This window comes from Equus caballus, chromosome 16 (assembly GCF_041296265.1).
Source record: "Equus caballus isolate H_3958 breed thoroughbred chromosome 16, TB-T2T, whole genome shotgun sequence".
Taxonomy (NCBI): domain Eukaryota; kingdom Metazoa; phylum Chordata; class Mammalia; order Perissodactyla; family Equidae; genus Equus; species Equus caballus.
Window position 1 is genome coordinate 9,471,275 of NC_091699.1, and position 144,179 is coordinate 9,615,453.

A 144,179-nucleotide genomic window follows, 5' to 3' on the forward strand; every position below is an offset into this window, starting at 1 on the left:
GCCTCACGCTTTCTCTTCCATGCTTTCAAGTGTGGGGCACATACCTCTGCTCACAACGCTCCCCGGACAGCCCCCACTGCACCCCTAACAGGTAGGCTTCTGCACAGTCAAGGGCTTTGGAAAGCACTGGCTCTGCACACAAATCTTACGTGGCCCTCGACAGGCCACTGCCCCTGAACCGGCCTGAGCTTCAGGCCCACAACAGGCTTCGTGAAAACCCCAACGGAACGTAGCCTCGAAAAGAGGGAGACCCGCACTCCTCAGAACGCCTCGAGACCAGTGTCCTTATCGACTTCGCGTCTGTCCTTCCAAGAAGCCAAGACCACGGCTGGCGCTTCAGCGCCCGACTCCCGGGCACCGCATGCCCAGGCTGGCCCCTGGGCAGGTGCCCGGCACACACCGCCCGTTCCACGAACGCCTCAAGCGCACGAAGAGACCCCCTCGCTCCCCGCGCCGCACAGCTGTCCCGCCACCTGACGGGCACCTCTCGGCGCACAAGCCTATTCCTCAGGGACGCGCTCGCCTCCCACCAGCCCCCAGGCCCACGCCCCCAGGTACCTCTCCCAGATGGAATCATCTTCGCAGGCGCCCCGGTCGTCCGTGTCCGGCGAGCAGGAAGAGCGGGAGCTGAAGGACGGCCTCCTCAGGCTAGCGGCCGTGGCTGTGCACGGCCGGGGCTGCTGTGCCCAGCGGGGACGCGGAGCGCCGTCCACGGACGCCGGGGGAACGGACGAGCCCGGCCCGGGAGAGAGCAGCACAGCGCGGCCGGACTCCGCCGGGCTCGGCTCTGGGCAGGCAGGCGCGGCTCGCCGACGCCTCCCACGCCTCCCAGGACGGCGGCCCAGCAGCCGCGCGCTCCTCTCCTCTCCTCGCGCGCGCGCGCGCCGCCGCCCAGACCCTGCCCGGCCGTTGCCCCGCCCCCCCCCCCTGGCGGTGGACTGCGGACAGCGACAGGGACACCCTCCTGGCAGAACTCCTGCGGCCCCGCCCACACGCTTCGGACCTTTGCGGAGCGGGAAGGCGCCCTGTGTTATATACCCCCAAAGAGGATGCTTTACATATGATTGAAATGTCCCTCCCACAGTAGTCACAAGATTGCCCTTTGGGCACAGCGCTTGATGGACACAGCAGGTAGTGGGTCTGCTATCTCGGTGGGCTGGGCGTAGCAGGAGGCAAGTCTATTGTCTCAAGCTGGGTGGTCACAGGTGAGCACAGCAATCAGTTCCTAGCCTAAGGAAAGATGCTTAATCCTTAAGGAAATGCCAACGTTGGGAGGGGGAGGGAAGTTGCACCTTTATCTCAAGGGCCTTCGCTCTTGCCATAGGGAATCTCTAAAGCAGATATACAATGCATGCTCAACTGCCTAGGTCAGGCCCTTTTGGAAAGACAAGGTCAGGCCGAATTAGGTTTACACCAAATGGCTTCCTCATATTCTCCAATATATCCTATTGCTTGCCATTTTTATTTGTCACTTCATTACATATAGTTACAGAAAAAGTCACGAGCCTGATTTAGAAATTTTGGATAAATTATTTTTACATATCACCCATGAAGAGACTATATAGCTTATTGAATTGAAATGGCTTTATAACCATGTGAATTAAACTGAATGTGGCTACAACTAAAGAACTTGGGGGATAGGAGAATATTGGAGATTATTGATCTTTAACTTCTGCATTCTTTGGATAAAAATTTCAGAGAATTTTGTGGTAAAGGAATTTCTTGCCACTAATGGGGGTAAATATAAAAAGTATAATGCATGATCAAAGTTGATAATATCAAGGTTTCTCTGAAAATAGGGAGTTATGAGAAAACAAGTAAAATGGCATTAAGTATAGAAATAAAAGTTCTGCTTTCCAGACAAGCTCAGTTATGTTTGCTAAAAACAAGAAATCCAGCTTGTCTCTGACTCTTCTTCAGCTTTTCTTTTGGATCATCTCCTCCTAGTTTTTGTGATACTTTGCTTCTGTGTTGTTATCTGTGGAAGTATGTTCTGTCGCAAATATCATGTTATGCTATCACTTTCTGAATTTTTCGGACTGGGTTTTTAATGCCTTTTGTACTAGTATACTTTTTTTCTTTTCTTTTGAGTTCTAAAACACTGTTTGATTTGCTTAAGGGCACATTTTCTAGCCCTTGATTTTATATCCATGTATAAGAGTGTAAACAGACTTCTGATCTGTATATTACCCCCTTAGACTTGTTCACATAATCTTGGGAGGAGGAAAAAATAATGTTGCTGAATTATTTTTGGATTAGCATTTACATTATTCTAAGGATTCATGAATTTACTCAAAAGCCGCTATTTGGCTTCAGCCTTTGCAATGCTGAATAGTTGAATGCCTACTTCAACAACATTTCTGCATCCCTGAACCCACATGTGATCAATGACCATACCACTGTGTGGGTTATCATCATATAACATCATAAGGGTAACAATGTCAATAATATGAGCAAGGCATGGCATTTGGATTCATTGCTAATATCTGAATATTCACTTGCAAATATTGGCAAGCACTCTACGTGTAACTTGTAGTGAAATTTTCTTTTGTCAAAGACAAACTGGGGCTGGCCTGGTGGCGCAGCGGTTAAGTGCACATGTTCCACTTTGGCAGCCTGGGGTTTGCCGGTTTGGATCCTGGGTGTGGACATGGCACCACTTGACAAGCCATGCTGTGGAAGGTGTCCCACATATAAAGTAGAGGAAGATGAGCATGGATGTTAGCTCAGGGCCAGTCTTCCTCCCCCAAAAGAGGAGGATTGGCAGCAGATGTTAGCTCAGGGCTAATCTTCCTCAAAAATAAATAAATAAATAAATAAATAAATAAACAAAGACAAACTATTTGACATACAAGATATTTTAGAACTTCCTTGTCATATACTTAAACAATATGTTATAGGAGCTATTGCATATTTAAAAGGTTACTTGGATGAAAGAATGCTGTAACACTGTGCTTTTGCAGACATTAATATCAACAGTGCAGGGGCTGGTCTGGGGCATAGTGGTTAAGTTCGCACACTACGCTTTGGAGGCCCACAGTTCACAGGTTTGGATCTCCAGTGTGAACCGAGCACCGCTTGTCAAGCCATGCTGTGGCAGCATCCCACATAAAATAGAGGAAGATTAGCACAGATGTTAGCTCAGTGACAATCCTCCTCAAGCAAAGAGGAAGATTGGCAACAGATGTTAGCTCAGGGCCAATCTTCCTCACCAAGAAAAACACCCCACAAAAAAAACGAGTGCAGGATTTCTGACAATCGTTGCCTGCAGAGAAAGTGGTTTGTTTGCTGTTATTTACTTGTTGGAAAAGTAAGCAAACTAGTTTGCCTTAAGGTTACAAGTATTTATTTATAGTATATGGCATCTTCTGTAAAAATCTCCATATTCAACTATGGGGAAGGCCTCGAAATTGGTGTGCAAACAGCGAAAGCTGAGATGCAGATGGAAAATCAGAGAGAATTTTGTCATTCTGAAAGCCAGTTACATTGTACCATTGCCACAATTCCAGCTCTGTGGTTTAAGTACATAAAGATGTATTATCAATAAAAATGTAAAAAGGGCAACAACTTTAAGTCTGTTTTTGAAAAGACTCAGAAAGCCTTTCTAGAAGCAGCACACTTTCAGTTTGTGGGATTTTGTCGATAAAATTGCATCTTCACCATTGACCAAGTCTTTAATTCCAGGAGTTGAAAAGGAGATAAGTTTTGCCTCAGTTACTATTAGAGAGATGACAGTATTGCTATCAGCAGTACCCATTACTGGCAGAATTAGCTGAAAAGTACTTTATTCTTCAATTGACCTAAGTTGAGATTAAGTATGTAATTTAGTATCCTAAATGTGCATTATCATGAGCAACGGAGCAATCTAGGAGCTGATAATGTTGAGAAGTTATTGTTCGTGCAGCATGTTACATTTTAAAATGGTTACTAAGTTTTAAAATAAGCTAATTATAATTAGATCTTGACAAAATTTCACATTTATTCTTTTGGCGTAAGCGTTCAATCCAGGATGATGCTATTCAGCTTCAGCTGAATATGGATTTTACACTAAGTCATTGATAAAAAAGTATTTGCTGCATGTCTAACTTTTATGTCTAAAAAGATCTCAGAACTTTAGTATTTTGGGTTGCAAATATAAAACTGCACTATCTTACTACAGCATTTCACAAAACTAGCTGATAAGAGGTAATTTTAAGATTTAATTTTATTGGTCTTTTAAAAGGCCTTGTAATGTTGAGTTTTCATTATTTATGACCATACAGAACATGGTGCGTAGATTGCTATGAAATATGCAGCACAGGGCTATTGGGAAGAACACATCAAAGAGGAATACGGAAATGCTCCGAGAACTGCAGGGGCCTCTTAAAGTGGTTGTTTTCCTGATTTTTCTTTAATACAGTTGACACCTTACATGATATACTATTAGATGCCAAGCAAGTTCCCATTAAAATGTGAAGTTTTGTTTTATTGTTACTTAATAACAGGTAGATAATGATAGGCAGTCTTTTTGTAGGAAGATAGCAAAGAAAATAAAACCAGATGAAGACTCAAGTAAAACTCCTATAAAAACTCTGTGATGTTTACAGTTTGCTCTTGCATGATTAATTACTTGGGAAGTCACTTATTTGCCATCTCTTTCTCCCCTGCTGGACTGTAAGCCATTTGAGGGTAAGGACTCTACGTGGTGTGTCCTCCGCTGCCTCTCCAGAGTGGCAGGCACTTAGAACACGCAAGGGTTTATTAATATAAATTACTGTATTGTGTTTCATTTTGACTACAAAGTAATATCTACTTTAAAAAGGAAAATATTATTACTACCTCTAGCTATTGCTGTTTCTGATAGTTTAGCACATTTCTTTCTGGCCTTTTTACTATGCTTATTTAAATTGTTGAGATCACATTATGTATACAGATTTGTGCCCTGCTTGTTTTTTGCTTAATGTTATATCAATATTTTTTGTTATGTTATTGAAATCTTTGTATAAACATCATTTGAAATGACTATGGTATTCTGTCATATTTGATAGAATGATATGTTTCTTAGTCATTTCCAAAATTTTAGCATTTACTTTCTGCCTGATTTTTTGCTATTATAAGTTATCCTGAATTAAATATCTTTTTATTTTTTAGTCCATTTCAGATTTTTTTCACCTTGGTATAGATTTCTAAAATGGTAATTACTGAGACGTGAAAGAATATGAGTATTTTTAGAATTCTTAATTATATTGTCAAATTATTTTGTGGAATTGTATCATTTTGCATTTCCACCAGGAACATATGAGAGAGTCCACTTTATAACTTCTTGCCAATATTTAATGTTACTTTAAAATCTTTTGCTAATTTGATAGAAGAAAATGATATGTTGTAATTAGTGTGTCTGTGATTCCTAGAGAAGTCAGACTTTCCCCAAATGTTTATTAGCTGTTCTCTTTTTCTTTTTCATTAATTTTCTGTTGACGTCCTATTCTAGAGTCTTAGTAGTTTTTGATGAGCTTTTTATTAACTAAGACTAATAATCTGTCACATTTATAACAAATACCAATTCCAAGCCCTTTTAATTTTCATTTATGCTGTCTGGTATTATATAAAGCTGTAAATTTGGACTTTTTCCAAATAGTAAACTGATTATTGCAACACCCATTTGTTGAGTAATCCTTCCACTTCTTCTTCTTCTTTTTTTTTTTTTGGTGAGGAGGATTGGCCCTGGGATAACATCTGTTGCTAGTCCTCCTCTTTTTGCTTGAGGAAATTTGTCGCTGAGCTAACATCTGTGCCAGTCTTCCTATATTTTATGTGGGATGCTGCCACAGCTTGGCTTGACGAGCAGTGCCAGGTCTGCACCTGGAATCCGAACCCCTGAACCCTGGGCCACTAATGCAAAGTGTGTGAACTTAACCACTACACCACCCGGCTGGCCCCTCTACTTCATTCTTAATGTAGCCATTTCTTACTTTTTATGAAGTTTGCGTCAGTCCAGTTATGTTATTTCCTAACTAAAATGATACAGTGCAACATTATGTATAATCGTGTGTAATCATAATGTAACATTGGTTTCTGTACTGCTTTACAGACTGAATGTAGAAAGTGACACTGCATGAAAGAGACCAAAAATCAGTTCTTCATCCCAAGGACCCGTTAAACTCCAAGAAGCATCATATTCAAATAATAATCAAATGATTTCCCAGAGTTTTTCTTCAAATGGAACTAAAAAGGATATCAATAAATGTGTAGATTTTAAAGTGAAAGATAGTAAATTGACAAATGTTGGGAGTAAGCTTGACCATGGAAATAAAAACTTTAGCAGTCCTGAGATTGCCAAAGATGTGAAACCCAAAGCTGAAGGCAAATGGAAAAGATGGGCTCATTTACTTGCTCAGAGGGAGAAGATGAAGGAACACAAGAAAGAAAAGTACAATAAATTTGGAGACAGTTCTGAAAAATGTGTTTTGGAGAAATGGAAGAGAATCCAGTTTTCTCAGGATTACAGTTCCAACAAGATAATTAAGGAACCCTCAAATCTAGAAGAAGGAAGATCAGTTTCAAAATCCCAGCAAAAATCCTGTGATACTCTCCAGAAGCTTGTAGGAGGAAGTGTCTTCAGTGTAGATTCTACCAAGTCGAAGACTAAGCTGGAGAACAAAGAATGCCTGGAAGGCTGCCGGGTGTCATTAAATTTGACTAGGCACCCAAGAGAACGTTTATTTTCAGATTCCACGTGTAAGCAGACTGTTCATGAGTCAAAAGGAAAATATCATCGTGAGCATCATGAAAGTAATGATTCAAGTTCTAGTGCAAACCTAACCCAGGTAAAGTAGTACAAAATGAAGAATACAGGTTTTAGTGAAGAGTTTCAATATGGTCAGATTTGAGTTGTTCCTTTCACTGATTATGATCGTAGAGGGCTGATTCAAATTTAGTTAGGAAGATTTGTATTGGTTCCTTTATTTTGCCCTTTTAATTCCAAGTTCCTTAGGAAGATATCCTGGTAAGCATGAAGGATAAGTAATAGAAGGGAATGTGTAAAAATGTAGAAAGATGCAGTTAGAGATAGTCCTTTCAGAAAGCACTGCTCCAGTGTCTTAGGCTCTTCTGTAACCCCAGGTACTATAGAACACCCAGGGCTTAATATCCTGAATAGCTTTAACAAATTATTTTTGGAGTGCCCCTGTGTGCCAGGCACTGCAGTCACAGTCTGTTTTCAGAGACTTATTCCTGTGAGGAGACATGCAAGCTGTCACCCTAAGTCTGATAAGTACTTATCACTTAATATGGGATTACAGTGGAGGATTAACATGGCCTTGGTACACTGTGGAGGGATTAGTTAAGAAAGGTTTACTGGAGGGGGTAATGTTTAAACTGAGAACTAAAGAATGCATAGGAATTATTCAGGCGAAGGCGAGGTGGGTGGGATGGGAGAAGGAGGGATGTTCTAGGCAAAGGGAACTACAGTCCTGCGTTAATGAACCCTTAACGAAGGGATGTGTTCTGAGAAATGTGTGGTTAGGTGATTTTGTCATTGTGCGAACATCATAGAGTGTACTGAAGGGAAACAAAATTTACCACCCCAAAATGTGTCTCTTCAACATGGAGATTACTTTAGGTTGGTTATTTTTAAGAAACAAAAGATTCAGGAAGTCTTTCACGTTACCTTCCCCTTAACTGCCTAAACGAATGTAAAAAACGTGTCTCAGGAAGTGAGCTATCACCTTAGCACAACATGAACTAGGTGGTAGACAGGGAGGAACCTAGACAAGCCTGTTTGTTGGGCTCCCCTTTGTGTCCATCTGTTTCTGTATGGCCCAACACTTGTTTTCCAAATATTTGCTCCTTTTCACCTACTTGTAAATTATCTTCCTTCCCTTTGAAGTCCCTGACTCTGCCCGTCCCCGACATCTTTTGTCTTTAGCTGAGGATGTTATTTAAGGTGAGAGTTTCAGCCATTTTGGCAAGTTACTCAGTTTTCCTAGATTTCTCCCATATATATGTGTTATTAAGCATTTGTTTGTTTTTCTCATGTTAATCTGTCTCATGTCAATTTAATCTTACCAGCCAGAAGAATCTAGAAGGGTAGAGGAAAATTTCTTCCTCTCCCACCATACTTGCACAAACCTAGATAGTATAGCCTATACTACACAGCAATGCTATACAGTACTAATCTGTGGGACCACAGTAGCATATGCGGTCCATTGTTGACTGTACATGTACAGAGATCCAGGCTACAAAGCTTGGCACATCTAGTTTGCTTTGAAATTATGTAATAAATTGGCTTTTGTGGACTAATTTGAGAAACTAATCTCTATAGCTTTGTTTCTATGGCAAATTATTTACCTTTAAGAAAACTTTTAGAACTTCGGTAACTTTAGAACTTGAAAACTTCAGAAATTCTGAAATTTAGAGACTGCTTGAAATAGTGGTGGTTGAACCTACCTGCTTTTAGGAATCAAGACTATAGATCGCAGTATAAGATACTTCCTGTGAAAAACGGAGGGATTATAAAGAGCAAGGCCAGAAGAGCTTGAGAGAGAGCACTTTTTGTTCAGTGAACTTAAAGGGTCCAAAGAGAGAAAGAATTGAGTTTGTTCTTTTTATTGCTTTCTTAAAGGAAAGCTCCAGTTTTCTCCTGTGTTATAATTAGTTCCCTAGAGTAAATGCAAGAAAGGAACTTGAAGTTGCCAGCATGTTCAGTAAACATCGTCGTATCATTGCTTCATCTTCTTCTTGTGGTGTACACCTCAGGAATAGTATGAGAAATCCCTGCAATGCATCTTCTGGGTTCCTTTGGTCTCTATACTGAATTGCTACACAAACCGAAGGAGGTACATAGCATGAATATTAAGTCGTAGGGGAAGCAGTTTTTGCATGTGTAGGGGAGGAACACATTTCCTCTACCCTCTCTTGGTTCGTCTGGCTGGAGAACTAATTAAATTCACAGGAGACAGAATAGCAGGAGAAAATTAAACAAAGCTTTATATTCTGAGGACCATGGCCCAGGGCCTTTCTTCCCGAAGGAAGAAAGGGTACCGAAGAAGTGGGGTGCACAGAGTGGTTATATACCCCCAAACAGGATGTTTCATGTAGGATTGAAATGTCCATTTTACAATAGTCGCGAGACTGCTCTGTCAGCACAGTGATTGATGGAAACAGCAGATAGGTCTGCTGTCTCGGTGAACACAGCAGGGTGGCAGGTCTGTTGTCTCAAGCTGGGTGGTCACAGGTGAGTTGGGTGGTCGAAGGTGAGTGCAGCAATCAGTTCCTAGCCTAAGGAAAGATGCTTATCCTTAAGGAAATGCCAATGTGGGGGGGAAGTTGCACCTTTGTCTTAAGGCCATTTGTTCTTGCCATAGTAAATGTTTTAAAGCAGATATGCAGTGCGTGCTCAATGGCCACAGTCAGGTCCTTTTGGAAAAATGCAAAGTCAGGCCGAATTAGGTTTACACCAAATGGCTTCCTCGTGTACTCCAATATATCCTATTGCTTGCCATTTCTATTTGTCAATGTATACATGGGAGAGGCTCAGGCAAGCCAAGCAACTCACCAAAATGGCTGAAACCACCACCCCAAACATCATATCCAGCTGAAGACAAAGGATGATGTTAGGGGTGGGGGGAGTCAGTTACAGGAGGTTACCAGACAGGCACAATAAACAAATGCAGATTTAAGTGCTTGCCTTCCCCATTGATTAAGTCTCTAGAGATAAGGTCATCCCCCCTTCTTCCTGGTAGAGAGGGAGATATCGTTACAGATGGAGATTTCCTTTACAATGTAAATGTCTCTTATAAAGGGTAAGTAAATTCTACTTACCAGTTGCCTTCCAGCCCCAAATAATCATCATGCCAAAGAGACATATCTTGGGATGGCCAATTCCAGGCCCCCACACATGATTACTTTCCAGTTATTGGAATTAATACTCTTTATAAACTATGCCTTTAATAGCAGTCTTATCTGACTTAAAGTCATTGAGACACAGGAGCAGTAAGGAAATATTGTTCTTTCTTGAATATATTATCTTTAGCATATTTATTGACTGTAGCTAATCATCTTAATATTATGTTTATTGTCGTTTTCCTCACAAATTCCGCAATAGATAATTATCTGCCTGAAATAATGAGTGTACTTTACAAGGAAATAATTGTATTTTCTGGATTTAGTAATCCTGTGGTTTAGAAATCTTGTTATACTTTCCTGAGAGAAAATAACTTCTTCTGTTTCTGAGGTCTTGGAGTCCTTTGATATAGACCACTCTGAGTTTGCGCCCTTCCCTCACCATGGCAAATTAATGTTCTAGAGATTTGTCACTTATAGGCCACTTTTACAAACAGTATCCCACTTAATCCTTACAAGTCTGTGAAGTAGAAATTTATCAGTTTATCAAACATTAATTAAATGTACTTATTATGTATCAGGTATGTTTCTAGGTTCTAGGGACTTAAAGATACATAAGGTGCTCTTTATCCTCAAGAAGTTCCCAGGGAGGGAGATTTGTAAACAAATACTCTGTGATACAGTGAAGGAAATAGTAGAGCCCTAAGAATTGGGTTGGTGTTAGTATAAATTTTGGGATGAGTTTAGGGAGGGCTCACAAATGTGGAGATTCTTAAGCTTGGTGTTAAGGGTATATAGAGCAAGGAATAGCAGTTTTGTCCCACCACGGTTGAGGGCTAGTGTGTGTAATGGCACAGAGTTGTGAAATTGAATGGCAAGAGTGTGCGTGGGCACTAAGCTGGTCAGTATGACTGGAGTTGAGATATGTGGAGAATCCATAGGAGAAGAAGTTAGAGAGGAAGCCAATGTATTACTTCATATCCCATGGGAAAGATTGGTTTTCTATCTTGTATTCTGTAGATAGTACAGAGCCCCTGAAATGTAATCAGGGAAGCAGTCTAATCAGATTTTCACTTTAGAACCACTCCAGTAGGTAAAACCATTATTACCCTCATTGTTGGTATTCTTTTTGTCATCCCTAGGGAAAGCTTCATCCCATTCCATGTATTTATTAAGCATGGTGGGGGAGGGCAAATAGTTAAATGCCCATTAAGACTTTCTTTTTGGATAAGGAGGAAGTTTTCAGGGACAATTGACATGAACTTTTCTGGATTTGGGGGTGATAGAAAATTTATTGAAGTCACTGGAAGTGGCCTGTGGTCAAAGAGAGTGAAGGGTAGTAGTGACGTAAGTGACAGAATTAAAGATTTCAAATGTCAGGAGCTTCAGGAAGTTCTGCTATTAGCTTGCTTGGCACTTCTTAGCTGAAGAGAACCTTAAAGATCTAGTGAGCTTGAAAATCAGGTGGAGAAGGGATCATGAAATCCAGGGTCATGGAATAGAAAAGCTGTCATGGGCCTAAGTGTGTGACGTATAAAGTGTTATATCACGTGAAGATGGATGTTAGGCAGTTAGGTTGGAAGCTGAATTCCCAATGAAGCAGCATTCGATACACTTGTTTAAAGAGGGTCTGTAATTTGTACCATGTGTAGCCTCCTGTAAAATACATGTGAGTTTGGTGTTAACTTGGAGAATTCTTAGAAGATAATTTGGTTTAGTAGTGTCTTTTGCCAAGTTCCCTACTGGTTTGTAGGGTCAGGTAGGTCTCGTCCACTCAGCAAAAGTGCCAGTGAGACACTGGAGTTAGTGGAGAGATTTTCAATCTCTGCTGGAAGACCAGAAATAAAGCACAAACCTCTGGTGCTCCACCCCTGTGTAATACAATTGTGCGTTTTTTGGGTTTTCCTCCTCAACCATGTTATAATCTTCAAGTTCCCTTTGTTGTTTTGTCATGTCCCTTTTAGAAATGGCTCAGTTACTTCTGGATGAAAACTTCCCACCACCGAAGGCCAGCCTGTTTACCTTTGCCATGGTTCTTTCTATTTCTTAGAGTGGCATATAGTTTTTTTCTCAGAATATGAATATTTGTAGGAATGCATATATGAATGAGAAAACCCTAAAGAATTTCTACCGTCTTTCATGACTTAACAGAATGAGGCTTTTCTATTCTAGGGGCAGTTTCTCATCTGGGGGTAGTTTTGCCCCTTAGGGGGCATTCAGCAACTGCCTTCGTGGAGACATTGTTGATTGTCAGGAGAGGGAGCGGGTCGTGCTAGTGATATCTAGTGGGCTGAGGCCAGAGATACTGCTAAACATCCTACAATGTGCAGAACAGCCCCCAAAGCAAAGAATTATCCGACCCCAAGTGTCAATAGTGCCCAGGCTGGAAAACCCTACCCTGGGTATCTGCTTCATTCTTAACTAATAAAATTACTTTGCGTTTCAGAGTTTTGAAGCACCGTGTTCTTCAGTGTCCCTTGAAAGTATTCAAGATACAGATCAAGAGGTTACTCAAATACTTATTTTTTTGAAGATTTTTAATGAAATTATGTCAAACAGTTCTAGTTTTAATTAGAAATAATGACCATAAAAACCTTGGTGATATAAAAATAACAGTGATCGCTACTTAAATCAATATATAAGTTTTTATGAAGTGATGGAAAATTATTTGGAAAAGTATTTACACCTTTTTGCCTTTGTTTCTGATAAGCTCTAATCTGTTTTGAATGAAGAGCATGCAGCCTATGGCTCACAAGTTATGTCGATTTTTATTTAGTGTTATCACACTTTTGGCATGCTTATGCCTAGGCTTGCCAAAATGCAGTATATTAACGTGTTTTCGCCTCCTTTTTCTAATTAGCAATAACGTGAAAATGTTGTTCAGTGAAAATGAGAGTGCTGCATATTTATTTTTACCTGCTGCTTCATTTCCCTGCTAGAATCTCCTGATTGACCCTCAGAGTTGTTGCATAGGATTTTATGGTCTCTGGTCCTAAATTAAACTTAGATTCATAGAATACTTTGTGTTTTCTATTTAAAGAAGACTTTAAAACCATGTTGTTTGCTTTTTATTTGTGACAGCATTCAAATTTTTGTATTTTTCTGTCTTCTGGGTCAGTGCTGCTTGGTAGAAGAAAGATCTCTGCCCTTTGCTCTAAAGCCAGATTATATTTTCATTTCTTTGGATCAAAATACATCAGGGAACTACTCCCCCTAAGTGAGAAGGGTCTTGAGAGCTAGACTTCAGTTTGTGATGGTTCATAAACTATCTTAGAAATCTCAAGAAGAGCACTCACCATCCACATAAAAACATATTTGGCTCCTAAAATACTTTGAAGTGCTAATAGGAATGAGGATTAAGTTATTTTGAAGGTGTACCGTGTACTAGGCTCGGTGAGAGGAGCATCACATTATCTCACTTAATCCTCACACAAATGCTCAAAGGGAATAGGTATTTAACATTCCTATTTTGTAGATGCATAAACTGAGACTCAAGGCAGTTGTATAACTTGCTTGCCTAAATTAAAGTAATGAGAAAAGACCTATTTTTAGAAACCCTGTGTGTGTTTACAATCTCTATTCTTTTACCATGCTGTCTCCATATTTCTGTAAATTTCTTTATTTCCACAAATCATCTCGTCTTAAGTCAGTTAATTGCCGTCTTCTCTTGCTAATCTGCAGACTAAATAATTCAAACTATTTTACTGTGAGTCCTTTACAATGTAGATGCAGATAGTAGAAGAGCCTCGTGCTGCGCATGTGGGAAAAAGTGTGGATTTACCTGTGCTTCCACCTTCTGGAGAGTTAACGAGGTTGGAAATTGACTTGGTGGAAGATGATGTACATTCTTCTGCTGGTATACTCTATATGCGTATGATAATGTTCATGATCTCCTGTGCTTTCTTAAAAATTAAGAAAGTATATTTCTTTTGGCTACAACGATAAGGTCTAATATTTGTCTTATCATCATTTGTTTTATATATCTCACATTATTAGATGGTTAGAAAGATTTTCGCTTTCTCTTTTTGCCAAGGGGCGGTAATCAGAGTTGTGAGTTGTGTTTTATTCTTGCTCTTAATCATAACTTTTAACAATTTCATTTATGTAAAGCACTGATCAGAAATAATGCAAATTGCTCAAAGGTATTTCTATTCATGGATTTCTTATATATAAAATTTTGATCATTCTCACTATGGGAGAAGATAATGACAGATATTATCCAAAATCTGTTGGTATACTCTCTCAATTTGTGTTTATAAAAATAGTAATGCTGTCTTACATTCACATTGCATTTTTCAGTTTACTAAGTGTTTCCTGTGCATTAACTTATCTGATCCTCACGTTTACGTTTTCTTTCTTTTACACATATTTATCTTTTCAATTATATTTTACTCAGAGTATATTTAAAATTAACTTATAATTCCTAAGCACACAATTACCAGTGATGCAGGACAGTGTTTGGCAACATAGTTACTACTAGGGCAGGTTAGTTTATGATTGAAAATTCACCCATTTATCATATTCAGCTGAAGTCAAAATTCAGCAATTCATAATATTCTGCGAGTGGATAATTAAACACTGATTACTGTTCTTAAATAAGAATTGGAGTAAATTTACCTTTGTTATTGTTGTCTAAAGGAATACCTTCTCTTAAGAATGCTCTCAAAGTTCTGTGATATCGAAATTTTAGTTATTATACAACTCTATTATGAGGTGTCATCAAATCCTAACTTTGCTGTTTTTCTCTAGCAAATACTGCTTCAGACAAAAAGCTTCTAATCGTAATTGATACAGATATTCTGATGAATCATCTCAAATTTGCTAAAATTTTGAAGACAACAGAAATCACAGGTATTTATAAAACATTTACTGATTCTGATTTTCTTATTTGAGTTGATATTTTATATTAACAGTGATGTGGGGTTTTTTCCCCACGTATGTTTCCATTTCGGTATGCTATTAAGCACATATGTATTAAGCATAATCAGCTTAAGTAAAAAAAAAAACAACAACAGAGCCTTCACAGGTTAACCCAGCAATCTAAACTTCTCTTGTTTGATATCGAATAGTATTTGTTTTTGTAACATTCTTTTGACACTTACATCTATTTTTAATTTTCATTTTTTATGTATTATCTCTTTGTTTAGGTTGTGAATTCCTTACTTTAAAAAACTTCAAATTCTCCTACAGCAGTTCAATTTAGTAATAAGTACTTGTTGACTTCTAAGAAATCTTTTCATTTTTCAGGCTTTGACAGACTTGTATTAATAATTCCCTGGGTTGTTGTGCAAGAGCTAGATTGTATGACGGCAGGAAAACTGCTAAAACATGCCCAGCACAAAGCCATACCTGCAGTTCATTTCATCAATGACAGTCTCAAAGATCAAGATCGAAAGCTATGGGGTCAGTCAATACAACTCGAATCTCAAAAACTTTGTAAGTATTGTTCTCTCACGGTCCTTCCTGATTAAGATTTGTTTGGGTGCTGACTCGTTGGAGGGAAATGGTGCAGAACTTCTAAGAAACTTATAACAATTGGAATGTGAAATGCAGAACACAGTGATCGTTTGGGGTATTCTATTAGGCTTTGGTTTTGGGGGTCTTTGATTTTTCTTTTTCTTTTTCTCCTAGACCACCTTAGGTTATGTGTGTATTTCACAGATAGTGACAACATAGTTCTAACGTATAGTTGTCTATATTACAGTACTTTGAATTCCTTTTGTAAAGATCATTGTTGAGTGATGAGGCCAGTAAGTGATCTGGGTTTCTAGTCTGTCACTGTATGCAGTTAGTATGATGCAGAAGCAGGCACTGTTTTCCTCTCGTCTGTCAGAATCTATAGTAAGCAGGTGTTCTTATAATAAAGGTCTATAGATTTCCTCCTAATTTTTTTTTTCTGTATTAGTTTCTTTTATGTCATTTTTAAATCACTCTAGTCTTAGAACCAAGTATGTTTTTTATGTTTTATATAACTTTTTAGAAAAAAATCTGTGTGTAGAGCAACACTGTTATATACACGTGTAGAGGATTTATTTCATGCTTCAAAAATTTGTTTCTTCCCAACTCAGAATTATTTGTATATGTAGATTCACATTATTTTAAATATCATGGATTTATGTTATTTACTGTACCCATATTTCACTATAAGACATGAAAGACTTTGTCCAAAACTGAATCTAATCATGATATTAATCCTGAGAAGCCTTTTGGCACAGCTATTTAGTCTTAACTCTTTGAGGAAAAAAGGCTTCCACCATCCATTCATTCATTCCCTTTGCAAATATTTATTAGCTCTTGGTATATCCCAGATACAGTGCTTATGCATTTTGAGAAGTAAGTTCGTATGATGTTTCAGAGCTTTTAAAGGAAAACCATGAGTAAATATGACTTATTAGAATCAATAAAATGTTAAAATATTTAAACACATTGTATTAAATTGGACATCTTAGTCTTTTTTTTACTTTTCTTTATGAAAAATTTCAAATGCAGAAGAGAATAATATAATGAATCCCTATGTACCTATCACTTGTTTTCCACATTTTGCTATTGTTTATTTTCTCATTTTCTTTTCTACTTCTCCCCCAACTCCTGGAACTCCTGCAGTAGTTTGAATCAAACCCCAGATAACATATCATATCATTTTTACCCATAAATACTTTGGTATGTGTTACTAACATATAAGACTTTTTATTTTATTATTATTTTCTTGTTGCTTTTTCTCCCCAAATCCCCCCAGTACATAGTTGTGTATTTTAGTTGTGGGTCCTTCTAGTTGTGGCATGTGGGACGCTCCCTCAACATGGCCTGACCAGTGGCCATGTCCACGCCTAGGATCTGAACCGGTGAAACCCTAGGCCACTGAAGTGGAGCACGCAAACTTAACCACTCAACCATGGGGCCGGCCCCAAGACTTTTTATTTTAAACAGCCACACAGTTAACAAAACTAATCCCTGATCTAAGCTATCATTTTGGTAAAGCCCCAGTCCTTATAAGCGGTGGGAATTTTTCTTACTCTTAATATTTTATTGTTTTTAGTTTGTTGATGCAAAATGCATTTTATTATATAATGATATAGATATTAATGATAATTATAGATAACACTTATATGACCATTATTCTCCAGACCCTTTTCCAAGTGCTTTACAGCTAATATCTCATTCAAACCTTATAGTACTTGTGGAAGATAATTTTATTAGCCCCATTTTTTTTTTTTGAGGAAGACTGGCCCTGAGCTAATAACCTCCAGATCAAAAAGTGGTTGTGAAGATTGGTTAATATGTTACATTATAGTACTTGATTGCTCATGGCCTGCAGTAGGTGATAATTCTCTCATGTCTTCATTATATGAAAAGCTTATGCAGGTTGATTGGAATATGTAAAATTCTCTTCCCCTAAATGGACAAAGATTATTAATAGGTAATTCACAAAAGAAGAAATACAACTAGTCAGCCCATTGTTTGCTGCAAATATGTTCCTGTTTGTTGTTTTTAATATTATTAATTTCCCATGTATAAAAATTTTTATTTTGTAGCTTTCACTTTTTCCTTTTTTTTTTTTTTATTGCTTCTAAGTTTAGAAAGTTCCTCCTTCTCAGCAGCTGCTGGGAATACTTACAGTGCTTCAGGGCTTTAGGAATATGAGTTAGTAACTTTCAGGAGAGCAATTTATCAGTGTGGATCAAGAAGCCTAAAGATATAATTCTCTTTCTAGAAATGTATCCTAAAGAAATAGAGATGCTCACAGTGATTTATATAAATAGTGTTCACCACAGCGTTATTTATATAGCAAAAAATTTGAAACAATGTAACAATTGGAGAAGTTATATACGATGCTATAGCCATATGAGGGAATACTATATTTTGAAAAATGTTAATCAAATGTAATATTAAACAAAATGCGATTTAAAAGAATATAAAGTACAACTCCAAATTTGTTAGATTATGCATATATACTTAGTGAATGTTGGTTATATTTAGCTGATGAATTATGAGTTATTTTAATTTTCTTTATATTTTCTGAATTTTCCTGATTTTCTATAGTTATTTTATTTTTATAATAAGGTAAAAATAATTAAAGGCAAAAATAAAGTTATATGCCACCTCCCCTACCAGACGTTTGTTCCATCATTTTTATGTTTTCTTTTATTATATTTTTTGTTGATTCATTTATTTGCCAAATATTTGTGCCAATGCTGTTGTAAGTGTTGGGGCTGCAGCAGTGAATGAAACACACACAGCCTGCTGCTGAGAGGCTTAAATTCTATTTAGTATTAAAAATCATATTAACTGTAGTTTATACAGAATTTGTTTTGGTGTTGTATGTCAGTATAGGTCATTGCTGTTGAGGTGCCATTTAAGCTGACTCTTAGTAAGTATATATAACTTAAAAAGCACATGCTGTTGCCATATGTTGGGCCAAGTGCTTCATATCAATTTCCTCCTTTAAACCTCCTGGTTAAGCAGTTTGCCCAAGGTTATACGTCTGGTAAGTGAGAAAGCAGGGATTCAAACCCAGATTCGTCTGTTTCCAGAGACTTTGTTTTGTTCACTTTTGAATAGTACCTGAGCAGATGCTCAAAAATATTTGTTCAATAAATACTTCATGACTATTCTTGCAGTTTTAAGTGTCTTTTCCAACCCCATGTATCCTAAAAACGTCTTTTAAGTTGAGATAGCTTTAAGCATGATGTAATCGCCTAATTTACTTATAATCTCTAAGTGACTGAACTGAGACTAGAATTCATAGCATTTGGTTTCTAGTATGGCACTTAACTTGCTGATTATGTTTCTTTCCTTTGTGTTCCTGAATAGGCATATCTTATTCCATTTTAGCAGTAAACTAACCACTTTGTTAAACCCATGACTATATGCTACTGAATTCTAGATCTAGAATTTTCATGGCATTATTTTACTGTGTCTTACCTTCCTCTTTTTATTTAAAAAGTTTTCTTTCTTTTAGATGTTTTTGATTTGTAAATACAGCCTAGATTGTTCATATAGTATCTGGATTTTTTTTTCCTTTTTCTCCCCAAAGCCCCCTGGCACATAGTTGCACATTCTTCGTTGTGGGTCGTTCTGGTTGTGGCATGTGGGACGCTGCCTCAGCGTGGCTTGATGAGCAGTGCCATGTCCGCGCCCAGGATTCGAACCAACGAAACACTGGGCCACCTGCAGCGGAGCACGCGAACTTAACCACTCGGCCACGGGGCCAGCCCCAGTATCTGGAATTTTAGTGTGCTGATTGATTGTTGCTTTTGTTAAATTTGCAGATGGATTGAGTGACGAGAACAATGATGATTGAGTATTAAAATGCTGTCTTCAGTACCAGGAATTATTCCCTTGTTCTCTTGTTATTCTGTGCATGTGAGTTTCATAGTCATTTTACTCTTTTGTTTTAATAGCAACTTATCCCAAAGAATTTTTAAAAATCATACTGTATCCACCATACCAAGGATCTGAAACATGCATAATTTTCTAAATCTGCCGGTAAGCATATTCAGTTATATCTCACATTCTTATAATGTGTAAGCTATAGAAGAATGAGATTTGAATCTCATGAAATTTCATTTCAATTTAATTTGTATGATATTTAGAAGACTTTTGAAAAAGCAGGGGAAAGTCAATTTAATATCCCAGTAAAGTAGTTCAGAAATAAAAATCTGACATTTTTTGGTCATGAGGCAAGAAGCTTATTTAATCGACTAATTAGTTTGTTGGGGAGGGTAGGTTATGTAACACTTATGTCCTGGGTGCCTGTTATGGGGTTGGAGTTGGAGTCCTGGGTCTGCCACTTATCAGCTTTGTGACCTTGGAAAGTTGCTTCACTTAGTTTTCTTACGTGTAAAATATAGGGAGAATAATAATACTTGCCTCGTGAGGTTATTGTGAGTATTTAGAGAAAAAAATATATATATATATAAAGGACTTAAAGTTGTGCCTAGTACATCAGATGCTCTCTATAAGAGTTTTTCCTCCTCCTTCCTTCCTCCTCCTTCCTTTCTTCCGTTCCCAAGTGATATTTTCATAACTTAATTCTAAGGTAAAACTAACAATGTTAAGCAAAATTGTATTCATCATATGTGAGAAAAAGCTCTGAAGGAACCAAGCAGAGCAATTTTAATTTGCAGCTTTAGTCTGAATTTTATTCACTGCAAAATGGGAGTTTTACAATTTCATGATTGTGCCTGAATTCTCTGTGAAATGGAGTGATTATAGAAATGAAGAGCCCTAAGATTTTTCTTGTAAGGGGGCTTGGTCAGTTATCATTTTAGCTGTCTTCAAAGATGTTATTCATTTTGGCATTAAATGAAATATTAGAGATTTCTATCTCTAGGTTTTAAATTTTTTTTGATGAAGGACATAATATATCGTTTTGGAGTTTGTTCAAGGCTGAAATAGAACTAGTAATATGTTGATCAGTTTGAATTTGAGATAAGCTAGATTTGAGAGATAATTGTTATGTAATTTTTTTAAAGTTCAACTTAGAATGAAAATTAAATTGAAGAGACTTTATCAACTCTCCATTATTTCTGCAATCAGTGTTTTGGGATTAACAGATGTAACATTTTGTAGTGAAATGAACATTTGTAATCAAACCTTACTTTTTAAAAAAAATTATTTTATTGAGGTCATATTGGCTTATAATATTGTGCAAATTTCAGATGTAGTTTATTATGTGGGGCCAGCCCAGAGGTGTAGTGGTTAAGTTTGTGTGCTCTGTGGCCTGGGTTTCATAGGTTTGGATCCCAGGTGTGGACCTACACACCACTGTAGCAGCCTCCCATGTACAAAATAGAGGAAGATTGACACAGATATTAGATCAGGTGCAATCTTTCTCTCACACACACACACACAAATACATTATTATATATCAGTTTCTATATAGACTGCATCATGTATACCACCAATAGTCTAGTTTTTATCTGTCACCACACATATGTGTCCATTTACCCCTTTCACCCTCCCCGAATCCCCTTCTCTGGTAACCTCCAATCTGTTATCCTTATCCATGCGTCACACCTTACTTTTCATTCTGGCGTTAGCATGCTCCACATGAGCCTGTTTTTATTTTTATTTTTTCCTATAAAGGGTGATAGTCATGCCTACTGTGTAAGTCACACCTCCTTATTATAAGGATACATTTATATTGCTTAAATGGATGATGAAGATGATAATTAATATTAATTGATAATGATAGTAAAGGAGAACCCTTCTATCATACTATATACTATACCTCATTCTAAGTGCTCTACTTACATTTACAATCCTAAATATGGGCCAGCAACCCCTTGTTAGTAACTTCAGTCCATATCTCTCTTCTAAACTCTAGACTAGTACATTCATCTACTTATTTGATATCTCTACTTGGATGTCTCACAGACATCTGGGACGTACTGTCTCCAGAAACGAACTCCTGATCTTTCCTTCTAAACTGTTTCCATCTGAACAAAAAGTCCCACCTTCCACCCATTTGCTAAAGCCAGAAAACTCGGAGTCATTTTTGATACCTGGCTTCCCCTCATAATCTATATCCAGTCAATTCGCGAGTCTTGTATGGTCTTTTCTTTATCTCCCCTGCCACCATCCTATGTCAAGCCATGTTATTTTTCCTCTTTTCTTCCTTTTCTACTCTAAGATTAATTATGCTCTCTACTTCTACACTAGCTCTCCTTCATTTACTCTTCAAAAAGTAATAATGGTATTTTTAAATTTTTAATTTAAAAAATTTCATTATGGAGAATTTCAACATATTCAAAATGAAAGAGAGCTGATAAACTCCAAAGTACCCAGCTGCAACAATTACCGTAATTCTGCCGTCTTCTATCTATATTTCCATCCACTCTCTGTTCCCCATATGGTTATCTTCATACAGTTCTTTTTTTTTTTTGAGGAAGAACATACAATATTAAAATGCACAAATCTTAACTCTACAATGTTGACAGTGGGTACACTGGTGTAGCCTGCATCCTCCTTGATATATAGAACACTTCCATTGCCCCTTTGTGCTCTTTTTCTGGTTTCTAAAGGTGGAAGCTTAAGTCATTTATTTGAGACTGCTGTAGATTTCTTTTTAAGCACTGCTTTAGCTGCATCCCACAAATTTTGATATGTTGTTTGTTTATTTTTATTCAATTCAATATCCTTTATAACTTCCCTTATGATTTCCTTTTTGACCCATAGGTCATTTAGATGTTTGCTGCTTAATTCCAAATATTTGCAATTTTTCCAGTTATCTTTTTGTTATTTATCTGTACTTTAATTCTGCTATGGCTTGAAAACATAATTTATAGGATTTCTATTCTTTTAAATTTGTTAAAGTTTGTTTTATGGCCAAGAATATGGTCTACGTTGGTGAATGTTTTATGTGCACTTAAAAAGAATGTATATTCTGCTCTTGTGGGTGGAGTATTCTATAAACTTCCATTAGGTCAAGTTGGTTGATAGTGTTGTTTGGGTCTTCTATAACTTTTCTGATTATCTGTCTACTTATTCTACGATTACTGAGAGAAGAGTATGGAAATCTCCAACTATAATTGTGGATTTGTTTACTTCTCTTTTCAGTTCTATTTGTTTTACTTCATATATTATGAAACTCTGTAGTAAGATGGATACAAATTTAGGATTATTTAGGATTCTCTTCTTGGAGAATTTACCCCTTTCTCATTATATAATATCTCTCTTTGTTTCTGACAATATTCCTGGTTCTGAAGTCTCCTTTGTTTAGTGTTAAGATCACTATTCCAGTTTTGTTTTGGTTAGTATTTATGTGGTATATCTTTTTCCATCTATTTACATCTATTTACTATCTGAGTCTTTAGTTTTTTTGAGGATGGCATAGAGTTGGTACTTTTGTCCAAGCTGACAATTTTTGTCTTTTAATTGATGAGTTTATATCATTGATTTATTTGGTTGGATCAAAATCTACCATTTTGCTAATTATTTTCTATTTGTTTCATCTGCTCTTTTCTTCTCTTTTTCTTTCTTAGGTTATTTTTTATGGTGCCATTTTATCTCCATTATTGATTTATTTATACCTTTTTGAAAAAACTTTTTAATGGTTTCCCTAGTGTTTACAATATACGTCTTTATTTGATCCAAGCCTACTTTCAAATAATATTATATTGCTTCACATGAGGTGTAAGGATCTTATAACAGTATATTCCCAATTTCTTTCTCTCATGCTTTGTGATGTCATTGTCATATATTTTACCTTTATGAAATAATAAACACATAGTACTTTGCTACTATTTTTGCTTCAGTCATTTACTGTTTAAAGCATTTAAAAATAAAAAAATGAATATTTTAATCTTTCATTCCATTTTTAGCACTTTTCATTGCTTTTTATAGATTCAGGTTTTTGTCTGGTATCATATTCTTTCTGCCTAAACAACTTTCTTTGACATGTGTAAGTTTGTTGGCAATGAATTTTCTAGTTTTGTTTGCCTGATAATGTCATTATTTATTATTTATTTTTGAAAGGTATTTTTGCTGGATATGCAATTCTGGGTTGACTTTTTTTTCTTCTGGTATTTCAAAGATGTCACTCCATTTTCTTCTAGCTTGTGTGGTTTCTGATGAGAAGTCTGCTATAATTGTTTTGATTCCTCTTTATATAATGTGTCTTTTTTCCCTCTCATTGTTTTCAGGATTTTTTTCTTTGTCTTTTGCTTTTTTAGCAGTTTGTTTTAGCAGTTTTTAGCAGATGTGCCCAGGTGTGTGTTTGTGTATGTGGGGGCAGGGTAGAGAAGAGGGAAGTTATGCTGTTTGATGTTCTCTGAGCTTCTTGGATCTGTAGTTTGGTGCCTGTCTTTAGTTTTGAAAAATTCTTAGTCGTTATTTCTTCAGATATTTCTTCTGCTCCATTCCCTCTTTTGTCCTCTGTTATTACAGAATTACATTGTAGTAGCCAGCCTCCAAGATCACCCCAATGATCTCTGCCTCTTAGTATTAAAGCCTATGTGTAGTCCCCTCCTCCACCATACCAGGCTCAGTTGACTGCATAATAAAGAGCAGGCATCAGAACTGATAATGTTACTTCTGCGATTAGGTTATAAAAGACTGGGACTTCCTTCTTGGTCACTCTCTTTCTTCCTCTCTCTCTTGGATCACTTCTTCTGGGGAAGCAGGCTGCCATGATGTGAGCAGCCCTCTGGAGAGGCCCACATAGTGAGAAACTGAAGCCTCCAGCCAAGAACCAGTGAGGGCCTGAGGCCTGCCAACAGCCACATGAATGAGTGCCAACTAACCTTGAAATGGCTGCAACCCTAGGCAATACCATGCTCCTGCCTTGTGAGAGAACTTGAGCCAGAACCATCCAGTCAGGTTGCTCCTAGATTCCTGACTCTTAGGAGCTGTGAGAGAATAAATGCTTGTTTTAAGTTGCTAAGTTTTGGGATAACTTGTTACACAGCAGTAGATAACTAATACATGTGTGTATGTTAGACTGTTTGATGTTGTCCCACAGCTCTGGGTTTTTTTTTAACCTTTTAGTCTCTTTTTGTTTCAGTTTGGGTAATTTCTGTTGACTTGTCTTCAAATTTGTTTTTCTTTCCTCACGTATTTCAAGTCTGCTGAGGAGCCTGTCAAAGGCATTCTTCATTTCTGATAACTGCTTTTTTTTTAATTGCTAGCCACTTCCATTTGATTCTTATAATTTTCATCTGTGCGGAAACTGCCCATTTGATTTTGCATGCTATTTACCTTTTCCATTAACTTTTCCATATCCTTTAGCATATTAATCAAAATTATTTTAAATTCCCAATCAGATACCTTCAACATCTGTGTCATATCAGAATCTGGTTCTGTTGATTGCTTCATCTCTTGGCAGTGTGTTGTTTTTTCTAGGCAGAATTTATGTGCAGCTTTTAGGGCTCACCTACTCTGTGGTTTCCTCCCTTCTTCAGTTTCGCCTTTAACTTTCTATCTGCCCTGGCCAGTCCTGAACATTGTCTTCTGACATTTCAAGCCACTAAGACTGTGGCTTTCTGTCATAAGCCGTTGATGAATTGGGGAATGCCCTCAGGCGAAAAGATAGAAACTTCTTGTTTTCACCAGTGTAGTGTCTGTCTTGAGGGTAGACCCTCTTCTAGCTTCTGCCTACATTTTAGTGCTCTCGAGAGCCTTCAGATAGTTTTCTGTTGTTGTTCAGATTTTCTAATTCTCATCTGTGGGAAAGTTAGTCTGATCAAGCTGTTCTGCCATTAACAAAAGCCGGAAGCCTGCTGGACTCCAGAATAACAATTTAACAGACACAGATGTGATCATGTCACTTCCCCATTGAAGCCCTTAAAAATGTCTTTGCATTTGTTAAGGTCCTTGCCTTTCTCTCTAGCCACGTAAATTGGTCTCCTGCACTATGCTCTAATTATACCGACTTCTTTCTGCAAATAGCAAATTTACACCATTTGTCTTATGCTCCCTCAGACTAAATTTGTAATTGCCTGCCCTGTGTAAATTATTTCTCTTACTGTGGCTCTCTATTTATTTCTTTTTGGATGATCATATTCTTGTGTTCAAATCTGGCTTCCACGTACCAGGTATAACTTTGGACAAGTTACTTAAACTTTTTACACCTCAGGTTCTCATCTGTGAAATGGCGATAAGATTAGTACCACTCCCACCTAGGAGGTTTGTTGTGAGAATTAAATGGATTGATATGTGTAAAGTGCTTAGAACAGTGCCTGGTACCAGGAAAACTTTTGATATATAATAATTATTATTATCCTCAAAAACTCATATGATGTGCCTCTGCTATGTGTTAATTCCTTTATCTTTTCTGTTAAAAAAATTGCTATCCTTTGTTAATATGTATGCTGAGAATCACCAACCTCTGATTAGATCCCATGTATTTTGAGTTGCTGTGTGATTTATCTTACAAAAAATAAAATATTTTTTACTCCTAACCTCAACCTTAGGTATGATAGAAATTTAAGAAACAAAGGCCTAATAAGTGGTGTGAAGTCACTCAGTAAAGAATAATTGAGTGCAGAGTTGTTAAACTTATCTCTGAACACAGATGTATGTCATCAGCCCTGTATATCTAAGCAACAATTGAAAGCAGGTAGTATTCTTACTACAAATAATTAGAAATATATCTTATTTTATATACTAAGATTATTGATAACAATTGGAATTAATAGTAAATTTTCATCTTGTACATTTAAAATAACATTGTTTGGAATATTTGCTGGCACATAAATGGTAGAAATAAATGAATGCTATAATGGTAATCCAAAAGAAAACATAATTAACATTATTGCCTTCTACATACACTTTTACAAATTAATTTGAATTTTTGTCTGCACACTCACATTTTTACATATTTATAATCACTGTATGCATGCTATTTTGTACCTTGAAGAGTATGGCTTTTAAATTAATAGTAGCTACAGGAAATATTCATTTGAGGTGGAGAGAATTTTTTTGTTTCTTTCTACAATTAGCCTTATATTCATAACCTTCTATTAATACAGTAAAAACTCAGTAATAGAGAAACTTGAGGGACTCTAGTAATAATTATTTTTTAATTTTAAACTAATACTTAAAAAAGCTAAAGGCCATACTGTTGTTTAATCTCTTTTTCTTGACCAGAATAATCTGTTCTATAGCTTGTTATTTGATGGTATATTATATTAAATCTGACATAATTTAAAAATACATCCCACCTTTTTCCTCTGTGGGGAGTGTAATTATTGAAATCTCTAATATTGTATGTACCTTTTACATATAATTATAGAAAAATTCATATGTACACATGCTACTTTTTTGACCTTTTTGGTAATAAAATTTCTTTTGTCATAAAATTCAAAATGGCATTTATTAGAGGTAACAGGATATTCCAGTGTATGGTTTTTCAGGGGTCACATACTTTCAGTTTGCCCATTATATGACTGTCATTTTTAATCCTTAGTTTGTATGTCTAGAGATAAACCACTTAATATTTTGAATTTTCCAATAAAGAAATTGCAGTTCTTTTCAGGTATCAAAATAGTAATGTTAATGAAATGATATTAATTAAAATAATAAAAGCTCATTTTAAAAGGAGAGGGTGTAAAGGCAGTTAAGCTGGAGATTTTGGTGCTTTCATAACATATTTCATCCTTCTTGATGTGAGCAGCAATTGGAAAAATATACTATTTTTGGAAGCAAAACATTTTGATCCATAGTTCTTGGTTTTCTATTATAAATATATGTAAAGCATTTTTTGAATTTTTCCTTTTTTGGAAAATAAAAATAAAATTGTAGTTAAAATATCACACTCATTTCTTAAATTTCTATTTTAGTAAAAATATTTAGTTGCCTTTTGTCAAAAAGATAAAGCATTGGCTAACATAGTATATTTATCTTGCATCTAAAACAAGTATACTAGAGATACATGTTTCTAAAGAAAGTATTGGTTTGTTTTCCAAGTAATTCAAATACTAATTATATACATAAAGTATTTATTAATTATGGCTTAATACTAACTGTATATGTGAAATGTTTACTATTCGTGTCCTAAATAAAGCCTGTAACTGGTTTTTTTAAAGAAGCAGCACCTTTGGAAGAGAGCTATGAGGAAGAATCTACAAATTCTGGACTACTCATTCTACTTGAAAGCATCATATCTGACCTTGAAAAATCTCTTGGAACAACTTTATCTTCAATATTAGAAACAGAAATGAAAATTGCTTTTGGAAACCTTTGGATGGAGGTGATTATTTCAACCCTAATAGTTGAAAATTTCTCTTTTATTGCTAAAGATTTGTTACCTTACTTTAAGAAATATTTCTTGTATAAAATGTGTAAGCTTCATTGTACTAATCTATATAATATTATGGTTTTTTTTTGAAGTTTTTGAAAATACTTTTTGAAAATTAATTGATGGACATTTCCTAAAGACCAGGACTATATTTTATTCATTTTTTCAGTGAACAAATATTTATTGTGAATCTCCTAGTGTCAAACACCTTGCCTCATGGAGCTGAAGTTGAATTCAGAAAAATTTCTCTCATATGTGAGTCAAACTGTCTTGTATAGGGAATTCCCCTAGCAATATGTATTCAAAGAAGTATATATTTTGGCTTATGTCATGTAAATATGAGAATCAGAGTATAAATTTGATCTTATTAGCAAGATATCTTGAATTTTCTTTAGACTCACATCTTTTCTGCAATCAGTAAAACACAGCATTTGGCAATAGTGGCCTTTTTAGTTTAGTTTAAGGTTTGTTTGCTGTTGACATTTATAGCTGGGAGAAACATTATTCCCCATCAACTATAGACTGTATCTATTCCAGATGTTCACGGAGATGCTAATGTTTGCCAATATGATGTGTTTGCTGCTTGGTTATTATCAAGTGTTGAACCAAGATGAAGAATGATCAGATGCTTCTAGGAGGGTTGACATAAATTAGATATTTCCTAATAGAGTCTAGGAAAATCATTGCATGTGAATGCTTCCAAAAAGGCCATGCTGACGTCTTGAGGTACTAAGTGATCAATCTTTTTTTTTTTTGAAAGATTTTATTTTTTTCCTTTTTCTCCCCAAAGTCCCCCAGTACATAGTTGTATATTCTTAGTTTTGGGTCCTTCTAGTTGTGGCACGTGGGATTCCGCCTCAGCGTGGCTTGATGAGCAGTGCCATGTCCGCGCCCAGGATTCGAACTCACGAAACACTGGGCTGCCTGCAGCGGAGCGGGAGAACTTAACCACTTGGCCACGGGGCCAGCCCCTCAGTCTCTTTTTATACATGTCTTTGCAAGAGTGTAGCAAGTGTCGAGCATAGTTGACAACTTTTTCTATATAGATTTTTTCCAATTATATGAAATAACTAGACTGATTTCCTCAAAGAAATGACTGTGTTGAAAAGTAGATTGATGCCCTTTGCTGGTTAAAACTATGCTTTTTCCAATTAGAACTGTGCTTGCTTTTCACACATATAGTTTCTGAAACTATAAGGACTAATACAAATATGAATTTTACAAAAGCAATTTGCAATGGAATTAGCCTTTAAGATTATGATTGGCTTTAATAAAACATCTTTTTAGTTTAAAAAGAATTTAACTATATTTTGCCCAAAAATGTATGTAGGAATTCCTGAATAGGTACTTTTTAATAATAGGAATAATAAATCAATCAATAGATGCTATTTTTTTCTAAATACTTTTTAGATGCTGTACTTGAAACCACCATGGACTCTAATACATTTGTTACAGTGCTTTAGAAAACATTGGTTGGCTATATTTGGATTAGTTATGGAAAAGAACTTGCTTTTAACCATTGAGAGCCTATATGAAAATCTCTACAAAGGTATGAATCTTTTATTTTGTATTTAGCAGTGTTGTGTTAAAGTGAGACTAGGAGATATATTCCATGGGATGTGAAGATGAAGTAATAAAAAATTTGTCATTTACTTCTTAATTATTCATTTTTAATTCTAATTTCAAATAGGAATTTGTGACAGCTGGTTGAACAGAGCTTATGACTCTTAATGGTATCATTGTTGATGTTACTGGATGTTGTGAATATATAATTTTTAATAATGTTTAAAACTTTTTAAACCATATTTTACAGTTTATTCAGATATACAAATAGAATTATTTAGATTTTTTTTAATTTCTCATTAGGTTTAACATGCAAACTCTGACCACATTTCATGTACTAATTTTAAAAATAATGTATCAAGGTTTCTATCTAAGCTGTAGGGATAAGGAATAGGAAAGCTTTGGCTGTGGTGCGTAGTGAATTTTAGAACCACCAAAGACTATATTCCAGCACTTAGTTGGTGGCTTTTAAAGTACGTGGTACAGAACCTCTTGCAGCACCTCTGGAGTTGCCACAGACTGGAGGAGGAAAGGTTGGTGAATGGGGAGCCTGGTAAGTGGCCTCTGGCCCTCAACTCCGACTTTAGTCATGCAGCTTCCTTTTATCTGTTTATCTTTGGAAATTCCATGTAAGATTTGAAAAAGAAAGTTTCTCTGCTAAGAAGAAAAAGATGTGAAAAGCACTGATCTAATGTTATTAAAGCCCATTGTTGTATGATGAAGAAAACTAGCCCTGAGAGGGTAAGTGATTTATCCAGAGTCAAACAGGTATGTATTGCTGTACCTTTAAAAAGCAAAGTGTAGGGGCCAGCCCCGTGGCGTGGCGCAGTGGTTAAGTTCACAAGTTCCACTTTGGCCACCCGGGCTTTGCCAGTTCAGATTCCAGGTGCCGGTTCGGATCCCGGGTACAGACATGGCACCGCTTGGCAAGCCATGCTGTGGCAGGCATCCCACATGTAAAGTGGAGGAAGATGGACACGGATCTTAGCTCAGGGCCAGTCTTCCTCAGCAAAAAGAGGAGGATTGGCAGCAGATGTTAGCTCAGGGCTAATCTTCCTCAAAAAACAAACAAATAAAAAGCAAAGTGTAACCATTACTAGGATGTTCAGTTCTTGATTTTTTTGAACTCCTAACATGAAGTGATCTATTTATTCTATGTATTACTTTATTTATTACTTATATCCTGTCAACTTTTAAAAAGTAACTGTGAGTATGAGGGCTATTAAATAACAATCTGATTACAAGAGGGTTTAAGTTAGGTTTAAAGGCACAAGAGCCAGGTAATAAAGAATCAGAAAGATAGCTTTACCGTAAAACATATGCAAACAATTATTGCATCACTTGAATACAGATTTGAACACTCAGCTTCCTGGAAGCTAAGACAGAACAAAAGCAAAAACGTATTCTATAGTAGGTATACCAGTTCTCTCTCTCTTTCCCCTGAAGTGTAAACTCTTTGAAAATTTTTATATTTTTAAAAATTCCTCCAGGGGATTTAAAGCTCCTAATTAGCGACTTATGACTTATACGTGGTAGATGTTGCATGAATGTCTCTTTTTAAAAGTTACCAATTTTTAAAATAAAGATACTTTCCAGGCATTGTCTTTAACTTATGGAACTTATTTATTAGGGGTATTATTATTTAAGGGACATGGAACAACCTACTGGACATGTCTTCAAAGCAGTTTTACAAGATATATAGAAACACTTTTCATATCTTTTACTAGGGGCATAATTTAGTGGAGTCTCTCAAAAGAGAAAATCCATAAACCGTGTATGATCTTGAACGAGATTTGGTTTCAAACAGAGGGTATCTGGTTGCCATCTTCCATCTGTCTGTTTTCCAGCGGTGGGCCGTGTTTCACTCTTACACGCAGCTCAGAGGTAGTGGGCAGCAGCTCTAACTGGCAGTAGGGAGAGAAGTGAAAAGATGGTGACTTTTGCTTCTGCTAAAAAGTCATTTTTGGAATCATTGTGTGTGTAATTTATTGACCCTTGGTCTAGAAGAATCTGATGCCTAATGTTTACTGACTTGTGAAGAATACATAATAGAAGTACAAAAGTGCCTTCTGCTCCAAAATAATTTTGAATTGGAAAAATCACAGTTTATGATTTTGTTTAATATCTTTTTTTTTCTTTAAAGATTTTATTTTTTCCTTTTTCTCCCCAAAGCCCCCCGGTACATAGTTGTGTATTCTTCGTTGTGGGTTCTTCTAGTTGTGGCATGTGGGACGCTGCCTCAGTGTGGTCTGATGAGCAGTGCCATGTCCGCGCCCAGGATTCGAACCAACGAAACACCGGGCCGCCTGCTGCGGAGTGCGCAAACTTAACCACTCCGCCACGGGGCCAGCCCCTTGTTTAATATCTTTTAATAGTATCCTCAGCTGTTGAGTTATGCATATGTGTTTAACTTCAGTATAGCAAACTCGTATCCTTAGATCCATTCATAGAAAATTGTATGGAAAATGACTAATAGTTTTTTCTGGCTTTGTTATCTATATTTACTTTAATCTAAATAATTATTGACCTATATAAGCATTAAACTGTTTAAACCGTGTAGATTTCTTTACGTTGTGTCTAAGTACTGAATTTATGTTTATTTCCCTTTTGCCCAAATCTTAGTAAAGGATTTTTGTATGACAGAAGTCAAATGATTGATTCAAGAATGTAAGCCCTCCTGAACACTGACTGCCTTGGAGAAGCACCCTTAAAAGAAGTTGTGTCCAGTTTCTCCTCCTCAGGAGACTTACTGGATTCATCTAGTCTACATGCTGTCCTATGTGTAGCATCTCTCATCTCTCTTTTCCCACAGGAATTTAAACTCATTGATTTAAAAAATAACTAAAAATGTGTTTTTGGTTTTTTTTTTGAGGAAGATTAGCCCTGAGCTAACTACTGCCAGTCCTCCTCTTTTTACTGAGGAAGCCTGGCCCTGAGCTAACATCTGTACCCATCTTCCTCTACTTTATATGTGGGACGCCTGCCACAGCATGGCTTGCCAAGCAGTGCCCTGTCCGCACCCGGGATCCGAACCGGCGAACCCCGGGCCGCCAAGGAGCAGAACATGCGAACTTAACTGCTGTGCCACTGGGCCAGCCCCCAACTAAAAGTGTTTTGTAAGGAAATAATAGTGTTTGTTTGATAAAGGAGAAGCCAGAAGCTTGGCTATAACCATCAGATTAGATTAGAATTTCTGAATGTTGTATAATTAAGTATTAAAATCTTTTTATTTTCATTTCATCTTTCAGTATTTCATAAACAAATGCTTCTTGTGTAAGTGATACAGAGGAACTCTGGGGGCCGGCCCGGTGGTGCAGCAGTTAAGTGCACATTCCGCTTTGGCGGCCTGGGGTTCGCTGGTTTGGATCCCAGGTGCGGACATGCCACCGCTTGGCAAGCCATGCTGTGGTAGGCGTCCCACATAGAACGTAGAGAAGGATGGGCACGGATGTTAGCTCAGGGCCAGTCTTCCTCAGCAAAAAGAGGATTGGCAGATGTTAGCTCAGGGCTGATCTTCCTCAAAAAGAAAAAAAAGAAAAACAGAGGAACTCTGTTACTTTACCTCACAGTTCCAGTAAAAAAACTATGCTGATGTTTCAGAATATAACAGAGTCTCTGAAACGATGAACATTAAAAGAAAACAAAACAAACACATTGTAGCATGGTTATTCTAAATGCCTTTGAAAACTATGTAGCATTCTATCTTAGTAATGGAAAGAATTTTTTCTGATCTGAGTTTTGGTGACATTAGAAAGTTACTTATCTTCACTGTTCTTAACTTTTTAAATCTTTGAAATTATTGCCACTAACCTCTAATTGGTTTGAGAATTTAATGTAAGTAATTTAGTTTCTTGAGAGAAAATTGTTATACCATTAAATCATTATTTGTAGATTAACTCACTTTACTAATTTACAGGGGACAAAAATTCTGCCAGCTTCTTTTGCCCACAGCTCACTTTTACCCAAATTGTTTATTTTTTGCTGAAGTTGTGTTGTGCAGAGAGAGAGCACACATTATTTTCAATAAACCTAGTATTACATTTCATGTAATGGAATTTGAAGGTAAATCTCAACGTGATAACTGAGTTGATTGAGAGGTACCACATAGAACTTACACGCCTACCACCAAAATGTGACTCTTCCAATGCCTCCACAGTAATTTGTGTATGAAACAACCTCAGTTTTCAAAATCTGTTGTTTAACTCATTTGGTGATGCTCTCTCTTTTCTGAAGAGGATAATGTTCTTTCACTTAACTTTTACTTTGAAGTTGACCGTGTTTAGGGAACTCCTGGAATCTGAATACACAATACCAGAAGCAACTCCAAGAACTTTATCTCCAACAAAGCCTGTTTAATTGTTGCTTTTTACACCAGAGCGATAAATTAGGAGTGGCATGTAGGTGTGAATGCGTACTCTTCTTAACTTCCATAATTAATATTAGATTGGCTTTACAAAGATGTTTTTGTGTTGTATACTCATTCTTATGTGTTTTTTCCTTCTTAATTTTCAGTTTCCAGCTAACAGTGCAGTGGATTTTACAACAGTGGAATTCCTGCTTCAGGATTCTAAGAGTTTTTACATGCTTTCAGCACAAGGTCGCATTATGATGGTATTCTTCCACAGGCCTTTGCTCAAGTAAACTGCTCCAAACATTTACAGAGGTAAGATACCTTTGGAATGCTGTTTAGAGTAGCTAATCACATACCTTCTAAAAATGTATTTAGCAGACAACAGCAGGTAAAGGATATTTTCATTCTAACTTATTCTAATGTACTAAAGGCATTAAGCAAATACTAAGTGAATTGAATGGAGAGTAAACAGTTATTATTATAAGTTATAAAACACACATCCTCCTATGGAAGCCGTGTCACAGCAGTGCTGGGATTTTATATTATTTCATTTATGGATGGAAGAAAGCTGTGCAGTGTTGTTTGATTGTTCATTTTCCAGTGCTCCAGACCAGGGGATCAAAACATGCATCAAAATACTCTGGAAATTTTTTAAAACATGCAGATGCCAAGCCTTTATCAGACGTTACTGAGTCAAATTTCTGGCAGTGGTGCCCAGTAATGTTGTTGTTCTTGTTTTACTTTTTATTTTGAAATAATTTAAAACTTAGAAAAAATTTGCAAGAGTAGTACAAAGAATTCCCGTATATATCCTTTACCCGGTTTCCTGATGTTACATCTTAGCACATTTGCTTCATTGTTTTCCCTTTCTACCTGCCTACCTGTCTATCAACTTACCTATCCACATTTTTTTCTGAACTCTTTAAGAGTGTGTTGTGGGTCTGATGCTCCTTTACCCCTAAATACTTCCATATAAATTTCCTAAAGAATAAGGATATCTTATGTAACTAGCATAATTAGTTAGGAAATCAGTGCTGATACAGTACAATTTTTGAACCTATAGACCTCGTTCAGACTTTGCCAATCGCCCTACCAATTTAACAAGTGTCTTCATGTGATTCTTGTGCAGTCAGCCTAGGAGTCATGACTTTTTACCCCTTTTAAACTATGTAAGTTTTGTCCCTGGTAATACTCTATTTCTACAGTCTTCTAATTTCAAATCTGGGAAATTCTGGGAGTTTTGTGTGCCAGAAACTGCTCAAAAAACCTCATTATCACAATTACTAGATAAGATATTAATGCTGCTTTCATCTAACATATATATATATAGTCTGGAAGGGGTGAGATTACGGAGGAAGCTCACTTTTCCTCACATAACCCTCCGGAGTCCTGTGGATTCCAGCTCATACCACATTCTGGATTTCCCTGAATTGGCCTATGGTTTGCATCAGTATTACTCAAGCTTTTAAACTAGAAAGCAATATACAAATATTAATACTTTTAAAAATATTGCTCTTACAAACAATGACTTTATTTTAATATATAATCTATAAATTATGTTATATTAATTACATGTAATGAATTAAAATAATATAATTATATAATAAAATATAAAAATTATAAAATATAATTTTAATAATTATATTATTGAGTTTATGTGATTTTATTATATAATTAATATTATGTAGTATGTAATTATTACATTATTTTTACATAATTAATTATAAATCTGTATAGTAAACAAATGGGTGCACTTTATTACAAAAATATCAACTCGTATAAGCACAGACATAGCTAAAGTATTGGTAAATTTCCCCCAAACGATGCTTAGGTCATTTAACATTTAAATCAAGCACATGGTATGAATCCCTTTAAAACACGCTTTTGCTGAAGTAATTGTGCACATACATGATTAGAGTCCTTTCTTTCTGTTGACTGATCACACCAGTGAAATGTGAAATGAGTTGTTTGACTGACTGGACTTTTAGAAATCAAATGGGATAGGCACAGGGTTTGGAGAAAAGCCAGGTCTTACGTACAGCAGTATTCTACAGTGCAGGGACGGCCACTTTCAGATGGCTTTGGATCTGGGCTGCCCGTGGCCTGTGTGATGCTGTCGGTGACGGGCCCTGAGATCCCCCACAAGCCCCGGAGTGGGCGGTGCTTCAGTGGACCAGTTGACCCATCTCTACCACAGACACACGGCACAAAGCACACTGAGAGGTCGTGAAGCTCAGTTAATATTTAAAACATTTTGATGCTCAGGTAAAAGGGGATTCAAGTTGTCACCAATTAGTAGGAAAAGACTAATTATTATACAGACCTATGATCTTTTATAAGTAGAAACATTAAAGGAATCTAAAAGCTGTCACTTTTTATGAAAGAGCAGATGGCCTGAATTAGACCCCTAACATATAATGAGTGTGAGTGTGTCTGTCCAGGTCTGGATGCAGATGATCCAGATCTAGATCTAGACAACTGAACAGGAACACTTTGAAGGGCTGTTGGGGGAGGGGAGAGAAGAGAATGGAAAACACACTGTCGATGTCCTTTGAGTCATTCTATTCAGTACTATCTATAGGGATTGATCCAGAAAAAGCAGTGCCTTCTGTTCCAGAATTTAACTACTTGGAAATATGTTTAAATTATCATATTTCAATAAAATTCACAGTTTAGGCAGTAGAGACTTCCTGAGTCCCTACTCTGGGCCAGACACTCAGCTACTATGATGAACAAGCCACAGCACTGGCTCTTCAGGAGCTGACAGTCCAGTGGAAGGAGCCAGGTATATAAATAGGGCTGTTACCCTACACCCCAATTTTCTACCTTATCACCCCATCACCACTAAATTAGCATCTGGTTCTTGGAAGGAGTAGTCTGTCTCATGTCAGCTCCTGAGTTTTCTCCTTATTGGTCGTGTTCCTCCCCAAACCCCTAAGTCAAAGGCCACCACTGCCTTTGCTGCAGCTCATCTCCTGAAACCCCCCAAAGGGCTCCACATACAATTATGGAGATTGTGTAAGGCACCCTTTGGGGACATAGACTACTGTAGGTTCACAAGGTGACTAAGGGAACTTCATGTAGGAGAAAACATGGCAGGCTAAGTCTGGCTTTTCCCAAAGGCAAAAGAAAACTTTTTGCAAAGAAGTTCAAATCTTTGTAACCCTCCCAAGCATCTCCCCAAGAAACTTGAAGAACACCCATGTCCTTTGCTAAAGCAATTATCTTCTAGTTGGGACTGGGGACTGGGGTGATGGCTGAGGGAGCCTCCTTCCCTGAGAGATCTGGCTGGTGCTTTGCCATTTAAGGCTGATCTTTGAGGTCTCTATGGCAGTCTGAAGTGAGAGTGGTCCTCATCACTCTTCCAGGTCTTCTGGAGGAAACCTTTGATTCAAACACACACACACACACAAACAGGCACACACATACACCACCTGTTTCCTTTGCCCTTAGACACAGGAATTCTTAAGCACGGGGTCATCAATGCTGGTTTCCCAGAGCAAACCCCTAGGGACTGGAGGAGGGTGATGAGTGAAGGGAGTAGCTAGTCTTCCAAATAAAGCAGGAACAAGCGATAATAGCCACGGGACTGTGGCCTTTGGGGAGAGGGACTGGATTAAACTGTCTGCTTTGAAGGTAAATTGTCTGACTGAATTAGATAAGGTTTTTTTCCAATTTGGTTTGCAAATATAGTGACAGGAACATTTTTGTTTGAGTTTACTCCACAATCTCAATAGTCATAGATTATCTACAAACAGGTTCAGATACTTAGGAATAAGGATTTTGGGTAATAAAGATTCTTTTCATTGAGTGTGGGGTAGTAACTAGGAACAAGAAGAAGAAGCATGCTAAAGTGGTGGGATGATTCAGCATGGGAGAAATAGTGAACCTTCTGTAAACCTGAGGATCTTTTCTTGACTCAGCAGCAAGAACTGGTGTCTTAGCACTTTTTTGCCAGAGTTACTAATGACCCATTATAAAAGAACAACTGAGGTTGATTATTTATCACGAAGGGATTTCTGTGTGTAGATAGAGCAGCATTTGCTCGATTGAGCCTCTCTCAGTCCTAATCCAGCGCAAAGGCACTGCTTGGCCTGGAGAGGGGTGTGGCGTGCCCTGAGGAAGCGGGACAGAATCTTCTTCCCTCGAACCACGTGTTCATTCATCTAGTTTCTGCTCTGCTCACTCTTCCACTAGTCTGTTTTCTCCACTAATGGCCTGCCCCACCTCTCTCTCTCTCCCAACACTTTCTATTCTCCATTCATATGGCAGACAGAAGATGCTGTGCATAATGGAGCCCAGTTCGTGAACACAGGTCTCTCCTGGTCAGAGGGGAACTTCTCCTGTTTTCTTTTATTCTCCTTTTGTCCCTCTTTTCAGAATTTTAGCCAATTACCTCTTTTTGCTCCTCACCTTCTGTGACAAGTCCACTGAGCTTCTTAGTTTTAAGACAATAAGGGGGATTTGTTCCTGTAAACTCTTTGGTTAAAAAAAAATGAAAAGAAAATGAAAAACAGTTCTGTCAGAGATGGAAGTACAGGTAAGATCTGAAGCTCGTCACCGCTGGGCAGTTCCAGTTCACTGGGGGCTCTGTAAGTGACCTGAGAGGAGACATATTTAGCAGTTAAAAGTATTTTTAGGAGACCTTAAAATAGAGCCAAAGAATAAATCTAATAGAAACAAGAAAAGGAGAACTTGGATTCTGGGATACCCTGTGGTTCTTGAAATGTGAATAAAATTACTTCCTGAAAAAGCTCAAAAAGGTTGTTAATCATTCTCTTCTCAGTCACCATGTTCAGCAGGGTCTCAGGTGCCTGTCTGACAAATAGCTCCATGGGCGTGAGTGATCCAAATGAGGCACAAATCTTTACACACTTCCTACGTGTCAAAACAGCCTGCAAGATTTTAAAGAAACGTCCTCGCTTGACAGCTCCCGTCAGTAGGCCCTGGGACCATGCGGGGACCCGACACGTTAGGTGGACCTGTTCCAGCTACTCCATTCTTTCCTTTTTCATTCCCTTTCTTTTCCTCTCTCTTTTTAATTGTGTATTTTATATGTTACCACCTTCATAACTCTAATGTTCTTGGTGGTCAAATGTTACTAAAATCAGGATCCTGAGAGTAGTTCAAGAAATAGTGTAAGTGGGAGTGCAAGAAAGGTTCTTCAACGGATGTGTTGAGTCCAGCACACTTTTATCTTATCAGTTGGTTTCTTCTTCCTTGAGAGAAGGAGGGGAATAGCTTGAATGAAAAGTACATAGACCAACTTGCTATAATGTGTCATCTTAGAAGTTGACTTTAGACAGATAAAGTTGAAGTCGTATGTGAACACATAGTACACCAATTCCTTCCCTAACCCTTCTATTAGGGCTCACTGTGCCCTCACCATGTGATGGTCATTGTGTGTTTGTGCTATGCTCCATGAGAGCTATCAGCTGCATATAACCACCTCCTTTTCAGATATTTAAAATCTACCAGTGGGAACAAGTATGTACACAAATAACTTTATTACTAAGTGGAAGGTAATGTCCCTGTAAAGATATAAATAAAGCTCTTGAGTGTTCTTAGGAGAAAAAGATCAGATCTAACTAGAGGAATGTGAGGAATTCATGCAGGAATGGATTTTCCACTCCAAATGATTTCTCAAGAACTACTAAGCCTCCAGCAGCTAGAGATTCGTAAGAGGTCATTCCAAAGCTATGGGAATTGTGCCTGGAAAGCCAATAATGTGGTACGGTTTAGGTGTATTTGGGAAATGTTCATGTAGGCTCACTGAGATGTTCCAGGAGACATTTATGGATAAAAGACAATGAAGAAGACACAGATCCTGTCCGTGGAGAGCGTCCAGTCTGGTGTGGGACATGATGAATAAAAAACAATGTTTGCTACAGTGTTAGAAGTGCTGTATTAGAGGCACATACAAGGGAGGAGGAGGAGGAGTCAGAGAAGGCAGTAAAGACTGGTCCTGAAAGAGACAGACAATTTTATTAACCTGCATGAATTACAGGGGAAACTAGAGTTTATACAGAGATACAGAGATGTGAAATGCACATCCTGTTGAGCAAATTGTAAGATTCAGTGGCTAGAGCGTGTGGGACAGGACGAGCCAGGAGGGGCAAGAAATGAAAGTCCAGATAATTAGGTTAGGGAAGGACCTTGAAGGCCAAGGAAAAGAATTTGGATTTATTTGCCAGGCAACAAAGGCTTCTGAGTGAGGAAATAAAATAATCATACAAAATTATATAAGTAAATACTTTTTTCTTTAACCAAAATAAAACACAGAACCTCCTCTCCTAAAGACTATGGAATACCAAAGAATAGACAGACATACAAATCCAAATAATCTGGTGAATAGGGCAGTTAAAAATTTTTCATAATGGTCAAGGGCAAGGACAGCCCTGAGCTCCTAGGATTTTAAGATACATGAGAGCGCCAATGTCTGTGTTCATCACCAAGCCCCAAGTGTTCAATTAAAATTTGTTGAAAAAGTGAAGGAAATATCGGATAAGTGAGTGAAACAATGAAAATGACCCCCAAATAATTTCAATCTTTATGAAAGGAGGAAGAACAAGGAAGACCAGTGCCCTCCAGCTTTGCGTAGGCAGCTTCTACATGAGAAGGAGGGAATCAATCCTACATCTTGTGTTCTCCTTGGATGAGTCAATAACTAAATGGTAGTAAAAAGAATATGTCCCAAAGTCAGGGGAAAACAAGAGGTACCATTCCTAGTGAGCACACTTCCTGTGGACTTTCAACACATGTGCACAACACATAGGTAGGAATGAAAAGATGACAGGATGCTGTAATTGGTGAAACTGAGAGCAACAAACGTACTCATCTTGGTTACATGATAAAAATGACTATAGGAGGGATGAAAACTAACACTCCATAGCAGAATAAATATCGAGTAGTTAATTAACAGTTTCAGCAGAAGTGATATGTAAATACACATACTTACTAAGGAAAACAATGTAGGAATCCTATTATCTGTTTAATATCTGTGCCCTCTTTAAAGCTAGAAACCACATATTTGATGTCTTTGGTTCCTAGCACTGAGCACACTGCCTTAGTAGGCTAGCAGGCTCTCAAAAAATAAATACTAAATGCAAATGAATATACTCAGATGCCCCTTCAAGTGTCTGCATCCATCACCTTCCTCCAGGGTGTGAAGGTGGTGTGGTCTACCCGCCATCACCCAGGGGGACCTCAGGAGACCATCCTTCCTCTGGAGCCCACCTGTCATTTCAAGGTTATGACAGTAAGGTGGCAATTTTTTACGAGATTTTCTCCTTCTTTCCTTTTACTGTTTCGAGGATCGCTAGGGTGGCCATAAAAACAAGAGCCTGATAGCTCTGGAGAGAGCCAGGATGAGGGCAGGGCAGGTTGTACAAGCCCTTCCACAAATGCTCTGCCAGGCCCCTGCCTTGTGTGCGCAACACCTCAAAGCTGACTTAAACGCATCCCACTGTTCCAGGATGGCTGCCTTTCCAGACTGTAGACTGCTGCTGGGGCAACTTGCCAAATGCTGCTCCTGGTCTGAGAAGGTTAACCAGTGTCCATGCTGCATGGGAATGAGCCTGCAGAATCAATGCCTATCGACACTGAGATTTCACTTGGATCTAACTCTGCCAGATAAAGCAGTAAGAGGCGTGAAATCCAGCAGTTCACCTGAGAACAAATTTCATGCCGGTAAATTCTAATCTTTGCTATTGGCAGTGTTGTTCAGCTCTGCAAAGGCTGCCCCGCCTTCTGCCCTTTCCCAGCCTGGAAAGCAAAGCCAGCTTGGGTCACACCTGTCCTGGTGGCAGAATCCATTGTGTGTCACGGCCTCCCCTCCATGTCAGCACAAATATCCTTTAAGCCAAAACTTTCCTCTTACCATTTCCATGACGGAATCATTTCATCTGTAATAATTTTCCATCAGAGGCTGGAGAGGAGGCTGCTGGAGTTTACCTGCTGTTCAAACCAGGCACGGTGGAGAGAGACCATTTTTCTTTGTATTTGAAACCACCAGGAGGATGAAAATGTCCCATCAATACAGCCAATCAGGAGTATTTTATATCTATTGCTGCAGTGAGAAAGCCCACCTGTAACAAAATAGAAGAGGGATGCAAAGAAATAAAAAGCAAAAAATAAAGAAGAGAAGGAAGAAAGATTTAGAGAAAAAAGGGAGCAGGAATAGTCAATCCTTCCTGTCGAAATGCTCTGTGGTTTATAGCAAAATAGTGCTTTGCACAGCGGGGGTTATTTGTCAAGGGTTAAATGTCACTCAAATCACGCCCGTTATGAACTGGAAAGTGTGTACGTGTGTATGCGTGTGTGTGTGTGTCTGGAAGGATCGAGATGTGACGCTACTTTCTTATGCATTTCAAATGGAGCCACGCTGGCCTGGAAATGACCTGCCACACGATTTTTAAATTATCTCTGAGCGCGCTCCGCTTGTTTTGGAAATGCTCTAAATAAAAATAATGGACTGTCTTTTAATAAGTCTCATTGTGAGGATTCCACATAGCAAACCACGCAGCGCAGCTTGGAGGCAAACATTGGGCATGTGTGATCTCGCTGGAAGAGAGACAAATGGTGATGCGAGGAACTCCATCGAGGGACTGCTGACAAGAAAATGGCATTTGCAAACTGACCCATCTGTCAGGGTGGAGAATATTGGCACCTGTCATGCAATTTCAGTCATGACTTTTAATAAAGCTGCTTTCCCTTAGGTAAAATTGGAACTTGACTGTAATGTTAGCTGCGAGCACGTCTTGTTTTCCCCTTCAGAGCGCTTTTGTACGTGAGGCGGTTCAAATGAGTCTTAAAGCCAAAGTAATGATGTTTACCAGCTTTTCCCCTGTTCTCCCCAGAACTCTGGATTTGAAAAAGATGTTGCACTGAGTTTTCTTTTTTTTTCTTTCTTTCTTTTGCAAAATGTCTCCTTGTGCCAATGAATGCTGGTTTCGGCATAGACTTTCATACGGTTCGGCTCACCCTTCTCCCCACCATCCCTGACCTCCCTCTCCCCCTCGCCTCCGCCTCTGACTGGGTTGTTTCAGTGAATTTAGCCCAAGGAAGTATGTATATAATAAAAACTCGATTGGGATTTGTTGGCTGTCAGTCAATAAATCAGTCAGAGTTTAATTACCAGGCCAGTGATGGGCTGTGGTGACAGGCACCAGCTCCGGTGGAGAGGATTTCTTTTGGGGCAACCACTACAGGAAAAAAAAAAAAAAACTAAAAATGAGGTTACTTTGCATGTGTGTGTGTGTGAGAGAGAGAGAGACAGACAGACAGACAGACACAAGGAGAAGCTAAGAGACAAAATCGAAAAGCAAAAAGTTGAGTGCAAAAGCCAAAGAGAAATGAAAAGTTAAGGAACTCCACTGCTGCCGTCAACCCTATCGAAACTGGAAATCTCACTTCCTACCAAAACTATCGGAAAGAATTACTGTATAAAAAATGACATAATGTGTTAAATGCTGTTTCACACAGTAGGAATCAAGTGTGTTTTCTCCCTTATTAACTTCCCACAAACAATGAACCATTTCTTTCCCACCCCTCCCAGCGCCCAAACACCACTTTGGAGCAAGATTCCAGGTTGAGAGACCCTACTACAGATTCAGGATTATTGGGGCGGGGAGGGGAGGGCGGGGGGAATATTCTTGTCTTTTTTTCTAAAGGCAATTCACACTCAACATAGATTTTATTTTTGACTAGTTATAGGAAATGTCCTCTTCTACCTGTCATGTGTCATGAAGCTGTATGTGAAGATGCAGGGTATTTTGACTGAAGGGATGTTCTATTTTCTTTTCACTGTTCTCCAGTGGTATGTCTCAGTTTGTTTATTTGAAATTCTTAGATCATTTTAAGGAATTGTGGGGATCTTTGACTCAAGGTAGTATATCCACTACTCAGAGAACCCCTCTCGGCTGGAGTAGGAGAGGAAGGGAGGCATCGGGCTGTGCTGAGAATCTGGGATGGTGGAGGAGGCCCAGAGTATAGATCCTTTCCTAGAATTTAAATTCCATTGAATTTTACCAGAGTATCCTGGATCTTTTCCTCCTTTCTGGAATTCTTTTAGAATTATACAAAAGCATGAGATTTTTATAAATATATCATAAAGGTTTAAGACAAAAAAGATCAGGCAGGATGAGCTGTGAAGATATATGAAAAAAAATTATACACAGCACCAAAGCAAAATCAGCAGGCTTTTGGCTTTTGCCAATTCTTTGTGAAGAAAATATTTGGCATTTTGCCTAAAATCTTAGCAGCAAACATCAGCCATTCAAGCTTAAATTGATATTGGAAAACAAAACCAAAAAGGAAAACAAGACAAAACAAAACCCTGCACCCCTGGGCCAGAAAATTGCCTGTGACCTGAGTCCTGGAAACCTATAAACTAGAGCCAATTCCCCCACTTCCATTTGCCCTGGGTTGAATCCTTTCTAGGCCTCAGTTTACCCAGCTTGCCGCTCAAATGCCAATGCTCTTGGGGACCAATAAATTCCTCTATGGTTTCAGTCCAGGTAGCAAGTGATCAATTTCAATAAACTTAAGAATGAGCAGGCTTTGTTTAAATGTCTGTTAAAACAAACTTTATGACTGCTTCAGTGCTGTATCAGATAGCCCACCATGTCCACATACCCCATAAAACACGTCACCAGGCTTCCCGAATATGTCAGGTTAACAGAACCAGAATCTTTCCTGGAGCATTTCTGTTTTGAATGTCTCACCCCATATGAACAACCTTTAAGTCCAAACCTAATGGGACATTGTAACCAGAAGAACTAGAATTAGAAGAAATAATAGTGGTATTGTCTCAGAGAAAAAAGGAAGATCATGAAGTGGAAAAAATAAGCGAAATACTATTTTAAATTAGCCAAAAGGAGCTTCATTCTCTATGGTTTGACATTTTGCAGTGTCAAAAAACTGCCTGCGTTTTCAACCCATCAGGATTCTTACCTGCCGCAAAACTGCGATCAAAGGAAAGGCGCAGACAATCATCCAGCCACAACTGGATTATAATCCAATGCTTACCAAGAAGGTAAGACAAACCTAAACACGCCTCAACAACAAAAAGACAGGCGGGTCCCTCTTTTAAGCCCACTATTTCTGTTGAGTATCATTTATGTACATCTTCAAATAAAAGAGAAAAGCAAACACTGAAACAGTTATTAAGTGTGGAGCTTTCCACTGCTTCCAAGCGATCACTATCATGGAGAGATGTCTACGGAAACTCTCTGTGCAACATCCCTCATTGCTGTTGTTGTTGAAATAACCATGGGGTTTCAGAAATGAGTAAAAATTAAACTACATCTTTATATTATCCTATTTTTAAAGATCTCCAGGAATGGGATTTTCACAAAAGGAATAACACTCTATTATGGTGCCCTAAAACCCTTCACCACTTTATATTCGAAGTGCTGCACTAGGAGCTTGTTTCCTCTTGTTCTCTTAAGAGAGAGAGGAGAGATTTCACTTATGTGCTGTTTTTTTAATTTTTATAGACCAGCTCACTAGCACAGGATGAAAGATTTGCACAAAAATGGGTGTGGAAGTCACTGTTGGCAACAAGTCCCTGATGGCGGATTGTTCCCCGGCAGCAAGCTCCTTTGTGCCCAGCACTCCTGTTGTAGTTGTTAGCACACGCTCCTTCATTCACTCACACACGGATCCCTCGTTCATTGGGGCAGGCCACGCATTTTGACTAAAGACCTCCTTAAGCTCTAGGGAGATATTCAAAAAAAGGAAGGCAAGGCCCCTGCTTTAAAAGAGCTGGCCTTCTCATGGGGATAGACTGAAAACAACCAAACATGTAAGCAAGAGAAGCATCAGATGGTGATGAGTGTTATGTGGAAAATGAAAATAACACGCACTAGAAAGCTCCTTTGGTTTTCTGGTCAGGAAAGATCTCTCTGAAGAGGTGACATTGAAGCAAAGGAGCCAGGTGAGTGAAGGTCAAAGCAAGAACATTCCGGGCAGAGGGGACATCTTGGAACCTTGGGAAAGGAAATGAAGGCTGGCGTTTTTGAAGTGTAATGAACAAAGGCAATGTGACCGGAGACGAGTTAGGACAGGCAGGCGGGAGGAAGACCATGTAGGGTCTTGTACCCATGGCAGCAGTTTACATTTTCTGCTAGGTTTAACAGCAAGCTATTGTAGGGTTTCAGAATGAAGACTGACATGATTTGATTTGAGTTGAGTTTTAAAAGCATCACTCTAATGTCTATTTAAGTGGCCAAAAGTAGAAACAAGGAGACCAAAGAGGGGATATTGCAATGGTCCAGGCAAAAGATGGCTTATGGCTTGGGCTGGGATGACTGTAAAGAGATGATGAGAAGTGGATAGATCCAGGACTTATCTTGAATTAGTCAACAGGAACTGCTGATGTATTGCATGATGCTGAGAGATAGTGAAGTATACCCTTCAGTATGAGCGGGCTATACTGTGTGACACACAGCACCAAAATCTTAATGGCTTAGAACAACTTAGATTAACTCCCCCTCCATGCTCCACGTCCATGGAAATTCAGCAGGGACTTTGTTCCACATTGTCCCCACTCAAAGACCCAGGTTGATGGAGACGCTGCACTTGGAATGTGGCTGCTTGCTGAATTAGGATTAAAAGAATACAGACAATCATGCACTGACTTGTAAATGCTTCCACACAATGGTGACACCTGTCACCTCTACTCACAGCTCATTGGCAAGGATCATTTGGTCAAGGGGAGGGAAAAGTAGAGTTATTCTCTGTGGAAAACAGTGGAGGGAAACCGGGTATTGGGGCACATAGCTAATATTGATCACAGGAGGTGTCAAGGGCAATGCCTCCATTTTTGATTTGAGTAATGGCATAGATGGGGCCACCATTTCTTGACTGGGAGATGAGGGGAGGAGCTCTTGTAATCCTTCACCATGATTATAGCTGTTGGTTCAACACTCATCTTGCCAGAGACGGTGCAAGCTCCATACTCCCCAGGTCACTACTGTCCTAGACTCTATGAACCCAGCACCATGACTGGAGTATAATATTTGGTGATTTTATGAATGAATTAATGAAGCAAAGAATAAGTCATTAAGCCTTTTTTTTTTTCACTTTCCAAGGGTGGCAAACGATTGTATTTTCAACCTTCCTGTCTGAAGTCAACCCAGAAGTCCACATTTAAGCCTGTATTATAAGCCAGGGCTCAGCTGCATGGGCTGATTCACACAGGAGGGGTTAACAGCTACATACTTTCCCTGGCCGACATTTGGCTGTGATGAAGTTTCGTGCTCTAGTTCCTGATACCTCCATGAGTTTTGGCAACTTATCTGAATGCTTCAGATTACCTTCCTGGTCACCAGCTGACTTCTCAGTTTTTGAGTTAGCTGCACTTTCAACTCCAGCTAAGGGACACTTTGGTCAGCCAAGGCATTCTGACACTATCCTATGAGCCATTGGAGGTATGGACCATTTTCAAGTCAAGAATTGGCATGAACTGTGTGCTGACTGGAAACTCCTGAGGGCTGGTGCTATATTCCTTGAATCTAAACATTCCCAACACCAATCAGAGTAATGGTCACACATAGGCACACAATAAAAACTTGACATGTGAATTACTGAGCAAATGAATGAACACATAGATGATTGAATGAGGTTTAAAAAGATTAATGTTGTGGCAGTAGCAGGTTTAATTGGAGGAGGTACAAGCTTGTGGCAGAAAAACAAGCCCTGTTGGAAGAGTCTAGAGGTGAATTTATAATACCCAGATACTGTCTGTCTCAGTTCAGTGAGTCCCTGGCTGAAGATGAGTGATATTTAAAATTGCAACTCAATATTCCTTCTGATTCAATGTCAGTGCAACTTGTTAGAAAGACACAGGGCAAGATTTAAAGAAATAACTTGTAAAAAATTTATACAGAGAGATAAAGTTATGTCATCAGAATTACTAATACCTGACTCCCCATGCAACAGTAACTCTGAATTCCAACACTATATAATTTGATCTAATGAAAACATGCATTGAGTACAACTTTAAGATGATAACGCTTATGGTTTTCAAACCCTTTTTAAATCTGTGATATCAATTTAGGCACCTGCTCAAGACACCCAAACCACACTTTTGGCATATAGGAATACTAAAATCCACTTAATTTTCCAGTGGTATATTAACGTGGAGTTGTTTACTTGCAAGAACAGAAACACAACTAAACTAGCTTAGAGGAATGCAAGTGCTCATATGAACAAACCACAAGCAGGACAGGACACAGCTGGAAAGGTTGTGTGCAGCTGAGCTTTGAGGATGGCTGAGACCAGGTTCTCACACACCATCAGCTTCTCTCCTTGTCTCCCACTCAAGTCCTCTTCCTTCTGTATGTTGACTCTGTTCCTTCACACGACAGATCAGCTTCCTTCACAGTAAGGAAGACACGGCAGCCAACAGCTCTAGACTCTGATGTCTCCTCTAGGGAGGAACTCAATCCCTTTTCCAAGCTCTAATTGGATGGCAAAGCAAGATGCAGATCATCTGTCACCTGGAGATGAGAGGGAAAGTGATTGGCAGCTTTTACTGAAACCACAGGGCTGTGGCTCTTGATCAGTGGTAGGAGCAGCTCTCTGAAGAAGAATGGGGTTGTTTCCAGCTGAAGAGAGCCTCGGCACTCATTCTTCCACCGTCTCTCTATGCTGTAAACCTTCAGGAGGCTGCTGCTGCTGCTGTTTACTCTGCTGGGGTTGTTTTTTATTTTTAACCCCCACTGTATGAGTGAGAGAATGAGCGTGTATTTGCTTGTTCAGGCTGCCATAACAAAGCACCGCAAACTGGGTGGCTGCAACAACACAGATTTATTCTCTTACAGCACTAGAGGCTGGAAGTCCAAGATCATGGTTTAAGCAGATTTGGTTCCTTCTGACGCTGTGAGTGAGAACCTGTTCCAGGTCTTTCTCCTAGTTTCTGGTGGTTTGCTGGCAATCTTTGGTGTTCCTGGGCTTGTAGATACACCCCCTTGATCTTTGCCTACATCTTCACCTGGCACTCTCCTTATGTGCATACACATCCAAATTTCCCCTTCTTATAAGGACACCAGTCATATTGGATTGGGGCCCACTCTTGTGACCTCATTTAAACTGAACCTCTGCAAAGACCATGTCTCCAAATAAGGTCCCACTCTGAGGAGCTAGGAGTTAGCAGGGCAACATATCCTTTATGGGGGGAGGGGGGACACAATTCAACCCATTACAGAGGGCGAGGACATTTTTGCTCAATAAAATGGGTGGACTTCTTGAGAGTGAACATCATTCAGTCTCTAACTCAGTTCTTCTTAAATCCCTTTCACTTGCTAATTTCTTGTGTTCTTAGCATTGCTATCTGTGTTTTAGGAGGTTTTTTTTTTTTAACCAAAGTTAATATTGTCTATTTGCATTTAACTCTGGCAATACAAATGTAAACAACTTTACTTTTCTTGACTGTTACCAAATCATAAGTAATTACACATTTCTTATTGTAGACCTATGGACAATCAACATTACAAATTCTTTATTTAGAATTTTTTCAACCAAATTAGTTTTTCTTTAGAATATTTCTCAAAAGGAACATTGGCTACTTCCCCATCTAGTTACTAAAATAATTCTCAATAAACGCAATCACTACAGTATAATATGTTAAAACCGTTTCACACATTGCAGTAATCGAGTACTGGATCCCCTTTTGAACTTTATGTCTTCCATGTTACATCACAATAGGTATTAAAAAAGAGGTTAAGGGAAAAAATGAATGACTAATAAGTGGTATTATTCATTGTGATAATTTGTGAAGGGGAGAAAATTCGGTTTTCAAATGAAAAGGTATCAAAATCAAGGATTGATCTGAAATTTTGTTTTAAAATAGTGTCATTTTTTGCCCCGGTCTGTGAAACCATTTGTGCCCTCAGATGAGCCACTGGGAAGACTTGCTGGAGTCTCTGAGCAGAGGAATTCCTGGACACCCAGCTTACCCATTCTGGACTCTCATAAAATGTTCTCAACATGATAAAAATGTGTGTAAGTATATTTTTTTCTTATTTTTTAAATTAGTAAAAAGATAACTGAGTGGGACCCTCAGAATGGTGTAATGAGTAACTTGGCAATTTTCCCCAAAAAGCAATGATGAAACTGCATAAAATTATTAAAACAATTACTTTCACACTATGAAAATTGAGCAAACACATAAATGAATCAAGAAGCATTTATTCAAGCAAAACTACTGAACTCCAGGAAGGGACGATGAGAGTGTCCAGAGTTTTAGCCTAGGGATGCTCCCATCTCCCTCTGGCTTTGTTTTACCAGAGCTGAACAAGGTATGAAAACCAGCACCTTTGAGCTCTAGGAGACTGCCATGAGTTAGAATGGAGTATGGAAAAACCCCATGCCTGGAGGTGCTGTGCAAAAGGAATATGAACCTCAGTGCAAACAATTGGGGATGGATAGCTAACACAGACGGTCTGAGGGTGCAGTATCATGAGACTAACCAGAGGTTAATCAAGACAATTCTGGAAATGAGAAAGCCAGAGAAGCTCTTAATAAGATTTGACATATTCGTGGCGGTCTGGAAGGTTGGGTGTATGCATAAAGTTGTGAGAACCCTAGCCATCTGTTCATCTCTGGCTGAATATGAGGTCTTGAGTATGCAAAGAGGTGACAGGAGAAGGCCCTGCAGAAAGTAAAAAGTCAAGGATCTATTTTTTTTATTTTCTTGAGGTCATAATAATTTATATCATTGTGAAATGTCAGTTGTACATTATTATATGTCTGTCACTATATTAATGTGCCCCTTCACCCCTTGTGCCTTCCCCCCAACACCCTTTGCCTCTGGTAACACCAAATTGTTCTCTTTGTCTGTTAGTTTATCTTCCATTTATGAGTGAAATCATATGGTGTTTCTCTTTGTCTGCTAAAAGCTGGGAATTTTAATGTGTTTCCCAACCAACACTCAGATCCATTGTCAAGGGGTAGAATGGCAACATCTGGCCATTCATCAGCTGACCACTAAGCTATGGTGACCCAGAAGTGACTCTATGAAGCCAGGCTTAGAAGAGAAAAAAAGAATTAAAAAAATAATAATAAACTGGTCAGAGACATCAGCCTCTCCATGTTGCAAAGGAGACAGATTACATAATTACTCAAGTCGGTACACAAAAGCAACAATATCAATTCCGGGAGAAGTAGGAGATCTAAATCCAGAGTTGGTGCAATATTATCTAAAATGTCCAGTTGTCAACAATAAAAAATGAGACCTGCAAAGAAATGGGAAAGTGTGAACCATACATGGGGAAAAGTCAACAGAAACTGTTTCTGGGGGAGGTGAAGATATTGGACTCAGGAAAAAAATACTTAAAAAGAGCTATTATAAATATATTCAAAGATCTAAATGAAACCATATTTGACAAACGAAAATAATGTCTACAATGGCTCATCAAATAGAGAATCAATAAAGAGAGATTACTTTTTAAAAAGAACATAACAGAAATTCAAGACATAAAGTGTTGAATATCTGAAATGAAAAGTTCCAAAGACAAGCTCAACAGCAAAATTGAGTCGTCAGAAGGAAGATTTTGTGACCCTGCTGATAGGTCAATGGAGATTTCCAGTCTGAAGAAACAAAAATAAAAGGAATAAAAATTAACAGAATGTCACAACCTGCTGGGAAAACAGTCAAGCATAGCAAGAATACACATGACTCAAGTTCCAGGAGTATAATAGTTACTTTGAAGGAGAGCAGAGAAAAGGGCAGAAAAGTTCTTTGAAGAAATAATGGCCCAACATTTCCCCAAATGAGGAAAAACCAATCTAGAAATGCAAGAAGGTCAACAAACTTCAAGCAGTATAAACAAAAGGAAATTCACATATTAACACATCATAGTCAAGCTACTGAAGGCCAAAGACAAGTAGAAAATCTTGCAAGAAGCAAGAGAAAGAGGACTCATTATGTACAAGGGAACCACAAGCAACTGAAGCTGACTTCTCTTCAGAAACAATGGAGGCCAGATAACATTGAAAATGCATTTTTCTCTTTCTTTTAACTGATTGCAAAGATGATTGCACAAAACAATGATAAAACTGTATTGTTGGACCTATATAAAGATGTAATATATATATGAAAATGGGACAAAGGCAGGGAGGAATGGAGCTATATTGAAACAGTTTCTAAACCTTACTGGAAGTTAATTAATATTAATCTTAAGAGTATTATGTTAAGATGTATATTGTCTTCCCCTGAATAACTACTAAGAAAATAATTCAGGATATTAAGAGAACCAGTAAAATGTTCCTCTGGAAAAAATATATTTAATATAAAAAAGCAGTAAAAAAGGCACAAAAGCACATAAAACATAGGAAACAGCAAAATGGGAGTTATAAAGTAAACAATATCGATAATTGAATTAAATTTGAAATGTATGAAGGACTCCAATTGAAAGCTGAGATGGTTGGGGCCAGCTCTTTGGCATAGTGGCTAAGTTCATGTGCTCTGCTTCCGTCACCCAGGGTTTGCAGGTTCTGATCTCAGGTGGGACCTATCAGCCCTCATCAGGCCACACTGCAGCCGCATCCCACTAAAGCAGAGCAAGATTGGCACAGACGTTAGCTCAGCAACAATCTTCCTCAGGCAAAAAGAGGAAGATTGGCAAAGATGTTAGCTCAGGGCCAATCGTCCTTGGGGGAGAAAAAAACAAAGATTGTCAATCTCAAAACACAACAATATACAACTGTATGCTGTTTACAAGAGACACACTTTAGATTCAAATAGATAAACAGGTTCAAAGTAAAATCATAGTAAATTACACCATGCAAATAGTAACAAAATAGCTGAAGTGGCTATATCAATATCAGGCAAAATACTCTTTGATGTCAAAAACGTCACTAGAGACAAAAAGGAATATTTTATAAGGAGGAAAAGAGCAACTTACATAAATATTTAACAATTATAAACATAAACATATTTGACAACTGAGCAACAAAATACATGAAGAAAGTCTGACAGAATTAAAGAAGATATAAACAAATTGTCAACAATGGCTGGGGTCTTTACTATGCCATTCTCAGGCTGGGTCCAATGAAGAAAGAGAAACCTCACAGTAATTTGAACAGGAAACTGTTAACATAAATGACTATTAATTAATACTTAATAAGCAAATTAGAATAATGAGAGATTAGCAAGTAAGTAAACAGAACGCTACAGAATATAAGACTAGACATATAAGGAACACTAAACAGGGCTGAGATTGAGGGCCCATGGGAGATCCACTTGACAGGAATGAGATGCAGACCTTGTGGGAGAGGGCGAGGCATTCACTTACTGAAAGGACAGTGCACGTCGGCTGTGAGAATGGATCTTCAAGAAGCCCACCCCCTAGGGTGCTGCGTAAAGCTGTCCACGGGACATCTCACCAGAGATACTTAACTGCAAAACTGCTCAATGGGAGACACACATGGAAGCTGCTGATTAGTGTGAGCTGCTGGCACCAGGCACTGGAGAAGCTCTGAGTGATGCAGGAGCCAAGGAGATACTCCACCACAAAATAACCCAAGGATGGGTGTGTGATTAAAGACCAAAAGTGTATTTACAGAGCAGCCAGAATGAATGAACTTATAGCTGAGTCAATAATTTTTTAACTGTCACACTGTATTCCCAATAATGGAGAGAAAAACTAGATTAAAAAATGAATATGAACAATCTTATCTGCCAATTGGAATGGTGTCACGTATAGAATAGAGGCACAGACCATATGCTAGGCTATAAATCACTCAATATATTTAAAAGAACTGAAATAATGTCAAGTTCTCCTATCACAATATGATTGAATTAAAAATCAACAGAAAGAAATGTGGGAAAATCTCAAAGTTTGGAAATTAAACTACTTGCTTCTAAACCGCCCATATGTCAAAGAAGAAATCACGATGGAAACTAAAAATAATCGGAATGAATGAAACAAAAACAACATCCCACAACTGATAACAAGTAAACGAGGATGCAGAGGAAAATTTATAGCTGTAACACCTATATTAGAAAAAATCATTTTAAATAAATACCTAATTGTTCACCTTAAGAAGATATAAAAGAAGAGCAAAAAAACCAAAAGCAAGCAGAAGGAAGGAAATGATCAAGAAAAGAGAAGACAGGGAGAGGGGCAGAGCGAAATGGCGGGGTGAGCTGACCTGGGACTCTCTCCACTCCAAACTACAACAAAGGATTGGAAAAACTGAACTTCAGCCAATAATCCTAATGCCAGACCATCAGAGAACTACAGAAACAAGACCACGGAGGATGGAGAGGCTGCAGACGGCCTTGGAGGAGCTGGAACCGGGTAGGAGAGAACTTCGTTCCCTCCTCTAGAGACTGGGATCGCTGCTGCGGGTGAGGGAAGGAGTGGGGAAGGGGCCGCACAACCGGGGATCGTCCAGGACTCCAGCCGCTGGTACAGTGGAAACCCACTGACAGGGGAAAGCTTCTGTGCATGGGGACCCCATCAAGCCAAGGCACCGAGAGACGAGAGAATGAGAGCTGGTCAGAATCCAGATCGGTGCGTGAGAGAAAGGGCCCCTCCTCCCCAACCTGCACTGGTTGCTGCCATCTTGCCTGAAGGCGGAGAGCTCAGAATGTGCGGCTCTCAGCCCCCATCTAGTGGTGACAGGCTGTAACTGCAAACGAATACTACCATCATGTGCAAAAACTGCTCCTCTAACATCCAGCAATTTATAAAAGCTCCAGAACAGAAGGAAAACAATAAAAACACAGAATTAAGTCCTGAGGACTTGGAAATAGGTAAACTAAGTGAAAATGAGCTCAGAGTAGCTATCATCAAAAAGCTCAACGAGGTAGAGGGAAAGAAAGAGAAACAAGTCAATGACTTCTGGAGTTACTTCACAAAAGAGATTGAAACTATAAAGAAGAATCAATCAGAAATACTAGAGATGAAAAATACGATGGATCAGACAAAACAGAATACGGATTCCCTGAATGCCCATGTAGACACCATAGAGGAGCAAATTAGCATAATCGAAGATAGATAGGCTGAATGGCTCCAGACAGAGGAAGAAAGAGAACTAAGGATTAAAAAGAATGAGGAAAATATCAGAGAGATATCAGATTCAATGAGGAGAATGAATTTAAGAATCATCGGAATTCCTGAGGGCATGGAAAAGGAAAATGGAGCAGAAAGTGTGCTTAATGAAATTATAGAAGAGAACTTCCCAAATCTAGGGATTGAGGGAGAAATGTGTGTGGAGGAAGTTTTCAGATCTCCTAGATTTGTCAATGTAGAAAGACCTACTGCAAGGCATATAGTAATAAAAATGGCAAAAATGAAAGACAAAGAAAGAATACTCAGGGCAGCAAGACAGAAGAAAATAACCTACAAAAGAACTCCTATCCGACTTACAGCGGATTTCTGTACAGAAATCTTACAAGGTAGGAGAGCATGGAGTGACATATTCAAAACTTTAAAAGATAAAAATCTTCAGCCAAGAATGCTCTATCCAGCAAAAATATCTTTCAGATGTGAGGGAGAAATTAAATCTTTTCCTAACAAAAGTTAAGGGAATTTGTAACCAAAAGTCCTCCACTACAAGAAATCCTTAAGAAGGCTCTCATACCTGAAAAAAGAAAAAAAAGTGAGAAAGAGGTCACAAGCCACAGAGTAGGGAGACAGATAGATAGAACCAGAATACGATAGCAAATATTCAACTATAGCATTAGGATAAAGGTAAGGAAACCACCAAAGTAAAGACGATCTTATCACTCTGACTACAAACTCATAACACAAGTTGGAATAAGAGATGAAAATAATAATATAGGAGGGGAAGAGGAAAGGGACTAAATCAGTCTAGGCCAAGTAAGTAAGAGACCACCAGAGAATAGACTATATTATACATGAGACTCTAAATACAAATTTGAGGGTAGCCACTAAACTAAAAAACAGAACAGAGCCACGAAATATAAATAAGGAAAAATCTAAGAAACCCAGCATAAGAAATTGCAGAAGTCAATGGGTAGGCTAAAACACACAGGACCAGAAACAAAGGTAATGCAGGGAAACCAGATATGACAGCATTAAGTCCACATGCATCAATAATCACCCTCAATGTAAACGGATTGAACTCTCCAATAAAAAGACACTGAGTGGCAAAGTGGATTAAAGAACAAGATCCAACAATTTGTTGCCTCCAGGAAACACACCTCAGACCCAAGGACAAACACAAGCTCAGAGTGAAGGGATGGAAGACAATACTTCAAGCTAATAGCAAGCAAAAGAAAGCAGGTGTTGCAGTACTTATATCAGACAAAACGGATTTCAAAATAAGGCAGGTAAAGAGAGACACAGAAGGGCAATATATAATGATCAAAGGGACACTTCATCAAGAAGAAATAATGCTTATAAATATCTACCCATCCAACACAGGAGCACCAAAGTTCATAAAGCAACTATTAACAGACCTAAAGGAAGATGTTAAAAAAAACACAATAATAGTAGGGGACCTCAACACCCCACTCACATCAATGGACAGATCATCCAGACAGAAAATCAACAGGGAAATAGTGGAGCTGAATGAAAAACTAAAACAATTGGACTTAATAGACATATACAGAACACTTCATGCAAAAACAGCAGAATACGCATTCTTCTCAAGTGCGTGTGGAACATTCTCAAGGATAGATCATACGTGGGGAAACAAGGCAAGCCTCTACAAATTTTAAAAAATTGAAATAATGACAAGCATCTTCTCCAATCATAATGTTATAAGGCTAGAAATTTATTACAAGAAAAAACCTGAGAAAGGCACAAGGATGTGGAGACTAAACAATATGCTACTGAACAAGCAATGGATCATTGAAGAAATTAAACAAGAAATCAAAAAATACCTGGAGACAAATGGAAATGATAACATACCATGCCAACTCATATGGGATACAGCAAAAGCTGTATTAAGAGGAAAATTCATCTCAATACAGACACATCTTAACAGACAAGAAAAATCCCAAATAAGCAATTTTAAATTACACCTAATCGAATTAGAGGAAGAACAAACACAGCCCAAAGTCAGCAGAAGGAGAGAAATAATAAAAATCAGAGCAGAAACAAATGCTATTGAAACGAAAAAGGCAGTAGAAAGGATCAATGAAACAAAGAGATGGTTCTCTGAGAAGATAAATAAAATTGACAAACCCCTAGCCAGACTTACAAAGAAAAAAGGGAGAAAGCTCAAATAAACAAAATCAAAAATTAAAGAGGAGAAATAACAATAGACTCCAAAGAAATACAACAGATTATAAGAGACGACTATGAAAAAGTATATGCCAACAAAATGGATAACCTAGAGGAAATGGATGAATTCTTGGACTCCTACAATCTCCCAAAGCTCACTCAAGAAGAGGCAGACAATTTGAACAGACCAATCACAAGGAAAGAGATTGAAACAGCAATCAAAAACATCCCAAAGAATAAAACCCCAGGACCAGATGGCTTTCCTGGGGAATTCCACCAAACTTTCAGAGAGGATTTAATACCTATGCTTTTCAAGCTATTCCAAAAAATTATGGAGGATGGAACACTTCCTAAGACATTCTACGAGGCCAACATCACGCTGATACCAAAGCCTGACAAGGACACCACAGAAAAAGAGAACTACAGGCCAATATCGCTGATGAACATCGATGCAAAAATTCTAAACAAAACTTTGGCAACCAGAATTCTGCAGTTCATCAAAAGGATCATACATCAGGATCAACTGGGATTCATACCAGGGACACAGGGATGGTTCAACATCCGCAAATCAATCAACGTGATACACCACATCTACAAACTGAGGAATAAACACCACACGATCATCTCAATAGATACACAGAAAGCATCTGACAAGATTCAACAGTCGTTCATGATAAAAACTCTGAACAAAATGGGCATAGAAGGGAACGACCTCAACACAATAGAGGCCATATACGACAAACCCATAGCCAACATCATACTCAATGGGCAAAAACTGAGTGCCATCCCCCTCAAATCAGGAACGAGACAAGGATGCCCTCTATTACCACTCTTATTTAACATAGTACTGGAGGTCCTGGCCAGAGCAATCAGGCAAGAAAAAGGAATAAGAGGAATCCAAATAGGGAGGGAAGAATTGAAACTCTCGCTTGTTGCAGATGACATGATCTTATATATAGAAAACCCCAAAGAATCCATTGGAAAACTCTCAGAAGTAATCAATAACTACAGCAAAGTTTCAGCATATAACAGTAATTTGCATAAATCAGTAGCATTTCTATATTCTAATAACAAACTAACAGGAAAAAGAACCCAAGAACACAATACCATTCACAATCGCTACAAAAAGAATACAATACGTCGTGGTGAATTTAACTAAGGAAGTGAAAGACCTATACAATGAAAATTAAAAGGCCTTTCTGAGAGAATTGGATGATGACATAAGGAGACGGAAAGACATTCCATGTACATGGATTGGAAGAATAAACATAGTTAAAATGTCTGTTCTGCCTAAAGCAATTTATAGATTCAATGATATCCAAATCAGAATCCCAATGACATTCTTTACAGAATTAGAACAAAGAATCCTAAAATTCATATGGGGCAACAAAAGACCCCAAATTGCTAAAGCAATCCTGAGAAAAAAGAGGAAAACGGGAGGCATCACAATCCCTGACTTCAAAACATACTACAGAGCTACAGTAATCAAAACAGCATGGTACTGGTACAAAACCAGGTGCACAGATCAATGGAGCAGAATTGAAAGCTCAGAAATAAAACCACACATCTATGGGCAGCTAATCTTCGACAAAGGAGCTGAGAGCATACAATGGAGAAAGGAAAGTCTTTTCAACAAATGGTGCTGGGAAAACTGGAAAGCCATATGTAAAAGAATGAAAATTGACCATTCTTTCTCACCATTCACAAAAATAAACTCAAAATGGATCAAAGACCTAAAGGTGAGACCTGAAACCATAAGACTTCTAGAAGAAAACGTAGGCAGTACACTCTTTGATATCAGTATTAAAAGGATCTTTTCAGACACCATGTCTTCTCAGAGAAGGGAAACAATAGAAAGATTAAACAAATGGGACTTCATCAGACTAAAGAGCTTCTTCAAGGCAAATGAAAACAGGATTGAAACAAAAAAACAACCCAATAACTGGGAAAAAATATTTGCAAGTCATATATCTGACAAAGGCTTAATATCCATAATATATAAAGAACTCACACAACTCAACAACAAAAAATCAAACAACCTGGTCAAAAAATGGGCTGAAGACATGAACAGACATTTCTCCAAAGAAGATATATGGATGGCCAATAGGCACATGAAAGATGTTCATCATCGCTGATCATCAGAGAAATGCAAATCAAAACTACACTAAGATATCACCTTACACCTATTAGAATGACAAAAATATCTAAAACTGATAGTAACAAATGTTGGAGAGGCTGTGGAGAAAAAGGAACCCTCATACACTGCTGGTGGGAATGCAAACTGGTGCAGCCACTATGGAAAACAGTATGGAGATTCCTCAAAAAATTAAAAATAGAACTACCATAACCCCCAGCTATCCCTACTGGGTATCTACCCAAAGAGCTTGAAGTCAGTAATTCCAAAAGTCCTATGCACCCCAATGTTTATTGCAGCCTATTTACAATAGCCAAGACTTGGAAGCAACCTAAGTGCCCATCAACAGATGATTGGATAAGAAGATGTGGTGTGTATATATACAATGGAATATTACTCAGCTATAAAAAAGAACAAAATCGTCCCATTTGCAACAACATGGATGGAACTTGAGGGAATTATGTTAAGTGAAATAAGCCAGTTATAGAAGGACAATCTCTCTATGACTCCACCCATACGAGGAATTTAAAAATGTAGACAAGAGAACAGATTAGTGGCTACCAGGGGAAAGATGGGGGGGGGGTTGGGCACAAATGGTCAAGGGGTGCACCTACAAAACGAGTGACAAACGATAATGTATAACTGAAATTTCACAAGATTGTAACCCATCATTAACTGAATAAAAATTAAAAAAAAAGAATAGAGAAGAGATGCAAGTCTATTAGAAATAATAAAAAATTACGGCAAAGTTGCAGGGTACAATACAAACTTACAAAGATCAGTTGCATTTCTATACTCTAATAATGAACTAACAAAGAATTGAAGAATACAATCCCATTTACAATTGCAACAAAAAGAATAAAATATCTAGGAATAAATTTAATCAAGGAGGTAAAAGACCTATACAATGAAAACTATAAGACATTACTGGAAGAAATTGATGATGACATAAAGAAATGGAAACATATTCCATGAACTTGGATTGGAAGGATAAACATAGCTAAAATGGCCATACTACCTAAAGCAATCCACAGATTCAATGCAATCCCAATCAAAATCCCAATGAAAATCTTCACAGAAATAGAACAAAGAATCTTAAAAATTGTATGGGGCAACAAAAGACCCAGAATAGCCAAAGCAGTCCTGAGAAACAGGAAGAAAACTGATGGCATCGCAATCCCTGATTTCAAAACATATTACAAAGCTATAGTAATCATAACAGCATGGTACCAGTACAAAAACAGGCACACAGGTAAATGGAACAGAACTGAAAGCCCTGAAAAAAACCACACATATATGGACAGCTAATCCTCAATAAAGGAAGCAAGAGGGGCTGGCCTGCTAGCGCCGTGGTTAACTTTGCGCATTCCTCTTTGGTGGCCCAGGGTTGGCCAGTTTGGATCCTGGGTGTGCACATGGCACCGCTTGGCATGCCATGCTGTGGTAGGCATCCCACATATAAAGTAGAGGAGGATAGGCACAGATGTTAGCTCAGGGCCATTCTTCCTCAGCAAAAAGAGGAGAATTGACAGCAGAATTTAGCTCAGGGCTAATTTTCCTCAAAAACAAATAAATAAATAAAAAATAAAGGAACCAAGAACATAGAATGGAGTAAGGAAAGCCTCTTCAATAAGTGGTGCTGAGAAAACTAAGGAGCCACATCTAAAATAATGAAAGTAGACCATTATCATTCTCCATAGACAAAAATAGACCCAAAATGGATCTAAGACTTGAATGTACGACCAGAAATTATAAAACTTCTGGAAGAAAATATAGGCAGTACACTCTTTGTCATCAGCCTTAAAAGGATCTTTACAAACATAGTGTCCACTCAGACAAGGGAAACAAAAGAAACAATAAACAAGTGGCCACGACTTCATCAGACTAAAGAGCTTCTGGAAGGCAAAAGAAACCAAGATCAAAATGAAAAAACAACCCAGGAACTGAGAGAAAATATTTGCAAATCATATATATGTTAAGGGATTAATCTCCATAATATATAAAGAGCTCACACAACTGAACTATGAAAGAATAAATGACCCAATCAATAAGTGGGCAGAGGATATGAACAGGCATTTTTCCAAGGAAGATATACAGATGGTCAATAGGCAGATGACAAGGTGCTAAACATCACTAATCATCAGGGAGATACAAATCAAAGTTACAGTTAGATATCATCTTACGCCTGTTAGAACAGTTACAATCACCAAGACAAAAGAATAACAAATGTTGGAGTGGTTGTGGAGAAAAGGGAACCCCCATCTACCGCAGGTTGGAAGGCAAACTGGTGCAGCCACTTTGGAAAACAGTATGGAGATTTCTCAAAAAATTAAAAATGTAATTACCATATGACCAAGCTATCCCACTACTGGGTATTTATCCAAAGATCTTGAAATCAACAATACAAAGAGACGTATGCACCCCTATGTTCACTGCAGCATTATTCACAATAGCCAAGATGTGGAAGCAACCCCAGTGCCCAATGACTGATGATTGTATAAAGATGACGTGGTATATACATACTATGGAATACTACTCCACCATAAAAAGGACATAATTGTCTCATTCACAACCACATGGATGGAACTTGAGGGCATCATGTTGAGAGAAATAAGCCACACAGAGAGAGAAAAGACCATATGATTTTACTCATATGTAGAATATAAACAAACTTATGGACAAAGAGAACAATTTAGTGGTTACTGTGGCGGCAGGAGAGTGGGTACAAGGGGTGCAGTGGCACATTGATATGGTGTTTGATAAATATTGATGTACAACTGAAATTTCACAATATTATAAACTATTTAGACCACAATTTTTTTAAATTGGTTTTTTGTAAAGTTCAAAAAAAGTGAGACAACATGAGTGACATCAGCATCATGGTGGAATTTTCCCCCTTGTCTCTCCCCTCTCAGTTACAGCCAAATGGACATGCACTGACCAAGAGAGGATTTCCTATACAGCACTAGAGGATGCCTAAGAGATCCATGCATCTATACATCTGAAGGTGGGTGGACTCAACCCCCAGTAAGCAGTGGAACTAGGGGAGAAGCCCCCACCACCCTCCCTGAGCAGCAGCAATCCAGGTTGTGGATCCTCACACAGTGGCTTGCACAAGTGGTGAGGACAGCCCAGCTCACATGACTGCCGGTGGAGCATGGATGGTGGCACCCTGGCCTGTGTGACTGCTGGCACAGTGGAGGTGGCCTGGCCCACACAACTGTGAGCAAATGGAGTTGGGGCAGAACAAATAGCCCCTTTGCCCCAACACTGGCAGGTGGAACGTGTGACCAGAGCCTTCAGGAAACACAGCAGAACTGATGACCCAGCCCCCACTGGTGGCACCCCCCCCCCCAACACCAGCTCAGCAGCAGCAGGAGATACATATAGTTCTCCAGGTCCCTGGCAGGGAAAGTGACACCTGTGAACCCAGCACCCCTGGCAGCAGTGCAACCAGCACCTTCAGACAACCCAGGACAAGCATCACCGGTCATGATGGGGCAGCAGCACCCACGCCTATGGGAGCCAACAGAAAGCCAGAGGGGTCTCAGATAGACCAGCCTCACTATACCTGGAAGACCTAGAAAAAGAACAAACAAAGCCCAACGTCAGGAGAAGGAAGGAAATAATGAAATCAGAGCAGAAATAAATGAAACAGGAAGTAGAAAAACAATAGAAAGGATCAATGAAACTAAGAAGCGGTTCTCTGAGAAGATAAACAAAATTGACAATATCTCAGCCAGATTCAGAAAAAAAGAGAGAAGACTCGAATAAATACAATCAGAAATTAAAGAGGAGTAACTACAGTGGACACTGCAGAAACACATTGGATTACAGAAGATACTATGAAACACTATATGTCAACAAACTGAATAGCCTAGAAGAAATGGATAAATTCTTAGAACCATATGACCCCTCAAAACTGAATCATGAAGAAATAGAGAATCTGAATACACCAATCACAAGCAGAGATTGAAACTGTTATCAAAAGCCTCCCAAAGAAAAAGTCCAGGACCATACAGCTTCTCTGGTGAATTCTACCAAACATTCAAAGAAGATGTAATTCCTATGCTTCTCAAACTATTCTGAAAAATTGGGAGGACAGGACACTTCTGAATTCATTTTCTGAGGCAAACATTATCCTGATATGAAAACCAGACAAGGACAACACAAAAAAGGAAAATTACAGGCCAATATCAGTGATGAACATAGACGCAAAAGTACTCAACAAAATATTAGGAAATTGAATACAACAATACATTAAAAGGATCATACACCACGATCAGGTGGGATTTACTCTAGGGGTGCAGAAATGGTTCAACATTAGCAAATCCATCAATGTGATGTATCACATTAACAAAATGAAGACTGAAAATCACATGATCATCTCAATAGATGGAGAGAAAACATCTGACAATTTCCAACATCCATTTTTGATAAAAACTCTCAATAAAATGGGTATAGAAGGAAAGTACCTCACCATTACAAAGGCCATATATCACCAACCCACCGCCAACATCATACGCAATAGTCAAAAAGTGAAAGCCATTCCTCTGAGAACAGGAACAAGACAAGGGTGCCCACTCTTGCCACTCTTCTTCAACATAGTACTGGAAATTTTAGCCAAAGCAGTAAGGCAAGAAAAAGAAATAATAGGTATCCAAAAAGGAAAGGAAGAATTAAAACTATCACTATTTGCGGTTGACATGATTCTATATACAGAAAACTGTAAAGAATCCAACAAAAAACTATTAGAAATAATCAACGAATACAGTAAAGCTGCAGGGTACAAAATCAACATTCAAAAATTATTTGCATTTCACTCCACTACAGTGGCCTGTGGTTTGCCAGTTTGGAACTATACACCGCTCATCAGGCTATGCCATGGTGGCATCCCAAAGAGAAGAACTAGAATGATTTACAACTAGGATATAAACTATGTACTGGGGCTTTGGGGAGAAAATAAAAGAGTAAGATAGGCAAAAGATGTTATCTCAAGGCCAGTCTTACTCACACACACAAAATCAGTTGCATTCCTATACACTAATAATGGACCAGCAGAAAGAGAAGTCAAGACTATAATCCTATTTACAATTGCAACAAAAAAGAATAAAATACCTGGAATAAATTTAACCAAGGAGGTGAATGCCATATACACCAATAACTATGACATTAATGAAAGAAATCAAAGAAGACAAAGAAATGGAAAGATCTTCCATGTTCATGTATTGGAAGAATAAACACAGTTAAAATGTCCATATTACCTAAATCAATCTACAGATTGATCTACAGCTCAATCTACAAACTTAATGCAAACCTGAATGGAATACCAATGATATTCTTCATGAAAAGATAAAAAAGAATCTTAAAATTTATATGGAAAAACAAATAAGACTGAATAGCCAAAGCAATCCTGAGGGGGGAAAAATACACTTGGATGTATCATGCTCCCTGAACTCAAAATATAGTACAAAGCTGTAGTAATCAAAACAGCATGGTACTGGCATAAAAAACCCAGATATACAGATCCTTGGAACAGAATTGAAAGCCTAGAAGTAAAACCACACATCAAGGGACAGCAAATCTTCAACAAAGAAGCCAAGAACACACAATGAAGAAAGGACAGTCTCTTCAATTAACAGTGTTGAGAAAATTGGAGAGCCACATGCAAAAGAATGAACGTAGACGACTGTCTCACATGATACACAAAAATTAACTCTAAATGGATTAAAGACTTGGATGTAAGACCTGAAACCATAAAACTCTTAGAAGAACATATAGGCAGTACAGATTTGATGTAGGTCTTAGTAGTATCTTTCTGAATACCATGTCTCCACAGGAAAGGGAGTCAAAAGACAAAATAAAGAAATGGGACTACATCAGACTAAAGAGCTTCCGCAAGGCAAAGGAAACCATCATCAAAATGAAAAGACAGCCTACCAATGGGAAGAAAATATTTGCAAATCATACATCTCACAAGGCGTTACTTTCCAAAATATATAAAGAACTCATACAACTCAGTAACAAAAAAAAGAATAATCCAATCAAAAAAATGGACAGAGGATATGAACAGACATTTTTCAAAGAATATATCCAGAAGGCCCACAGGCACATAAAAAGATGTTTGACATCACTAATCATCAGGGAAATGCAAATCAAAATGACAATGAGGTATCACCTCACACCAGTCAAATGGCTATAATTACCAAGACAAAAAATAGCACATGTTGGAGAGGATGTGGAGTAAAGGGAATGCTCATAAACTGGTGGTGGGAATGCAAACCAGTGCAGCCACTGTGGAAAACAGTATGGAAATTTCTCAAAAACTTAAAAACAGAAATACTGTATGATCCAGCCATCCCACTACTGGGTATTCATCAAAAGAACAAGAAATCAATAATTCAAAACGATATATGCACCCGTATGCTCACCACAGCATTATTCACAATAGGCAAGATGTGGAAGCAACCTAGGTGCCCATCAAGGGACAAATGGATAAGAAAGTGTTGTATATATATACAATGGAATAGTACTCACCCATAAAAACAGACAAACTCATCCCATGTGAGACAAGATGGATGGATCTTGAGCAAAACAAGTCAGACGGAGAAAGAAATACTGTATGATTTCACTCCTATGTGGAATATAAGCAAACACATAGATGAGAATAGATTAGTGGTTACCAGAGGATAAAGGGATGAGGGAGGATGAAATGGTAAAGCCACATATGTATGGTGACGGATAAAAACTGAATTATTGGTGATGAACACAATGCAGTCTAAAGAGAAACTGAAGTCTAATGATAGACACCTGAAATGTATACAAGGTTGAAAGCCAATAGGACCCAATAAAATAACTGTATATACAGGTACATATATATATATGTAGATACAGACAGTGACCACTAAAAATAGGCACACATAGAAAAAGCAAGTTAAAATGGAATTTAAAATAAATATTATTAACCCCAAAGAAGAAAAAAAGAGAAAGGGGAACAAAAGCCAAATGGAAAAAAAGAAAACATATAGTAAAATGGATGACCTAAATCTAACTGTCAATAATTACATTAAATGTAAAAGCATAAAATTCTCCAATTGAAACTTAGAGTTTGTCATAACAGATAGAAAAACAGCACTAAAAAAAAGCAAAAGAATATCTTAAATACTCAGAGTCTTTGTTAAATTCTATCATATGTAGTTTCGTTATTTTGACAAATATTTTGAATTGCTGCATAGCACTCTAATTTATGGTTATAATAGAATTAATCATGTTTAGATATTACGATGATATACATTAAGTTGGACAACTTATCTAAGGTCTTTTCAGTTCTTGCTCTTTGTTAATTTAAGACTTATGATTTTATTCTCTTTTATGGCCACTAGCAATCCCTGACTGAGTACTTCTGTGGTTCATGAGTTAGAGGATACTAATGTAGCATGATCCAGAGTTGTGTCAAATTCATTCAAATTCATTGCATCCTAGTTAGCAATAAAATAGTCATACTTATCATTCAGGAATCCCTTACAAAGGACCATGATCCATATAATTTCAAGTCCTAAATCATATTGCTATTCAATTCCAAAAACCTCACAGAGCATCGGATCTCAGCCTCCAGAGACCGTTCATTGCTGGTCTTTATCACATGTATCTAGAAAACTCAGGTCTGTGAGAATGTCAGAGTCTTTCCCTGCTTGGCCAAATGGGATCTCCATCTCTCCTCCAGCTACAGTTCTGACACGGGAAGCTCAAATAATTTCTTGACAGGACTTAATTTCTTCATTCCTCCACTATAGCTCTTAATATTACTAAGCTGAGCACATAGGAGAGAATAATCTTGTCAGTGAATACATAAACACTGGCTGGAAAAGACTGGGCCACATAAGGAGGACTAGGTGATTTGGAACCATTGTTCAGTTCACTGGAATGGGAGGAACTGGGAAGCACATAATCAAATGGGGTTCTTTTGGGTAGGAAGCTTCAGAACAATTAATGAAAACGTTTACGTCTCACTATTTCAATGAGAAGGAAACACTAACTTACACATACCATGGTTTTGCACCTACCAAAACTGATCAGTCCTCCTTGGGATTCCTCTACTGGGAAAGAACAAAGAGAATCCAGAGCTGGGAAAGGAAAAAGAGACCATGAGAGCAAGCACAATTTAGGGTTACCATGAAAGGAAGTAACATTTGGCTCCTCCATTCCATTTTGCATAATACCACTAACTGTACAAACACAATATGAAAAGATTAGAAGGATTGTAGATAACCCCAAACTCTTCCCCTAATCCCCAGGAAACCCAAACACTTCAGCAGACAGTTTTCTGGCCTGTCCTCCACTTTGGGGAAGCTGCTCTGCACCTGAGACTAGGCTGCTCAGCCCTGCCCTGAACAGGTCCTCGTCCCTCCATTCACACCTTCCAGGACTGAAAAGGAGCCACGCCATCCAGCCACACCTTACCTCATGGCCTTGGGGTCCCGTGAGGTTGAAGAGGTTAGAAAAGACATAGAACTGGTCAGGAAGTATTCAGTATTCCAATTCCAGAAAAACTGACTGTGATTAAACACATTACGACATATTCATGTAATAAACGTGAAGTCAGGAAAAATATCGTGAACATGGAAAACATTCCAGAAATACTGTCAGTAGAAAAATCAGGTTATAAAACTAGGTACAATATGATACCATTTGAAGAACATATGTGTATCTCAATATCAAATGACTGAAAAATCATCAGACTTCAATAGACAGAAAACAAGCTAGAAAGTTGTACATTCAAATATTAACAGTGCTTATCTTTTGTTCCTGATGGGGGTTTTGTTTAAGTATGTATTAACTTGCTGATTCAATGGCCATTTCGTAAAATATCTATGCATGTGAACATTTGTTGTGTGTTAAGTGGAAGCTGTTTTCTAAAATGTGGAAAGTTCATTCTTCTAAACAGATTTTAGTAGGTCTTGGAGAAATGTACTAAATTTGGGTTGTTTTACTAAATGTTTTTTGTTTCTTTCAGTTACCAGTGACACAATCTCCTCTCAGGTTTCTAGGCATGCTCATTGTTGGATGACTGTCTAGACAGATGGTGAGGTCCCTGAGTATAGCTAATATGTACTGTTGCTGGTCTCGGGGTTACATCCTTCTGCAAGTTTTCTGTACGGAACCCTTTCCCACCCTGTGAGTCAAGTCCTCCAGAAAGCTGCTCAATTATCTTATCCCATCAGTCTCACTCAGCAACCACCATCATCAGAATAAAAAATGTAATGTAGGAGTTACCGTGTGACCCAGCACTTCTGCCCTTAGCTATATACCCAAGAGAATGGAAATATGCATTCACACAAAAACTGGTACACAAATGTTCACATTTCTAACAGCCAAAAAGTGGGAGCAACCCAAATGTCCATCAACAGATGGATGAGGAAAATGTCGTTTATGGATATAAGGGAATATTACACGGACATAAAACTGAAGGCTATTTTGATACCGACTCCTCGTGGATGACCTTGAGGACACTGTGCTAAGTAAAATGAGCTAGTCATGAAAGCATAAATTTTGCACGATTGCTCTACTATGAGGGTCCTAGAGAAGTCAAATTCATAGAGACAGAAAGGAGAACGGTGGCTGCCAGGACTGGGCAGAGAGGGGAATGGGGAGTTAGTGTTTAATGGGACAGAGTTTCAGTCGAAGATGAAAAAGTCCTGGAAGTGGACGGTGCTGATGGTCACACAACAATGTGAATGCACTTACTGTCACAGAACTGTACACTGAAAAGTGGTTAAAATGGCAAATGTAATGCCATGTATACTTTCCAAAGTAAAGTAAAAGAATAATGTGCTTATCTACCACATGGACGAACTTTGAAAAACTCTTGCTAGGTGAAAGGAGCTAGACATAAAAGGACACATACTGCATGATTCCATGTAGACTGAATTTCAAGACTCAGCAAATCCATGGAGACAGACGACGTGTTAGCGGTCTCCAGAGTATGGGAGGATGAGGGATAGGAAGTGACAGCTAACAAGGCCAGGGTTTCTTACTAAGGTGATAAAATGTTTTGGAATTAGATAGTGGTACTGATTTTTACAACCTTGTGAATATAGTAAAACGTTTTCTTTTGAGTACATTTTTACAAGGTGAATTTTGGGGCTGGCCCAGTAGCGTAGTGGTCAAGTTCAGCACACTTTGCTTTGTTGGCCCAGGTTCACACATTTGGATCCCAGGCATGGACCTACACCACTCAACAAGTCATGCTGTGGTGGCACCCCACATACACAATAGAGGAAGATGTGCACAGATGTTTGCTCAGGGCCACTCTTCCTCAAGCAAAAAGAGGAAGACTGGCAACAGGTGTTAGCTCAGGGCCAATCTTCCTCACCAAAAAAACAAAAAAAACCAGTGAATTTTATGATCATGAATCTATCTCAACTTAAAAAGTAATGTAAAAATTTGCAACATAAATTCCTTACCATCACGGTGCTCTCATAGGTCATCAGAGTTTAATCACAACCCGACAGTGGTGACTGCAGTCAGAATGACATCACTGCCATATAAAACACCAAGTCACATTATCTGAATCTCCCTAGTGGCCTTCGATGCATCTATTCCTATTCAGGGTTTACTTTACTTACCAGAAGGAACGTAAAAGTGTCAACTATGTCATTTGAGTCTTTTTATCACCCCGAATACTAAGATGGCATGGTCTGGCATATCATAAGCACTTACTAAAAATCTGATTATTCTACCCCAAATTCTAGTTCTAGACATTTCTTAAGAAAATACTGAGATAAAGAAATGCACGTACAAGTATGTTCAATACTTAGTTTATGACAGCCAAAACTAGAAACACAAAAATCTAACGGAACAGGTTAATTAACTTGGTTCTGCTATATGATGGCAGGTACAGCATTATTAATCAGGATGATACTGGTCCAAGTGTAAAATACGCACTCATAACTGTGGAACGGTATCCAGTTGAAACTTAAGACATAGGTTCTGTTCTCAGATTTTCTAAACGTAACTGCTCTTAAGAGTTCATGACATTTTAATGCCTTGGGTTGTTCATCAGTAAAACTAAGAGTGTGAAGATCACTTACTAAGCATGAATATCTTGGAGAAATATAATCTACATAAAAACTTAATAACATGTTGTAATCCTATATAAATAAGTTAGATATTTTTACTGAAGAACATTGCATGCCCTCTAATTGGGTATTATAAAAGAAACAATTATTCTTAGATTAAAATTGTGCTTATCAGCCCTGCTCTGATAATGCTCACAAAACAAAGGGAAAAAAGTCAGGACTTTTGCTTGAGAATGCATTTTTAATTCATAAATCAAGAGTTTCTAGAAAAGAGGAGGAGGAAATTTCCCTCCCACCGAAATGCAGCAGAATCAAAGAGACATTTGTGAATCACAACCTGCCCAAAGAACCTGATGTGATCAAGCATCTCATAAGTGAGAACATCAGTAAGACTCTCAGTGCCCTGAAGCAGCAAAGAAAGACGTGGGGAAATACAATGATTCCTTAGTTTCTTCTATTTCAATCAGTATTTGGAAATGTTTTTGGGAAGACAACTAAAATCAGATATTATTGCAAAGTTTTGTTAAGTTTTTCTTATATCAATAATTTAAAATCAATGATTTTATGGAAAAAAAAACTATCCTCAATGTTGACTTTTTTGTGTAAAACAATTATTTTCCCTTTTCATGGTTCTTCTTTTGGGGATGGCAGGACTGAGGAGGAAGTCAGGAGGCACCAGGCTTTTCTTGGGGCACAGAATGACTTCCTTACACGACACTCTCCAGGTCCACACCCGCCCTGCTCATACACATAAACAGATGGAAAAGAGGACAGAGCCTGGACCACGGGAATAGGTTTACAGCACGTTCCTGGGGTCCGAGCTCTGGGAACCCCCAGGCTCTGAGACAGTAGCTGCCCCTCAGAGCTCCCAAGTAGAGAACTCCCCAGGCTATCCCAAACTAACCTCGGTGCCCCCTGGCTGGAAATCTTCCTTTAGGGCTCAATGTCCTACTTCCCTCTTGCAGCCAAGCAGCTGTGAGGAGAGAAGAGGAAGAAGCGCCAGGGAGCCCAGAGCCACCAGACAGTGAAGCCACAGACCCACAGCCATCACACCCGCACAGGTGAAGGACATGCAACCAAATCCCCGTCACCCCAGCACAGCCACGCACCTGTCACAGCCTCGCAGCCACACCCACGGCACGGAGGCGCATCCCACCGCTCATTCGCGTCTCTCACACACACACCCCGCCACACGCTGCCCGTCTGTCCCCACAGACACACCGTCCTCTGCCTTTCAGGCCCGAGAGTCCCGCGAGGACTGGCGTCCCTACTAAGGGCCTCCACGCTGTGAGCGCTTCCGCCGCCAGCCCTTCTGGTTCACGTCGGGCTCGAACTGACTCGCTTCACAGGATTCCCGCATCCTGTGCTAACACATCCACAAATGAGCTCCACTCACCTTGCAAAGAGGGAGAACCGCGCGAACACGGAATGGAAGCCGAAGATCTGGAGTGACCGCTACCCTCTGGGAAGTGTCGCTCCAACCTGAACATCTCCGGGCGCCGCGGCTCGTCCGAAAGGCCGCCGAAGCGCGGAAGTCCCGTTGGAACGGCACCGCGAGAACCGCCCGGAGCCCGGCCCGAGCGCAGGTCTCTCCGCCAGGAGCGCGACGCGAGGGCGCGTGCGCGGGCACGGAGTCTGCGCGGAGGCCGCTGGTGCGCGTGCTCGGTCCAGAGGCGCCGCTGCGCCCAGGAGGCCGAGCAGGGCGGCCCGGCGCCGGCTCCGAGCGTCCGGCCTGTGCGCGCAGAGCCGCGCGGGAGGGTCGGCGGGGCGGCCCTGGGGAGAGAGCGCGTGGCGGGTGTGAGCTCTGAGGGCGGGGCCCCGGGCGAGTCCCCTCAGGCGGCTGCAGCCTGGGGACAGCATGTGGGGCAAGCAACTGTTGATCCCGCCGGGGATGGGCTGGTTTATTCAGTGTCTGTTAGCTGCGTTTAAACAGTGTGTAGGAGTGAAGTAATACACATTTACTTAATTCTCTAGGCTAAGCTATAATAGTCAAAATGGAATGAATAATTAAATGTAAAAGCGATCTGGAGATACACCTGCATATGTTTTTGTAATATTAAGTTAGGGACAGATTTTCCAACCATAACTGAAGAGAGAAATGCTAAATAAATACTGAGATTTGACTTGATAATTATGTGTAAACATCCGAATCATCTAAATGACAATCAATTATTGAAATAAAAATTGATGCAAGACAAAAATTCAATAACTTAACACATGTAATGAACAGACAGATAATCTCAAGGCACTGTGTTTTTGTCGCTCAAAATAATGGTCACTAGTCTAAGAGGAGAGTAGCAATAACTATAGAAATATAAATTATATATGCAAATTATCAGCATTACATGATGATAGTTGAAAATACAAATTACCATTAGTAATAAATATTATCATCAAATACATCAGAATCAGAATTACTTGACCTTTTAGGAATTGATCCTGCTCTCCATAATGAGTAACTAAGAAAATATGGGTCATTTTATTCCCTTAACTCTGTTTATGCTCCTGAATCTCCTGATGCATTTTATTGCTCCATCTTTTTCATAATTATTTTTTGTAGCTTCTTTCTCTTCAGCTGAGACATCTCCTACGTTCTCTTTACACTATTCCATAAATGATCCCAATTTCTTCCTAGGCATCATTGGTGAATTCCATGCTTGTGATGACAATGTAGTGATAAATTATCCATGTGTTTTTTCCTCCAGTTTTGTCTATTCCTCAAGTGACTCTCCTGGATGTAGCAATAGGCCAGTAGCGATGCATGACATTTCGGTCAGGTCAGGCAGTGAGAAGGAAAGAAAATCTAAACTCTCTCTTTGAGATTTTCAATGCAAGATCTGGGTGGAAGCCGACAAATAATTTGGAAGTACCCACGATTAGTCAGTATGAGGATTTTATGCTCCCTCAAGAGTAATTGAGGTGGGGGGTCGGGATGGGGGGTGAAAGGGATGAAGAGGGTTGAATAACAAACTTCCAGCTATAAATAAATGTCTTGGGGATGTAACGCACTTGTTGACTCTATTTATATTTATATTAACTATAGTTAACGCTATATTGTGTATTTGAAAGTGGCTGAATAGATCCTAAAATTTCTCATCAGAAGAAAAAAATATGTAATTATGCATAGTGATGGATGTTAACTAGACTTATTGTGGTGACCATTTCACAATATACACAGATATTGAATCGCTATGTTGTACACCTGAAACTAATATAATATGTCAATTATATCTTAATTATTGTTTTTAAAAAGAGTACTCGAGGTTGTTTGATCAGATGGACAAAAGAAGCTATTTCAAAGGAAACAAGAAGACCTAATATTTAGAGTCTAATATTTAGACTCCGTGGGGTCCTTGAGAAATGACTCTGTGTCCTGGCCACACTACTGGACAGTGCACTTGAAATACCAAGTAAAGTAAAAGAAATAAATGATATCAGTGCCCCACAAACATTTTCACGTAGGATGATGTAGGAATCCCGGGTTCCCTCCTACCCTGTCCCCCACACACAAATCTTGACCAGGGACAGAATTACAGAAAAGAAAAGGCTGAGTAAATTTACACCACAGTCATCACCACACACCCACCAGAAGCCTCAAATTAAAATTTGGACAGTATTAAGTGTCAGCAAGAATGTGAAGATATGGGAATTACAGTGTGGGACTATCAATTGGTTTGTTGACTTTGAAGAAAAAAATGACAATATCCCCAGTAAAGCTGAAGATATGGTTACCCTATGATCCCTGCTTAATACCATAAGTAAATCCATGCGAATGGTAACCAGATATATATATGTGTGTATATATATATATACACACAGAAGAATCGTCTCAGAAGCATCATTTGTAACTGCCAAAAGTGAACACAATCCAGACCTCCATCAACAATCGAAGGAATAAACAAAATGGTGTATTAATAGGATTAACTTGCAACACTGAGTATGAATCTTAAATACTTAATATTGAATGAAAGAAATCAGATGCAACAGTATATATATGTTACCCTAATTACACAAGGGAAAAAAAACAGGCAAAAATCAGACTATGATTTTGGCATAGAAATAGACATGATAAGAGTATAAAGAAAGGCAAGGGAGGGTTATTATACTAATTTGGATATTCGATACCCTGGGGGCAAGAGGAGTCTAGCAACAGTAGGGGGCATGCAGGAGACCTACTGGTGGTAGTAGTACTCTATTTCTTGACCTGGGTTGATGTCACACAGTTGTTTATTTAATAACCATCTATATGTATCCATTTTTTTTGTTAAGATTATGATAGTTTACAACCTTGTGAGATTTCAGTTGTACATTATCGTTAGTCATGTTGTGGGTACACCACTTCACCCTTTGTGCCCTCCCCCTACCCCCCTTTCCCCTGGCAACCACCGATCAGTTCTCCTTGTCTAATATGTATCCATTTTTGTGTTTGTATATTTCACAATGAAAATGAAATAGAAGAAAGGAAGGTGAAAAGAAAGAAATTTCTCTATTCATGAAGTTCTTAAAGTTATAATTTTGGTCAATCAGGTTTTTCTCCAAATTCAGATTCTAAAAAAGTGAAAGCACAAACACTGTTTTCAGGACAAGCGTAACTGTTCTTTGTAAATGTATTTCAAGTCAATGACCAGCTCACACTGACCTCTGAGTCCGTAGGTTACGATCTGATTGCCTCAGTACTTAAAATAAGCTTAACTGGACATTTTCAAAGATTATTTTCACAGAGCTACAATTCACTCAGGCTCTTTTTTCTGTGGATCTCAAAACAGGAATCCTGCCTCAGCAAATCTAGTATTTATTTGTCAGTATGCTTTGGAGGAGAAAGAAAAAAATTCTTAATTTTGTCAACTTAATAATGGAAATTGAATGTGACTGTTGGGGGAGGCGAGCCTCCTTTCACAATTATGAAAGAACACAGGTTTATTAACCGTGGAGGATCCCAAAGTGAAGCCTCTGGGTCTCTTCCTAGGTCTGAGTTGACTTGTGGTGTCTTCTTTTTGTCCTTTTCTTCATATTCTGATGATTAGACCACTTAACCCTCCTTCATGCTGACAGATCACCGTTGGAGCTGTGAGGTTCCTGTTACCCCAAGCTGGTGGCATAGTCTCTCCAGTTCCCGCTTTCCTCATTGCCACTGGAAAAATCCCCTAGGTTTCCTCAGTTTGAAGTTCTGCTTATTTCAAAATAGTTTCATTATCCCTGCTACTGCGAACATCTCGCCCTCTTGTTTCCAAGAACAATGTTTAATGAAAAGACCTCTTCTTAAACTAAAGATGAAATCCCATCATTCTACTTATTGTATGTAGGAAATCCACATCTACAGGACCCTTCAGAGAGGGACCCCTCTTGCCCTGGAGTAATCCTATTAAGCACCTTCATCTCACTGTTTCTAATTATAATAAGAAAGTCAGAAGAAACTAGGTTTCTCCTATAATGAATTCATACAAGAATTTCTGCAAGTGACAAAACGTTGGAGAGAATGACTTCAACACTCAACAGACTGATTTTTTTTTTTTTAAATAGATCTGATTATTTCCTACAATGTGAACAGCCTTTGTGTGTCTCCTATGGCTTGACTGACTCACAAAGTTGTCCTTTCTTTTCCTCCAATACCAGAAGTTGGAAGGAAACCCCTCCCAGCTACTGTAACGTATAAGCATGTAACTCATTGTCTAAACACTGTAATCGTGGAGGATATTAAAACTTGGCAAAGTGGAGAAGATTGTTCTGTGCCATGCATCATGAGGTCATGACCATCAGTGAAGACTGTCAGAGCCCTCAGTGGCCAGATGGCCCGCATGCATCAACTGGCGTGGTGTCACTGAGTTGGAGATCTCTCCTTGTGTTCCAGGAGCAAACACATGGAAGATGTCATAGACATACAGAAGGGAATGCTGTGTGAGGTCGTAGCGAGGACTCTCCTCTTCAGACCAGGGCAGGGAACCCAGCACACCAGAGGGATATGGCACCTGCATAACTGCTTCAGTGTTTTTGTTATTATTGTTGTTTTTTATCAAAATAAAGCATTGTTTGCTTTGATTCTCATTCAGAATTTTCGTGAAGATACATTCCATCCTTTGAATTGTAGAAAATTCCTGTATTTCAATGAGGCGAGGACATATTCACAGGAAAATGGAGTTTCCTTATACGTATGAATCTTCTTGTGTCCATTAAGGAGACATGGCAAGACAAAGCTTTCCTCAGCACACTCCACAGACATCCACTGTTAACTCTTCCTGCTTCCAATGTCCTAGTTCAACATGTCAGTTCTGGCACTCCAAAAGTAAGTAATAGTTCTTCTAAGTGATCTAGGATTAACAGAAAAATTTCTCTGCTAGGGACCTTATCCCTATAGTGGAAGCGTAGGCTGAGAAACCCTGAAATCCAGCTTAATAAAGTTTCTCTCTGTTGTCTTATTCATTCCGCTGCAGTAGACATTTTTAAAGAGTTCTGGAACCTACCCAATATCCCCTTTGGGTCTCGGGTCATTTTTTCCAAATCCAGCAGTCCCTGTGGCACTGAAGTCTCAGGGAAGGAGTAATTAAATCAGCTAGCTCAACATGATATTCGTGATCAAGTTGTTTAACACAGCCTGATCACATGTACCCCTCCCAGAAAAGAGAGACAAAGGATGCAGCGATCTGTGAACATCTTTGGGGAGGCCAATGGCTCCATCACTTGATGTTGGATCTTTCTTTTGTAAAAGGGGTAAAAAAGAAAAAAAAAATTCATATAAAATAAAAGAAGATCCAGGGACCGGCACCGTGGCCGAATGGTTAAGTTCGTGCACTCCACTGTGGCGGCCCAGGGTTCGGATCCTGGGCGCGGACATGGCACTGCTCGTCAGGCCAAGTTGAGGTGGTGTCTCACATCCCACAACTAGAAGGACGTGCAACTAAGATATACAACTATATGGGGGGGGGGGGTTGGGGAGATAAAAGCAGAAAAAAAAAGATTGGCAACAGTTGTTAGCCCAGGTGCCAATCCTTGGGAAAAATTAAAAAATAAAGAAAAGAAGATCGGGCTTCTCTTTGGCTTTAGGCAGAGTTCTTAAAATCTATATAGGAAGGAAACTCAGAATTCCTGTCCTGCAATGGTTACCTTTGTGATTGCATTCCATGTCTCCCTTTCCAAAATTATTGTTTAAAGAAATACTAATCCCTTATGGTAACTCTGTTGACGTAAGAAACTTTATGTAGTGCTGGTGGAAATATAAATTAGGAGCAATTAAAATTTTTCTCAGTTCATGCTCTCTTATACGCCTAGCGTAAGAAAATAAAAAAATATACAGAATGTTTTAGTATGAATATATGTTAATACCAGCATCGTTTATAATCGCATATTATGGAAAACAACTAAATTTCCCAAAGATTGAGATGGTTAAGTAAGTAACGAAACACCCTCAATATAATTTTGTAGCCGTTAAAATGTTTAAGTGTTTATTTTTTTGTATGGGGAAATTATTTTCTTACGATACTGATAGCTGAAACTGGGTTATAATTGTATATTAAGTTATAATACTTTAAAATGCACACACACAAGCAAAATTCTATAGCACACAAACAAATTTTCACATTTCTTTTTATTGTACAAGCATCTTATGGCCATTTGTCTCTCCTTCCCTGGCTTGTGTGATTTCCACATTTCCTCAGATAATATTATTAATTCTTATAATAGAATTATTAAAGAACAGCTATTTCATGTCACTTCCTTCTCTGTTCCTCTTTGAGGTTCCTGGACCCAGGACCCTGGAAGAGCTGGCTGTCCTACAATGCAACTCAATTCACCCAAATTCTGACACTGTTTACCTGGAGACAGCATCAGATTCCACAGGTTGAGGGTTCAGTCCTACCAGACTGTTCCCCCCCCAACTTCAGATGCCAATCCCAAGCCCCGGTTGTCACTTGCACTTCTGACCGACAGGCTATAGATCACACGTTCCCACAACCTCCTCCTTGGGTTCAATTTAATTTGCTACAGCAGCTCAAAGAACTCAGAGATATGTTTTACTTTTAAGATTACCAGTTTATCATAGAAGAATATAACTCTGAAGCAACGAAATGGAAGAGATGCCTAGGGCAAGGCATGGGGAACCGGCACAGATCCATGCACTCTCCAGGCATGCTACTTTCCCAGCACCTCCACGTGTTCACCCAGAAGCTCCCCAGACGCTGTACTGTTGGGGTTTTCCGGAGGCTTTCTCTCGTGGGCGTGATCAATTATTAACTCCGTCTCCAGCCCCTCTCCCTCTCTGGAGGATGAAGGATGGGGCTCAAAATTCCAAACTTCTAGTCAAGACTTGGTCTTTCTGGTAACCCGCTCCCATCCTGGAGTCATCCGGAGGCCCACCAGAGTCACCTGTTGGGACAAAAGATGCTCCTACTGCTCTCACCACTTAGGTTTTTACAAGGGTTTTAGGAGCTCTGTGTCAGGAACCAGGGGAAGACATCAATATATATATTTCTTATTATTTCACAGTTCCCAACTCATGTTTACTCCTATTCCATGAGCTTTCAGTGTCCACAAAACATAACATTTTTTTTAAACAGTTAAACTCTTTATAGAGGTACTGGATCATGTTCTCAGCCTAGTTTTTATCCATTGTCAGAGATTGAAATACCCTAAGTAATCTTAGAAATATGTGTGTGAATGAGATTTTATTTTGCTGAACCTACAAAAGGAATAATATTGCAGTGTTCTCCTATTTGTAGTACAAATGTGGCTAAAGTGACAAATGTGGAATCCTCGCTGAGCCTTGACACAGAGGGAAAACGTCTCTTTGAATGATATTTGAGGTGAGGAGAAAGTAGAGCATTAGCGCAAGAAGAATGGAGAGTCAGAGTAGGAACTGAGGGCTGGGGAAACAGACAGTCACACATTGCTGTGAAAACGTAAAATGGTACAGTCACCATGAGAAATTTTTCAAGTGAAAAGACACTCAAGTGAAAACTCATCACAAGTGAAAATGCACCCAGAAAATACACTTTTGAAAATTTAGCTTACATGTAAGCCTACATAGATGAAAACTGTAGTTTATGCAGGTTTAATAATTGGAGCGCTGCTTGTAAGAATACAGGGAAATCCTTAATGCGTGTTACTAGAAGATGGGTTATTTAACCTAGGGTGCAGCCACACATACTGTGACCTAATTTGAAGCTGTGGGAAATGACGACATGTCTAATGTACTGATTTGGAACCACATGTGTGTGAAGAAAAAAATAAATACCTACAAATGCATATATGTATTTGAGATTGCATATTAACATAGTATAGACCTATATATTTATATAGGCATATAGGTAGGTGTATGTATTTTCAGCATCTGCCTATTTGTATATGAAAGTAACTTCTCTGCAAGGATACACACCAAAATTAAAGCACTGTTCTCTCTGAAGTGAACTACTGTGTGTCTGAGCACTTGGAAGGAAAGTTTGCTGACCCCTTTTGCCTTTTGAACGGTTGTGCTATGTATGCATTACATACTTAAATATGTAATAATGCTGATAACTAAAATGTGGGCCTCCTTTGAGGAGAACTTTACATTTCCCATTTGCTCCAGTTCCTCATGAATCTAACTACTGTAGGGGAGCAGAATTTGCTACCCCAAAATGTGTCTCTTTGGCTTGATCAATTTTAAGAGGAAAAGACTTTGACCTTCCCCATAACTGCCTAAAAGAATTCTAGATGGAAGGCCTGTTCCAGGAGGGAGCTCCTACCATGGAAACTACAGTGTGATATGAACGAGGTGTGACAGACAGCGAGGAACCCAGAGAGGCCGGGTGGATCACAGTCCTCTCTGTCTCCAAAGTCTCTGCCAGGTACGGCAAACAATTATTTACCAAACATTTACTTTCCCATCTCCACATGAATTGCCCCTGGAAGTCCCAAACCCCCACCGCCAACATCCCCTGTGTCTTCAGCTTGAGTTGTAATTAAGGTGGTGGCTTCAGCCGTTTTGGTGAGTTTCTCAGTTTTCCTAGGTTTCTCCCATGCATACATGTTATTAAACTTTGTTTTCTTTTTCTCCTTTTTTCTGTCTTATGTCAATTTAACTCTTAGAACAGCCAGAAGAACCTAGAAGAATAGAGGGAAAATTCTGCCCCCCCATCCTATGTAGGGATTCAGCTTCTAATAGCCCCTTCTTTCCGGATTTTGAGCCTCTGGCTGCAGCTTATCCATGTCTGCATATGCCTGAGGAGCAGAGTATTTGTAGTCAGATACTCATGAACAGGCGTTACAGATTACGGACGCTTCCCCATCTGCGGCCTCTGGGAGCAGTCAAGCCCACCCAGGCTTAATACAGCAGAGAAGGGTGCAAACATGCTGTATCAACAGTCAGTATCTGGAGACAGTAATGTGAAATGGAAAAAATGTTGTGAGCTTATAGGAAATATAGATAGGTCTCTGCCCACAGTTCCTGACACAGCGCTCCTGGAACACTGGTAAATTCCTAAGTGCCAAGAGCAATAGAAGCTTCTTTTGTTCTAACTAGGCGACTCTGGGTGGGCTCCTGTGTGGCTTTTGGATGCAGGCTGGACACCAGAAAGACCAGGCTGTGATTAGAAGCTTGGGATTTCCATCCCCCCTTTCTCCTCCAACTTCTCTAGAGAGAGAGGAGGGGCTGGAAGTGGAGTTAATAATCGGTCATGCTTATGTGAGGGAGCCTCCATGAAATCCCAATACTATGGGCTTTGGGGTGCCTCCAGCTTGGTGAACACATCTGTCTACAGTGGGGGTGATCCATCCCGACTCCACAGGGACAAATGCTCTCATGTTCGGGACCCTCCCCAACCTCACCCTGTGTGTCTCTTCATTAGGCTGTTCATCTGTATCATTCATCATATCCTTCAATAAACTGGTAAACATATATAAATGATTCCCTGAGTTCTGTGAACTGCTCTAGAAAATTAATCGAACCTGAGGAGGAAGTTGTGGTAACCTCTGATTTGTAGCTAAACTGGACAGAAAATGTGGGTAACCTGGGGACCTACCGCTTGCCATTGGCATCTGAAGTGGGGGGCAGTGTCATGGGACTGAGCCCTCAACCAGTGGGATCTGATGCTATCTCCAGCTACAGAGTGTCAGAATGACGTTAAATTGTAGAACGCCCAGCTGGTGTCCATGGAATTGCTTGGTGTGGGGAAAACCCACATAGATTTGGTGAAGTGAGGTGTTCCTTGTGAAAATTAAGATGAGACACTGGGTAAAGGAGAACTGTAAGGTTTTTTCCTAACACGAAGGCATTGCTTTTTGTTTTCTTTTCAAGGAACTCCTGCAATCAATGATCTTGAGAAAGAACCTGCATTCACTCTTCTCTTTTCTACAAGAAGTCATTAGAGGTTAAAAAGGTCAGCTCTGAAGGAAGCTTGTCTGACCTGGTAACATGGCTTCAGCACTTAGTAAACGTAATAACTTCGTAGATGTTATGTAATCTCTTCTGACCTCAGAATCTTCAGCTCTAAAATAGAAATATAATAGTAAGCACCTCCAGTGTTGCAAGTGAACTGAACATTAGAGAGGGGATACTGCGCATGCTACATACACAAATATAAAAATGATTAGATTATGAACCCAATGTAGCCAAGAATACGGAAACTTCTCAGGAATGAAGTGTCCTCCAAGAGATAAAAGAGATGTAGCTCCTCTCAGAGCTCTCTCTGGTGGCAAATACAAAATGAAAATGCATAATGGGAGAGGCATTGGCTGCCACTGCCACTGCTGGGAGAGGCAATCCAGCGCCTGTGGTCTGTGGACCCTCACTGGGCCACTTAGGAAGGAGTTGTGGGCGGGGAACACTTCTCCACCAAGAGGTAAGGAGTCTGCACAGCCTGTGCTGGACTTGTCACCTCTTGTGGGACTATCTTTTCCCATTCCAGACTCAATGTGTTCTCCGTTCTGCTTAAGCTTGGGAGTCACATGGCAGCTGGCCAACTCCACTGCTATACTTGTCCCCTGCAGAGAGGGTCAGGTTCTTTCTTCTATGGCATGAGAGGGGTGTGTGCAGGCCAACTGCCCTGCCTCAGCTGCCAGGAGGAACCAGCTGGCCATGGAGGACCACTGCCTACCACTGAAGCTGATCTTGCTCTGTCTCCTCTATGTGAGTAAAGCATTGTTCCACCCAGTGCTTGGCTGCGTTGTGTTTTCCTTGGAGACTCCAATACTAAGACGCAGTGGCAGAAGTGTTTGGGTTTCTGCCTCTGGTGATAGGCAACACATGCCGCTTGCATGGCAGACACCATCCACTCAAGATAGACTCTCATCATCTCTGACACCGTCATCACCTGCTGTACAGCAACCTATTTATACATAGGGCTTATGGCATCTTTCAGTAAAAGCATATATAAAAACTCAAGCCTCAATAAGATATATGTGTGCACAACCAGATACTATGGAGTTTTCACTCAAAACTCAATTTTAGGTAGACCACAATTTATCTGACAGAGGGCACAGTCAGTGCCTAGTCAGCCCTGAAGATCATCTCTGCCTCCACCTTCCTGTCATCCCAGCCATCTCTGTTCCTGCAGTTCATTCTGTTTCCGCCCTTTCATACACAGATGGCAAATGAGCACACAGAAAGATGCTCAACATCCTTGCCATCAGGGAAATGCAAATTAGAAATAACAATCAGATACAAGTACAGGCCTATTAGAACGGCCAAAACCCAGAACACTGACAACTGCAAATGCTGAGGCGGACATGGAGCAACAGGAAACTTCATCCATCGCTGTTGGGAATGCAAGACAGTGCAGCCACTTTGGAGGAGAGTTTGGAAGTGTGTTACAAAGCTAGACATTCTTGCCCTAAGATCCAGCAATTTCACTCCTTGGTATATACTTGAATGAATTGAAAACATATATCCACACAAAACCTGCAGTTGAATGTTTATGTCAGCTTTATTCATTATTGGAAAAGATGGCAAATAAACAAGATGCCCTCCAAGAGGTAAATGGATAAACAAACTGTTATCTATTCAAACAATGGAATATTATTCAGCAATAGAAAAGAAATGAATTATCAAGCCAAGAAAAAAACATGGAGGAATCTTAAATGCACATTTCTTAGTAAAAGAAGCCAATTGGAAAAGGCTGCACACTGTATGATTCCAATTATGTGCCATTTTGGAGAAGGCAAAACCAAGGAGATGGTAAAAACTTCAGTAGTTACCGGGACTTGGGCAGAGGGAGGGAGGAATGAATAGGAGGAGCACAGAGGAATTTTAGAGCAGAGAAATTATGGTGTATGATACTGTAACAGTGGATAGATGTCCTTATACATTCTTCAAAGCCCATTAAAGATAAAACACACAGAGTGAACCCTAACATAAGCTGTTTACTTTATATTGTATCAGTGTTGGCTCATCAAATATAACCAATGTATCTCACAAATGCAAGATATTGATGACAAGGGAAAGTGTGTGTGAACTGGGGTATGAGGGAGGATATTGGAACTTGTGCTGTCTGCTGTATATATATATATATATTATATATATATATATATATATAATATATATATATATATATTTTTTTTTCTGGGGAAGATTGGCCCTGGGCTAACATGTATTGCTAATCTTCCTCTTTTTGCTTGAGGAAGACTGCTGCTGAGCTAACATCTGTGCCAATCTTCCTATATTTTGTATGTGGGGCACCACCACAGCATGGCTTCATCAGTGGTACATAGGTCTGCACCCGGGATCAACCCTGGGACACCCGAGCCACCAAACTGGAACATACAAACTTAACCACTATGCCACTGAGCCAGCCCCATGCTGAATTTTTCTGTAAACTTAAAATTATTCTCAAAAGTAAAGTCTATTAATAAGAAAATTAAATCCTAGAACAGGGAGTTATTTGTGTACTGATGGCTGTCTCCTTGCTAGAACCTAAGTTTGGTTTGGGTGTTTCCCATCTCATGGACTCAGGCGACATGACCTTTTCTTCTCACCTGAGAACAGTGGGGAAGGAATTGAATGCAATCCTGTCACTGCTCAAAGTGTAGCTTAGTGATGGGCTGGATTGCAACCCTGACCCAGAAAGTTCCCTTGGGGCTTCTGGAAGGAAAGCCCTGTCTAGTGAAAAGGGGTATGGCAGGGCATATTTTCTCTCACTGTCTTTGGACATTTGGGGCCAAGAATCAAATAGTCTTGTGACAATGGACAGAAAACTCTCACTATGAGAGAAAATGAAAATCTACCACTCCTGGAGTAGTCATGAGGTTGTTGATCGAGCCCTTTCATCCTTGAGCCACAGGGGCTCTTGACACTGTTGTGGGAGCTAATGAACTCTGTATTGTTTTCTTAAAGTCAGGTAAAATTCACGTCACGTAAAATTCACTGTGAAAAGGTGAATCACCCACAATTCAGTGGGGTTTAGGACATTCCCAGTGCTGTGCAATCATCACTACTGTCTGGACCACAAGATTTCATCATCCTAAAGGAAACCCCATACAAATTAAGCAGTCGCTCCCCATTCCACCCTACGCCCAGCCTCTGGCAACCAGGAAGGGACATTCTATCTATTGATCTGCCTTTTCTGGACTTTTCGTATCTATAGAAACATAAAGATTTCTCCTTTTGTGTCTGCCTTCTTTCACTAGCATAGTGCTTTTAAAGATTATACACACATCAGCAGTTCACTTCTTTCCATGGCTGATTCATATCCCATTGCATGGATGTCCCCATTTTTGTTTCTCCCTTCATCAGTTGATGGACCTTGCACCTTGGACTATTATGCACAGGGCTGATGTGAATATTCCTAGACAAATTGTTGGTTGTATACCTGTGTTCGATTTTAGGGGGTAAATATCTAGGAGTGGAAGTGCCAGGTCATATGGTTATTCTATGTTTAACTATTTTAAACAAACTTCAAATTCAGGTTGAAATTTGCTCCACAAAATTGAGTTTCAGCACCAAAAGTAACAGCCATATTTTCTGTACTATTGGTAGAAAAACCCAAAAACAATTGCTTTGGTAGGTTTTCCAGGTTTTGCTTGTAAAGCAAGATGAGACAGTAGATATAGTCATGGAGAAAGACAGAAGAGAATAGACAAATCAGGTGCTGGTATCCATGACCTCTGACTGTCTTACCCTGAAACAGAGCTGTTCAGCATCCCCGCGACAAGCTTCTGAAGACATAGGCTCAGCACAGGAATGTGAATAGCAACAAGCAGACAAAAGTTTCTGCAGTAACCCCTCAGTGCTTCCTCAAGGGCCCCTTCTAATCATTAAGTTTTCCTCTGTATGAGCCATCCTTCTTTGTCCCTTTGTATGCCCTGCAACTTCTTGCAGGAGACTGAGTATTTGGAATAGGATGATGTGACAATTGAGGATGTCAGGTTCTCCCCATCCCCAGCATTTCTTGTTTCTGCTTATTACAATAGTCCTTGTTCATTTCTTTAGTGAATTTTCTGATCCACTCCTGCGAGTTCTGTATTCTTTGTCATGTGTGGTCCCTGAAGTCTTTGTCCCATTAGCCCAAGGGTCAGCTAGGGTTTCTGAGTCTACCGGGTCTTCAGATGTCCTCCTTGGGAAATAGGGTGAGTGAATTCTCTATGTGAGAGGGAAAGCAATCATATCCTTTGGTGAAAAGAAAGAGAGTGTGGTGCCAGCATCCACTTCTGCTTTCACTCTCGCACACAGAAGACTATGTTTCCTAGACCTCTTGGTTTTGGAAAGGATGTGTGGCACCTTCCAACCAATGGCATCACTTTTAAGCCAGAGAAGAAAAGAGGAGGTGTAAGACCCTAGGTGCTCTTTCTGTCCTTTGGGGGCAACTGAAGAAGGCATCAGTTTCAGATGGTGTACCAACAAGATCGTGGGGCCTCCATCAGCCTTGCCCCACGTGACTTAGGAAGCAGGGGTCCCTTCACCTCAACTATCAATGTATGATGTAAATCTGAGGAGAAATGCATCTTTAGTCATGAATTTCTCAATTGTTGCATTTATTACCAGAGCATTACCTAAGTTATCCTGGAGATGACATCGACCTACCCTCTCAGATCATCTAACAGATAATTCTTCCAGAACAGCATTTGCCGAATCTCATGCTGCTGTGTTCAGCATTAATGTCTCCCAATTGCTGCCTGTCACAGATGGGGCCCTGGAAAGAGACTGTGAGGGGGAGGATTCCATGTGGAAGGTTTACGGAAGTGTTCTGGGGAGATATCCCTATGGGAAGTTAGCAAGGCGGAGATAGTTGAAGGAGAAGCTGAAGGCCAAGACAGTTGCCACTGAGTCTGTGCCAACTCTCAAGGATCTCTGGAGCTGGGACAGCCCTTTGGTGTTGTCCCAAATTGAGACCAGGCTTCTTATTCCCTTATCAGCCAGACATGGGCCTCTGGCTGTCCCTCGAGAGGGCTGTGTCCTAAGGTTAGGTGGTTCCCTATGCTGTGGGCATGTCCTGTGAGGGAAAGAGCTGTGAGCTGTCCTCAGCCAATGTTCCCAGGAGCAGTGCGGTGGATGCATTGGCCTTGAGCATGACCCTGGGCTGAGTCTCAATGTTTCCATGGCACTTCTCCTTCACCATCATATTCCTTCCCAACCCAGTTAATAATCTCACAAACTGAGAAGTCCTTGGGATGACATACGTAGAGCTTCTGCCTTTCCCTATGATTGGATGAGAGAACTGATTGGTGAAGACCGGAATCTCTCTCTCCAGAATCCAGACCCCTTACCCAGGGGCTTTGGTAGATCTCCAGAAGTGTTCCAACCTTAGCTGCAAATGCTGAAGTTGTTCCTAAAACAGTGGCCCCAGTTTTGCTCTAGTCTGGTGGTTGTAGTTAGAGAGAGTTCAATTCCCTAAGGAGAGTCAGAGTGGTCTCCAAGGTCTTGTGGTCACTGGGACAGGCAGTGTACACATCAAAACCTAAGGGCAGGTTGAGGAGTCAAGAAGGGTTCTCATTGGTCTCCTCAATGGTGAAGGAAAGGCCAGTACATCTTGGTACCTCTTCCAGAGCCACCAAAACCGAGGGGGCAGCAGTCGGGTGAATGGGCCAATCATGTCATTCAGGGAGAAATCCTAAGGCGAGCCAAGGGAAAGGCAGTGTTTGGGAGTCAGGTTTCCCATTCAGAGACCCTCCTGTCTTGGCAATTGGAGGTGGTATGAATATGGTTCCCAGGGTTCTGGAATACTCTGGCATGAATCCCTCACTGTGATGAGACAGATCACCAAGAGAGGCTTGCGGGACACTGTGAGTGGGGTGAGGTGGCATTTAGCTGGGTGGTATGGCTGTCAATGGGACAGATTTTTTGTTAGCTCCTGTAAATGGAAGATGCATCAATGAATGGACCACGTGGCAAGAGATTCTTGAGGGACGTGAGTGAGGAGTACAATCCCATGTCTTACACCACTTTGGAAAGACTGAGGTCACTCCTAATGTGATCTTGTTTTCACTTACACTGGAAGATGAGATGCAAGCACCCATCCCCACCTTACACCTGCAACAGTTTAAACAGAACCCTGCTTTCCAGTTCCTCAAATATTCTGATGATTTCTCTCTGACACTATATGCACCTGAGGGATTTCAAGAGATTCACATTGTTATTTTCTCTTCCCTTTAGTTAGCTCTTAGGAAGCCAGTTTTGGTAACTCATACTTTCCTTCAAAAATAAACCTGTCATCCAGATTTTCTCACTGCTTTACTCATGGACTTCAGCAAACAATTTCCAATTTGGAAACCCAAAGATGGGATAAATTGTCCCTCCTCTGCCACAGCTGTACCCACATGACTTACTGAATGTTGCTACCTGCCGGGTCGGCTCTCAGGAGCATCCCAGTCCTGGAGGAGACACTCGTGGGACACCCATGCCTTCATCCTGGACCTGGACTAGCCCTGGGACCTGCCACGACTCTTTCTCCCTGGAGGGACAGCACAGCCTTCCCCACCTTCCTCTGGCAAGTCTCTTTCCTGGGTGGCTGTGCCGCATCAGCAAGGGCCTGGGCTGCTGGGAACCAGGATTGATCCTCAGCTTCTGGCTGTCCTGAGACGGCCTTCCTGGCAGAGTCCGGCCTGCCGAGTGTCTGAGTGACACTTGTAGCCATCAGGAAGGAGGGGATAACTCAGAAGTGACAAGCGATTCATCTGGTCCTTGCTTACATGGTGTTACCTGGGGATGAAGCTCGAAATGCCGGGTGGTCACCCCGTAGCTGTTGGTTCTCAGGCGGGTTCTCCGATTGAGCCAGACCAGTGTCTGTTGGACACCCACACGGGGAGCATTTCCGGATTATACTTGGTGAAGCTGTGTCCATGCACATCCACAGAACGTTAGTTTGGTGGCATTGCCCGCAGGACCCCCAACTCACACCTTTCTTAGTCCTCATCTTTCCAACTTCCCAACAGGAAAGGTTCACACCTCAATGACAGAACCACCGCACAAGACTGTGGAAAAGACCCTAGTCACCCCAGGGGCTACATGCTTCATGGGCTCGGGCCCAGCTACCACTTTAGGAAAAGCCAGTCAAATTACACCAGAGTGTGTAAACTGGTGATTGTCCAAGACCATGGACCTGAGTACCTCACAGGCCCAGAGGTCACCCCGGGCAGCAAGGAACACTCTGGGGTCATTCCTGGTCAGGATGATGGTCTGTTATCCTGGAAAACCAGAGCTCACCTGGGATCCATCAGGTCCAGCCTGGAAGGAGTGGCCACGATGGACCTGACAGAAAGGCTGGGGGCATCTAGGGAATTTCTGCCCTCAGAGAGAATTGCATGCGGAAGTGCAGGGATGCTGAAAATCCTAGTTCACAGGGAGCACCAGGTTCGTGGAGGGAGACCCAGCTGTGGCGCTAAAAGCTGCCTCCCCAATCTTTCCCCTTGGAGAAAAATAAGCAGAAAGTGGGAATCAGAGTCAAGGACCCGAATCCCAGGAGGACCAAGCCCAGGTCAAAGGTGAACAGGGAGACCCTAGAGGGCCCAGAGAGGGAGAGTCCTGCCCGCCCTTAGTCCATTTGCACAGGACCTTCCTCTAGCCTCGCCCTCTCCACGCGCACATTTTGAGGTTTTACAGGATTTTCCCCACTTACAGTGGATGCAATTCCAGGGGCTGAATCAGAAAAAAGTTCCTCATTTGGGCAAGAGGAACTGGGAAAATGTTCCCTCGTCCTCCAAGTGCAGCAAGGCAGCCACGGTCCTGGGCAGGAATTGTGCTAGGCACAGGCCAGGGCCAGCTTTTTGGCTATTGAGGAAGGTTAGGTCTGAGCTAACATCTGCAGCCAATCCTCCTATTTTTGCCGAGGAAGACTGACCCTGAGCTAACATCCGTGCCCATCTTCCTCTACTTTATATGCGGGACACCTGCCACAGCGTGGCTGGACAAGGGATGCTTAGGTCTGCACTCGGGATCTGTACCAGCATACCTCAGGCGGCCAAAGGGGACCTTGGGAACTGAACCGCTGCACCACTGGGCTGGCCCGAAGCAAGTGCTACTTTTAAAGACACTCCCGTTTCTGTGGCTGTTGTTCTGCCAGAGAAAGTCCCTCCAATGTCTCAGCCCCGGGAGATCGGAGGGGCCACTTCTGCTCCAGGACCAGGTGAACCACACTGCAATGATCCTGTCCTCTGAGTGAGGGGGACACAGGACTGTCCTTCAGCAGCCAGGGGCGGCACTGGCACTTCTCCCTTCACCACATGCCCTGAGCGGAGGACTCTGCGAGGTTTCTGAATTCAAGGAGGAATGTGAGATTCTGGATCTCATTTTCATGAGCACAGAGAGTGAAAGAACCACATGTCCACTCCCAGGCTGAGAAAAAAACAGAAATTTAATAGAATACCCAAACTTAGCATTTATCATTGACAACAAAAACATGGCCCCTCCAAAGAGGGAAATAGGCGCTGGGGAAAATGTGTGAGGGAGATGGGGGGATCGTCCACTCCCTTGTTGCCTTCAGGGACCCCAGGAAATGGATCACAAAGTTTTCATTCACATCAGCCTCTGAGAGGTGGCCCCATGCACCTGAGTGTCCCCGCTGTGTCCCTGCTGTAGTTCAGCTGGTCTCAGGAGCATCATCTGCCACCACCACTGGGTTCTTTTTTGGGGGCCTGGTGTCTGGATAGAGAGAGGAATTTCCTAGGGGGCCTCCCCCAGAAACACAGCATACTCTCCCCCCTCCCCGCACCCACTGTACCCTGTGCCCCAGCCCCGGTGCTGAGTGCTTAGTCAGCCAACAGCACCCCATGTCTCTGACACAGGGGCTGATATTTAGTGTCACCCACTTCACAGAGAAACAAACCAGTCCCAGAAATGCGAGGGGAATCACCCGTGACAGGACTGCTCAGCGGTGGAGCTGGGGCCCCAGCACCACAGCTGTCCGACTCCCCTGGCCCAGACTTGGCCTGAATCTGTACTGAGCCCCTGGATTCAGCCACTGCCAGTCCAGACACTCACTCAGCCCTGGGCGGGAAGATGAGTGGCTCTTCCTGTCTGTGAAGAAGAGTCGAATCTTTCTGGTCCACTGGTATCGTGGCTCCAGCTGACAGGACAGGCTGTAGCTACAGGACAGAGTGGAGTTGTTGGCTCCCAGGAGCCACACCTGAGCTGTGCCTCCCAGAGCCTCCCAGCAGCTGGAGTCCCAGGGCCCCAGGGGTCGCCATGCAGCCAGATCTGAGGCTGACCATGGAGCCACGGCCATGGACACTGGAGCTGGTCTGCAGAGAGAGTCTGCCCTGCCTCACCCAACTCCTGCCCCGCCTCACCTCGCCTCCTCGCTCAGGGGCTCCACGGCCTGGAACCAGGCACCAAAATGCTCATCGGGCTGCACGGTGTACAGATTTGCAGCCTTCTGGACCATCTCGATGTCCTTGATGAATTTGAATTCCTGGGACAGAGGAAGGACAGGATGGAGACATGGCCTGGGTGGGGGACCCTGCAGGGCTCTTGGAGGGGGTGAGGAGGGGGACAAGGAGCCAGTGTGGGGCCTTTGCCAACTTGGGAACTCTCCTTCCCTGCAATTCCAGTCAGGACGTGCCTGTTCTCACAGTTGGCCTGAAATAGATCCTCTACCAGGAAGGGGTCATTGATGCCAGCCCTTCCCCCACCCGCCAACACCATAGGATCCCAAGCTCTGTATATCAAACTCTGCAAATAAATGTCCGACCCCAGGGATCGAGCTAGAGGGCTTGTTATGAAAGGGGAGCTCTCTGATTCCCACACACCCACACTCACCACAGTGAGGCCGCAGCTCCTTACCTCATTCCGACAGCTGAGCACATTGCCCTGGAAGGCAGACAGCCGAAGTCCATCAGAAACAGCCCCCTTAGCCCAGAACTAGCCCCCATCCCACCTCTTCCAGTGTTGCACTGCTGCCAGTGGGCAGGCCCTTCCAGAGACCAGTCTTGGACCTGGGCCAGGCTCTGGGCTCCAGACCTGGGGGCAGAGGAGCTGAGACATTGTAATCTAACCCTCTCTGATGACACGTGGGGAGACTGAGGCCTCAGGCAGGAAGGGACAGCTCAGCCAATGATGTGCTTCCTGACTGGGAGGGGCCCGACTTCTCTTCCCTCATGGGCAGGGCCAGAGGGAGAGGCTGAGTCCAGCTCAGACACCACCTCCTGCGCCCACACAGCCAGGCAGCTCTGAGCCTCAGCAGCCCTGGGAGCCTGGATGGCGGCCTAGGCAGAGCCTCCCATCACTCGTTGCTGAGATGGGCCTGATGCCCTGGCTTCCACAGGAGGCTGGGAGGCTCTGCAGAGGACCTTTCCAAGTGTGAGAGCTCAGGGCTCAGGCAGGACTCTCTCCTCCCAAACCCTCAGGAGCCTGATCCCAGGGCCCCACCTCCAGGCTCACTCACCTCCACATAATAATCCGTCTCATCATGCAGCAGCTCCAGGTAACTGAAGATCATCTCGAGGGAGGGGATGACACCCTGCTCCATCAAGGTGGGGATGGTGATGAGTTCCAGCACTCAGGTGCCCCCATGAACCCTCCCCTGAAACCCCTTACCCCAGCCACCTGCCCACCCCAGGCTCCCATGTACAGTAGCCTAGGACCCTCAGGAGCCCCCACCACACACAATGCCCTCCTCCCCTCCCCTCCAGGAACACCAAACTCCCCCAGTCACGTCCCAGGGCTGGCTGTGGGCCAATCCCAGGGGGTGTGGCCCCTGCCCCTCCCCACCCCAAAACCATCCTGCTCGCAGCCCTTCCAGGCCTCCTCCTGCTCACTGCCAGTGCAGGCACTTCAGGCTCGGCAGCCACAGCAGATGCGCTGGAGGAGGAAGGACCCTCTCGTGGGGCAGGCCTCTAGCTGGGAGGGGGAGCACCCTTTCCTCTGACTCCTGGGCACCTCTCCCCCAGGCACCCTCACCTGCTGCCGCTGCCTCTCCCGGGCTCTATGGCGGCCCCTCTGTGCAGTGGCCAACACGGTGGTCGCCTCCTGTCAGTGCCGAGGACAGGGTCAGAGAGGCCCTGCTCCCTTCCACATGTCCCTCAAGGCCCCTGACCTCAGACCCTGGCCATCTGACTCCAGTCCCCTGCTGCCTATGCTGTTCCCACCTCCAGGGTGCTCTGATTCTAGACCAGTCCTGGCTCCAGGACTCACTGTTGTGTGACCTTGGGCCTGCCCAGGCCTCCCTGAGACTCTTTCCTCATCAGGAAAGAGTGGGGAGAACTCCACCTGCCTCCAGGGCTCTCCTGAGGACTCCCTGTCATCTGACTGTCATCACTGCTCTCCCCTCAGCTCTCGAGGAGGAGCCAGCACAAATCTCCTCCCATTCCTGTCCTCCCTTGGATGGTATCACCCCACCGTGAGGCCTGCACCATGTCATCTCCCTCCATTTCCCAGAGGAGGAGACCGAGGCCCACAGAGGGGCAGAGACTTGCTCAAGGACCCACTGAGGAGAGGTCACTCTCCCTCCCAGCCAGAGCCCCTGTCCCCGCTGCCTTCACCCCTCGCCCTGCCCCACCACTGACCACGGTCCTGACCTCTGCACTCCCAGAGTGTGTCCCAACAATAGCCAAACTGAGACATGGAGGGAGAGGGCAGAGGGTGTTGGGGGAGCCATGTGGCATCTCCTTCCTGCCCCACCCACAGGGGTCTCTGAACCCCAGGATGGCCTTACCATAGCCTCACTTCCTAGGATGCCCTCAGGATGTTCCCGGCCCCCTCGCAGACCCCTCCTCCCAGATCTCCAGCCCCAGGTTACCTTCAGGAACAGTCTCTTGCTCACGTGCTGCTGTCCCCTGCACCACTTCTTAAAGGTGTAGGATCTCTCCCTGGGGGAGTGGGGAAAGAAAGAAAGAAAGATTATGGGATGGTTGAAGGGCAAATCCGTTTGTTTGAGATCCCAGAAGACCCAAACAGCCTGGGGCCTGGATGAGGGATTTCACTGGGTTGCTCTGAGCCCTGAGGTCCCCATTGGACTGGGGAGGGGCCTCTCCTGTTGTCACCTGGGGCCTCCATTCCCATATCTACCACACAGATCTGTTTTGAACACTCTTGGTTTCAGTTGGATGGAGATTTCTGTTGCTGCAAAGGAAACACTTGAGAATCTCCAACTGGGCTCAAGTCAGGATCTGATATTGAAGGAAATGAGTTCCTGGGCAGAACCGCTGGCCTAAGGGCCCTGAGAGGCTCAGAGACCCAGGAACCGGATCAGTCCATGTCCCAGGCATTCACTGTCTCCCAGGTGGTCTCAGCTGACTGCGGGGGCCATGGCGACCCAATGCTGGGTGCAGGGTCCACATCCCCCTCGTGGTGCTTGGATGGAGGGCAGCCTACCCACCTGGACACTTGTCCCCAGGTGTGTTTGAGACGCTTAATGGCAGGGCTCTGCAGAGCAGAAAAGATCGTGTGGAAGGATGCGAAATTTCTGAGGCCTAGGCACCCCTAGGGAAGGGAAGAGATTGAGCTGTGAGTGGGGGCTGGAGCTCTCCAGCTCTGGATTCTGTCCCCTCATGGACTTCTCCTGTCCTGGATGAGACAGATGCCCAGGAAACCCAGGGAGGGCACACCTGGGACCTGAGGAGTAACACTGCCAGGCGCAAGGATTTTTAGCTGAACACAAGGAAGGAGCACAGGAAGGAAGTGAGCTTGCCACCACCAGGACCTCAAGTCAAGGTCAGTGTGGCCCTGGCAGGAGTGTCTAGGGCCAGTGCAGGGACTCAGACCACAGACTTCAATATCGACAGCTGAGAAATAAGAGGCAATTCCCATGACTCCAGACAGGGCCTCCATGGGCCTCCCATGACTTACTTCAGCCACATGAATCCACAGCTCTACCATCCTGGCCCTGTCCTGCGCTGTCATGCCCAGGGCCCCGAGGCACGTAGCGATGACACTGTTGGCCAAGGTGTTCGTGTGTGCCACAGTGTCACGGATGGTGGGTGCCAGGAATTTGCGGTCCCTGCGGTCTCGCTGGGACCAGATGGAGCCCAGGCAGTGGGCAGGCACCAATTTCTTGAACAGCTCCTGGGGAAGATTCAGAGTGTTGCCAGCACTGCCTCACCCCAGCTTGGCATCCATGATCCTCCACAGTCCCAGGCGGGTTGAGGACAGAGCAGGAGCTCAGGAAGCAGAGGATGTGATCTCTGAGGTGTGTGGGATTCCCTGGGTTTTGTCTGTGTCCACTGAAGGTGTCAGCACAAGATGACCGGGACACAGTGCTGTGCAGAAGGGAGGGCATTTGCTCCCAGCCCCATCTCACTTCCTCCAAGCTCCAGAAAACAGCCCTCACCGGCCCACCCCAAGGGACATCTTCCACCCATCGCAGTCCCCCTCGGGTCCCACTCCCCATTCCCATGCACATTCCCCCGAGGCAGGGAGAAGCACCGGCTTTATGTGATTGTCTCTGCTGGAGTCAGTACACATCACATGCCTGATGTGTGCTGAGGATTTGAAGGCCCCCTGGGCACACGCGTGATCGGCCCAAGGACCTGGCAGCACTTCAGTGAGCTCCCTCCTGCACCAAAAGGCCAGACCCTGCCCAACTTCCTCTCTGTTCCACCTCATTCATCGGCACAGCCACCCCGTGCAGCAGGTCCCCTTAGTGTCCGGCTCTGCTGTGCACGTGAGGACAGCGAGTGCTTGGGGTTAAGAAAGTGCCCAAGTCGCAGTGTTGGTAACGGGGGAGCAGGAATGTGAACCCAGATCATCAGATTTTGGATCAGGGAATGGCAGGTGTGGGGCAGCTCACGGCACAGGAAGGCAGGGCCCCCCTGCCCTGCAAGCCCCACTGCTCACCGCCTCCATCCTTGTCAGCTGCTCTGCCACCAGCCGGGGAGGGAAGTCCAAGATGTTCGGCTTCTCCTCCCGCAGCTGGTTTTCGGTGGTCACAGCCCAGGGTCCAGTGGGCTCTAGTTCAGGAGCCGGCACTGGGGCTGAAGCTAATGGTGCCCCTTCCTCCAGCCCTGTAGGGTCCGATGCAGGTGACGCTGGCTCCAGCTCTGCCATGGGTGGTGGGGCTGGAGCTGGAGATGGCTCTAGCCCAGGGGCTGGTTCTGGCTCTGGCTCTGGCTCTGGATGTGGCAGGAGCTTTGGAGCTGGCTCTGCAGCAGGATAAGGAGAAAGTTTCACCCACACACCTGACAGTTTCTGTGCCTTTCCAAAGACAGGAAGGACTCCACTGCCTTTAAGGGAACTCTAGCCCATGAACCTCAACACAGACAGTCTTCTCAGACTCCAGTCCCCTCACCTTTCTGTTTGGCCTCAATGGCCTTCAGGTGCTCCAGGTGTCCTGGAAGAAGGTAGGCATGGCCCTCCACATGTGAGCCACCAAAGCTGACGTGCAGAGTGGCCAGCTGCAGGGTCCAGCATGGAAACTGTAGGGGCTCCCTGCAATCCTGCCCTTGGCCCAGCCAGGTTCCCAGCAGGAAATAGATAGCACTGCAGGGAGGCAGATGGGCCAGAGAGTCAGTGGCCCAGCCTTTCCTTAAACACTGCCCGCCCAAGGCACTCTTGTTAGCATCTGGGCCCCTGTGCCATCCCCTCCCCCTCCAGAGGAGGTGCCCATCCCAGCCCTGAGCCCTGGCTGGCTGTCCTGGCTGTGGCAGGCCTGCTCATCCAGCAGGCCGAACACAGAGTCTGTGAGAGTCTCTTGTTCCCACCGACACTCTCCTCCCCAAGGGTCTGGACACAGCCCACCCCAGCCCTCCATGCAAGTGGACCACTGGAATGAAGACTCCAGCAGATCTGTGAGCAGCTGGCTCACACACCTCCTACTATGGACCTGGTGGTGGCGCTCACAAGGGGTGGATGTGGAGAAAGGGAGGCAGAAGGAGCTGGGACTCTGCTGGGATTGGGTCTCTAGGAGGCAACTCAGCCCAGCCTCCCTTCCAGTTCTCAGGGGGCCTGGGACCCATGCATAGCTCTCTTTGAGTCCAGTCCTGCTGGAGTGGAAGCCACCAGAACTCAGCCCTCCCATGGGAATCACAAGATGGGTGAGATGCAGGGTTCTCCCAGGCCTGACCCGGCCGCAGCCTCCATCCTCTCCCCGCACCCTGTTTGCTAGAGACAGGAGGCCCTCCGTCTGCACCCAAAGACCACTCACTTTGGAAGGTGGTGCTGTCTTCCAGCATCCCGCACACAATGGGCCAAGCTGCCTCCATGTGTCCCAAAGGGGATGAGGGCATTGCCCGGGATGGAGGGTAGATGGGACCTAGGAATGATGTCAAGACTCTCAGATTAGAGAGGAGGCCCAGGGAGGCTGTCTGCTTCATTTATTGAGTGACACTTAGTGTGTCCAGATGCCCTGCACACAGTACGTCCTTCATAGACATTGTTAAATGAACTCCAACCAGAACCACCCCAGGTGTCTGAGTGGGCCTGTGGCCCCTCTGTGGCCCTAGAGATCCCTAAGTGGCTACACCAAGGACAAGCACCAGGACCAGCTGGATGGCATCTCAAACTCCTTGACAGGGTGCTCTCCAGGTGCTTTTCCAAACTCAAAAAGCCACAAGCCAGTGAAGGGAGAGGAAGACTACTTTCCGTGGGGGACAGAGAAATAATCACCACCAGCAACCACAGCACGGCCCACCACCCTCTCTGCAGAGCCGGGCACCAGGGCAGCACCTGGAGGGCTGATCCCATTCATCCCTGGGAGAAGCCTAGCAAGTTCATCCTCTGCCACTCCACATTTCGGAGGAGCCAACTCAGGCTCAGAGAGATGCGGTGACATTCCCAAGACAAGACACACAGCTGGCAGTGGGCAGAGTCACCACTGTGCTGAGGAGGAGGCGGGCAGTCACCTGGGAAACAGCTGGTCCAGCACCTGGTGGGCTGTGCTGGAGCCTGAGTAGCTGCAGAGGGAGGTGGTGACACTGCAGAGGACTCTGCTGGGGAAGGCTGGCAGCACAGTCTCTGAGAGCCTCTGCATCACACCTGCCTGGAGGGCACGCATCCTGCAGGCCTCAGTGACAGACAGAGTGGACTCATCTTCACTCTGGGTGGGACGAGGAGGACACAGGGTCAGGGCCACCACTGCAAACCACCAGGATTATCAAGGTCTGCAGCTGACCCAGGAACTCCTAGCCCCTCCCACACATCTGCAACAGGAGACACATGAGCTCCCACACTCAGCAAGGTTCTGGGCTTTGAAAGTACAATCTGACTTTGGGTGTGTTCAAGGATTCCACACTGAGCTCCCTCGAGGCCATTTGCTCGCTGAGGGACAACAGAGCTCCGTCTGTGCAGAGCACCAGCCCAGTGAATCCTCAACAGACACCCCCTCTCCACAGAGGAGAACAGAGGCTTAGGCATGCCAAGTGGCTTCTCTAGGTCCTGTGGGTCAGAGCTGAGAACCGCCCAAAGTGAGGGCTGAGGGCCAGCCCCTCTAACTGCCTGAGGCTTCAGTGGGCCCCGACCTGGAGGGAAACGTTATGCAGCCACCCCACCCCTCCCAGGTCTGGAAACAGTGTACAAGGCAGTGACACACTCTGAGAATCCCTTTGGCTTCCAAAACACGCTGATGGTTATTTCTCTTACATTAAAGGGAGTTTGGAGACCCTCGTTGTCGAGGTTCCATTTTCCAAAAAAGGCAAAATTCAAAGATACTCAGGGCCTATTGGGAAGTGACAACGACAACAACGTTTTCTCTAATCTTCCTAGGGAAATGCAAAGACTGCCCTCCTACCCTCCTATGCAGCTGGTGGGGAGGAGCGGAAGTCCAGATTCCTTTGGGACTGTGGGACACTCATGGGGGACAGCCCTGGTAGGGTCCCAGGAGAACGGCAGTTTGAGGTTGGATTCTGGGCATGCCCTGGTCATCTCAGGGTCCTGGGTGCGAAGACCCCTCCGTGCCCACTCTCACCTCAGAGCATCCCTGGTTATTGATGACGGTGCGGTGCAGCTGGTCCCTGTCCAGGGAGATGGAGTACCCGAAGCCATCAGTCAGCTCTTCGACCACCTCCTGTGTGCTGCTCTGCAAAGACAGTGCCCGAGAGCCGGGCCGGGAGGTTTCAGGGGCCTGCCTCGGCTTGGCCACGGGAGGAAACCCCAGTACAGATCAGGTACCCAGCAGCGTCTGCATAGACCTCCAGCCAAGGAGGGAATGAGATGACACCTGGATGGCTCGGGACTCACCTATGGGTAGAGGAGTTTGGTCCCCAGCACCCACTCTCCCATCATGTTAGCCACCACCTAGGCTGGGAACACGACGCACTGTCAGGCTTCCAAAACCGAGCAAACGGCTCCTGCCCAGGTTGGGTCCCCACTCCGCCCCGCCGTCCCTCACTCCATTCCCCCCCTAACACACAAGGAGGCTCAAAGGGGTGTGCGGGTGGCACCCAGTTGTGGCCTAACCCTGTTGGCCTGCCCTGTGTTACCTGAGGGCTCCTCCTGACAAATGGACAGAGGCGGTGCAGTTAGGGCCAAGCCAGTGTCTATAGTGACTGAAAAGTCTCTTTTTCTTGGCTTTCCTGAAGCCACAGCCTCCACAACTCGGGAGACAACAGGAAAACATGCTGTTCTCTTGAACGTCTCCACTCAAGTGAGCTCCGTAGGACACTATGTCTAGAATGTGGGTGCCTGGAGACCAGTGTGCTAAGTTCTGTTGGGGTCTGTCTCCAAGGAAGTGAGGTCACTACCTCTGGGTTCCCTTACCTTGGCCCCTTCTTCAATCACACCCACTGAAAACCCCTCTGGGATCTTGGCTGCTCACCCTCCTTGCCCATGTCACCTCCAGAACTGTACACAAATAGCCAGCACAGATCCCAACACAGGACCTTGTGATGAAAGCAGGGTTCAAGCTTGAGGACATGCAGCTGAGTTCAGACCTCTTTTTTCCTACAAGCTCTGTGTCCTGGAAATGCCATCATGCCTCCCAGGGGCTCCTCAATCACCCAACCTGCACGATGGGGACAATGCCAGAAATATCTCCCTCGGGACATCCTCAGGTGTAGAACAGACAATAGCGACAACACCTGTGGTCTGGTTACCATGTGTCTGATGCACACACTTAGAGATGAATGAATGACAAGAAGGGGTGGGATGTAGTGTGGAGTAGCCCTCAAAACAGGCCTGGGTTCCAGCTCTGCACCTTTAAGAGGTGGAAATTAGGGGAAATTCAGATATTTCCATTCACTGGCATGAAACCTTGCATGGTCTCCTGTTTGACTTAGAATCAGACCCAAGTGCCTCGTGTCGGCCTATGTGGTGGGCAGCCTCCACCACGGCTCCCAGTGCTCACTGTCTTCTGCTGTGCGCATCCTTGTGGAACACACAGTGGTCAGGAACTGGCTTCTGAACAGAATGCAGCCAAGGTGATGGGATGGCACGCAACCCAGGGTTAAGAACAAAAAGCCTGGCCCTTCCTTCTTACTCATTTTCTTCAGCCCCCTCCCTCCTTCCCTCCTCATGTTTCCATCTCTCTCTCTCCCTGTATCATATATCTCTGGAACTAGGGGAGCAAGTGTGCATGTTTTCAGTTGCCCTATGTAGAGGCTCTATAGGAGAGAACGGAGGGAATGATCGGCCAAGGACAGGCAGGAGAACCTGAGTTTGAATTTGGATTCTGGGCCGGCCCTGGTCATCTCAGGGTTCTGGGTGGGAAGACCCCTCTGTGCCCACTCTCACCTCAGAGCAGCCCTGGTCACTACTGTTGGCGGGGTGGAGCTGCGCCCGGTCCAGGGAGATGGAGTACCCGAAGCCATCTGCCAGCTCTTCAACCGCCTCCTGCATGCATCTCTGCAAAGACAGTGCCCGAGAGCTGGGCAGGGAGGTCTCAGGGGCCTGCCTCGACTTGGCCACAGGAGGAAACCCTGGCACAGATCATGTACACAGCAGCATCTACGTAGACCTCCAGCCAGGGGGGGAATGAGATGACACCCAGAGGGCTCAGGACTAACTTATGGGCAGAGGAGCTTGGTCCCCAGCACTCACTCTCCCATCCTGCTAGCCACCACCTAGGCTGGGAACATGACACACTGCCAGGGTTCTAAGGCCAAATAAATGTCTCATGCTCACGGTGGGTCCCCGCTCCGCAGCGCTGTCCCTCACTCCACTCCCCCCCGACACACAAGGAGGCTCAAAGTGGTGTGTGGGTGGCATCCAATTGTGGCCTAACCCAGTTGGCTTTCCCTGTATTACCAGAGTGCTCCTCCTGCCAGTTGGACAGAGGCGGTGCAGGTGAGGGCCAAGCCAGTGTCTATAGTGACTGAAAAGTCTCTTTTTCTTGGCTTTCCTGAAGCCGGAGCCTCCACAACTCGGGAGACAACAGGAGAACATCCTCTTGTCTTCAGTGTCGCCACTCAAGTGGGCTCAATAGGATGCTATGTCTAGAATGTGGGCGCCTGGAGACCAGTGTGCTAAGTTCTGTTGGGGTCTGTCTCCAAGGAAGTGAGGTCACTTCCTCAAGTTTCCCTTACCTGGGCCCCTTCCTTCAATCAACCCACCGAAAACCTCTCTGGGATCTTGGCTGCAATGTAGGACTGCAACCTCTTGCCACTTGAGAAGTAGTGGTTCAACTCTATGATGATGTTGGTCTTACTTTCTAAGTGTGTGTGTGTGTGTGTGTGTGTGTATGAGACTGTTTTCTGCATCTTGCCACGTGGGTCAGATTGACTTCTTTCCTTGGAAAAATTGTCCCTAACCACTTTCTCTGGGCTTTATTTTCATGTCTTGAACAGTGCTGTCCAACAGTAGAATTTCACACTCTATCTTATGAAATTTAAACATTTTTAAAATACTCACATTTACAAAAGTAAAAATAAACAAGTTAAACTAATTTTAATAGTATATTTAAACCCATTATAACCAAGATATTACCGTTTGTCCAGGCAATCTATATAAAAATTAATAGTGAGATAGTTCACATTTTTTTTTTAATTGGGATCAACAAATCCATTTACATAGTCTCCGTTTGTAAGTTGAAACTTTTTACATATGCGGTTTCTGTGTCCCCCACTCAGAACCTGGGCTGACTTGTTAGAGAGGAAATAAAGCAGAACAGGCATAAGTAACGATCACGGTCAATCCAGCTCAGCACGAACACTCACCACTGACAAAAAGGCTGTCCCTGACCAGGAAGTAGAGGCCCCTCGGGGTCACATGGTGGATCAGCTGGTTCAGCACCCAGGAATGCTGCTCTCTGTCACATGGGGTCTCTGTCACACTCTCCATCATGAGCCATGGGGTCAGGGTGGTAGGTGCAGACAGCTTCCATGCTGGAGGCTGCCCCTTCCTCCGCAGGCCCGGGGAGAGAGGAATGTGGGGACTCTAGAGAGATGTCCTGAATCCTCTGATAATGGGGGCCAGAGGGAGGGAGGAGCAAATTGGCAGTCAGTGGGAAGAGTGAAAACTGGGGTGGTCACCGAAAGTGTTCATGACTCTCAAATGCTCAGAAAAGGGACTTCCCTGAGGGAGATCAGTCTACAGCCCAAGACAAGGGGCCCGGGCTGCTCTTCTTGAACAAGGATCCAAGCAGGGGAGGAGGCAGGAGGAGGACGAGCAGGAGAGACAGCAGGTGGGGTGCGGCTGGCTGGGACTCATCCTGCCGGGAGCTGCTGGCACCAGGGTCTCATCAGGTGCTGCAGGACTCTCTCAGTGGAGTTCAATGTGGCTGAGCCCTTGCTCATGTCTGTCAAATACTGGATGTCGGAGATGGTGGAGTTGAGTGTGAGGGCCTTCAGGTCGTGCCCCTTGGCTGCAAGAAGAGAGGGAGAGAGATGGCCATCACTGAGAGCTGGGCTGAGACCAGATCAGAGTCCTGAACTCAGTATCATCTGTTGCCTTTGCTCCCAGTGGAACCACCACCCAATGCTGTGCTCATCCAAGTCGAAGCCAGCATCTCTCTCAGCTCCTCCTCCCTCCCCTGCCAGTAACACCAATTGCACTTACAGATTGCTCCTCAATGCATTCCTTCTGTTCATTCATGTCCCAGGTAGGTCTTATCTTTTCTCACCGAAACCAACACCCTAACATGCTCACTGGATGCATTGTCTAAAGGATGTTCTCTGCCTTGAACATTAGAAGCATTTTTCTGAAATGAAGATCTCACTAGAACACTCCTGCTCTAGCATCACCCATGGCTCCCTAAGGCCTTCAGGGTTAAGTTCAAACTTCTTGACCTGGCACTCAAAGCCCTTGCACATCTGGCTCCTGCTGACTCTTCAGCCTCATTGATGCATTCACTCTGAGTTAGGCTTTGTGCTTCAGGCAAACCAAATTCCTGTCAATTCTCCCATACACTATGCTGTTTTTGCCTACAGGGCCCTTGCTCATGCAATTTCCTCTGCCAGGAACATGCTCCACACCTTATTTCCCTATATAACTCCTACTCCTTTTTAAAGACCCCAATTGGGCAAAACTTCCTCCAGAGAGCCCTTCCCACCCAAAGGATGCCAGGTGCTTCTCCTCAAAACATGCCACCTTGTATTAGAATTTTCTGTGACTTTCACAAGACCAGGGGCTCTCTGAGGGCTGCATCAGATTGAAATATTGGTATAATCCTTGTGATCAACATGCTTGCCCTCAAAGCAGAATTGCACACCTCGGCTTCCCAGCTGCCCAGTAAGAATTGGTCAGTTGAGGTGTGGGGCTGGAGAGCTCCTCTGGGGAAGGAAGAGGGGCCCCCTAGGCCTGTGGTGTCTTCTGGTTGCTCAAGCAATGAGGAAGTAGGCAGGAACATGCTGCCCGGCTCAGGAGCTGTGGAAAGGGCTGTCGTCTGGGAGAGACAGAGACCCCACACAGTGGGTGAAGCCCCACAGGCTCATCTGCACTCCAACAGTGGCTGTCCCGGGACAACCATTCACAGGTGAGCCATAAATGTGAGTGACAGAAGGAGGGATTGTGTGAGTAGCGGGATGTTCGAGCCTGTGAGTGAGATGAACCCAAGAGAGACAGTGTGCTTGAAGAAGAGAGAGACGCGACAAAGAGATAAGTAGAGGCACAGATAGAGGGGATACCTGGATGGACAGAGGAAGAGCGGACAAATGGAGGGTCACAGGGAAAGCAGGAAGAACAAAGACAAGGAAGAGAAGTTGAGAGATGGGAGGAAAGAGGATGGAAGGAGAGAAGAAGGACAAACAGGCAAACAGGCAGGAGGACAGTTGGACAGATTGATACCTGGACAGATGCTCGGGTGGATAGATGGAAGGAAGGAAGGAAAGAAAGAATGGAGGGAGGGAGGGAGGGAGGAATGAAGGATAGAAGGAAGAGAGGAAGGAAGGAGTCTGAGAGGAGGGAGAACTGGGAAAGTCACCTGCCCACGTTCAGAGGGTGCTTTAAAGGGAGGGTAAGGCTGAGAATACAGGACCCCTAACTCCCAGGCTTGTGTCCACCTGTCCCAATGCTGCCTGTTATTACTCGTAGAGATGAGCATATGGATGTAAAAGAAACCTTGAGCCCTACCCTCACAATACACAAAACTCAATTCCTGGACACTGTGACCTAAAGGGGAAAGGTAAAATAATGAAACTTCTAGAAGACAACATAAGAAAACATCCTCAGGACCACAGGGTAGAAAAAACTTCTCAAAGAAGACACACACACACACACACACACACACTCTCCATACAAGAAATATTGGTAAACTGGGATTCATTAAAATTTAGGCTTTCGGTTCATCATAAGACACATTACAAGAGGGAATTTGCAAGTCACAGGATGCGAAGAGATTGTCCCACTTCCAATATTCAACAAAGGATTCACATGCAGAATACAGAAAATCTTCAGCATATTTATTAGATAAAATGCAGTGAAAGAGATACATATTAATGCTGGTTATTTTAATGAGCCACATTTATTTTACAAGGACAGTGAACAAAGCAATCTGAAAAGCAGGGTGTGAAAAACAAACAGTAGATAAACAGAATCCCAGGAGGGTTTGGAAAAAGCAATAGAAGCCCCTTACATAACAGTTCATTGGCCTTAGAAAAGGAAAGTACTACTGGATTCTGTTAGGAAGTCAGAAAGATTGAAATATCTAGTGCCTTCAGTGGAAAAATAAGACAGGAAAAAATAACTATGATAGTTATTTGATTTTCCTCCAAATGACTTTATCCCTTAGAGAGCAAGGCACTTTCCTTTTCAATCATCAACACATCAAAGTTTAATTTCCCTCCATTTAGCCTTTTTCGTGGCCATAGGTTAGAAGCAGCAAAGGGGCAACCAGCCTGCAGACATACCCTGTCCGGTTCCACACTGGCTCACACACGTGCAAAGTGGGCGCTTCTCACAGGGGAAAAGCCTGCAGGGCTGAGGGGCAGCCACCCCTTGGATCCTGTTTGTTTGTACCATTGGAAATTTCTCCTGAGTCTCTACTCAAAAAGGAAGTGGAGGAGGGTAGAATAAGAAGGCCATATATTTGAAGGAAATAGGAGAAAATATTTCATTGTGAGAGTAATAAATATTGCTTTTCAGAAGTCATGTGTACGTTGAAAGTCTATGTCTTAAGGTACCATAATGAAACAATGTACACGTCATCTTCTCCCTCTTTTATCTGAGCATAAGGTTAAAATCCAGGAAATTCCTAAGCTTAAAAAAACACGCAAAAATCACAAGGAAAGCTTTGGAGGTCATGGATGTGTTCAGCACTTGGTTGTGGGGATGATATGATGGGTGTATGCATATGTCCAAACTAATCAATACACATATAGAAAACGTGTGCATTTTTTGTCTATTACTCATACCTCAACAGAGCTAAAAATTCAAATAAATTCCTAAGTTTACTTTTTTGAGGATGTATAAAAATCAAAATTTCTAATAAAATTCAGATTGTTAATTTCTGAACATAAATAGCATTCCTGCTTTGATGGGTGACCCCACAACTCTCAAAAAAATCAAGAGCAGTTGCTACTGTCAATCTCAGTGGAAGTTATTTTCAACACCTCACCCCCTTCTTTACACCTCATTATTTAAAAACCAAGGAAATAGTCTTCAACTTTTAAAATGAAGGAGTAAATGAGTCAGCTTGACATTATACTTTATTCAAGATTTAATGTTAAGTAAAGGAAATAACTGAGCATGAGCAGAATCCCTTCCATAACTCATCTTTTCTCCTATGCTGATAATAAAAATGACACTCTACTTAAACATAGTTTGCATGATATATTCTCAAGTAAATATACTTAACTGCTGGACATTTTATTTCGTTTTCTTTCTTTTTTTAATCAATAATTTACACAAAAAAATCAATTTAGGAGATAAAACATATTGCTATTTAGAATTATTTCCTGATTGTAAGTTACTAGAAGTATAAATATGAAGTCAATGCTAAGGACTTTTTAAGTCCTTTAATTCATTTTGCCAAATTTCTTTTTTAGAAAATAATGTTAATATAGGACTTCAAGTTTGAGAAACCTGTTTCATGACACCCTAATCTGTTGAAGGATAATTTTGAGATTCTTATTCAATTTCTTCCTATTCATCTATAAAACTTATTTGGCGTCTTTCATCTTATTAACATTTTCATCTTTTTAACTTTCGAAGGTTTAACTTTCCAAGAGACGATTTTTTAATGACGAGCTAACTGATGAATTTGTGTACCGACTGTTTTTTTTGAGACTGAACATACAAATGGACAAAGGCCAGATCATATATGACAGTATAACTCTGACCCCCAACGTGGGAAGCAAACATCCCAAGAAGCCAAGTCACAGCCCCTGCAGCATTCAGCACAGAACAGTCAGCACTTGGTCAGTAACTGCCAGTTTCCAAAACTCTCGTTCTGCTTTCAACACAGGACCGCCAGAGAAAGCCACATATGCTCCCTAAACCATCACATAGGATGCCTGCCTTCTACTTAGTGAACTCCAGCTTCCCCATGTCAACAACTTCCAATCAGGCCACCCCTCCCCCACTCCCCGACCTCTGCCACCCTCTCCCCTCCCTTTCCCTTCTGTCCTCTTCTTGTACATGCAACAATCCTCTCCTGTTGCATTACAGTCTCTGCGATATTTTTAACGTGTGATAGAGCAGTCCCTCCCTCAGAGTTCTTCCTGGTCCATATTTTCCTAGCTTAGCTTATGCGTTTATTTTTTCCATGTAGGATCATTTATCTAACTCAACAGAAAAGCTCGTTAAAATTTTTATTGGCATTATATTCAATTTATAAAGTAATGGGACTGACCATTTAATGAAACTTCCTAACTTAGAACATAGACTGACTTTCCATTTGCCAACTATTTTTAATTGAAATTTATAGTGAGATCGTTGTAGATTCCACACTGTTGTAAGGAATAACTCCAAAAGTTCCGGTGTACACTTTACCCGGTTCCTTACAACGATAACATTCTGCAAAACTATAGGACGATACCACAGCCAGCTTTTGGCATTGATACAATCCACTATCTTATTCAGATTTCTCCAGTTTTACTTGTACTAATTTGTTCCTGTGTATTTAGTTCTGTACAGTTTTATCAGATGTGCAAGTTTGTGTATCCATCACAGCTAAAATAATGACTAGTTTTATCAGCACAAGGTATTCTTGTATTGCCTATTAAAAAATAAATGGATGTTATTTTTTAGAGCAGTTTTACGTTTACAGCAAAATTTAATGAAATATACAGTGTTCTCATATAGTCCCTGCCCCCACATATGCATAACCTTTGTGTTGTCAATATCCCTCATCAGAGTAGCATACTTTTCACAATTGATGAACATACATAGGCACACCATTATCACTCAAAGTCCATAATTTACATTAAGGTTCACTCTTGGTGTCAGAGATTACTAGGGTATAACTCTGTGGTCCATTTCTGGATTCTCTACTCTGTTCCATTGATTTATGTAGCTCTCCTACAATGAAAATGACCATGCTGTGATTACAGTATCTACAAGGCAATACTAAATATTGTTAAAATGTTTACTGCCGCATTATTCTTGCTGTCACGATTGTTTTAGCTACTCTCAGCTATGTGCCTTTCTATATAAATTTTAGAAAAAGGTGTCTATGTCTACAAACTGTGGTGGAATTTTTATTACAATGATATTAGACCTATGGATCAGTTTGGGGATAATTGAGACCTGTACTCATTATTCTATCCAGTAACATGGTGAGGACTGCAGAATTCTCAGCACATAACAACTCCTTCCAAACCCCCACACCAGGAGGAGACTCAACCAAACTCTGGCATGGCTTCTAGCAGCATAAGGCTGTGTAACCGGAATGACTCCAGCCCACCATTAAAATGCCTTCCTGAGAGCTCAAAGCTGACAGAAAAATTTGCTATTTATTTTAGTCAACACCCAATTATAGGCCTCTGATCCCCCTTCTTAGAGTATTTACTAAAGAGGGCTTACAACTGTCGATATGTATCTCTCACAATTCTCTCAAGGACCTAAGAGCCACTCCTTTGAAATATGATCATTAAGACAGATAGAGACTCTTTCTCTCAACTTCTGAGTGAGGATAGAATCCTAACTTTGATAACTGCAAAGTAACGAACACGGTGGGTCTAATCACAGTTACACTGACCAACCTTTGTCCTTTTTCACTTCTTTGACTCCACTGAGCCCCTGAAACCTCCTCCTTCATTCCCTCTTTAAAATTCTAAATTCACCTCCGTACAAATCTGAGCGCAGCTCAGCTTCTGTGAGCCGTTACTGAATAAAATCTGCTTTCACCACTTTAACTAATTTCTGCTGCATTTGTCTTTGACAATAGTAAGGCTCTCAATTTATTTGCATCTCCTTTAATTACCGTAATTGGTATTTTATAATTTTCAGCATCAGATCCTGTACACATGTTCTTGAATATATGCCTGAATATTTCATGTTCTTTGGAGTGGTTTTAAATAATACAGCATTTTCAAGTTTATCATCTGCAGCTTCATCATTGGTTGTAGAAATAAAATTGTCTTTTGTGTGTTGATCTTGTACTTGGTGAACTTTTTGTACTCATGTATTAGTTCTGATTTTTTTTGTAGATTCCCAGAGTTTTTTTACACAGACAACAATGAAACTAGCAATGGTTATATTTTTTCCTTTCTAAACTCTATGGCTTTTATTTCCTTTACTTCTGTTATTGCCAGAAGCTTCAGTATTTTGTTGAATAAGAATAGTGAAAGTGGTCTTCCTTTCCTTGTTCCTTATTATGGGGAGAATCATTTAGTCTTTCCCTGTTAAGCATGAAGTCAACTGTGCATTTTCTGTAGATGACCTTCAACAAGTGAAAGTAATTTCTGTCTATTTCAAACTTGCTTGAAAATTTTATGACAAACAGGAGTTGGATTTTATCAAATGTTTTCTCTACATCTCTGGCTTATTAACAAGTCTTGCCCTTAAACAAACAGCCAGTTATTTCTCTGGCAAAAATTGGTTTATCTGGGATTAGCAAAGAATAGCCATTTGGAGTGAGCAACCATGGCAAGCCATGCAGGAGCACCCAGCAAGAAAGAGAGGAGAAGCTCTTTCATCTCAGAGTGGGGAAAATTGGGGGGCTCTTGGACACAGTCTTGAGGGCAGTGGCTTTTCATCGGCAGAGTTGTGACAGTCTCTCCTTGGGTTAGTTTCTGACTGGTCAGGAAGAGAAAGTCTTTATTCTTCCTGTTGCACTGCGCTTTTGACATAGGGCATGAGAACTCCCTCTATTAGCCTTCCAACACTATTTCAACTACGTTTCCGTTTATTAACTTTCACATGTCCCCATTTTGATTGCGATCTTTCTCTGAAAGCACTGTTGATCTGCAGTCAGATTTTTCCACTTTCAGTAGCCTCTCGTCCCTCGATGCCAGGAAGGAGCTTCTCTGGGAGTCATGTCCCAGGTTGGAGGAAAAACACACAGATTGGAAACCTATTGTGGCCACATTTGAGGAACACGGAGTGAGAGGAGGGAGAACTCTCTGGCACTTTTTACCTGAAGTTTGCACGCTATCAAGATCAGAGGCATTGGAGATGATCTGAAGTGTCATGTCATCCTCAAAGGTTTGGCAGACAAACTTCCAACAGACCTGGTCCAGACACCTTGGAAACCTTCGCATCAGATACTGTCTGCTTCCATTTGGAGAAATCTTTATTTTTAAGTCACCAAATGATGTGCAGTCCCCCAGGGTTTGTGCTTTCTTCAGGTGCGTCACATGAATCCAAGTCTTGAGTTTTGTGGCAAAAAGCTTGGCTAGCAGCGCCTGATCGAGGAAAATACTATCATCTTGGTTGAGTTTTGTTAGTTTGAAATTTTTGGTAAATTGTTCCTTGTTTTCAAGTTGTTAAATTTATGAGAATGGAGCTGCTTATATTATTTTCAATGGCTGAAGAACCTGCAGTGATCTATCCCTCTAGTGTGTCTCAGGCCTTTGAGGGTAAAGAGACTTCCCCAAAGCTTCTTGAGGCAGAACCCTGTTTGCTGTTGGCCCCTAACAGCTTGAGTGCATCTGGGTTGGGGAGGAGACAGAGACTTCCAAGAACAAGTTGTTTCTTCTTGAAGGAATGCTGAAGATGCCCAAAGTATGGTACTTTGACATACAAATTACTTTGAGCCAAAAGCAATCGAGAGCCAGCAGATGCAGGAAAAACTCTTGATCTCCACCTTGACTGCTTTAAATGAAGGATAGACTTCCTCTTTGGAAAGGAAATTTATGTTTATAAAGGAAATTTCCATTAGTAAAAGCATCTGCACCAGAAAGAGAATGACTCTTAGAGAATTTTTTTTTTGAGGAAGATTAGCCCTGAGCTAACATTCCCCACCAACCCTCCTCTTTTTGCTTAAAAAGATTGGCCCTGAGCTAACATCCATGCTCATCCTCCTCTACTTTATACGTGGGATGCCTGCCACAGCATGGCTTGATAAGTGGTGTGTAGGTCCGCACCTGGGATCTGAACTGGTGAACCCCAGGCCATCAAAGCAGAATGTGTGAATTTAACCCATGTGCCACCAGGCCAGCCCCTAGAGAATTTTTTTTTTTTTGAGGAAGATTAGCCCTGAGCTAACTGCTGCCAATCCTCCTCTTTTTGCTGAGGAAGACTGGCCCTGAGCTAGCATCCATGCCCATCTTCCTCTGCTTTATATGTGGGACACCTGCCACAGCCTGGCGTGCCAAGTAGTACCATGTCTGCACCCGGGATCAGAACCGGCGAACCCCAGGCCACCGAAGCAGAATGTGCCCACTTAACCAGTGAACCACCAGGCCAACCCCTAGAGAATTTTTTTAACTGAGAGATTTATCTGCACAACAAGGCAAGCTTTATTTATTATACATTTTCTCCCCTCATCTCCCAGATGGCTTCCTGTTTCCAAGCTCCCCCATGTGCACCCAGTGTGGACTGGACTTGCAACTGGCAGCTGGTGTGGAGCTGCCTGCTCGAGGGCTGCAGAGCACCATCCTAAGTCTCATCCCCAGCATGACCTACCTGGCCAGACATACTCAGGATCTGCTACCACTGCACAGGATTGGGGCCGTGGCACTGATGGTTCAGATTGTGGGCAGTACCCAGCCCAATTCCCACTCACCTTTGTTGACTACATGCCTGTGCTGTTTGCAGATGGTACAGATTTAAAAGAGAAGTCATATTCTGCTGTTAAAGTGGAACTGTTGGGCTGCCTTGAGGAATTTTTCAACACCTGTAAAACTAAAGAGAAGCTGGGAGAATTATCAGAAGAGTTCTACAAAAATGAACTACTATTGATTGAAATGTTGAATATACATGTCCCTGCAGTTGCTAAATTGAGATGTCTTTTAGACAGTTCTCCTAGGGAAGATTTACTAGACATTCTGACATCACTTATCCAAACAAGCAACAGAAATGCTCCAAATTTTAGATACTGTGACTCTGGAGGAACTGTCCAAGATGATGATACCACTGCTGGTGAAACAAATGCAAGAATTGAAATTGCTTTAAAAAAACAGAAAACTTGGGGCTGGCCTGGTGGCACAGTGGTTAGGTTGGCATGTTCTCCTTCAGAGGCCCGGAGTTTGCCGATTCAGATCCTGGGTGCAGACCTACGCACCACTCATCAAGCCATGCTGTGGCAGGAGTCCCACATATAATGTAGAGGAAGGTGGGCATGGATGTTAGCACAGGGCCAGTCTTCCTCAGCAAAAAGAGGAGGATTGGTGGTAGATGTTAGTCAGGGCTAATCTTCCTCAAAAAAAATAATAATAACAATAAAACAGAAAAAGCGAGAAAGATGATAATAAATGCATTATATGAATATGCCTCAATAGGATTTCACACATCCTAGGTACTTTATTTTCTGGCACATTGTTACGGGATATCATGCAGGTGATTTCGACATACCCTGTGTGTTTTCCATGCGTGTCCAACACCTGATTCTGGCATGTCCAGCAGGTAGTTTCATTGAATCAGGCACCTGGTTCCGGCGTATCCAACAGGTGGTCCCGGCATGTCTGGTAGGCGATTCCAGCACATGTGACATGTGGTTCCGGCGTATCCAGCAGGGGATTTCAACGTGTCCAGCAGGTGGTTCCAGCATGTCCAGCACCTGGTTCTGGCATGTTTTGCAGGTGGTTCCGTCATGTCGGCACCTGGTTTTGGCATGTGCGACACCTGTGTCTGGTGTATCTGGCAGGTGGTACTCACAAGACTGGCAGGTGGTTCAGATGTGTCTGGCACCTGGTTTTGGCATTTGCGACACCTGCGTCTGGTGTATCCGGCAAGTGGTTCTCACAAGACTGACAGGTGGTTCAGGTGTGTCAAGCAGGTGGTTCTGGCATTTCGGGCACCTGGTTCTGGCCTCTGCTGTACCTGTTTCTGGTGTCTCCATCACATGGTTCCAGCATTGCTGGCACATGGTTCTGGCATATTCGGCAGGTGGCTTCAGCGTACTGGGTGCCTGGTTCCAGCGTATCTGACAGTGGGTTCCATGGTTTCTGGCAGGTGGTACCTGCGTGTCTGGTATGTGGTTCCGGTACACTCTGAATGTGGTTCCAGCGTGTTCGTCAGGTGGCTACCATGTATCCAGGACCTGATTCCGTCGTGTGCGGTTGGTACTTTCAGAGTGTCCAGGTGTTGGTTCCAGCATGTCTGGCTGTTGGTTCCCGCATGTCCAGGGGTGATTCCGGTGTGTCCGGCAGGTTGTTCTGGCCTTTTCCAGAAATTGCTTCTGGCGTACCCAGGACCTGGTTCTGGTGTATCCGGCAGGTGATTTTGGCATGTCCAGCAGGTTGTTCCGACGTGTTACGCTGGTGGTTCCGGCCTCCGTGGCAGGTGTTTGTGGCATGTCTGGCACCTGATTCTGGCGTATACGGCAGGTGGTTTCAGAGTATCTGGTACCTGGGTGTGGCACATCCAACAGGTGGTTCCGAAGTGTCTAGCATGTGGTTCTAGTACGTTCGGAAGATGGCTCAGGCATGTCCGTTGGGTGCTTCAGGCATGTGCGGGAGTTGGTTCTGGCGTGTCAGAGTCATGGTCCCAGCATGTCCGTCAGCTGGTTCCAGGTGGTTCTGGCTTGTCTGGTGGGTGCTTCCAGTGTGTCTGGCGGGTCGTTCTGGCATGTCTGTGTGGTGGTTCCAGAGTGTGTGGTGGGTGGTTACGGCATGTCTACCGGGTTTCTCCAGCATCCAAGGTGCCTGGTTCCAGCATATCAGGCAGGTGATTTTGGCATGTCCAGCAGGTGGTTCAGGTCTGTCCGGGAGGTGGTTCCGGCGTGTCCAACATGTGGTTCTGGCATATCTGAGAGGTGGCTCTGGTGTGCCCGGTAGGTGGTCCCGTTCTGTCTGGCACATGGTTACGGGGTATCGTGCAGGTGATTTCAACGTGTCCTGTCAGTTGTCGAGGCCTGTCTGACACCTGGTTCTTGTGTGTCTGGCAGGTAGTTTCAGTGAATCAGGCACCTGGTTCTGGCATATCCAACAGGTGGTCCCGGCATGTCTGGTACATGATTCCTGCCTGTGCGGCACATGGTTCCGGCATATCCGGCAGGTGATTTCGACGTGAGTGGCAGGTGGTTCCAGCATGTCAGGCACCTGGTTCTGGCATGTCTTGCAGGTGACTCACTCGTGTCTGGCACCTGGTTCTGGCATTTCTTTAAGGTGGTTCATTCATGTCCAGCACCTGGTTTTGGCGTGTGCGACACCTGTTTCTGGAGTTCTCGGCATGTGGTTCTCACAAGATGGCAGGTGCTTCAGGCGTGTCCAGCAGGTGGTTCTGGCATGTCAGGCACCTGATTCTGGTGTGCCCAGCATGTGGTTCCGGACTGTCTGTCAAGTGGTTCAAGCTGGTCTAGCAGCTGTTTCAGGCGTGTCCAGCACCTGGTTCTGGCCTGTGCTGGACCTGTTTCTGGTGTATCCGTCACATGGTTCCAGCATGTCTGGCACATGGTTCTGGCATATTCGGTAGGTGGCTTCAGCATACTGGGAGTCTGGTTCCGGTGTATCTGACAGTTGGTTCCATGGTGTCTGGCAAGTGGTTCCTGTGTGTCTGGTATATGGTTCTGGTACATTCGAAAGGTGGTTCCGGCATGTCCAGCAGGTTGCAACAGTGTTTCTGGGACCTGATTCCATCCTGTCCGGTTGATGCTTTCAGTGTCCTGGCTTTGTTTCCGACCTGTCTTGCAATTAGTTCCCACATGTCCGGTGGGTGATTCTGGCGTGTCTGGCAGATTTTCCAGCCTTTTCCAGAAATTGGTACTGGTGTATCCAGGACCTGGTTCCGGTGTATCCGGCAGGTGATTTTGGCGTGTCCAGCAGGTTGTTCTGGTGTGTTAGGATGGTGGTTCCAGCTTGTGTGGCAGGTGTTTGTGGCGTGTCCAGCACCTGGTTCTGGCATATTTGGGAGGTGGTTTCAGTGTATCTGGTACTTGGTTCCGGGATATCCAACAGGTGGTTCCAAAGTGTGTGGCAGGTGGTTCCTGTGTGTCTGGCATGTGGTTCTGGTAGTTTCGGAAGATGGTTCCGGCCTGTCTGTTAGGTGCTTCCAGCATGTCTGGAAGTTGGTTCTGGCGTGTCAGACTCATGTTTCCAGTGTGTCCAGTGGGTGGTTCCAGGTGGATCTGGTGTGTCCGGTGGGTGCTTCCGGTGAGTCTGGTGGGTCATTATGGGATGTCTGTGTGGTGGTTCCAGAGTGTTCGGCAGGTGCTTTCAGCATGCCTGTAGTGTTTTTCCAGCATCTAAGGTGCCTGGTTCAAGCATATCCAGCAGGTGAGTTCTTTCTCAGCTTCCTAAAGAGCTGGAAACAAGACAGTTTGTGGCTTGTCTCCGCTTGGGGGACGGAGGCAGTGCTTTGTGCCATCCACCTCTCGAGCAATATAGGGCATGGTTGAGAGCAAATGGGCCTTTCTGACATAGGGGCTTTCTGACACTCTCTCCACGAGTGCACAAGGGCGGTTGGTTAAAAGCCTCTTGTCTCTATCCTCCTAAGCTTGTGGAATCACAATCATTCAGGCCTTGGCCCCATTGCTTAAGGGGAAGATGTAGCCATTACCCCTGAGCCAGGTTGGCAAGAGGGAAATGTGGCAGAAGCAGAAGTTCTAAAGCAGCGAGTTAAGGGCTGGGAGGAAATGGCGTTCGGCTGCCTGTGTATGAGAGGTTCCCAATATGCTGTAAGAGCACTGTGGAAAGCGACTTCTTTCTCAGCTTCCTAAAGAGCTGGAAGCAAGATGGTTTGTGTCTTGTCTCCCCTGGAGGGATGGAGGCAGTGCTTTGTGCCTTCCACCCCTAGAGCAATGTAGGGCACGGCTGAGAGCAAAGGGGCCTTTCTTCCATAGGTGCTTTCTGACACTCTCTCCTCCAGTGCACAAGGGTGGTTGGTTAAAAGCCTATTGTCTCTCTCCTCCTAAGCATGTGGACGCACAATCATTCGGGCCTCAGCCTCCTTGCTTAAGGAGAAGATGTAGGCATTTTGTCTGAGCCGGGTTGGCAAGATGGAAATGCCCCAAAAGCAGAAGTTCTAAAGCAATGAGTTAAGGGCTCCAAATAAACAGCATTTCAGGTGCCTTTGTATGAGATGTTCAAGGTACACTATAAGAACAGTGTGGAAAGTGAGTTCTTTCTCAGCTTCCTAAAGAGCTGGAAGCAAGATGGATTATTGCTCATCTCCCCTTGAGGGTTGGAGGCAGTGTTTTGTGCCTTGCAGTTTTAGGGCAATGTAGGACTCTGCTGAGCAAACTTGGCCTTTCTTCCATAGCTGCTTTCTGAACACTCTCTCCACCCATGCACAAGGGTGGCATGAGAGGTTGCCGGTATGCTGTAAGAGCACTGTGGAAAGCGAGTTTTTTCTTAACTTCCAAAGAGTGGTTGGTTAAAATCCTATTGTTTCTCTCCTCCTAAGCATGTGGAAGGACAATCATTCGTGCCTCAGCCGAATGATTCGGGCGGGACTTGTGTGACCCACCTGCCTTAAATGCTGGAAGCAACTGTTGGACACTTCAGAAACATCATCTGGAAACGGTGGAACCACCCACCACAGATGTGAGAATCAGGTCCAAAACATGCCAGAAGCACCTGCAGGACACACCAGAACCATCTGACTCAAACGCCAAAATCACCTGCCTGATACACAAGAACCACTTGATGGACACTCCAGAATCACATGACGGGCATGAAAGAACCATCTCTCAGAGTGCCAGAACCATGTGCTGGAAACGCCGGAACCACATCACTGACAGACATGAACCACCTGCTGGACACGCCTGAACCACCTGATTCACTTGCCAGAACCACCTTCTGGACAAGCCAAAATCACCTGCCGGATACACTGGAACCAGGACCCTTAGAAGCCAGAAAAAGCCAACAGACATGCCAGAAGCACCTGCTGCACACTCTGGAACCACCATACAGACGTGCCTGAATGACCCGCCATACACACCAGAAGCACCCACCAGACATGCCAGAGCCACTTGGAACCACCCGCCGGACATACTGGAACCATGACACTGACACGCCAGAACCACCTTGCAGACATGCCAGAAGCACCCAAAGGACATGCTGGAACCATCTTCCGAACATACCAGAACCACATGCCAGACACACAGGAACCACCTGCCAGACACTTCGCAAACACCTGTTGGATATGCCGAGACCACGTGCCAGATACACTGAAACCACCTACCAAATACGCCAGAACCAGGTGCCGGCCATGCCACAAACACCTGCCAAACAATCCAGAACCACCAGCCTAACACGCCAGCACAACCTGCCGGACATGCCAAAATCACCTGCTGGATAAACCAGAACCAGTTCCTGGATACGCCAGAACCAATTTCCAGAAAAGGCCAGAACAACCTGCCAGACAGCCTGGAATCCCCCACCAGGCATGCGGGAACCAACTGTCAAACACGCCGGAACCAACACCTGGACACACTGAATGCACCAACCACACATGAAGGAATCAGGGTCCGGACACACGGTAGCCACCAGCTGGACACGCCGGAACCACCTTCAGAACATACTGGAACCATATGCCAGACACACAGGAACTACCTGCCAGACACCACGGAACCAATGGTCAGATACGATGGAACCAGGTGCCCAGTACGCTGAAGCCACCTGCTGAACACGCCCAAACGCTGTGCTGGACATACCAGATCCATATGATGGATACACCAGAAACAGGTCCAGCACAGGCCAGAACCAGGTTCCAGAAACACCTGAAACAGCTGCCGGACACACCTGAACCACCTGTTAGACCAGCCTGAACCACTAGATGGAGAATCCTGAACCACATGCCAGGCACACCGGAACCAGGTGCCCCACACGCCAGAACCACCTTCTGGACACGTCTGAACCACCTACAAGTCTTGTGAGAACCACCTGCCGGATACAGCAGATACAGGTGTCGCACACACTGAAACCAGGTGATGGACATGACTGACCACCTGCAAGACATGCCAGAACCAGGTGCCAGACACACTGGAACCACCTCCGGACACCTCAAAATCCCCTGCTGGATACGACGGAACCTTGTGACACAAACGTCGGAATCATCTACCAGACATGCCGGGACCACCTGTTGGATATGCTGGAACCAGGTGCCTGATTCACTGAAAGTACCTGCCAGACACACCAGAACCAGGTGTCAGACACGCCTGGACAACCCACAGGACACGTCGAAATCACCTGCATGATACCCTGGAACCATGTGCCAGACATAACGGAACCACCTGCCAGATACACCAGAAACAGGCGCAGTACATGCTGGAACCAGGTGCCCCACATGACTGATTCACCTGCTGGACAAGACTCAACCATCTGCCGGACATGCCGAAACCACCTTCTGGGTGCGCTGGAACAATCTGTGGCACACACCTGAACCACCCACCGCACAAGTGTGACCCATGTGCCTGACATGCTGGAACCAACTGTTGGACATGTTGGAACCATCATCTGGACACTCTGTAACCACTCACCACAGTCGTGAGAATCAGGTCCAGAACGCGCCAGAAGCACCTGCAGGAGACGCCAGAACCACCTGACTCACACGCCAAAATCACCTGCCGAATATGCCAGAACCACTTGACGGACACTCTGGAATCACATGCAGGGCATGCCAGAACCACCTCTCAGATATGCCAGAAACATGTGCCAGACATGACGGAACCACTTCCCGGACAGACCTGAACCACCTGCCAAACACGCTGAAACCACCTGCTTGACTCACCAGAACCACCTGAAGGACACGCCAAAATCACCTGCCGGATACACTGGAACCAGGCCCCTTAGACGCTGGAAAAACCCGACAGTCATGCTGGAACCACCCTCTGCACACTCTTTAACCACCACACACACATGCCAGAACGACCCGCCAGACACACCGGAAGCACACACCAGACACACCAGAACCACCTCGAAACACCTGCCGGACACACCAGAAACATGACTCTGACACACCAGAACCAACTCCCGCACGTGCCAGAAGCACCTAACGGGCACATTGGAACCATCTTCCGAACGTACCAGAACCACATACCAGACACACAGGAACCACCTGCCAGACACTTCGCAAACACCTGTTGGATATGCTGAGACCACTTGCCAGATACACTGAAACCACTGGCAAATATGCCAGAACCAGGTGCCGGACATGCCACAAAAACCTGTCAGACAAGCCAGAACCACCATCCTAACACGCTGGAAAAACCTGCCAGACATAACAAAATCACCTGCCAGATACACCAGAACCAGCTCCTGGATACACCAGAACCAATTTCAGGAGAAGGCTGGAACAACCTACAGAGACAGACTGGAATCCCCCACCACACAAGCGGGAACCAACTGCCAGACATGCCGGAATCAACACCTGGACACTCTGAGCGCACCAACCACACACAACTGATTCAGGTCCTGGACACACAGTAGCCACCTGCCAGACACGCTGGAACCACCTTCAGAACATACCGGAACCACATGCCAGCCACACAGGAAACACCTGTCAGACACCATGGAACCAACTGTCAGATACGGAACCAGGCGCCCGGTATGCTGAAGCCACCTGCTGAATACGCCAGAACCATGTGCCACACATGCCGGAACCATGTGACGGATACGCCAGGAACAGGTCCAGCACAGGCCAGATCCAGGTGCCGGACACGCCTGAAACAGCTGCCAGACACCCTTGAATCACCTTCTAGACCAGCCTGAACCACTTGACAGAAAATCCGTAACCTGGTTCCGGTGTGCCCAGAATGTGGTTACGGTATCCGATACCTGATTCTGCCATATGTGAGAGGTGATTCTGGCATGTCTGGCAGTTGGTTCCAGGGTGTCAGGCTCGTGCTTCCACCGTGTTTCACAGGTGGATCAGTGCTGTCCAGCACGTGGATCAGTTGTGTCTGGTGGTGGGTTGCAGCATATCTGGGGGTCATTGCAGTGTGTCCAGAAGGTCGTTCCGTCGTGTCCAGCATGTGGCTCTGGCGAGTCAAGCAGGTGGTTCCAGCGTGTACGGCAGGTGGGTCAGGCGTGTCTGTCAGCTGGTCGAGGTGCATCCGCCAGATGGTCCAGGCATGGCCGTCCCCTGGCCCAGGCATTTCTGAAATGTGGTTCTGATGTGTCCGAATGATGTTTGGGCATGTCCTGCATGTGATTCAGTCCTCTCCGGGAGGTTCTTTGGGGTTGTATGGAAGGTGGTCCGGGTGTATCCAGGAAGTGGTTCGGCATAGTTGGTGTGTCCTTCGAGAATGTCTAGCCTGGGGTTCTGGCATCTCCCACAGGTGGTTCCAGCGTGTCTTGCACCTGGATGTAGTGTGTTCGGCTTCCAGCATGTCCACCAGATGGTTCTGGCGCATCCTAAAGGTGGTTACAACGAGTTCATCAGGTGGTTCAGGCTTTTGTCCATCACTTGGTTCAGTCGTGTCCAGGACCTGTTTCCAGGACGTGCAACACCTGTTTCTGGTGTATCCAGTAGGTGGCTCCAGGGTGCCCGGCAGGTGGTTCAGTTGTCTGGCACCTCGTTTCGATGTGTGGGACACCTTTTTCTAGCACATCTGGCAGGTGATTCTGGCATGTCTGGCAGGTGGTATTGGCATGTCTGGCAAGTGTTTCAGGCATGTCCAGCAGGTTTTTCTGCCCTTAGGGCACCAGATTCCGCCATGACCGGCAACTGTTTCTGGCATATCCAACAGGTGTTTCCGGCATGTCTGGTAGGTGTTTGCGGTGTGTCTGGCAAGTGGTTCTGTTACATTGGTAAGGTATTTCCAGCATTTCCAGTGGGTGCCTCCAGGGTGTCCAGCAGTTGGTTCTGACGTGTGTGGCTGGTGCTTCTGGCGTGCCTGTGTGGTGGTTCTGAAGTGCCTGGCTGGTGCGTCTGGGGTGTCTGGCAGTTGATTCCCACGTGTCCGGCAGGTGATTCCAGCGTGTCTGGCAGGTGGCTACGGTGTGTCCGGGACCTGATTTTGTCATGTCAGGTGGTGGTTTAGCATGTCTGGGTGGTGGTTCTGGCATGTCCATCAGTTGATTTTGACATTGAAGTTGGTTCTGGTGTATTCAGGACCTGGTTATGGCATAACCAGCAGGTGATTTCAGCTTGTCCGGCCTGTTGTCTGGCGTGTCTGGCAGGTGGTTCTGGCATGCTCGGCAGGTGGTTGTGATGTGTTTGGCATCTGCTTCTGGCGTATCCTGCATGTGGTTTTACAGTGTCCGGCACCTGGTTCTGCCATGTCCGACAGGTGGTTCCAGCGTGTCAGGCAGGTGTTTCTGGGATGTCAGGCAGGTGGTTCTGGTGTGTCCGGCTCGTGGTTCAGCTGTGTTTGGCAGGTGGATCAGTGCTGTCCAGCAGGTGGATCAGTCATGTCCGGTGGTTGGTGGCAGCATATCCAGGGGTGGTTCCAGCGTGTCAAGAAGGTGGTTCCGTTGTGTCCAGCAGGTGGTTCTGGCATTTCCAGAAAGTGGGTCCACTGTGTCCAACGGGTGATTCTGCTGGTTCCTGAAGGTGATTCCAGTGTGTCCAGGACCTGATTCTGGTATCTCCAGTGCATGGTTCCAGACTGTCTGGGTGGTGGTTCTGAGGTGCCCAGCAGTTGGTTCCAGCATGTCAGGCAGGTAGTTCAGGTTTTTCCAGTGGATTGTTTCAGTATGTCCAGCGGGTAGTTCAGCTGTGTCCGGCAGGTTGTTCAAGCATGTCTGTCAGCTGGTCCAGTTGCATCTGGCACTTGGTCCTGGCATGGCCGTCCCATGTTCCAGGCATTTCTGAAACGTGGTTTTGATGTGTCCGAAATGTGGTTTTGGCCTGTCTGGCATCTGATACATTCCTCTTCAGGAGATGCTTTGGGGGTGTCCGGCAGGTGGTCTGGGTGTTTCCAGGAAGTGGTTCGGCATGTCTGGCGTGTCCTTCAATTACGTCTTGCCTGTGTTTCTGGCGTGTCCAGTAGGTGGTTACAGTGTCTCCGGTAACTGGCTCCTACGAGAGCAGCAGGGGCTTCCAGCAGGTCTAGCAGGTGGAGCCACCTGCTGGAAATGCCAGAAACAGGCACAGCCGGACACACCAGAACCACCTTAAGAATGTACCAGAACCACATGCGAGACACACAGGAACTACCTGCCAGACACCATGGAAACAATTGTCAGATATGCCGGAACCAGGGGCCCGGTACGCTGAAGCCACCTGCCGAATACACCAGAACCATGTGCCGGACACGCTGGACCCATGTGATGGGTACACCAGAAACAGGGCCAGCACAGTCCAGAACCAGGTGCCGGACACACCTGAACCACCTCCTAGACCAGCCTGAACCACGTGATGGACGATCTGGAACCACATGCCGGGCACACCGGAACAAGTTGTCCAACATGCCAGAACCACCTGCTCGACACTCCTGAACCACCTCTCAGTCCTGTGAGAACCACCTGCTGGGTACACCAGAAACAGGGGTTGCACATGCCAAAACGAGGTGCTGGACATGACTGAACCACCTGAAAGACATGCGAGAACCACATGGCGGACATGCTGAAACCACCTGCAGGACACATCAAAATCCCCTGCCGGATACAGGGAAGCCATGTGCCGCACACGCCAGAATCACCTACCAGGCATGCCAGGACAACCTGTTAGATATGCCGGAATCAGGAGCCTGATTCGTTGAAACTACCTGCTGACATGCCAGAACCAGATGTCAGACATGCCTGGACAACCCACATGACACGTCAAAATCACCTGCATGATAACCCGGAACCATGTGCCAGACATAATGGAACCACCAGCTGGACACACCTGAGCCACCTGCCAGATATGCCAGAAACAGGCACAGCACATGCAGGAACCGGGTGCCCCAGATGACTGATCAACCTGCCAGACAAGACTGAACCATCTGCCGGACATGCTGAAACCACCTTCCGGATGTGCCTGAACCATCTGTGGCACACGCTGGAACCACCCACCGGACATGTGTGACGCACCTGCCTGACGAGCTGGAACCAGCTGTCAGACACGTAAGGACCATCATCTGGGCACTCTAGAACTACCCACCACAGATGCGAGAATCAAGTCCAGAATGCACCAGAAGCACCTGCAAGACATGCCAGAACCTCCTGACTCACATGCCAAAATCACCTGCCAGCTATGCCAGAACCACTTGATGGACACTCCGGAAGCACATACCAGGCATGCCTGAACCACCTCTCAGATATGCTGGAGCCATGTGGTGGACAAGCCGAACTACCTCCCTGATAGACCTGAACCACCTGCTGGACACGCCTGAACCACCTGCCAGATATGCTGGGACCAGACCACTTAGACGCCGGAAAAGCCTGACAGACATGCTGGAACCACCCACCGGACACACCAGAACCACCTGGAACCCCCCCACCAGACACAGTGGAACCATGACTCTGACATGCCAGAACCAGCTCCCGGACATGCCAGAAGCACCCAACAGACATGCCATAACCATCTTCCGAACCTACCAGAACCACATGCCAGACACACAGGAACCACCTGCCAGACACCAGGGAACCAACTGTCAGATATGCCGGAACCAGGTGCCTGGTACCCTAGAGCCACATGCCAAATATGCCAGAACCACGTGCCGGACACGCCAGAACCATGTCATGGATACACCAGAAACAGGTCCAGCACAGGTCAGAACCAGGTGCCAGACACGCCTGAAACAGCTTCTGGACACACAAGAGCCACCTGCTAGACCAGCCTGAACCACTTGACGGACAATCCAGAACCACATGCCAGGCACACCAGAACCAGGTGCCCAACATGCCAGAACCACATGCGTGACATGCCTGAACTACCTGCCTGTCTAGTGAGAATCACCTGCCAGATACACCAGAAACAGGTGTCGCACACGCCAAAACCAGGTGCCGGACACGACTGAACCACCTGCAAGACACGCCAGAACCAGCTGCCGCACACACTGGAACCACCTGCCGGACAATTTGAAATCACCTGCTGGATATGCTGGAACCACGTGCTACACTTGCCGGAATCAGCTACCAGACACGCCGGAATCACCTGCCAGACACACCGGGATCACCTTTTTGCTATATCGGAACCAGCTGCCTGATTCGCTGAAAGTACCTGCCAGACATACCAGAACCAGGTGTCCGATATGCCTGGAAAAACCACAGGACGCGTGTAAATCATCAGCATGATACCCTGTAACCATGTGCCAGACATAAGGGAACCACCTGCCATATATGCCAGAAACAGGCGCAGCACACGCCGGAACCAGGTGCCCCACACGACTGATCCACCTGCCGGACGAGACTGAACCATCTGCCAGACACGCTGAAACCACCTTCTGGGTGTGCAGGAACCTGTGGCACACGCCGGAACCACCTGCTGAACCTGTGTGACCCGCCCTGCCTGAGATGCTGGAACCAACTGTCGGACACGTTGGAACCATCATCTGAATACTCTGGAACCACCCACCTCAGACTCGAGAATCAGGTCCAAAACTCACAGGAAGCACCTGCAGGACACACCAGAACCACCTGTTTCACATGCTGAAATCACCTGCTGGATATGCCAGAACCACTTGATGGACACTCCAGAATCACATGCCGGGAATGACAGAACCACCTCTCAGATACGCCAGCATCACGTGTGACACATGCTGGAAACACCTCCCCAAAAGACATGAACCACCTGCTGGACACGCCTGAACCACCTGCCGAACATACTGGAACCACCTGCTTGACTGGCTAGAACCACCTGCCAGACACACCAAAATCACCTGCCAGATACCCTGGAACCAGGCCCATTGTACGCCAGAAAAAAGTGAGAGACATACCAGAACCACTCGTTGGACACTCTGGAACCACCACACAGACACGCCAGAACAACCTGCCAGACACACTGGAAACACCCACTGGACACGCCAGAACCACCTGGAACAACCAGCCGGAGACACTGGAACCATGACTCTGACACACCAGAACCAACTCCCGGAAATGCCAGAAGCACCGAAAGCACACACCAGAACCATCTTCCGAACATACCAGAACCACATGCCAGACACTTCGGAACCACCTGTTGGATATGCCGCAACCACGTGACAGATACCCTGAAACCACCTGCCGAATACACCAGAACCAGGTGCCAGACAAGCCACAAACACCTGCCACACAAGCCAGAACCACTAGCCCAACACACTACAACAACCTGCCGGACACTCCAAAATCACCTGCCGGATACAGAGGAACCAGGTCCTGGATATGCCACAACCAATTTCCGGAAAAGGCTGGCATAACCTGCCGGACATGCCGGAATCACCCACTGCATATGTGGGAACCAACTGCCAGACATGCCGGAACAAACACCTGGACCCTCTGAAAGTACCAACAGCACACGATGGAATCAGGTCCCGGACACACGGTAGCCAGCTGCCGGACACGCGGGAACCACCTTCAGAACGTACTGGAACCACATGCCAGACACACAGGAACCAACTGTCAGAAACACCAGAACCAGGTGCCCGGTACACTGAAGCCACACGCTGAATATGCCAGATCCATGTGCCGGACACACCAGAACCATGCGATGGATACACCAGAAACAGGTCCAGCACAGGCCAGAACCAGGTGCCGGACACACCTGAAACAGCTGCCGGACACACTTGAACCACCTGCTAGAACAGCCTGAAACACTTGACGGACAATCCGGAAACACATGCCCTGCACACCGGAACCATGTGTCCGACACGCCACAACCAACTGCTGGACATGCCTGAACCCTCTGCCATTCTAGTGAGAAGCACCTGATGGATACACCAGAAACAGTATCGCACACACCAAAACCAGGTGCCGGACCGACTGAATCACCTGCAAGACATGCCAGAACCAGGTGCTGGACATGCTGGAACCACCTGCTGGACACTTGGAAATCCCCTGCTGGATACGCCAGAACCATGTGCTGCACACGTCGGAATCAACTACCAGACATACCGGGACCACCTAATGGATACGCCAGAACCAGGTGCCTGATTCCCTGAAACTACCTGACTGACACGTCTGGACAACCCACAGGAAATGTCCAAATCACCTGGATGATACCCCGGAACCATCTGCCAGACCTAACGGAACCAGCTGCCTGACACGCTGGAACCAACTGGCGGACACGTTGGAACCATCATCGGGACACTCTGGACCACCCAATGCAGATGCGAGAATCAGGTCTAGAAAGCGCCAGAAGCACCTGCAGGACACGCCAGAACCACCGGACTCACATGCCAAAATCACCTGCTGGATAGGCCAGAGCCAATTGACGGACACTTTGGAATCACATGCCGGACACGCCAGAACCGCCTCTCAGATATGCCAGAACCACCTGCCGGACAAGCCAGAACCACCTGCCTGACACGCTGGAGCAATCTGCGGGACGTGCCCCAATGACCGGCCGCATATGCCAGAACCAGGTCCTGTAAAAACCTGCCGGACACGCTGGAACCACCAGACGGACACGCTGAAACCACCAACCCAGTATTGGCGGTCCCGCATCTGGTTCCAGCATGTGCGGCAGGTGCTTGCGGCGTGCCAGGACCTTATTCTACTGTCTCCAGTGGGTGGTTCCAGAGTGTCCTTGTGGTGGTTCTGATGTGTCCGGCAGTTGGTTCCAGCATGTCAGGCAGGTGGTTCAGGCGTTTCCAGGAGGTGCTTTGGGGGGTCTGGCAGGTGGTCCGGGTGTGTGTGGCACCTGGCTCCGGCGTGTTCGGCAGGTGGTTGGGTCATGTTCACCAGATGTTTCTGGTGCATCCTGAAGGTGGTTATGGAATATGCGGCAGGTGGTTCAATCATGTCCAGCAGCTGGTTCAGTCTGGCTCAGCAGGTGGTTCAGTCGCGTCCAGCACCTGCTCCTGGCACGTTCAACACCTGCTTCTGGCATATCCGGCAGCTGGTTCTGGCATGTCCGGTAGGTAGTTCAGTCACGTCCAGCAGGTGGTTCGGGCTCGTCCGTCACTTTGTTCGGTCGTGTGCAGCACAGGGTTCCGGTGTGTGCGACAACTGTTTCTGGCATATCGGTTAGATGGCTCCCGCATGTCCGGCAGGTGGTTCACTCATGTCCGGCATCTGGTTTCTGCATGGGAGACACATTTCCTAGCCTATCTGGCAGGTGATCCCGGCGTGTCCGGCAGGTGGTTCACACAAGTCCGGCAGGTGGTTCCGGCCTGTCCAGCAGGTGGTTCTGGCCTTAGGGCACCAGGTTCCACTGTATCCAGCACCTGGTTCTGGCGTATTCGTCAGGTGGTCTCAGTGTATCCGGCACCTGGTTCAAGCTGATCCAACAGGTGGTTCTGGCGTGCCTGGCAGTTGGCTAATGTGTGTCCGGCATGTGATTCTGGTACGTTCGGAAGGTGGTTCCGTCATTTCCAGTGGGTGCTTCTTGCGTGCCCAGCAGTAGTTTCTGGCAAGTGTGATGGGTGGTTGTGGCGTGTGTGTGTGGTGATTCCGACATTCCAGATGCACATTGCGGGCATGCTGGAACCAGATGCATGACACACAAGTACCACCTGCTGGACACTCCTGAACCACCTCACATCCTAGTGTGAACCACCTGCTGGACTTGCTGGAGCCACATGCTGGATATGCCTGAAACAGTTTTTGCACATGCTGAACCCAGGTGCCAGACACGACTGAAGACCTTCCAGACACGATGGATCCACCTGCCTTATACACCAGAAACATTTGTCGTGCCTGCCAGAACCAGGTGCTGGACATGACTGAAACACATGCTGGAAAAGCCTGAACCCCCTGACAGCCTTGCATGAACCACCTGCCAGACACGCTGCGGCCACCTGCCTGATATGCCAAATACAGGTGTCAGACATGCTAGAACCAGGCGCTGAACACAACTGAACCACCTGACTGACCAGCCTGATCCACCTGGTGGGCACGACAGGACCAACTGCCTGACGTGCCATAATCTCATTCAGCATGCACTGGAACCATCAGTTGGACATGCTGGAATCACCTGCACAGCACGCCAGAGCCAGGTACTGGACACTCCAGAACCACCTGTTGGACACGCCGGAACCATTGGCCAGACATACTGGAACGACATGCCAGACATGCAGAAACCACATGCCAGACCAACCTGGACCACCTGCCTGACACCCGAATGCCCTGCCCAGAGAGGCCTGAATCACCTGCCAGACATGCCCAACGTACCTTTCGGACACATGAGAACCACGTTTCAGAAATATGTGGTGCTCAGAAGGGCCATTCCTTGACCATGTGCTTGATGCACCTGGACCAGCTGACAGACATGCCTGAACAACCTGCCGGACATGCCAGGACTACCACTGGACACACCGGAACCATCCAACAGAAACACGAACAGGGTCTCCTGAGGGATGGACGGCGTCGGCGAGGGAGCAGGCAGTGAGACAAGGAGTTTAGTCTCCAAGTCTAACTTTATTTTGTGTATGTATGATTTATATAGGGCTCAGGGTATGCAAGGATGATTTCATGAAACAGTCCCAGGACATATCTTTGGCTCGCGTAAGCGGGTTTTTGCAAGGTAGACAATAGTCCTAAGAGTAATTGATTGTAAGGTAGACAATAGTCCTAAGAGCAATTGATTGTGTGCAGGCCCGGGGGGAGTCAAGCTTCTGTAATTCTGTACTTCAAGAAGGCTACCCCCAGCGGCCTCCTGACTCAAAGGGCCATGGCAACCACCGTCCTCCCAGAGAGATCTGTGGGGGCCACAGATTTCTTTGTTCCGTCTCCACTCCCATCGCTTCACCTGACCGAAGGACGGGTCAGAATGTTCTTTCCCTAGAAGATGTTTTTCCCCAGAACTTTCCCTAGAATATCGTATTGTATCATTCTCATTCCCAGGGCCGGGCTGAATTCCCCTGAAATAACGCCAGGTGTAGAACAGAGTAAGCAGAAGCAGGAAAGTCAAAAGTACCAGGGAGACGTTGCAGGGGCAGCCAGGTAGATTCCCTTGAGTGTCACTGTGCATCCCCTCATCTCTCTCCCGGACCATGTCACAAGGCAGAGGCTTAACTTATAGGCTGATGGCTCCCGGCAGTGAATCACCTGCCTGACATGCTAGAACCAAATGCCACACATGTCGGAACCACCACCCAGACACTCTGGAACCAGACATTGGAGACTCCAGAATCAGGTCTCGGACAGGCCGGAAGCACCTTCTGGACACGCTGGAATCACATACAGGAAGTGGAAAATCACTCACCAGACACAACGGAACCATCTTCTGGACACACCGGAACCAACTGACTGACAGGCTGGAACAACCCCCAGATATGCAGAAACCAACCGCCGAACATGACTGATCCACCTGCTGGATAGCACTGATCCACCCACCAAACACGGCTGAACCAGCGGCCGGACACGCCGGAATCACCTGCCTGACACCTGGATCCACCTGCTGGAATCTCTGGAACCACATGTTGGATATGCCAGAACCAGGTGCCGGACACAGTAGATCCACCTGCCAGAAAAGCGAGAATCACCTGCCAGACATGCCGCAGCAGCCTGCTGGACACACTGAAATCACCGGCCAGATGTGCCAGGACCAGGTCCCAGATATGCCATAACCAAATTCCGGACAGACTGGAAATACCTGCCAGAAATGCTGGAACCACCACCTGGACATGCCGAAACCACCAACCCGTCCCGATGCAATCAGGTCTCGGACACGCTGTAGCCACTTGCCGGACATGCCGGAGTCACCCACCGGAAATGTAGGAATCCACTGCCAGACACCCCAGAAGCAAACACCGGACACGTTGGAACCACATGTTGGATACGCCGGGCCCAGGTGCCGGAAACACCAGAACCACCTGCTGGACAAGCCTGAACAACCTGCCAGACTTGTGTGAATCACCTGCTGGTCATGCTGGTATCAAGTCTAGAATGCTCCAGAATCATCTTCCAGACAGGCCAGAAAAACCTGCCGGACATGCCGGAACAACCACCCGGAAACATTGATACCACCAACCAGACATGACAGAATCAGCTCCTGGACACGCCAAATCACCCACCAGACATGCGGGAACTAACTGCCAGACACCCCGGAAGCACCCACTGCACACGTCAGAACCACCTTACAGACATACCGGCAACTCATGCCAGACACACAGGAACCCCCTGCTGGACACACTGGAACCACATGAATGACACGTCAGTACCATTGGCCAGACATGCCGGAGCCACCTGCCAGACAAAACTGAACCACCTGCCAGACAAGACAGAACCACCTGCCAGATACGCCTGAAACATTTGACAGACACTCTGGAACTACATGCTGGGCACGCTGGAACCACCAGTCAGATTGCCAGAACTGGGTGCTGGACACGCCGGAACCGCCTTCTGGACAGGCCTGAACCACCTGTCAGAGAAGAATGAAGCACTTGCCTGATACGCCTGAATCACTTGGTGGACAGTCCAGAACCACCTGCCAGGCACGCCAGCACTATCTGCCAGATAAGCCAGAACCAGCTGCTGGACACGACTCAACCACCTGCCGGGCAACCTGAACCACCTGCTGGAGAGACCTGAGCCATCTGCCGGACCCCCTGCAACCACCATCCAAACGTGCTGGAACAATGTGGTGGACAAACTAGAACCACCTGCCAGACACACAGGAACCAGTTCATGGGCATGCCAGAAACACCTGTTGAACAGGAAGTAAGAAGCCGACAGACAACCCTGATCCAGTCAACGGACACGCTGGAACCACAGGTCAGACAAGACAGAATCATGTTCCAGACATGACGGAACCATGTGACTAAAATGCCGGAACCACAAGCCGGACACGACGTAACCAAATTCTGGACACTCCGGAACAAATCATCATACATACCAGAACGAAATGCAGGACAACAGGGAATGACATTCCAGACACAGCAGAACCACCTGACTGACAGGCCGGAACCAACTTTTGGATACATCGGAACCATCATCTGGACACTATGGAGCCACCCACCACAGATGCAAGAATCAGGTCCAGAACGTGCCGGAAGCACCAGTAGGACATGCCAGAACCACCTGACTCACACGCCGAAATCACCTGCCGGACATGCCAGAACCACTTGATGGACACTCTGGAATCACATGCAGGGCATGACGGAACCACCTCTCACATGTGCCGGACACGCCAGAACCACCTCCCGGACAGACCTGAACCACCTGCCGGACATGCCAGAACCACTTGATGGACACTCTGGAATCACACGCAGGGCATGCCAGAACCACCTCTCACATATGCCAGAACCATGTGCTGGACACGCCGGAACCACCTCCCAGACAGACCTGAACCACCTGTCGAAAATGCCAAATCCACATGCTTGACTCGCTGGAACCACCTGCCGGACACGACAAAATCACCTGCCGGATACGCTGGAACCAGGCCCCTTAGACGCTGGAAAAACCCGACAGACACGTGGGAACCACCCGCGGGACACTCTGGAACCACCACACAGACATGCCTGAATGACACTCCAGACACACCTGAAGCACCCACTGGACACGCCAGATCCACCTGGAACCACCCGCCGGACACACTGGAACCATGACTCTGACACTCCAGAACCAACTCCTGCACATGCCAGAAACACCCAACGGACATGCTGGGACCATCTTCCTAACGTACCAGAACCACATGCCAGACACAAGGAACCACCTGCCAAACACATGGAACCACCTGTTGGATATGACACAACCAGGTGCCAGATACACTGAAACCTCCTGCCGAAGATGCCAGAACCAGGTGCTGGACACCCCACAAACACCTGCCACACAAGCCGGAACCACCAGCCTAACATGTCAGAACAACCTGCCGGACACGCCAAAATCACCTGCCAGATACACTGGAACCACGTCCTGGATACGCCAGAACCAATTTCCATAAAACGCGGGAAACACTTGCCGGACACGCCGGAATCACCCACCTGACATGTGGGAAGCAACTGCCAGACACACTGGGACCAACACCCGGACGCTCTGAAAGCACCAACCCGACACAATGGCATCAGGTCCCGTACACACAGCAGCGACCTGCCGGACACGCCGGTACCACCTTAAGAATGTACCAGAACCACCTGCCAGACACACAGGAACCACCTGCCAGACACCATGGAACCAACTGTCAGATACACCAGAACCAGGCGCCCGGTACGCTGAAGCCACCTGCCGAATGTGCCAGAACCATGTGCCAGACATGACGGAACCATGTGAGGGATACACCAGTAACAGGTCCAGCACAGCCCAGAACCAAGTGCTGGACATGCCTGAAACAGCTGGCGGACACACATGAACCACCTGCTAAACCAGCCTGAACCACTTTACGGACAATCCAGAACCAGTTGCCCAACACGCCTGAACAACCTGCTGGACACTCTGGAACTACCCGCCAGACATACGCCCAGCGTCCACCAGAAACGCCTGAACCACCTCCCAGACACTCTGGAACCAACCGCTGTAAAAATCGGAACCACTACCTGGACAATCTGCAAACACCTGCCGGAGACACCAAAATCAGGTCCCGGCAGGTGGTCCGGGTGTGTCTGGCACCTGGCTCCGGCATGTTTGGCAGATGGTTCCGGCATGTCCACCAGATGGTTCTAGTGCATTCTGAAGGTGGTTACGGAACATCAGGCAGGTGGTTCAATCATGTCCAGCAGCTGGTTCAGTCTTGTTCAGGAGGTGCTTCAGTCATGTCCAGCACTTGCTTCTGGTATGTGCAACACCTGTTTCTGGCATATCCAGCAGGTGGTTCAGTCGTGTCTGGCACCTTGTTTCTGTGTGTGCAACACCTGTTTCTGGCATATCTGGCAGGTGGTTCCGGCGTGTCTGGCAGGTGTTTCCCTCAAGCCTGGCTGGTGGTTCAGACGTGTCCATCAGGTGGTTCTGGTGTGTCGGGCACCTGGTTCCAGCACGTCTGGCATGTGGTTCTGGAATGTCCATAAAGTGGTCCTCGCTGGTCCAGCAGGTTGTCCAGGCTGGTATGTATGGCAGCTGCTTCAGGCTTGTCCAGCACCTGGTTCTGGCCTGCCCTGGACCTGTTTCTGGCATAACCAGCAGATGGTTCCGGCGAGTCCAAGAGGTGGCTCTGCTGTGTCCGGCAGATGGTTTCGGTGTATTCAGCAGGTGATTTGGACGTGGCCACCAGGTGTTTCCACCATGTCTGGCAACTGGTTCTGGCATATTCGGCAGGTGGTTTCAGGGTATCCGGTACCTGATTCTGCCATATGTGAGAGGTGATTCCGGCATGTCTGGCAGTTGGTTCTGGGGTGTCAGGCTGGTGATTCCGCCGTGTTTCGCAGGTGGATCAGTGCTGTCCAGCAGGTGGATCAGTCATGTCGGGTGGTGGGTTGCAGCATATCCCGGGGTGGTTGCAGTGTGTCCAGAAGGTGGTTCTGTCGTGTCGGGCAGGTGGTTCTGGCGAGTCAAGCAGGTGGTTCTGGCGTGTACGGCCGGTGGGTCAGGTGTGTCTGTCAGCTGGTCAAGGTGCGTCCAGCAGATGGTCCAGGCATGGCCGTCCCATGGTCCAGGCATTTCTGAAATGTGGTTTTGACATGTCTGAATGATGGTTTGGGAGTGTCTGGCATGTGATTCAGTCCTCTCCGGGAGGTGCTTTGGGGTTGTCCGGCAGGTGGTCCGGGTGTATCCAGGAAGTGTTTCAGCATGGCCGGCGTGTCCTTTGAGTATGTCTGGCCTGGGGTTCCGGCATGTCCAGCAGGCGGTTCCAGTGTGTCTAGCACCTGGCTCCAGTGTGTTTGGCAGATGCTTCCAGCATGTCCACCAGATGGTTCTGGTGCATCCTAAAAGTGGTTACGATGAATTCGTCAGGTGGTTCAGGCTTGTCCGTCACTTGGTTCAGTCGTGTCCAAGACCTGGTTCGAGCATGTGTGACACCTGTTTCTGGCGTATCCAGTAGGTGGCTCCAGGGTGTCCAGCAGGTGGTTCAGTCGTGTCCAGCACCTGGTTTCGTCATGTGCGACACCTTTTTCTAGTGTATCTGGCAGGTGATTCCGGTATGTCTGGCTGGTGGTACACGCAAGTCTGGCAAGTGTTTCGGGCGTGTCCAGCAGGTGGTTCTGGCCTTAGGGCACCAGATTCCACCATGTCCGGCAAATGCTTCTGGTATATCCAATAGGTGGTTCCGGTGTGTCTGGCAGGTGTTTGTGGTATGTCTGGCAAGTGGTTCTTTTACATTAGGAAAGTGGTTCTGGCGTTTCCAGTGGGTGCTGCCAGGGTGTCCAGCAGTTGGTTCCAGCGTGTGTGGCTGGTGGTTCTGGCGTTTCTGTGTGGTGGTTCCAATGTGTCTGGTGGGTGCTTACGGGGTTTCCGGCAGTTGTTTCCCACATGTCCGGTGGGTGATTCCAGCGTGTCTGGCAGGCGGCTACGGCATGTCCGGGACCTGATTCCATCATGTCGGGTGGTGGTTTAGGCATGTCTGTGTGGTGGTTCTGGCATGTCCGGCAGTTGATTTCGACATGTACGCCAGGTTTTTCCAGTCTGTGCAGAAGTTTGTTCTGGTGTATTCAGGACCTGGTTCTGGCATATCCAGCAGGTGATTTCAGTGTGTCCAGCAGCTTGTTTCGGCGTGTCTGGCAGGTGGTTCTGGCATGTCAAGCAGGTTGTTGTGGTGTGTTCGGCATCTGCTTCTGGCATATCCCGCAGGTGGTTTTACAGTGTCCGGCACCTGGTTCTGCCATATCCTACATGTGGTTCCGGCATGTCAGGCAGGTGTTTCTAGGGTGTCAGGCAGGTGGTTCTGGTGTGTCCGGTTGGTGGTTCAGCCGTGTTTGCCAGGTGGATCAGTGCTGTCCGGCAAGTGGATCAGTCATGTCCAGTGGTTGGTTGCAGCATATCCAGGGGTGGTTCCAGTGCGTCAAGAAGGTGGTTCTGTTGTGTCCAGCAGATGGTTCTGGCGTTTCCAGAAGGTGGTCCACCATGTCTGGCAGCTGATTCTGCCAGTACCTGCAGGTGGTACCAGCATGTCCAGGACCTGATTCTGGCATCTCCAGTGCATGGTTCCAGAGTGTCTGGGTGGTGGTTCCGACGTGCCCAGCAGTTGGTTCCAGCATGTCAGGCAGGTAGTTCAGGTTTTTCTGGTGGATGGTACCAGTATGTCTGGTGGGTAGTTCCAGTGTGTCTGGCAGGTTGTTCAAGCATGTCTGTTAGGTGGTCCAGTTGCATCCGGCACTTGGTCCTGGCATGGCCATCCCATGTTCCACACATTTCTGAAACGTGGTTCTTATGTGTCCGAAATGTTGTTTGGGCATGTCCGGCATCTGATTCGGTCCTATTCAGGAGGTGCTTTGGGGGTGTCCGGCAGGTGGTCCGGGTGTTTCTGGCAAGTGGTTTGGCACGTCTGGTGTGTCCTTCAATTGTGTCTTGCCTGTGTTTCTGGCATGTCCAGTAGGCAGTTCCAGTGTGTCTGGCACCTGGTTCCAGCATGCTCAGCAGGTGCTTCTGGCATGTCTAGCAGATGGTTCCAGTGCATCCTGAAGTTGGTTACAGTGTGTTGAGCGGGTAGTTCAGGCTGTTCCGTCACTTGGTTCAGTCGTGTGCAGCACCTGCTTCCAGCGTGTGTGACACCTGTTTCTGGCGTATCTGTCAGATGGCTCCAGCGTGTCCGGCAGGTTGTTCAGTCATGTCCGGAACCTGGTTTCGGCGTGTGCGACACCTTTTTCTAGCGTATCTAGCAGGTGATTCCAGCATGTCCATCAGGTGGTTCACTCAAGTCTGGCAGGTGGTTCAGTTGTGTCCAGCAGGTGGCTCTGCACTTAGGACACCAGGTTCCACCTTGTCCAGTGCCTGTTTCTGGCATATTCGACAGGTGGTTTCAGTGTACCTGGCACCTGGTTCAGGCATATCCAACAGGTGGTTCTGGCATGTCTGGCAGGTGGGGCAGGGGTATCTGGCATATGGTTCTGTTATGTTCGGAAGGTGGTTCTGGCGTGTCCGGTGGGTGCTTCGGCGTGTCTGGCAGTTAGCTCCAGCATGTCTGGTGGGTGGTTCTGGCTTGTCTGAGTGGTGGTACCAGTGTGTCCGGCGGGTGGTTCTGGCATGTCTGTTGGGTTATTCTGGCATCTAGGGGCCTGGTTCCAGCATATCTGGCAGATAATTTTGGCCTATCTGGCTGATGGTTCCAGCGAGTCAAGCAGGTGGTTGCGGTGTGCCCGGCAGGATGTTCATGCGTGTCCAGCAGGTGGGTTCAGGCCTGTCCAGAAGGTGGTTCAGGCTTGTCGTGAAGGTGGTTTTTGGGCGTCCGGCACCTGGTACTGGCATATCTGACATGTGGTTCTCGCATGCCCAGCATGTGGTTCCAGATTATCTGTCAAGTGATTCAGGAATATCTGGCATGTGATTCCGGTATGTTCAGAAGGTGGCTCCGGCATGTCCAGTGGGTGCTTCTGGAGTGTCCGGCAGTTGATTCCGGGATGTCTGTTGGGTTGTTCTGGCATATAATGGCGTGGTTCTGGTGTATCCAGGAAGGGATTTTAGCATGTCCGGCAGGTTGTTCTGGCAAGTCAACAGATGGTTGCGCATGTCCAGCAGGTGGTTCAGGCCTGTCCAGAAGGTGGTTCAGGCCTGTCGTGAAGGTGGTTTTTGGGCGTCCGGCACCTGGTACTGGCATATCTGACATGTGGTTCTTGCATGCCCAGCATGTGGTTCCAGATTATCTGTCAAGTGATTCAGGGATATCTGGCAGGTGGTTCAGTCTTGTCTGGCAGGTTGTTCATCTTTGTCCGGCAGGTGGTTCTGGCGTGCCCTGCCAGTAGTACTGGCGTGTCATTCAGGTGGTGCCAGCATGTCAGGCAGGGGGTTCCTGAGTGTCTGGCATGAGTTTCCGGTATGTCCGGAAGGTGGTTCCAACGTGTCAGGTGGGTGCTTCCGGGGTGTCCAGCAGTTGGTGCCCACATGTCTGGCATGTGATTCCGGCGTGCCCTGAATCTGGCTATGTCATGTCCAGGACCTGATTCCATCATGTCAGATGGTGGTTTTGGCATGTTTGGGTGATGATTCCAGCATGTGTGGCAGGTGAATTCAGCATGTCCGGCAGGTTGTTTTGGCATGTCTGGCAGGCGGTTCCAGATTGTTCGGCATGTGGTTCTGGTGTGTCCGGCACCTGGTTCTGGCATACCCAACAGGTGGTTCAGGCATGTCTGGCAGGTGGGGCAGGTGTATCTGGCATGTGGTTCTGTTATGTTCAAAAGGGGGTTCTGGCGTGTCCGGTGGGTGCTTCCGGCGTGTCTGGCAGTTAGCTCTGGCATGTCTGGAGGGTGGTTCTGGTATGTCTGGCACCTGGTTCTGGCATATCTGGCAGGTGCATTCGCATCGTCCGGCACCTACTTCTGCTGTATCCGACCTGTGGTTCCAGCTTGTCAGGAAGGTGGTTCTGGGGTGTCAGGCAGGTGTTTCTGCTGTGTCCAGCTGCTGGTTCAGCCATGGTTGACAGGTGGATCAGTTCTGCCCAGCAGGTAGATCAGTCGTCTCTGGCGGTTTGTTGCAGCATGTCCTAGGGTGGTTCCAGCATGTCCAAAATGTGATTCCATCGTGCCTGGCAGGTGGTTCCAGCGTGTCAGACAGGTTCTTCTGGCGTGTCAGGAAGGTGGTTCCATTGTGTTCGGTGGGTGATTCTGGCAGTTCGTGCAGGTTGTCCCACCATGTCCGGCAGGTGCTTCCGGCATGTTCAGGACCCAATTCTTGCATCTCTGGGGTTCGTTCCAGAGTTTGCAGGTGGTGGCTCCCATGTTTGCAGCAGTTGGTTCCAGCGTGTCAGGCAGGTGGTTCAGGCGTTTCTGGTGGATGGTTGCGGTATGGCCAGAGGCTAGTTCGGCAAGTCTGACAAGATGTTCAGGCCTGTTAGTCAGCTGGTCCAGGTGCACCTGGCACATGGCATGGCACATGGCATGGCCGACCTCTCCAGGCATTTCTGAAATGTGGTTCTGATGTGCCCAAAAGATGGTTTGGGCATGCCAGACATCTGATTTGCTCCTCTCCGGGAAGTGCTTTGGGGGTGTCCAGCAGGTGGTCTGGGTGTTTCCGGCAAGTGGTTTGGCATATCCAGCATATCATTTGATTATATCTGGCATAGGGTTATGTGCTGTAACCACCCACAAGACATGTCGGAATCACCTGCTGGACACACTGGAACCACCTTGTGGAGATGCCAGAACCACCCCTGGATAAGCTGCAACCAACAGCCAGACTCGACTCATGGCTGGAACCAAGCTCCTTATATGCTGGGAAAACCGACCACACGTGCCGGAACCACCTGCAGGACACACTGGAGGCACTACAGAGACACACCAGAGCCATCCAAAACACACGTCACAATCAGGTAGGGGACATGGTGCAACCTCCTGCTGAATGGTCTGGAACCACCTGCCAGAAATGCTGGAACCAGGCGTCCAACACGCCAGAACCACCTGCTGGACATGCCTGAGCCACATGCCAGACTTGCAAGAACCACCTGCTGGGCACACTGGGACTACCTGAAGTATAATCCAGAAACAGGTATTGCACATGCCAAAACCAGGTGCAGGAAATGAATGAAAAACCTGCAAGACATGACAGAACCAGGTGCCAGATATGCTGGAAACACCTGCTGGACACGTCGAAATCACCTGCCAGATACACCGCAACCATGTGCCGCACACACCAGAATCACCTACCAGACATACCAGGACCACCTGTTGGATACGCTGGAACCAGGTGCCCGATTCACTGAAACTACCTCCTGGACATGCCAGAACCAGGTGTCGGACACGCTGGGACAACCCACAGGACACGTCAAAATCACCTGCATGATACCCAGGAACCGTGTGCCAGACATAATGGAACCACCTGCCGGACATGCCAGTGCCACCTGCTGGATATGCCAGAAACAGGCGCAGCACACACCGGAACCAGGTGCCCCATATGACTGATCCAACTGCCAGACAAGACTGAAGCATCTGCCGAACATGCAGGAACCACCTTAAAAATGTACCAGAAACACATGCCAGACACGATGGAACCAGCTGTCAGATATGACGGAACCAGGCACGTGGTACACTGAAGCCACGTGCCAAATAAGCCAGAACCACCTGCCGAACACGCCATAACCACCTGCTTGACTCGCCAGAACCACCTGCCAGACACGACAAAATCACCTGCTGGATACACTGGAACCAGGCCCCTTAGACACCGTAATACTCTGAAAGAAATGCTGGAACCACCCACCAGACACGCTGGAACCACCACACAGACATGCCTGAATGACCTGCCAGACACACAGTAAGCACCCTCCTGACAAGCCAGACCACCTGGAACCACCCGCCGGATGCACTGGAACCATGACACTGAAACGCCAGAACCAACTCCCGCACATGCCAGAAGCACCCAACGGACACGTCGGAACCACCTTCCAAATGTACCAGAACCACAGGCCAGACACACAGGAACCACGTGCCAGACACTTCGGAACCACCTGTTGGATATGCCGGAACCAGGTGCCAAATACACTGAAACCATCTGCCGAATACACCAGAACCAGTTGCCGGACATGCCACAAACACCTGCCACACATGCTGGAACCACCAGCCTAACACACAGGAACAATCTGCCGGACACGCCAAAATCACCTGCCGGATACACCGGAACCAGGTCCTGGATATGCCAGAACCAATTTCTGTCAAAGGCCAGAACAACCTGCCAGACATGCCAGAATCATCCACCGGACATGTGGGAATCAACTGCCAGACACACCGGAACCAACACCTGGACACTCTGAAAGCACCAACTGGACACGCCAGAATCAGGTCCCGGATACACAGTAGCCACCCGCCGGACACGCAGGAACCACCTTAAGAATGTACTGGAAACACACACAAGACACACGGGAACCAACTGCCAGACACCACGGAACCAACTGTCAGATACGCCAGAACCAGGCGCCCAGGATACTGAAGCCAACTGCCGAATATGCCAGAACCATGTGCTGGATACTCCTAAACCATGTGATGGATACACCAGAAACAGGTCTGGCACAGGCCAGAACCAGGTGCCGGACGTGCCTGAAACAGCTGCCACACACACCTGAATCACCTGCTAGACCAGCCTGAACCACTTGATGGACAATCCGGAACCACATGCCAGGCACACCGGAACCAGGTGCCCGACACGCCAGAACCACCTGCTGGACCAGCCTGAACCACCTGCCAATCTTGTGAGAACCACCTCCTGGATACACCAGAAACAGGTGTCGCACATGCCAAAACCAGGTCCCGGACATGACGGAACAGTGAAATCACCTGCCAGATACGCCAGAACCACTTCACGGACACTCTGAAATCACATGCCCGGCATGCCGGAACCACCTCTCAGATATGCCAGAACCACGTGCTGGACACTCTGGAACTACAGGTGATTTTGGCGTGTCCAGCAGGTTGTTCTGGCACGTTAGGCTGATGGTTCTGGCTTGTCTGACAGGTGTTTGTGGCGTGTCTGGCACCTGGTTCTGGTGTATTCAGCAGGTGGGTTCAGTGTATCTGGCACCTGATTCCGGCATATCCAACAGGTGGTTCTGAAGTGTCTGGCAGGTGGTTCCTGTGTGTCTGGCATGTGGTTCTTCTACGTTTGGAAGATGATTCTGGCGTGTCCATTGGGTGCTTCCAGCATGTCCGGGAGCTGGTTCTGGAGTGCCATAGTCATGGTTCCATCGTGTCCAGAAGGTGGTTCCTTCATGTCAGTCAGGTGCTTCTGGTGTGTCCTGTGGGTACTTCTGGCGTGTCCTGGCCCTGATTCTCGAGTCTCTGGTGGGTGGTTCCAGAGTGTCCGGATGGTGGTTCCAACATTCTGGCAGTTCGTTCCATTGTGGCAGGCAGCTGGTTCACCCATGTCCAGTGGGCGGTTCTGGCATCTGCAACAGATGGTCCAGAAAGTGGTTTCGGCATGTCCGGCAGGTGGTTCAGGCCTCTCTGGCAGATGGTTCAGTCTTGTCCCTCAGGTGATTCAGTCGTGTGGGGCACCTGGTTTCGGTGTGTGCTGCACCTGCTTCTGACGTATCCAGCAGGTGGTTCTGGTGTGTCCAGCAGGTGTTTGTCATGTCTGGCACATGGTTCCAGAGTATCATGCAGGTGATTTCGATGTGTCCAGAGGGTTGTTCCAGTGTGTCAGGCACATGGTTCTGGCGTGTTCGGCAGGTAGTTTCTGCAAATCAGGAACCTGGTTCCAGCGTATCCAACAGGTGCTTCTGGCATGTCTGCTAGGTGGTTCTGGCGTTTCTGGCACATGGTTCTGGCATATCTGGGAGATGATTTTGACGTGTCCAGCAGGTGGTTTCAGCGTGTCCAGCACCTGGTTCTGGGGTATCTGACAATTGGCTCTGGAGTGTCCGGCATGTGTTTCTGGCGTGTCTGGCAGGTGGTTCCAGCATGCTGGGCACCTGGTTCTGGTGTCTCTTGCAGGTGGTTCAGTCATGTCCAGCACCTGGTTTTGGCACATGCAACACCTGTTTCTGGAGTATCCGTCAGGTGGTTCCGGCGTGTGTGGCAGGTGCTTCTCACAAGTCTGGCAGGTAGTTCAGGCATGTCCAGCAGGTGGTTCTGGCGTATCAGGCACCTGGTTTTGGCATGTCCAGCAGGTGGTTCTGGACCATCTGGCAGGAGGCTGTGCCATGTCCCCTCCCTGATTCCGGCATGTGATTCCAGTGTGTCTTAGTGGTGGTTCCAGTGTGTCTGGCGTGTGGTTCCGGTATGTGTGGTGGGTGGTTCTGGCAGATAAGCTTGGTTCCAGCAGGTGACTTCAGCTTGTCTGGCAGGTGGCTCTGGGGAGTCAAGCAAGTGGTTCTGGTGAGTCAGACAGTTGGTTCTGGTGTGTCCAGCAGGTGTTTTAGGCATGTCCAGAAGATGGCTCAGGCCTGTCTGGAAGGTGGTTCTGGAGTGTCTGGCACCTGGTTTTGGCATATCTGTCAGGTGGTTCCGGTGTGCCCGGCATGTGGTTCCAGAGTGTCCGTCAAATGATTCAGGCGTATCCAGCAGGTGGTTCAGTCTTGTCAAGCAGGTGGTTCAGTTTTGTCTGGCAGGTTGTTCTGGCATATCCAGCGGGTGTTACCGGCTTGTCATTAAGGTGGTTCCGGCATGCAAGGCAGGAGGTTCCTGTGTGTCTGGCATGAGTTACTGGTATGTCTGGAAGGTGGTTCCCATGTGTCCATTGGGTGTTTCCGGGGTGTCCAGCAGTTGGTTCTCGCATGTCCAGTGGGTGATTCCAGCCTGTCTGACAGGTGGCTACGGCATGTCTTGGACCTGATTTTGCTGTGTCCCGTTGGTGGTTTCAGCGTCTCCAAGTGGTGGTTCTGCCTTGTCCGGCATGTTTTTCTGGCCTGTCCTGAAGTTGGTTCAGGCATATCTGGGACCCGGTTCTGGCACATATGCACGTGATTTCGGCTGTCCGGCAGGTTGTTCCGGCATGGCAGGCAGGTGGTTCTGGCTTGTCCAGCAGGTCATTCTGGCATGTCCGGTACCTCACTGTGGCATATCTGGCAGGTGGTTTCACGGTGTCTGGCACCTTCTTCCACCATATCCGACAGGTGCTTCCGGCGTGTCTGGCTGGTGGTTCTGGGAGTCAGGCAGGTTGTTCCAGCATGTCCGTCCGGTGGTTCAGCCATGTTTGGAGAGTGGATTAGTGTTGTCCAGCAGGGGATCAGTCGAGCCCGCCGGTTGGTTGCAGAGTGTCCAGAGGTGGTTCTGGCATGTCCAGGAGGTGGTTCTGGCATTTCCAGAAGGTGGTTCCGTCATCTTCAGCATATGGTTACTGCATGTCCAGCAGGTGGTTCATGCAAGTTTGGCAGGTAGTTCAGGCGTGTCCAGTGGGTGGTTCTGGCGTTTCTGGCACCAGGTTCTGGCATGCCCGGCATGTGGTTCCAGAATGTCCATAAAGTGGTTCAGGCATCTCCAGCAGGTGTTTCAGGCTTGTCCGGCAGCTGCTTCAGGCATATCCGGCACCTGGTTCCGGCCTGTGCTGGACCTGTTTCTGGTTTATCTGGGAGATGGTTCTGGCTTGTCTGGGAGGTGGTTTTGGCGTGTCCGGCACATGGCTTTGGTGTATCTGACAGGTGATTTGGACATGTCCAGCAGGTGTTTCTGGCTTGTCTGGCACCTGGTTCTGGCGTTTTCAGAAGGTGGTTTCAGTGTATCCAGCACCCGGTTCCGGTGTAACCAACATGTGGTTCTGGCATGTCTGGCAAGTCATTCCTGTGTGTCTAGCATGTAGTTCATGTACCTTCAGAAGGTGGATACAGTGTGAGTGGTGGGTGCTTCTGGGGTGTCAGACAGTTGGTTTGGGCATGTCTTGTGGGTGATTTCAACATGTCCGTCAGGTGGTCCTGGAGCATCTGCCAGGTAATTGTGCTGTGTCCCGGACCTGATTCTGGCATGTGTGGAGCGTGGTTCCAGTGTGTCTGTGTGGTGGTTCCAGTGTGTCCTGTAGGTGGTTCCGGCATGACTGGTGGGTGGTTCCGGTGTACAAGGAGCCTGGTTCTGGCATATCTGGCAGGGGGTTCTGGTGAGTCAAGCAGGTGCTTCCAGCGTGTCAAGCAGGGGTTCAGGCATGTCCAGCAGGTTTTCCAGGCCTGTCCCGAAGGTGGTTCTAGAGTGTCCAGGAGTTGGTCCTGCATTTCAGGCAGGTGGTTCAGGCGTTTCCAGTGGATGGTTCCGGTATGTCTGGTGGGTAGTCCCGGCATGTCCAGCAGGTTGTTCAGGCATGTATGTCAGCTGGTCCACGTGGATCTTGTACATAGTCCAGGCATGGCCGTCCCATGGTCCAGGCATTTCTGAAGTGTGGTTCTGACGTGTCCGAAATGTGGTTTCAGCATGCCCAGCACCTGATTCAGGCCTCTCCAGAAGGTGCTTTGGTGGTGTCGGGCAGGTGGTCCGGGTGTATCCGGCAATAGGTTCTGGCGTGTCTGGCGTGTCCTGCCAGTATGTGTGGCCTGTGGTTCCGGCATGTCCAGCAGTCAGTTCCAGCGTGTCTGACACCTGGCTCTAGCGTGTTTGGTAGGTTATTCTGGCATGTCCAGCAGAGGGTTCCACTGTGTCCCGAAGGTGCTTACGGTGTGTCTGACAGGGGTTCAGTCATGTCCAGCAGGTTGTTCAGGCTTGTCCAGCTGGTGTTTCTGTCGTGTCCAGGACATGGTTCCAGAGTGTGCAACACCTGTTTATGGCATATCAGGCAGGTGGCTCCATCGTGGCCAGCATGTCTTCAATCATGTCCAGCACCAGGATTCAGCATGTGCCACAACCGTTTCTCGCATATCCAGCAGGTGGTTCAGGGGTGTCCAGCAGGTGATTCAGGCGTGTCTAGAAGGTGGTACTAGCGTGTCGGGCACTTGGTTCCAGCGTGCCCAGCATGTGGCTCCAGAATGTCAGATTACCTGGTGGACACCCTGGAGCCACGTTCCAGACATGCCTGAACCACCGGCTGGACATGCCTGAACCACCTGCTGGACATCCCGGAACCAACTTCTAGACATGCTGGAACCACCTGCCAGAAACGCTGGAACCACCAGTCAAATATGGTGGAACCTGGTGCTGGACACAGTGAAACCACCTGCCAGATATGCCAAAAGCAGGTGCCTGACAGGCTGGAACCACCTTCTGAACATACCAGAACCACATGCCAGTCACACAGGAGCCACCTGCCAGACACGCTGGAACCATATGTGGGAACCGGTGGAATCACCCTACGGACACCATGGAACCACCTTCCGGACATACCGGAAACTCATGCCAGACACACAGAAACCCCCACCTGACACGCTGGAACCACCTGAATGACACACCAGTACCACTGGCAGACAGGCTGGAATCACCTGCCAGACAAGGCTGAGTCACCTGCCAGACAAGACTGAACCACCTGCCGGATACACCTGAACCACTTGACCGATAATCTGGAACCACATGCCGGGCATGCTGGAACCACATGTCAGATATGCCAGAATCAGGTTATGGACGTGCAGAAACCACCTTCCAGACACACCTGAACCACCTGCTAGACATGCCTGAACCACCTGCCAGACATGCCAAAATCACCTGCTGGATACACTGGAAACAGGACCTTTATATGCTGGAAC

The 144,179-nt window shown here is 44.6% G+C and overlaps 2 protein-coding genes, 1 long non-coding RNA gene and 1 pseudogene across 10 annotated transcripts; 2 read left to right on the top strand and 2 right to left on the bottom strand.

The window, feature by feature from the left end:
- Positions 1 to 6,072: 6,072 nt before the first annotated feature.
- On the top strand, positions 6,073 to 19,207 carry LOC138917997 (transcriptional protein SWT1-like). Of its 2 annotated transcripts, XM_070237127.1 has the most exons (6): positions 6,073 to 6,806; positions 12,269 to 12,328; positions 13,549 to 13,678; positions 14,572 to 14,673; positions 15,070 to 15,258; positions 19,092 to 19,207. In XM_070237127.1, the coding sequence occupies exons 1-6, from the start codon at positions 6,174 to 6,176 to the stop codon at positions 19,121 to 19,123; spliced, it is 1,146 nt and encodes a 381-aa protein (XP_070093228.1). In that variant the 5' UTR covers positions 6,073 to 6,173; the 3' UTR covers positions 19,124 to 19,207. The 2 variants fall into 2 exon arrangements, with proteins under 2 accessions (XP_070093228.1, XP_070093227.1); XM_070237126.1 differs by lacking the exon at positions 19,092 to 19,207 and having other exon boundaries at positions 15,070 to 15,384.
- Positions 19,208 to 23,954: 4,747 nt separating this feature from the next.
- Positions 23,955 to 33,792, top strand: LOC138918161 (transcriptional protein SWT1-like; annotated as a pseudogene).
- A 1,418-nt stretch (positions 33,793 to 35,210) lies between these two features.
- Positions 35,211 to 71,647, bottom strand: LOC138917998 (uncharacterized). 5 transcript variants are annotated; one of them, XR_011426746.1, is made up of 7 exons: positions 71,292 to 71,647; positions 66,881 to 66,940; positions 65,355 to 65,451; positions 47,775 to 47,980; positions 42,613 to 42,679; positions 41,356 to 41,563; positions 35,211 to 38,077 (listed from the first exon to the last, which is right to left on the bottom strand). It is a non-coding gene; the product is annotated as an uncharacterized lncRNA (long non-coding RNA). The 5 variants fall into 5 exon arrangements; XR_011426747.1 differs by having other exon boundaries at positions 35,211 to 38,695; XR_011426749.1 differs by lacking the exon at positions 47,775 to 47,980 and adding an exon at positions 62,278 to 62,397.
- Positions 71,648 to 89,625: 17,978 nt separating this feature from the next.
- LOC138917999 (ral guanine nucleotide dissociation stimulator-like) lies at positions 89,626 to 100,674 on the bottom strand. 3 transcript variants are annotated; one of them, XM_070237128.1, is made up of 16 exons: positions 100,401 to 100,674; positions 99,888 to 99,998; positions 98,125 to 98,235; positions 97,064 to 97,257; positions 96,367 to 96,474; positions 95,512 to 95,702; positions 95,061 to 95,365; positions 94,074 to 94,289; positions 93,604 to 93,650; positions 93,025 to 93,094; positions 92,187 to 92,255; positions 91,672 to 91,746; positions 91,071 to 91,097; positions 90,578 to 90,699; positions 90,270 to 90,373; positions 89,626 to 89,930 (listed from the first exon to the last, which is right to left on the bottom strand). In XM_070237128.1, exons 1-16 carry the CDS (start codon positions 100,536 to 100,538, stop codon positions 89,869 to 89,871), a joined length of 1,950 nt encoding a protein of 649 aa, XP_070093229.1. In that variant the 5' UTR covers positions 100,539 to 100,674; the 3' UTR covers positions 89,626 to 89,868. The 3 variants fall into 3 exon arrangements, with proteins under 3 accessions (XP_070093229.1, XP_070093230.1, XP_070093231.1); XM_070237129.1 differs by lacking the exons at positions 99,888 to 99,998; positions 100,401 to 100,674 and adding an exon at positions 98,639 to 98,804 and having other exon boundaries at positions 93,604 to 93,707; XM_070237130.1 differs by lacking the exons at positions 99,888 to 99,998; positions 100,401 to 100,674 and adding an exon at positions 98,397 to 98,458.
- Between the last annotated feature and the right edge of the window lie 43,505 nt (positions 100,675 to 144,179).

What these genes read in the sequence shown, in the direction of transcription:
- LOC138917997 (XM_070237126.1), top strand. Translation starts at nt 6,174, where the DNA reads ATGATTTCCCAGAGTTTTTCTTCAAATGGAACTAAAAAGGATATCAAT. An exon ending in TGATGTACATTCTTCTGCTG is followed by an intron (nt 13,679 to 14,571) that starts GTATACTCTATA and finishes GTTTTTCTCTAG; the next exon opens with CAAATACTGCTTCAGACAAA. An exon ending in GAAGACAACAGAAATCACAG is followed by an intron (nt 14,674 to 15,069) that starts GTATTTATAAAA and finishes TTCATTTTTCAG; the next exon opens with GCTTTGACAGACTTGTATTA.
- LOC138917999 (XM_070237128.1), bottom strand. Translation starts at nt 100,538, where the DNA reads ATGTTCTCCTGTTGTCTCCCGAGTTGTGGAGGCTCCGGCTTCAGGAAA. An exon ending in TGTGGATTCATGTGGCTGAA is followed by an intron (nt 93,651 to 94,073) that starts GTAAGTCATGGG and finishes TCTGCTCTGCAG; the next exon opens with AGCCCTGCCATTAAGCGTCT. An exon ending in GCAAGAGACTGTTCCTGAAG is followed by an intron (nt 92,256 to 93,024) that starts GTAACCTGGGGC and finishes CGGCACTGACAG; the next exon opens with GAGGCGACCACCGTGTTGGC.